This window comes from Anolis sagrei, chromosome 5 (genome assembly GCF_037176765.1).
Source record: "Anolis sagrei isolate rAnoSag1 chromosome 5, rAnoSag1.mat, whole genome shotgun sequence".
Taxonomy (NCBI): domain Eukaryota; kingdom Metazoa; phylum Chordata; class Lepidosauria; order Squamata; family Dactyloidae; genus Anolis; species Anolis sagrei.
Window position 1 is genome coordinate 74,294,800 of NC_090025.1, and position 144,179 is coordinate 74,438,978.

At 41.1% G+C, this 144,179-nt stretch overlaps 2 protein-coding genes across 3 annotated transcripts in view; both read right to left on the reverse strand.

Annotated features, from left to right (window-relative positions):
• Nucleotides 1–8,944: 8,944 nt before the first annotated feature.
• PDGFRA (platelet derived growth factor receptor alpha) lies at nt 8,945–92,280 on the reverse strand. Of its 2 annotated transcripts, none has more exons than XM_067468768.1 (23): nt 92,059–92,280; nt 65,977–66,037; nt 62,373–62,687; nt 60,928–61,194; nt 59,356–59,486; nt 56,423–56,594; nt 56,138–56,327; nt 53,682–53,797; nt 50,804–50,927; nt 48,502–48,695; nt 45,061–45,155; nt 44,832–44,964; nt 39,845–39,949; nt 35,137–35,247; nt 33,801–33,954; nt 32,520–32,686; nt 26,243–26,358; nt 22,776–22,898; nt 20,605–20,716; nt 19,352–19,451; nt 17,628–17,733; nt 16,646–16,881; nt 8,945–13,413 (listed from the first exon to the last, which is right to left on the reverse strand). In XM_067468768.1, the coding sequence occupies exons 2-23, from the start codon at nt 66,026–66,028 to the stop codon at nt 13,266–13,268; spliced, it is 3,267 nt and encodes a 1,088-aa protein (XP_067324869.1). In that variant the 5' UTR covers nt 66,029–66,037; nt 92,059–92,280; the 3' UTR covers nt 8,945–13,265. The 2 variants fall into 2 exon arrangements, with proteins under 2 accessions (XP_067324869.1, XP_060634504.2); XM_060778521.2 differs by lacking the exon at nt 92,059–92,280 and adding an exon at nt 89,558–90,087.
• A 49,363-nt stretch (nt 92,281–141,643) lies between these two features.
• GSX2 (GS homeobox 2) overlaps nt 141,644–144,179 on the reverse strand; it is a 10,152-nt gene continuing 7,616 nt past the window's right edge. The window contains exon 2 of the mRNA XM_060776180.2: nt 141,644–142,183. Coding sequence (XP_060632163.2) covers nt 141,840–142,183 — 344 coding nt within the window. The 3' untranslated portion in view covers nt 141,644–141,839. The remainder of the gene's footprint in view (nt 142,184–144,179) is intronic.

A 144,179-nucleotide genomic window follows, 5' to 3' on the forward strand; every position in this document is an offset into this window, starting at 1 on the left:
CGAAAAACCTATTCTTACAAGAATCACACATTGTCAATATCATTATTTTATTTCATTATTAAAACAACCCAGTGATTCTGGCCATGAATGCCTTCAACAATCCTTGTAAGAATAAATGCAGCTAGATAGCAATCATGAAAGAAGAGCAGCTTCAGCACTGATAAGAAACTAGGTATGTAAATGAGAGTTGTACAATTATCCAAGTCTCTCCAACCATCTATGTGAATAGGACAAATGAACAAAATATAGTCCAAGAAGTGTGTCCCACTGAAAAGTTGAAATGGAGAGTTAAAATACAACTACTGCCAAGAGTGTGGAGCCATTTCAATGAGGCTTCATCACTGATTTGGGAATTAAGTTTTCCATAACAGTCCCGTTGATAACAGACAATGTACTGGACTCCAAGGATACACCTCACAAACCAGTTATCAAAGTCAACCCATGAATAGCTCGGGTCTTCCCTTGCTTGCTGTTGTTCAAATTAAATTTGTATATCAATTTTACACCTGTTTTAATTATCATGGGGTATGCTTCTCAAAAGCCTGCTGATTTATGAGTATTTAAAATCCTGCTGTGATCAGTGCTGTAGTCAATATTGACACTGAAATACAACACCGCCTGAGCTCTGCGAGTGCAGCATTTTTCCAAATGAAGCACAGAGTGTTTGAGGACCGGGACATCTGTAGGGATACCAAGGTGCTTGTTTACAAAGCTATTGTCCTCCCAACCCTGCTATATGCCAAAATTTTGAAAGGCTGAAAGGCAGGTCTGGCTGGTTATAGTATTCCCTAGATTAGGTAGGCTAAGCTCAAACAGCGACTGGTCTAAGAACACTGAGTAAATGTATTATCAAGGCAATGATGAGCAATACTGGCACATTTATTCAGGTTGATGTGTACATGTGTTTTGGATTACAACTCCTAGAATTCTTCAGCCAGGATAGATACAGGTAGGATCTTGGGCCCCAGAAAGCAATGCTTTCAAGCTCTGTATTCATAATAGATCATTTTGAAAGGGCCAAGGTGGATGAAGGTGCGTGAAGAAGAGATGAGAGTGTCAATTTTTTTTTTGGCAAAAGGATAAATAATAACAGTAGGACCACTTTTGTAGAAGAGGTCCTCACAACAAGGTGGATTAAAGGAATGGTGGAAGAGGATGGCAACAAATGCAATGTCAACAGAATGAAGTTCTTCGCTCCCGTCCCATCGCAAATGCGACTTGTGGGGACGAGGGAGAGGGCCTTCTCTGTTGTGGCCCCCTGACTCTGAAACTCACTCCCCAGAGATATTAGACAAGCCCCCATCCTGGCAGTCTTCACGAAGAGCTTGAAAACCTGGCTGTTCCAGTGTGCCTTCAATGGATGAATGAACAATAACGCCCTGACATGACGTACCTCTGTAAAACGGCCCTTGGTAGCACTTCATTTTACCTTACCCTACCCTACCTCTCAGATTTTCTGTCCAGACACATTACATTGCTGTCTCACCAGTGTTTAAATTTTTTAATATATTTAAATCAACCCATCCAGTATGATCAATCTCTGATATGTGTAATGTGGACTTGTAGTTTATTTTATTTTATTTTGCTGTGTTCTGTTGTATATTGTTTTATTGCATTGCTGGGCTTGGCCTCATGTAAGCCGTCCTGAGTCCCCTTGGAGAGATGGTGGCGGGGTATAAATAAAGTTTATTATTATTTATTATTATTTGAAAATTCATTGTCCAATAATATTCTGAAGCACTAATCCAGGAGCCCAACATGCGTTTCCATGAGAATTCAAATTTCCCCATGAATGACTCCATTGATTGTACCTTGAATCCTCTTGAACAAAAGAAAATCTCTTTCCACATCAAATTTCTGAGCCTGGATGAAAGATACGTCTGAGAAGAACTGGGAAAGCTAGGATACCTTTCAGAAGGAAAGGAAATATTATCTCTTGGCTATGATTTTGAAGACTGCTCATTGTTTTCCAGAGATTCCCTGTGGAAGTTGGAGGGGGTTAGTAGAAGGAGTGCAGACAGTAGTTAAATGGATTCTTGAACAATACTTCCACCTTGTGGCTCATACCGGGAAAGATGCTACAGATAATTATTATTGGCTTGCTAAATTTTGCACAGGCTTGAGATTCAAGTGTTTTAGGGGTATGGATTAAAATATTTTTTTGTAAAGTTGACATTCCCATCTTAATGATTGTGGTATGCTGTTAGCGGCCTTAGAAGCAAAATGGGAAATGAAATAAATAGAATACTTAGCTATAATACCAACATGTATGTACTGCATGTGTGCAGAAGCATACGAGAAGCTTGGTCTGTCATTAAACATTGAGAAAACCAAAGTGCTCTTCCAGCAGTCACCGGCTAATCCCTCTCCAATGCCAGAAATACAACTTAATGGTGTAACATTAGAAAATGTTGATCATTTCCGATAACTTGGCAGCCACCTCTCCACTAAAGTCAACATTGACACTGAAATTCAACACCACCTGAGCTCTGCGAGTGCAGCATTTTTCGGAATGAAGCTATTGACCTCCCAACCCTGCTATATGCCTGCAACATCTGAACAGTCTACAGAGGCCACATGCAACTCCTGGAACGATTACATCAGTGCTGCCTCCGGAAAATCCTGCAAATCTCCTGGGAAAACAAGCGGACAAACGTCAGTGTGCTGGAAGAAGCAAAGACCACCAGCATTGAAGCGATGGTCCTCCAACATCAACTCTGCTGGGCCGGCCACGTTGTCCGGATGCCTGACCACCGTCTCCCAAAGCAGTTGCTCTACTCCGAACTCAAGAACGGAAAACGGAATGTTGGAGGGCAGGAAAAGAGATTTAAAGATGGGCTCAAAGCCAACCTTAAAAACAGTGGCATAGACACTGAGAACTGGGAAGCCCTGGCCCTTCAGCGCTCCAGCTGTAGGTCAGCTGTGACCAGCAGTGCTGCAGAATTTGAAGAGGCACGACTGGAGGGCGAAAGAGAGAAACGTGCCAAGAGGAAGGTGTGTCAAGCCAACCCCGACCGGGACCGCCTCCCACCTGAAAACCGATGCCCTCACTGTGGGAGAAGATGCAGATCAAGAATACAGCTCCACAGTCACCTCCGGACCCACCCCCAGGTTACCACTCTTGGAGGACCATCATCCTCGGACTACGAGGGATCGCCTAAGTAAGTATGTACTCAATGAATATAAAACTTGTAACTCAGAAGTTTGTCCCTCTATGGATTGTTACCTTGTTGTGGTGAGGGGGCTTGCGTGTTCCAATGAACCATGCCACTGGTTGGGACCCTCACTCTGTGAAGACTGTGTGTTGATCAGATGTGCACTGACCTCCACGGATTTAAAAAACTCACGCACAGGCACTTGGAAGGCCATCATATTCAGACAACAAGGGATCACCTAAGGAGAAGAAAAAGACCTCAGAAGAGGAGCTTTCCTTTCAACAGAGAACATGCCAAAAGCTCAGCGATTTGGTGTAGTTGGTGCATACTTTCAGTGGTGCATTATGAATTTACGGCCATTGAGTGCTGAAAAGAGAGTTGTTCTGATATACAGTTTGTCCTGAATCCTGTAGCAAATGCATGCTTTCAACTACATATACACATAATTGGGAACTATGACGGTTGAGTGAAAAGTAATGCCTCCACCTTCGTTACTTGGGTTTGGATGGGAATATTTTAATAAATCAAACACAGAAATAATCCTTAGAATGTGCTCTTTAACTACAACTATTCACTTTTCTACATACTCACTAAACAATTGGATACATTTGGACAATTGTCCACATGCATGTGGACAATTTCAACAGAAAGGAGGAAACCATGAAAATGAACAAAATCTGGCTACCAGTATTAAAAAAAAACTCTAAAATTACAACAGCAAAACAACAGAGGGAAAACAATCAGGGACATCTAATCATCTCTCAACAAAAGATTGCCCCAGGTACTGCCAGGCCATCAAATGCTAATTCAAGGTGGTCAGTTGAAACATTCACACCTAGCTCCAGCAGACAAGAGTCCTTTGTCCCACCCTGGTGATTCCACAGATATATAAACCTATTTTCCTAGTTCCAACAGACCTCACAACCTCTGAGGATGCTTGCCATAGATGCAGGTGAAACGTCAGGAGAGAATGCCTCTAGAACATGGCCATATAAAAAACCTACAACAACCCAAATGAATACATTTCTGCCAACGAGGAACAAGTTTTCTGAAGCCGTCACAGAAGAAGTCAACACTCTGTTTCAGCAACCAGGGTTTCACAGTACTCTCATCCTGGTTACCCATCGTAGACAGATCTTCCGATAGCCAAGCAAAACAATAATGTGACCCACACGTTCTTGTGAAATGCTGATTATGCTTGAAATTTCTCTCTGAGTGATACGACAATCCTCCTGAATCAATCTGTCAACCTTTTGCTTGTGAAACTCGGTAGTTGCTGTCACAGGACATCAAACTCTTTGTTTGTCATGCAAGTCAGATGTTCCCACCTCAACATCTTTAAACTTACTTGCCCAATGACGCACAGTACTCACATCAACACAATCGCCATAAACAGCTTGCACTCTCTGATGAATCTCCTTTGTGGTGACACCTTCTGCTGTCAAGAATTCAATGACTGCATGTTGCTTAAGGCCCATTGACCAACCATCTGTGCAGGGTTCCATACTTCGCACTTTAACAATACAACTGTTCAATGCTAAGGCTTCCCATCAAAATGGAACTGTAGAGGAGAGTCTACTGAACAAGCCAGTACCTGCCACATACCAATACTGCCATCTGTTGAGGAGTTACAAAGGTGGAGGCATTACTTTTTATTCAACCCTCATATTATTGATCTTGGCTGTATATGAGAGATAGAAAAATACTTGCTACATGTTTAGTAGTATGTGGGATATTGGATTTATTTATCAATTGCTTTAATTCAGAGCTGGGAAAACTATGCGCTTTTGGAGAGTAGTTACATATTCTTAACCTATTGCTCCCCTCAACGTCTTTGTCCTAGGAGTATTTTTCTGTGATGTTTATTTTATTGTAACTTGTATCTTATTTTATTGTAATTTGTTGTATGGGCTTGGCCTCATGTAAGCCACCCCGAGTTCCTGTAGGGGAGATGGTGGCGGGGTATAAATAAAGATTATTATTATTATTATTATTATTATTATTATTATTATTATTATCCAGATCCCATTGTCCTCTGATGATCCCTATCCTAATCTTGAAAAAAAGTTTAATCCTCCAAATTTTAAATATCCTGATATTTATTTTCCTGTGTTTTGATTGGGAGTGTTTGTTTGTTAGTCTTAAAAATGGGAGTACTTTGATAAACAAGATATTTCAAAAAATATATAACCATCTTCTGGGTAAGATGTTAAAGCAATTCTGTTATTTGGGAATCTTCTATTGCTGCATCTGTATCCAGATCTCAAACTTGTCATAGTTTTGTGGAGTCCAAAGTGTCTTGTAACCTGGAAGTGTTACCTTTTGAGCTATAATTCTTAGACTCTGTCTGGGAGTTCAAAAAATCTGTGTCAGCTCTGGTTTGTGAAACAGCAAGACAACACTACATGGTGTGTCAATGTCATAGATTAAATAAAAACTGACATTGTAAAATCCAACTTTATGTGGTCAAAGGATGGAAACATGAGATTGGCTCTTAGTAATTTAATGGAACACCTTTGGTAGGCAGACAAAAGCTCAGTGGTCAAAACTAGCTAAATGGGCAGAGTTAAAATTGTTCACTTTTCTCAGAAACAGAAGGATGATTTGGAATCAATTGCCTGGAAATTTGGAGGGGTCTCCTTTATCTGGAGAGTTTCAGAAAGAGAACTGGTGCCTACCTGCTTGGAATGATTTAGCTGGAGATCCTGCAATGATCAAAGGATTGGATTTGATGGCCCTTGAAAGAACTTATATGTGATGATTGCAGAACCTTGGTAGCACTCCTTTTTCTCATGATGTGGCCAAAGTACTTCATCTTGGCCTCTACTATCCTTCCCTCCAATGAGCAGTCAGGCTTTATTTCTTGAAGGATGGACTGGTTGCATCTTCTCACTGTCCAAGGCACTCTCAGAACTTTCCTCCAGCACCACAGTTCAAAAGCAGCTTCCTTCGCTCAGCCTTTCCTATGGTTCATAGGTCTCTCTGTGTTGTGTCAGGAGCGACTTGAGAAACTGCAAGTCGCTTCTGGTGTGAGAGAATTGGCCGTCTGCAAGGACGTTGCCCAGAGGACGCCTGGATGATTTGATATTTTTATCATCCTTGTCAGAGGCTTCTCTCATGAATACAATTGCTTTGACAATGTTACCTGTATATTACCCTTTGAGCAGTAGTAATACTTGGAAGAGAGTCTACAAGGGAATATCAAGTATGCAAATGAAGTAAATTGTTTTATTAGATCATTCAAAGATTTGGAGCAGAGTATCATTAGGATGCTGTCCATTTAGTCTTACTGAACTATGGCAGGTAGTAGAAATATTGAACTGAGATCATTAATAGTATGGATGAGAAGCAAAATCTGAAAATCCAGATGAAATAATGGTATGTTTGGCAGTGTAGTGAATTTGTTGATCTATGTTAAATTTTTGATGCATAGCTCTATGTTGCAATGTGGCAGATTTGGCTCAAATAGGGTAACAACAGTAGAGGCAAGATTAATTTGCATATGTGCAGCCGATTGGTTGTATGCAGATGAGTGTAGGCCAGGATTTGAAAAGGCCACTGAGCCAGAATGGCAGTTGGGGGAAGAGAGCTGAACATTCCAAAAGGGGCGGAGTTAAGTTTAAATATAGGTAGTTAGAGAGTCAGAAAAGATCAGTTATGGATTCCTGTTTGTGAGGTACAGTTAGGAACTTCTGTGAGAGAAAAGCAGTTAGGAACATGGAGCTCAAGTTTTAAAGAAAACAAAGAAGTTCCAGTGTTGTTTGAGGCAGAATATAGTTCTGTCAAGAGTGTATGAAAAAGTAACATATTTGTTGATGTGAAACAGTTGAAGTTTGATAGGAACACCCTTCCCGCAGACATCAGGCTAGCCCCCTCCCTGTTGATATTCCGCAGGAAGCTAAAAACCTGGTTGTTTGAGAAGGCATTTGAATAGTAGTGCAATGACGGGTAACTCGACCATAGGAATGGAACAACGGAAATGGTATTGGATTGTGAACTTGACGATGAGACGACTCGGAATGGCTTGTAGTTATATTGATGTTTTTGATGTGATGTTTTGATAATGATGTACTGTGGATTATTTTTTGTATGTTGTATTTTGCACCTGTTTTTTTATGTGTACACCGCAATGAGTCACCATTAGGTTGAGAATCGCGGTATATAAGCGAAGTAATAAATAAATAAATAAATAAATAAATAAATAAAAGTTGACCAAGTGGATAATACTGAATGTAAAACTCAAGACTGTAACAGAACACACAAATGTAACCATAAGCGTTGGAGCCAGAAGTTATAAATAAACTTTGTTACTTCGTTTATTACAAGAGTGTCTCAAGCCTGTGATATAAAGTCTCAAGGTAAAAGCTCACAAGAAAGCCCCAGCCAATTTTAAAGGGAATATAAGTGATTTTAATGTTTGTATATATTTATGGTTTTATGTCCCGGCATTGAATGTTTGCTGTATATATGTTGTGCTCCACCCTGAGTCCCCTGTGGGGTGAGAAGGGAGGAATATAAGTGTTTTAAGTAAATAAATAATAAATGAGTTACAATTCCCTGAAGGATCAGGTTCATGGTTGTGGAAAGATCCAGATTTGTCACTGCTGGAGACCTGCGTAGCATAACAATGTCTGGTAGATCACCTATAACATCTTGTGGCTGTTAATAGCCTGTCCTTAGATAGCCTCTAGATTAAATTACAGCCACAATGCATTGTTGCTGCATTTCAGAACTGCTCAGAAACTGGAGTTCAAAATAAAGCCAACAGACTTCTAATGGTATCTGTCTGATGGGAACCACCTCATTTATTCTGAATCATCTTCACTGGTTCCTCCTGGACCATTTCCATTCACAGTTTAATGTTCTGTTGCTTCTCTTAGAAGCCCTATATGCTTTGTGACCTAAAGGCTCGCCTCCGCCAATGTGAATCTCCCAGAATCACCCAACCCATTTTGCAAGTGGAGATTCTTGCAATTTTTTCTAAACTCCAACATTGCGACAATCTCGGAGGTGTGTGTTGTCGAAGGCTTTCATGGCCAGAATCAATGGGTTGCTGTGAGTTTTCCTCAACCTTTGAGGACCCCTCAGCCTCTGAGGATGCCCGCCATAGATGTGAATGAAATGTCAGGAAAGAATGCTTCTGGAACATGGCCATACAGTCTGGAAAATTCACAGTAACCTAGTCTTTGAGGTCTTTTTCAGGATCTTCATGGTTTCTGAAAATAAGGACTGCAGCTTTTAGTGAGGCCTTTCAGATATATAGTTTTGGCACCCTAGTTTGGGATTGTTTTCCTTGAAAATATGGAATGGTTTGTGTTTACTTCTTTTTCTTTTTTTTTTTTTTTGCTGAAGGCAGGCAAAGACCTTATTTACAGACTTTTACAATTCTGACTGAGCTGATTTTATTTTTCTGCTATGGTTTTTATTGTTTATAGGATTTTTTTATTTTATTTTTTAGCTCTCTTTTATTTGATTTGTTTACTGCCCTAGGAGGAGTAACACGAAAGCTGAGATACTTACTTTTAAATTAAGCAAATCCTAATATTGCCATCCTATGTGCACATACTGCTGTGTGCATCTGAATTGGGTTTATGAATTAACATGCATAGGCATTTATGGATCATGGAGTTCATTTATGTTTATTGACCCTCTGATTGAAAATGTTTTCTATCAGCAATCACCATTTATTGTATTTTAAAGCAAGTAAACTAAATTCAACCATGCTTAAGATAGGGTTCTATGAAATGAAATGTTCTGCTTTGAGCAAGAGTAAAACCCGCTTAAATATCTTTAAATTATATATCATTTATTGAAATATAAAGATCTCAATTTACATGTTTTTTTAAAAGACAAAAATACGAATGGGGCATTTGCATTACATTTTGTACCTATGGCAACTCATTCTAGCTTGTTCTCATATATTTCACAATATCGCCACCTTGGCCTCTCTTACTCGCTTTTCTCATTCTACAATATAAATTTTGGACATTTAAAAGTGCAACAGCGTGCCTGCGGAGTATATCACAGTAAAAAAAAATTAACAAAGGCAGTGATACAGCTTGTTATAAATGTTTGGCAGTACTTCTCAAAATTGATATAAAAATACATATATACATATTGATGTATAACATCACCTCATCTTATGTCCCTCATTATATCATAGGACTGTTTTATACATTTGCAGACCACATTTAAAGGATTAAAGTTGACCATTCAAAATGGGAAAGTCATATTTCACAGGCAAAATTCGATTGTCATCATATGAATGTGGAACAGACGAGTTGGGTGGTGTTTTTTTCCTTCTCAAAATAGAGTCACAACACAGAAAATAGTAGGAAGATTAACATCAAATAGTCACTAACGTAATAAAATCCAGGATTCTTGTGGTTTTCCAGATTAGTATTGAACAACTAAGTGTGCGGTCCTATTCCCCCACTGAAAAAAAAAGTGGATGTGGGATGCAGACTTAGTTCAAGAGGTACCTCCTACATCAATTCTTGGCTTTGTAAAGTTTTCCAAAGTGCAGTCCATTGCAGTATTGCAAGAAATGTAATTCCCTTAAGATAATAAATCTAATAAGTATTTTGGTCCACACCTATAGTTTGGTCCCCATCCACAATAGTTACATTCCAAAAGGTGTTGGGCCTGAGTGGCATGAGAGAGCAGATCGTGATACACAATTCTTTCCCTGCTGTGATGCAGATGTTAAAGACATATATATTCATTTGATAGCTTATAGAATGAAGAGATGGGTATTGTAAAATTGGCAGTATGATCTATGCATACAGAAAGCAAGTTATGCACATTTTGGATTAACACAAGCACAGGATAAAGTCAGTAACATGAAGAATAATGCAAGACTATCACTGCTAGCTTAGAGCCCTTCCACACAGCCCTATATCCCACATTATCTGAGTGTGGAGTCAGATAACCCAGTTCAAAGCAGATATTGTGGGATTTTCTGCCTTGATATTCTGGGATATAGGGCTGTGTGGAAGGGCCCTTAGTGGCCTGTAAAATATCAACGTTGATTAAACAGGTGACAACCTAAACCAGTAGTTCTCAACCTGGGGTCCCCAGATGTTTCTGGCCTACAACTCCCAGAAATCCTAACAGCTGGTAAACTAGCTAGGATTTCTGGGAGTTGTAGGCCAAAAACATCTGGGGACCCAGGCTGAGAACCACTGACCTAAACCATGTGCAGGAAGGCATGAGAAACCACTTGATAAATACAAATGTGAGGAAGGTTTTTGTAAGTCCTTTCCAACCACTGCAGTAACACATTTGCAGTGAATGGAACTTGGTTTAGTAGGGATACTACCAGTGCTAGGTATACAGAAGACCTGGACATGGCAGTCTACCACTATAAATAACCCCGTGTGCAGAAATCAGATGTACAAATATGCATTTAAATCCCATAGATTTCAGTGGGAGATGATTGAACACCTCCCTAAATATCTTCCCCTAAAATTAGATAGACTTCCAGAACTTGAGGTTAGCAGGATCATGCCTGATACTTGTGCACAACAAACAGAGGTCTCTTCCATGAATCACACCAAAGCATCACTTGATAGGTTCATGCTAAGTTGTGATTGATTATTCACTATGTCAACATTGACCCAGTCCAAACTATTGTTTTCCACTGCATTGTTTAGTCCTCTCGGGGCCCTTTCTATCACATGCTGTATTAATATGTTAGTCCTTTGACCAACATATTAGTAAATTATTGAGTCACAACTGCAATAATTGATGAACGAGTTTGTTACATAAAGTGGTTACTCACCCTGGCCAACTGATCATATATGTTGTACTAAAGGAATAACTAGGAACCACATATCTCATAGTAAATCCAGCAGACCTCCATACAGAGCCAGATTTTGGCAAGACTAAGTGAATGCAAGGCATTATATCTGTTACAGGATTTCAGTAACTGGTCTGCATCTTGTGTGTAGTGCTATGAAAAGCATGCCTCTGAGAATGAGCCAAGTTACTTTGTAGCAGTGGTTCCCAACTTGTATCCGTGGACCACCAATGGTCCACAAGAACTAAAATATGGTCTGCGACCTCATAGTTACTACACCATTGCAATGAGAGCGACTGGTCTCGTAAAAACCTCTTATAGTGCCGAGGCCTACTAAATACGGTTTTCTATGAGCAAGCATATGGTGACTACTGGATGGCATATGTTCTGTATCAGAAACTAGATCTGATGTGGTCTATCCAATGCAATTTTCTGAATCAGCATCCCAAATAACCAAATCAAATCTAACGTTGATCAATAACTCACTCGTAACCCTACTATTAATGTTGGAGAGTGGTCCCTGGTCAAAGTGGTCCCTGTTCAAGTGGTCCTTGGTCAAAAAAAGGTTGAGAAAAAAGGCTCTTCCTTTGTTCACAGTCTGATTCTTGCTGATTATTTTCAAAGACTTTGGAATGAAATTACAGCCTATGGTTTCAATGGTAATCAAACAGTTGGGAATAAGTCCCAGTCAGCCAGATGGTATTTCTGAGTAAACATGACCAGCACTGCACAAGAAAGCATAAACAATTTTGTCAAAGTTACACTATCATACATAATACAGGTTAAGCAAAGACAGCTTGCTTGAAAATGGATAAAAGATTGAAAATAGTTCAAATGGTGCCAAGTACCATTCTCCATATTACAATGAGAGATTTTTGCCACATACAGGAAAGAGATGCATTTAATCCTACACCCTAATTGTGTATATAGTACTCCCTGCTCCATAGTGTAATGCATGGGGAGGCCTTTAGAATTGCTTTACTCCTGAGTCAATGCCCAATGCAGCCACTGAAAAGACCTCTTCCCTTTGAACAGTTAGGGGAACTTGACAAAGACCGCAGGATCCAGTTACATTTCTGTTGAAACTCAATGCTAAAACTAGAACTTTTGCATGTGAAAGCACACATACCCACCAAATAGCTATACCTACATAATTAGAAATCACAGGCTCAGAAAGAAGCGTTTTCAGAAAGACTATTTGGTGTATCAAATCAATTTGCCACATGTAAACCCAAAACAAACTTTCAGATGTGCAGTGTATTTCTTAAATGCTTCAAGCAGCCTTGCTATTGATTGATTAGCCACACGCATCTATTGTACAATAACTTGAAAAACCTGGTTGCAAATGGAAGTCTAAAAATAAACTTGAGATTTCGAAGAGTTCTGCTGAATCAAAGGAGGAATCACTAGCATATCAATCCATTGTATTCAGAAAGCCATTCTACTAAAGGATAGTAAAACACATCTGGATTCCATAGAATCAGTTAGTTTTTCCTATTTCCTAATCTACTTTTAATTTACCAAAACCATTAAGAGTCAAATAGAAGAGTTCTGTTTTGCAAACCCTTAAATCTAAAACACTTTAGTTTGTTAGTAAAGTTTTTATGTACTGTGCTTTTAATGTATGACAAGGAGTAGTTATAAACTATACTTAGTGATACTGAGAACAGTAGTAACAGGTAACAGCTATTCCTCTATGGTTACGAAGAATCTCACTTCATTTCCTAAGCTATTGTATTAAGTTTTGTAATTTCCTCTTATTTCCCTTGTTTGCATTAGCTGTAAAAGGTAAAATATTGTATAGTACCGATCCCTTTGAGTTTCAAAAGTGGTTTCTTTTTTAACAGGTACTTCATCTCATGTGATAGTTCAACAGCAGCTTGTAATGAGACTGAAGGAAGCAAAAAACAAAGACGTCATGAGTGGTCTTTTAAAAAAGGCATATTCCACAAAATATCCAGGTAAAAATGGCGTATTTACATTGTTTCGTTGGTGGTGTTTCTCCATAGTGGAAATAATATCCATTGTGAATGCCCCTGAAATACAAACGGGATTGTCCGTGGCCTTTTCCTTTATCCACCTGTCTATTGAAACTGCAAACAATACTGAGATGCTACTGACACACTTCAAAACCAGTTTCCAAATGCTTGGTCTTGTTCCACGAACCAGCGAGACCTCTGTGTCCCCTGTGAGGCCACCTGGCATTTATTTTAAAGTGGTTTTCCTTAAGGAGTCAAAAGTCCATGAGTCGCTGAGCTTTCGTTTCCCACTTCACACAGCTCAAAGGATGTCCACTCCTTCCTTCAGGATTACAGGAAGCTGTCCTCAACCAATTCTGAGGAATCCATGCCAATGTCGTCAATAATGTCGATGTCGTCAATTGTTTCATCCTCTCGCTTGACAAAAGTAGAACTGCTGGATCCAGTTTCAATGGCACTTTCTTCAGAGGTCTGGGAACTGTAAAAGAAGACCATCAAGGAAATTAGAATGCTAAAAGCACACTCTGAAATATCCACCAGGTTTTGGTTTCAGGTCCCTCTTTGATACTAAAATTCATGGGTGCTCATGTCATTGAATCATAGATTCCTAGAGTGGGAAGAAACCCCAGGATCATCCAGTCCAACCTCCTGCCATGTAGGAACAAATAATAATAATAATAATAATAATAGCAGCAGCAGCTAATGAGACATGCCACATTATCACGGGGTGTCTGCGCCCTACACCACTGGAGAAATTACACTACTTAGCCGGTATTGCACCACCTGACATCCGCCGGGAAGTAGCAGCCAATAGTGAAAGGACCAAGGCAGAGACATCTCCAGCTCATCCCCTGTTTGGGTATCAGCCAGCACCTCAACGACTTAAATCTAGAAATAGAGACACTCGCTGGAACACCTCAGCAAGCAAGAGTCCAAAAGTGGCAGGCTCAAACCCAGAACCTCAACCAATGGCTGATACCAAATGAGAGACTCTCCCCTGGGCACACAGAAGACTGGGTGACTTGGAAGGCGCTGGCACCACGAGATGCAGAGCCAACCTCAAGAAATGGGGCCACAAAGTGGAATCCACAACATGCGAGTGTGGAGAAGAGCAAACCACTGACCACCTGCTGCAATGCACCCTGAGCCCTGCCACATGCACAATGGAGGACTTCCTTGCAGCAACACCAGAGGCACTCCAAGTGGCCAAATACTGGTCAAAGGATATTTAATCAACTACCAAACTTGCAAATTTTGTGTTTTGTCTGTTTGTTTGTTTGTTTGTTTTGTTCTGTTAGAAATGTAATACAATTGACTGGTTACCCTGACACGACAAATAAATAAATAAATAAATAAATAAATAAATAAATGGCAACAACAACTGTATTTTGTACCCCACCTCCATCTCCCTGAAGGTACTTGGGACAGCTTATATATGACACATGGTGCCTGAAAACAACATATAAAATAAACACACAGTACAATACAAATAAAACACATAAAACAACAATTTAAAACTCAGAGCAACGCCCAATAACTTATGGTGGCAACTGCCGTAAGACATGGCTAAACTGTAAACAAGACAAGGGAATGCAAATTGTAGCCAAGGAACAAGGGCATGGGATGAAAGTGCTCCCAACAGATGGTCATTCTGCTTTTGATTAAAAACCTCCAGAAGTCCCATTATATACAGTGGCACAATAAAATGGCATATCTTACATAAAATGCCAAACAATTCACAAAAGTACCAGAGAGAACCCACGGATCTGTGAAATTGCAGGAGGATATATCAGGTTACACCCGGCATGGGCAAACTTGAGCCCTCCAGGTGTTTTGGACCACAACTCCCACAATTCTTAACAGCCAGTGGGAGTTGAAGTTCAAAACACCTGGAGGGCCGAGTTTGCCCATGCCTGGGTTATACCTATACAGTTGAACATGGCAAAATCAAGCTTTGATATTATAAAGAAGTTTTGCGCATGGAGGGGCGACACACCTCTTGCTGACAAACCCAAAGACAACACAAACACAGAGTAGGGAAGAAAATGGCCACAACTTGTTTATTGATTCCAGGAGCAGAGCACGAGGTTGGCAGCCAGACATGGGTTCTGGATCATGATCGGTCAGCCTGCTGCTGACCGATACCGCTATACACGCCAGAGTGCCACTGGCACAATACTGGGCAACAAAGCTTGGTACCTCTGGGACTATCGGACATCCCCTCCTTCTGCTGGGGGGGGGGGGAGAGATACAGATCCAGGGCCCATGCCGCACACCGACCCAAGTTGTGATGAGTTAATGCCGAAACCTATGGCAACAATAACAACCCACAACCATCATGCAGGGCGGGTGAGATGGACAAGCAAAACAGGCAAGGTGCCTGTGAAGGGCCCAGGGCAACCCTATAAGGGCTGCCAGGCAAAGGGCGTGGTCATCCCCGGCTAACCAGAAGACAAGGGCGGTGCCCACCACCCCAGTGGCGGGAAATCTTCCCTCCGCACAGGGGGTTTCTGGGAGGAAGAAGCCCCCTGCATACCAATATGGCCGGCGAGAGGGCACCCCCCCCCCCGGCCGCAACAGGCCCAGTAAGTCGGGCAATGCACTTATCTAAATATTTTTGAACCATGGATGCAGAACCCATGGTATGGGAGGTGGAGGGGGGTCACCCCTATTGCAAACTTTCTCACACACCCCTAAATCTACTTCCTAGCAAGCTAGCAACGAATCTCTAGCCATTTGCCAGAAAACTTGTGTATACCACAGAAGATTCTTGTGCAGTGGTGGATTATTCCAAGGCTCTGTTCTAAGCTGCATGGTCACTTCATGCAGGGCACAGGAATTCTAACACACATCTAGTAGGGCTGGGCAACCACGGAAAAATTTGTTTCTAAACTCGATTCGTTTTTAGGGGGGGTTTGCGTTTCGATTTTTAAAAGAATTCCGAAATTTTCCTTAAAATAATTTCGTTATTTACGAAATTTCGTAAATTATGAATCAATTACGAATGGATTTCAAAACAATTACGAATCGATTCGTTAATGGCGGGCGCGATAGCGCAATACGCTAAAAAAACCTCCAAACGGGACAGGAAGCTTCCCTCTCCCTCTGTTGTTGACTGTTGGTGTGATAATTTATTTATTTTTCACTGAGAAAACAAACAGCAACCCTAAAACTTGCACCAGACATGCGGAAATAATAACGAAACAATTTCAAATCAATTACGAATCGATTTCGAAACAATTACGAAACAATTACGAAACGAATTGAAAAAATTCGTTTCATTTTTTAGTTGCTCCTAAATGGTTCAATATTGCTTCGTTATAAAAAAAATAACGAATTAATAACGAATTACAAAATTAATGAACGAAATCGCCCAGCCCTAACATCTAGTCTTAATAAGAAATCAAGGAAACCATGGGGTGAACATACACACATATAAGAAATCCTGGAAGTGGCAAATCTTGAAAAGGCCCTCATCACTTGCTGAATATTATAGAAGTCCAGAAGACCAGTTGGTTCTATGCACATTGTGCATATAAATATTTAAATAAATTGATCAGTCAATTTATTGTGTAAATGGCAACAATATTTAGCATTAATCAAGAATTAGTGAATGAACTCCATTATCATGCCTATTCCAGGTCTGCTTCTTTGTGTGGGTTATGACATCAGAATTAAAATGGCGATGATGTTTTTTTTTCAGTGTTTACCTATGCCTGTTCCTTTTGCCAAGTTCATCTTCTGAGACAGGGTCAATATCCGGCAGAGGAATGATGTAGCCACTGTCAGCACTTAGTCTTTGCTCATCAAAGCCGCTCTCCCTATCTTTCAGTTTGTCTTCATTTTTGTAAGTAACACCAATGTAGGTGTTGTCACAGTCTGCTCGCATGCGTGTCACAGCAGGATGGTCACTCTTCAGGAAATCCAAGTGAATTCTCTCATAACTCTGAAAAAATAAACATAAGTAAAGGTTTTTCCCTGACATTAAGTCCAGTTGTGTCTGTCTCTGGGGGTTGGTGCTCATCTCCATTTCTAAGCCAAAGAGCCAGCATTGTCCATAGACACCTCCAAGATCATGTGGCCAACATGACTGCATGGAGCACCGTTACCTTCCCGCTGGAGCAGAACCTATTGATCTATTCACATTTGCATGTTTTCAAACTCCTAGGTTGGGAGAAGCTGGGGCTGACAGCGGATGCTCATGTCGCTCCCCGAATTCAAACCTGCGGCCTTTCGGTCAACAAGTTTAGCAGCTCAGTGGTTTAACCTACTGTGCCACCGGGGGCTCCAAAAAATATACATTTTGCAATATTGGTCATACACCATCCCATTGTCTTGTATCTCTGTTATTTATAAAACTTAAAAATATAAAGTATAAAGTTTCTTTGAGGTGCAGAAAAATATGATTAATGACCTCATCACATGAGGCTTTTACCCTGTCTTATAATACTTCCAGGATGGAGCCAGGTCAGAGCCTGCCAGAGCTCATCATATGACACAGGGCTATTTCGAGTGGCACTCCATCCTGGAAGCATCGTAGGATGGTGCCCTGAGAACATAGGTGACTACCCATGTTCTCATTATCTAAGATGGGGACAAGTATAGAGGGAAGCTAGGCAGCAACGATTCCACCCATGTGATGCGGAGCAAATTCTTCTGAGATTTTAAAAAGCTTAATTTCTTCAGACAAACCTTCTTGTATTCTCCAGGCAAAAGATTCTCAACTATTTCACTCAAGTGGTAAAAAGAGGGTCTCTTCTCAGGCTCACTGTTCCAGCATTTTACCATGATGTCATACCTGTGAACAAAATGGAGGAAAATAACTTAATCATCTGGGAATTTCAAAGATGAACTAACAACATAATACCGGCTGAAAAGATAGATCTAACTGCAAAAGATAGACGTGAATGATAAGTTCACCTTTGCAATTCCAAAACAAAAGTCCACTGACTCTTCTGTTCCAAATAGTTTACATATGACAACCACTCTTTTTAAGTCTCAGAATAGCCAATGAGTTTCTGGTCCTAATTCAAAGTGCAGGTGATTACCCACAAAACTCAAAATGGTTCAGGACCTGCCTATCTTCGCGATCGCATCTTCCTCTATGAATCAATATGTACCCCAAGATCATCTGGGGAGGCCCTTCTCTCACTTCCGCCTCTGTCTCAAGCTTGGTTGGTAGGGACAGGGGAGAGAGCCTTTTCAGTGGTGGCCCCCCGGCTCTGGAACTCTCTCCCTAGGGAGATTAGACTGACACCTACCCTCTCCACCTACCACAAGAACCTAAAAACATGAATGTTCTGCTGTGCCTTTGACTAGGCAGTGCCAAAGAATTGTCCTAATGTTACCTAAGTTCTAGCATTTTATCACTTTCCTTAGCTCTATCTAGGAATTTGCACAAACCCAGAGCTTCTGAACTCAGCATTTTTATCGTTCTGTATGGTACTGTTTTTATGATGTTATGTTTTATTCTGATACGTTTTTATTTGGTTTTGTTTTGATGCTATTTTATTGTGTTATGTTTTTAACTTTGTGCTCCCTGGGCTTGTCCCTTTGTAAGCCGCCCAGAGTCCCTTAAGGGAGATGGAGGTGGGGTATAAAAATAAAGTTGTTGTTGTTGTTGTTGTTGTTGTTGTTGTTCTTCTTCTTCTTCTTCTTCTTCTTCTTCTTCTTCTTCTTGTTATTACTATATTAATTTGTTCATTTGTCATCTTACTCTTTTTAAAAAAGCTTTTTTCTTTCTTAAAACTAAACTGTTTGTGATGGGAAGTCAATCACATCATGCACAGCTGAATTCTGAGTTCTAATTTCTTCTCCCCCCCCCCAAAAAAACCCCTTCAGTCCTAGAGAAGCTGAGATAAGATGCTTCAAATGGCATTATTATTATTATTATTATTATTATTATTATTATTATTGATATTTGTACCCCCACCCTTCTCAACCCCCTGCGGGGAGACTCAGGGCAGCTTCCAACCGGCACATATTTGATGCCTACAAAAAACACAATAAATACATACCAAACCCAATAATTTATAAATAGCTAAAAACATCAAATTAATACAATAAAATCTACAAAAATAAACCAGCCTAGTGGCTATTGTCTAGCCGAATTCAATAGACTGGAAAGTCCATCAAGCTTGCCCATAATCCGTTTCCATAGCAATTGTCATCATTGTCATAGTCAAAGTCTGCATAGATTACCCAAAGGCCTGGTCCCACATCCACATTTTTAACTTCTTTCTAAAGGAGAGGAGGGATGAAGATGACCTAATTTCCCCAGCGAGTGCATTCCACAGGCGGGGGGCCACCACCGAGATGGGATTGACTGAATCCAAGTGTTCCAAATATATTATGTCCCATTTTTTCTTTGAAACAGTGATATTGTCATACAAGGAAGAGTCAAAGAGAACACATACACTTCACTGGTAGCATGGTCAGGTTTTGTCATTCGATATCCACTCTTGATTTTGTTATAGAATGTAGAATCAACCATCATGCCAGGATACGGGGTGCCACCTGAAAGCCAAGCAAAAGAAAATGCTATCAAGTATTCAAGAAACCATAACAAAACTTTATTTTATACAGTGTGAAACTTGTCTTTTTAGACTGTCAATAGTTGATGTCAATGGAAATATATAATAATAATGAAAATTTTATTATTATCCCCCACTACCATCTTCCTGAAGGGACTCGGGGTGGCTTACATATGGGACAGAATGTCCACAAGACATAAAAGCAAAACAAACCATTAAAAAACCACAATAAAATAAAAAGATAGTAAAATATAAGAATCCAAATAAAACACAAATAAATAATACAAGAAACAAAACAACAGCATTGAAAGTCCATCAAAACAATGCTCGACAAAGACCAATAACCAGAAATACTAAAAAGGCTGTGAAAAGGCTATAAAGGGTATAGTGCAAAGAATATTGTAGATCCAACATAATTGTTTACAAAACAAATCACTAGAACAATGGCCATACACCTTGCTACAAGTTCCATACCTCAAGTTCCAAGTTACTTGTTTTCTTGGGTTTTTTTTAAGCCAAGAGAATTTCAGAATTATGTCATTCTGGGGGAAAGAAGTACCCCTGTCCTCTTCCTGACACTATAATTTAAGCTAACTTATCTTAATAGGGTAATTAGTACAGTAAAGAAAGCTTGGAGACCATAACATGCAAGTCTTTTGCTATAAAACTATACCAATATCAAGATCTTACATAGGCAAGGTTTATGTCAACATTCTTCAAGGAGATCCGTATTTTTAGTTTTGGAAAATTTGCTAAAGTAGCATTATTGATTCAGAGCAAACAGCATCCTTTTGAACTGTCTGCTTGCCTCTTCTTTAAATCAGTGCAGAGAGTTCAAATCTGACATCCAGAACATCAGACAGAATAGTCTTAACAAACACTTTAAATCACCTACTGGATGTGAATCTCTGTTCATTACAATAATAACATAAATTAAGGATTCCAGGGGAGAACAGGTAGGTGACTACCTTGCCTGCTCCCAGCACCCATGGCCCCAGCCAAAATGACTACTTTGCAGGGATGATGGAAACTGGAGTCCAGTGACAACTGGAAGCTCATACAACTCCCCATCCCTGGCCAAGATTCCACATAGTTTCCTGTTAATTCAATAATAGAAAACTGTTTTGAGTACCTACCAAGAGAAAATATTTCCCAGAGCAGAATACCATAAGACCAAACATCACTTAATGTTGTATATAGGTTGTCAAAAATGCTCTCAGGTGCCATCCACTTCACTGGAAGGAAGGTCTGAAAGAATTAAAAAAGATAGTAAGAACTGATTAACATGCAATTAAAAAGCAGATTATCACCACCAGACTATTTAAAAATAAGGATTTTTAGGAGGAGGAGGAAACAAAAAATAGCCAGAGATATTAAATCTCCATTCACATCCAAAGACAACTGAAGACTTCAAAAGCACACAGCAGATTGGTATTATTTAAAAGAGCAATGATGCTTCTTTTCTGGTTTAAGTAATTTGCTAGCATGTATTTTGCACTGAGACTGTAGTGTGGTTACAAGTCTTGAGTATCATTTTGTCACATGGAAACAAATAGAAATGTAGTAATTGTTCCCTATTGAAAGACAGTCAAACATTATCTGCACAAAAACTAATTCAGAATCATCTGGTTGATAAATGAATTTACAAGGACTTTTAAAAACCATACAGAGGTTTTGAAGAAGAAAAAAGCTTGGATGAAGAAGACAAGTTTACTTGTCCGAACACATCTCCTTCTATGTCCCGCTTTGGACTTTAAGATCATCTGGGGAGGCCCTGCTCTCAGTCCCACCTTTTCCGCAAACACATTTGGCGGGGACGGAGATGGGGCCTTCTCTGTGGTGGCCCCCCGCCTCTGGAACACCCTCCCCAGCGATATTAGGTCTAGCCCTCCTCTCTTTCAGGAAAAATCATGGTTCTGGGGCCAGGCATTTGGGGAGCAGGCTTGATAGGAATTCCAATGGATAGGCTCTTGACATTGGGATGCTGAATTGGATTGAATTTGGCTAAATGGTTGTGAATAATGTTTTTAAAATGGATTTTAATTTAATAGTTTTATTTAATGTGTAATGTTGATATATTTTAGATGAATTCTGTATGTGTCGGCATCGAATTGTAAGCCGCCCTAAGTCCCCCTTCAGGGTTGAGAAGGGTAGGGTACAAATGTTGGAAATAAATAAATAAATAAATGGATCAAAATCAATGTATACAATCTAGTATATCAGAAGAAATGTTTTTAGATTGTTAAGGCCTGCAGCAATCTTCTTCACTGTTAATTGCAACCTGAGAGACATCATATATAAACTGAATCTTCTTAAGCCAAGATAGGATAGCCTTACTAGCAAAATAAAATTTAACTGTAATTTGTGAACTGTTTTATGCCAGTTGGAGAGGTTGTGAAGACAGTACTGAGAACTGATATGTTGATCAGAAAACTCTTGTTAAATGCATACAAATGTGCATCATTCAGTGTCCTCTTTATTTCATCCAAAATTCCTCAGTAAAAAACTGAATATACAATCCTTGCACCAAAAGATTTGTGTTTGTTTGCTACAAAATATCTGTGCTATAACACAATGGTGCATGGGAAAATATCCTGAGCTATGGGATAGTTTACTCACAACTATGATAGCCATGTATAAATATGTGAGAGGAAGTCACAGGGAGGAGGGAGCAAGCTTGTTTTCTGCTTCCATGGAGACTAGGACAAGGAACAATGGCTTCAAACTACAAGAAAGGAGATTCCATCTGAACATGAGGAAGAACTTCCTGACTGTGAGAGCCGTTCAGCAGTGGAACTCTCTGCCCTGGAGTGTGGTGGAGGCTCCTTCTTTGGAAGCTTTTAAACAGAGGCTGGATGGCCATCTGTCAGGGGTGATTTGAATGCAACATTCCTGCTTCTTGGCAGGGGGTTGGACTGGATGGCTCATGGGGTTTCTTCCAACTCTTTGATTCTATGATTCTGTGGTTAACTAGTTAAAATTATTGAGTAAACCAGGTTTCGGGGGGGGGGGGGTTAGAACCATTTCGGGGGTGTTAGAACCCTTAATCCCTTAATCCCCACCTTGCCCCCTCTTGATACGGCCCTTTCTGTGGAATAGATATGAGGTACACCAGTTTTGTTTCTTATTTCTCCACCGTTTCAGTTTGGAAGCTGACTTGCTTCCTTTTAACAAGTTCTCAAAATGATGCCAACAGTGATGCCAAAGGAACACAGCTACCACTCCCTTTGGCCTTACAAGGGGAAAGATGCTTTGCCCCTGACTCCCTTTTCTGCCCCTTTTAGCAAAGAAATGCAAGAATACATACGCTTCCTTTGGAGACATAGTTTGAATCGTGCATGATATCTCTAGCCAGACCAAAGTCACAGATCTTCACAATTTTTCCTTGAGCCAGGAGGACATTCCTTGCCGCCAAATCACGGTGCACACACTGCAGAACAAATGGATTACATTAATAGGAGTTACAATAATGAAACTCTTGTCATGTTTATGGCCCTTAACAGTATAATAAACAAACAGGAATGATCCTTATTATAACTATTGAAAATGGAAAAATCATCCAAAAAGGGGGGCAGAGGACATTTCAAGATGTTTAGACTCAAACAATGATATTTTATTCACATACAGGACTACAGCAGCGAGGATCTCCTACACAAAACTTTGGAAATTGGAGGAGATACCAGACATTGATAATTGGATAAGCAAATTAAGAGAGATTAAAGACATGGAAAAACTAAGGTATTTTTTTTAAAGACCTCGGGTTGCCCAATAAAACAAACCAACTGGAAGGCTTTTGAAGAATATGAAAAAGATAAAAATTAAGCAGATAATTTGGAAAAATAAGTGACTTTTATCTTCATCCTCTATTTTGTTTTAATTATTATCCTTATTTCTTTATAAACAGAAAGCAATGTATATTTGCAATCTCTTAGAATGGAAGTTCAAAGAGACTCCTTTTTTTCTTTTTCTTTTCTTATAGTTGTAATTGTTGTTGAGCTCTATATATCTTCATTTCCCACTTTTCTTTCTCATATTGTTCCACCTCTTTTATGTATATAAAATCTTTCTAGATGTTTTCAATAAAAATTATTTTTTTAAAAAGATGTTTTCAGTATGAAATATTCACTCCAGCTGGAGATGCATTTCATCTTGAAGATATGCTTCTGAGAAAACGCATAGCTTTCTAGAACCCACTCCAAAACACAGAGATAAAGACAGGGAGAGATCTACAGATCCCATCAATAAAATATCTATTTTCCATAGCATGTGGCCATTGACCTGTGAGATCCCACAAGGTTATATTCTCTTCCCCCCCCCCCCCCATGCTTTTCAACATCTACAAGGAGCTTCTGGGTGAGGTCATCTGAAGTTTTGGATCTGGGTGCCATTTCTACACAGATGACACACAACTCTACTACTCTTTTCCACCACAATCCAAGGAAGCTTCCCAGATCCTGGTCAGGTGCCTGGCAGCTGTAATGGACTGAATGAGGACCGACAAGCTGAGGCTTAATCCAGACAAGACAGAGTTCCTCATGATCAGTCACGAGGCCAATCAGGGTATAGGGTAGCAACTTGTGCTCAAAGGGTTACATTCCCCCTGAGGACACAGATTTGCAGTCTAGGGGTTCTTCTGGATTCATCACTAATGCTAGAAGCTCAGGTATCAGTTCCTCAGGCTGGGAGGGCCTTTGCACAGTTAAAGCTTGTGCGCCAGCTGTGACTGTACCTCAAAATGCCAGACTTGGCCACAATGGTCCATGCTTTAGCTACATCTAGACTGGACTACTGTAATGCACTCTTTGTGGGACTGCCCTTGAAGACTACCCAGAAACGGCAATTAGTGCAAAGATTGATGGCTTTTCAGAACTCTATTTGCAAAGATTTAACTCGATGTAACTGCATTAGTGGAGATTTTCACTTCTCTCATGTAAAATTGGATTTAGACCAATGTCAGAACAAAAAGCAGGGGACATTAATAATGAAATAAGCAGATATAAAAAAAGCATGTTATAATAACTTGTACATTCGATACATTAAGGCTGTTGGAGAGGGACTCTGAATTGTTGACCATTCCAGCCTTGGGTTGTTCAACCAATCAACCAACCACTTTATTTATATGCTGCCTTTTTCAAAGAATGTGACTCAATGCAGCTTTCCAAATACATGGAATACAGCTAAACCACATAATGATCTTTTTAAAAGAACACCTGCTTTCCAGATGTGTTGTGGTGTCCATGGTGCAAGTGGTAAATTCAGAGAGTAGTGATTTGGAGGGCACCAGTTTGAAGAGAAAGCTGTAATGTATTTTTTTCCTATGTATAAGTGACATTGTATATTATTTAATTGCACTTGGTTTTATTGTTTCTAGGGACTGGCTGTTTGCTTTATATTTCATTCTGATTGGCATGGATACCCATTTGTAAATGCGCAGACTGCAAAACCAATGAAAGAAATTGATTGAAGAAATAAATAATTGTTTTCATGTTGTGTGTTTGACTGCCAGTATGGCTCTTTCTGGTTCTTTCTATTAGCATAGATGTTTAAATTCCACTTAGAGCGATCCCTTGTTGTCCGAGTAGAATTGTGTCCTGACGGTGGGTCCGTAGATGACTGTGGAGCCCTATTCTTCATTTGCATGTTCTCCTGCAGTGAGGGCATTGGTTTCCAGGTGGAAGGCAGACCCAGTTGGGGCTGACTTGATGTGCCTTCCTCTTGGCACATTTCTCTCTTTTGCCCTCCATTCATGCCTCTTCAAATTCTACAGCACTGCTGGTCACAGCTGACCTCCAGCTGGAGCGCTCAAGGGCTAGGGCTTCCCAGTTCGGTGTCTATGCCAGAATTATTAAGGTTGGCTTTGAGTCTATCTTTAAATCTATTTTCCTGCCCACCAACATTCAGTTTTCCGTTCTTGAGTGTGGAATAGAGCAACTGCTTTGGGAGATGGTGGCTGGTCCAGCGGAGTTGGTGGCAGAGGACCATCGCTTCAATGCTGGTGGTCTTTGCTTCTTCCAGCATGCTGACATTTGTCTGCTTGTCTTCCCAAGAGATTTGCAGGATTTTTCAGAGGCAACGCTTATGGAACCATTCTAGGAGTTGCATGTGACATCTGTAGATAATCCACGTCTCGCAGGCGTATAGCAGAATTCAGAGGACAATAGCTTTATAAATAAGCACCTTGGTATCCCTACGGATGTCCTGGTCCTCAAAGACTCTGTGCTTCATTCGGAAAAATGCTGCACTTGCAGAGCTCAGCCAGTATTGTATTTCAGTGTCAATATTGACTTTTGTGGAGAGGTGGCTGCCAAGGTAGCGGAAATGGTCAACATTTTCTAATGTTACACCATTAAGCTGTATTTCTGGCATTGGAGAGGGATTGGGTGGTGACTGCTGGAAGAGCACTTTGGTTTTCTCAATGTTCAATGGCAGGTTGAGCTTCTCGTATGCTTCTGTGAAAGTGTTTAGAGTGGCTTGTAGGTCTTTTTCTGAATGCGCACAGACAACGTTGTCATCAGTATACTGGAGTTCTATAACAGTTTGACTACCAGTATTCAAACTGTTTGATTATCAGTGTTTGACTACCAGTATGGCTCTTTCTGGCTCTTTCTATTATCACAGATGTTTAAGTTTCACAAATAAACATAGCTCAAAATCAGGCAATGGCTTCATTAAGCTGTAGTCTGCTCTCCACTTAACTTGGAAGCAAATCACTCTGAACTCAACTGGACCAAGCTATTAGTAGACAAATGCAAGGGTTCACAGTTAGATACTCACATTTTTTGACGCTAAAAATTCCATTCCCCGGGCAACTTGGTAGGTAAAGCTCAATAGATCCAGTAAACTGAGGCCTTCTGAATTATCATCTGAAAGAAGATTCAGAACATCTTGTTCTGTTGAGAGAAGGGGAAATAAAATAAAATAGTTGTCATATGAAAATAATCCATCAGTTTGTTCCAGTCTTTTGAACAGGTGCACTTATCAACATCTGGGGGGTTTGGGCCATAAGTATTGAGAAGGTGAGCCAGTCTAATGGTCTGACTTAACAGTCAAGGCCACCTCCCTTGAGGAAGGGTTCATTTCAAAGCACATTCAGACTGAACGGATACTGTCTCTGCCTATACAGCTGGTGTTGTTGTTTTCCTACAGCAGCTCAAAGGTCATTCATTCCGCTCTGCTTTCCATGGCGCTGGGTTTGCAGTTATACAACATGTCCCTCCAAAACATTTCTGCAAAACAAGTGATCCCTTTGTGCATTTGCATCAATCTGTGTCTTTTTAAACAAATCCATATACTAAATATAGCTTTGATTTTTCCTTTGATTATATACTTTTTCTGAGAAATTGTAGGATTAAAGAAGTGTGGAATAGAGCAACTGCTTTGGGAGATGGTGGCTGGTCCAGCGGAGTTGGTGGCAGAGGACCATCGCTTCAATGCTGGTGGTCTTTGCTTCTTCCAGCATGCTGACATTTGTCTGCTTGTCTTCCCAAGAGATTTGCAGGATTTTTCAGAGGCAACGCTTATGGAACCATTCTAGGAGTTGCATGTGACATCTGTAGATAATCCACGTCTCGCAGGCGTATAGCAGAATTCAGAGGACAATAGCTTTATAAATAAGCACCTTGGTATCCCTACGGATGTCCTGGTCCTCAAAGACTCTGTGCTTCATTCGGAAAAATGCTGCACTTGCAGAGCTCAGCCAGTATTGTATTTCAGTGTCAATATTGACTTTTGTGGAGAGGTGGCTGCCAAGGTAGCGGAAATGGTCAACATTTTCTAATGTTACACCATTAAGCTGTATTTCTGGCATTGGAGAGGGATTGGGTGGTGACTGCTGGAAGAGCACTTTGGTTTTCTCAATGTTCAATGGCAGGTTGAGCTTCTCGTATGCTTCTGTGAAAGTGTTTAGAGTGGCTTGCAGGTCTTTTTCTGAATGCGCACAGACAACGTTGTCATCAGTATACTGGAGTTCTATAACAGTTTGACTACCAGTATTCAAACTGTTTGATTATCAGTGTTTGACTACCAGTATGGCTCTTTCTGGCTCTTTCTATTATCACAGATGTTTAAGTTTCACAAATAAACATAGCTCAAAATCAGGCAATGGCTTCATTAAGCTGTAGTCTGCTCTCCACTTAACTTGGAGTGTGTCCCTGTTGGTGCTCCTGGACCTCTCAGCGGCCTTCGATACCGTCGACCACGGTATCCTTCTGGGGCGCCTTGCGGAAATGGGTCTTGGGGGCATTGCTTTGCAGTGGCTCCGGTCATTTCTGGAGGGTCGCACCCAGAAGGTGTCATTGGGGGACTCCTGTTCCACACCACAACCGTTGACTTGTGGGGTGCCACAGGGTTCCATACTGTCCCCCATGCTGTTTAACATCTACATGAAGCCGCTGGGTGAGATCATCCGGAGTTTCGGGGTGCGGTGTCATCTGTACGCAGATGATGTCCAACTCTGTCACTCCTTCCCACCTGCTACTAAGGAGGCTGTCGAGGTCCTGAACCGGTGCCTGGCCGCTGTAACGGTCTGGATGAGGGCGAACAAACTGAAACTAAATCCAGACAAGACAGAGGTACTCCTGGTCAGTCGCAAGGCCGAACGGGATATAGGGTTACAGCCTGTGCTGGACGGGGTCGCACTCCCCTTGAAGGCGCAGGTTCGCAGCTTGGGTGTGACCCTGGACTCATCGTTGAGCCTGGACCCCCAGGTTTCAGCGGTGACCAGGGGAGCATTTGCACAGCTTAGGCTCGTGCGCCAGCTGCGCCCGTATCTCGGGAAGTCTGACTTGGCCACGGTGGTACACGCTCTTGTCACATCCCGCCTGGATTACTGCAACGCTCTCTACGTGGGGCTGCCCTTGAAGACGGCCCGGAAGCTTCAGCTGGTCCAGCGTGCGGCAGCCATGTTACTAACTGGAGCGGGTAGCAGGGAGCACACAACGCCCTTGTTGTCCCAGCTCCACTGGCTGCCGATTTGCTACCGGACCCAATTCAAGGTGCTGGTCTTGGCCTACAAAGCCCTAAACGGTTCCGGCCCAAAATACCTTTCTGACCGCATCTTGGCCTACGAGCCCACGAGGACCTTGAGATCGTCTGGGGAGGCCCTTCTCTCGATCCCGCCTGCATCACAGGCACGGCTGGCGGGGACGAGGGAGAGGGCCTTCTCGGTGGTGGCCCCCCGGCTGTGGAACACTCTCCCGGCACACATCAGACAGGCGCCCTCCCTCATGTCCTTTCGAAAAAGCCTTAAGACCTGGCTGTTCGAGAGGGCATTTAATTAAGTGCTAAGCAACAACATTACGGTAATGAGAACTGGAATGGTATAAGGAAGATGAGACTGGCTATGATTCTACTAAGAGACGAAGCGGATTTTTATGTAGTTTGTATTTGTCGTATAGTTATATGTTGTTGATACTGGCCTTTGTAACTGTCTTTTTATGTGTACTGTACACCGCCATGAGTCGCCCGTAAGGGCTGAGAATGGCGGTCAATAAGTGCATCAAATAAATAAATAAATAAATAAATAAAGAAGTACCACCTACACATTATGCAGCTTGCTTGTACTTATTCCACTTGTGGTTTAAACCCAAAGCAATCATTTGGAGATGGCATAGTCACATCCCACTTTTTTATTCATTTCTGTCCCTTTTAGCTTGGCTGAACACAGTCATGTTCTTTAGTAACTATTCATTGGAGGGTCATCCTGTGCCATCAAAGAACCGGTGATTCCATGGTAGCAACTCTTATTTTGTTCTAGAAACTGGCAACAGGAGAGACACTAAAACCTAGTTATTTGATTACCCCTTTGGTTCAGTGAAACCCTACCATGTTCTAGTCTTTGCCAAGGAAGTCTGGACCTAGAAAAAAGTCTGGTTCTGAGACCAATGAACTATGGTGGCCAAACCTGTTTTGGAAGACATGGCTTGAGTTTCACTGTAAAGGGACAGAGAAAGGGCTGAGTTAGCCATGTGGCCCGACACTAACCCTCAATTTAGTGCTCTACAAATCACTTGGGAAGGTTGTTTTTGGGGGCTGATAACTGCTAGGAATGAATCTTAAGTGGAGAAGGCATCCCACAGTCAAATGGCTACAGTCCTACTAAATCTATAAAGGTAAGAAAACTGCTTGTGCCACGTTGGACAGCGGCTCTAACTAGGTCAAGTAGTGACTGGTATCATACAATTGACAAAGTTCGCTCTCCCCAAAAATTCTGTCATTATCAAGTGCTGTGTGGGAGAGAAGGAGGAAGGAAATAGATTCTTTCACTAATATGAAACTAATATAAACACCTGTATCATTTCAATCTATATAAATATATATTTTCAGCAAATATACAAGAAAAAAATCTGTATTTATTGCACATTGACATACAAAAATATATTCTACTTAAACCTAGTAATAATACCTTAACCATTTTTATTTTTAATTTAACAGATTTTTTTTATTTAACAGATTTTAAATTAACAGATTTTTTAAAATTATTATTTTATTATTAAACTTTATTTGTACCCCGCTAGCATCTCCCGAAGGACTCGATGTGGCTTACAAAGGCCAAGACCTCAATACACAACATAACAATACACTTAAAGCAAATTAAAAACAATTAAGGCAGTATTAACAACAAAACAACAAGCAACAAACAATACATCAACAAGATAAAACTGGGCCGGGCCAGAGTAAAGGGTACAGGATTAAAATTGCTGATGTGACAGGTAATATGTAAGGATTATAGGGCAAGTGCAGTTGCACTTGCCCAAGTCTGGGTTTTGCTGCTATCATAATGCTTATATTGGCCCTGTTTTTATTTTGCCTTCATCTATATTAAAAATTTGAAATATTTTGACATCTGTAGCACTCAGTGAAAACCACTTCACAATCATTAAGTATAATAATTAAGCATTTAGTATATCTGTGATGCTGTTGCAACAGTTTATCTCATTGAAGTTTGTTTATAATATAATCATTTCTCAATGTGCAAAACTGTGCAGGTTTTTCCAGTTCTCATTCCATTTAATCAGTTGTCAAAAAAATATTGTGTTGTACTTTTAAACAATTTTGGAATATCTAGTGCCTGCACTGAAGTAGCTGTGGCTTAGGTGGTTGAATTTCTTGTAGTTGTTGTGTGCCAATTGTTAGGCCGGAGAGAGGAAAACTAAGATAATCGTGAATTTTAGCATGAAATAAATTGCTCTCGATCCTGCCTTCATCGCAGGGACGAGAGACAGGGCCTTCTCAGTGGTGGCTCCTCAGCTATGGAACTCCCTCCCTAGGGATATTAGATTGGACCCCTCCCTAGTGATATTCCAAAAAAAATATTAAAAACCTGGCTTTTTGAACAAGCTTTTGGCAACATAGTGTAATGGATGAATATGGAACTAAAAAAAGAATGACTATGGAACGGCTTGTCAATGTCTTCGAAAAATCAGCTAATAGGAAGTTATTTGTGTTTATATGTTTTTAATGCTTTTAACATGGTTTTTATAATATGTGTTAAATGTTTTAATTTTGTTTTTATGATCGTTGTGGCATCGAATTGTGCCAGTGTAAGCCGCCTCAAGTCACTTTAGGGCCAAGGGGGTTGGCATAGAAATGCAGTAAGGAAGTAAATAAATAAATAAATAAATAAGATATATTCTATGTGTGTTGAAGTACAAAATGAGGCTGATGGGTTCATTGATGATTTAGAGAGGTTTGTGAGATTTCCTGTGGGAATTTCTGGGGCACAAAGTGATGAAGATTCAAGTTAGGGAAATGATTGTTCTCTCTGGGAGAAACCTGACTCAGAAAGTGCAGGTCAATGAGAGCAGCCAGAAACTGCAACATTAGATAAGGAGTCGGATGAAGAGCTAAGTGATACAGAAGGCTCCTAAGGAAAAACACCTGGAGCTCTGGAGATCTACAAAAGTATTTGTTTATAGATCAGAACAGAAAATAGGCAGCACCAGTCAGAGTGATTACATAGGAAAGTTTTAGCAAAAATTCATGGGAAAAGAAATGACTTCATGGGTATCTATTAATTAGCAAGTTGTTTACCTAAGGGTTAGTTCAGGCGATGTAGGATTCAAGTGAGAAGCTAGGTCTGACTCCTCTGGTTCTTGTTTCAAGTCAAGCCTTGGTTTTGGATTTAAGTATCCTGGAAGTTCTCTGTGTTCTTGTTTTTTTATTTCCTGCTCAAGTTTTTTCTAAATATACCTTTTGCTTCTGGGCTTATGTTATATTTGTGATTTTTGGCTGTTCCTGGACTGTGTTAGCTTTGGATGTGTAGGAGACATTTGGATTACTGTTTGGTTATCAGCTATTGCTAAACCTTTTTTGGATTATGCATCGTCTTTCTTTATTCTGATTTTTTCATATATTTTATGTGTTTTTAAAATAAACTGTTTGCTTATACTCTGGACTCTTGTGTGGTGCTGTGGTCATAAGTATTTCCAGGCCTGGGGTGCAACAATGTGATGGAGAAGATAATTGATGATCAGATCTTCTACCACTATCAAAGCTCAAAGGCCACAGGAGACAGATGAGCTAGACTGGGACCAGAGGCGGCCCTAGGTAATTTTCAACGGTAAGCAAACAGTATTTTGCCCCCCCCCCAACCAATCACGGATATATATTTTCTGTTCGTTGTGGGAGTTCTGTGTGCCATATTTAGTTCAATTCCGTCATTGGTGGAGTTCAGAATGCTCTTTGATTGTAGGTGAACTATACATCCCAGTAACTACAACTTGCATATGTCAAGGTCTATTTTCCCCCAAGAGCACCTCAAGAGCACCCCTGGACAAAATCAACTATACTGCAAAGGCTTACTTTGCGTAATGGGTTGAGCCGCCCCTGACTGGGACCAGGATAGTTGACACTTCATTACTTATATTACTTTTCATGCAAGGTTTTCTAGATTTTAATGAAGGAATGGACAGTGATTTCAACCTAGAAAATGGTAGAGGTAAGAGCTACATTTTAAAAAGAGATATCAGGAAATTTATCTCAAGAATTCTAGTAGTTTGATTTCCGCTGAAACATATTCAAAGTGAATTGGGATTCATGCACATGGGCTTACCAGACAGATACTTTTTCTTATATGAAGCAGGTCTATCATACAGAGATCTTTGGATGTCAGAATATTTTGACCTGTCTCTCCTTTCTAGCATCGGCACATACTGTGTGGTTTCTGCTTGCTTCATATCCATATATTCACCGTTGTTTTCAAATGACAGGATGACATAGCTGGAATAAAACCACAGTAATATTATTCAGAAATTGGTGCAGAGTGAAATATATGACACTCTCATGTCCTTCTCATCTATATTTGTTGATCACAGAATTGAGTATAATTATTATTATTATTATTATTTATTTATTTATTTATTTATTTGATCAGTCATATGACCATTTCAAAATAAAACACGAGTAAAAAACAAGGCAACAAGGTGATAAGGCAGACTCTTATTTTCCTGGTTCTTCAGAATTGAGTATAAGAGTGTAGAAGTGCAATTTCACAATTTTTGAGCAAGCTGCTATAGTCACAGTAGAGGTATTTTAAAACGCTGTAAACTGTAACATGGGGGCATTTCCAATTTTTTTTATTAAAAAAGTAAAATTTTAAAAATGGGAAATCAGTGCACAGTAAGGGAATAGAAGTTTCTGTGGTCCAAAAAGGGGGAAATGTATATTCTCCAGTATGGCAGGGACAGTTCCCATTAATAACCAGCCATTCTACATTTTCAGCTGCTTTTAAAATATTCCAGTTTCTCTCTTCTCTACCTATTTTGTTGTCAACTTACTTGCATTGCTGCAAACTGAGTTCAAAGTACAAGAGTATTTTACACTTAGTTAATTCAACAGGTGGGGTTCCAACAGACTCGGCCAAAAGAAAACTGCTATAGTTTCTTATAGTCTTTATTTTCTTACTATTATGTGCCACACTAATAACTTCTGCTAGCTTGGCCACATATGTCCCAGTTTTCATCTATAAAATGCTTAAAGGTACGAAAATGTGGCAAGCCAATCCACTAGTACAATGCTGCAGTTTCAAAAAAATAATAATTGAATTACAGGACACATGATGATAGCAGCCTTCCATGACTTTTTATTGACAAAAGATCATACATGTTCCTTTGAAGTTGACCCTCGGTGGTCTTTCTGAATGAGCACCTCCACCTACATGGCAGCCCTGCAATAACATAGGTCCAAAATGCTACAACATTGTGGCTGTTCTCTGTAGGATCTGGCCCATTCATCCAATAGAAAATACATGTTATTTCACGTGTAGTTCAACAGACTTATTTCCATTTCAATAAGAGCACACTGAAGTTTTAAATATATTAGAAGTAAATTCTACCTCCTAGTGCTTTCATCAGCTGAGTTCATCCCAAAGATGTCCAAATCTTTCTTGGTCTTTTCAGGGTTTCGGTTCAAAAAGTTGTCCCTATTTTTATGCAGATAGTTCACCAAGTCTCCATAAAAGCAGTATTCTGTGATGATGTAAATTGGACCTAGTGGTATTAAGGGAGGAAAAGGTGAGATAATACTTAGGTTTTTACCAGGGTCATATCTAGAGAATAGGTGAACCCAAGCTTAAGACCATCAAGATAGTACTACTACTCCACTTGTATATGAATACCTATTAATGGGTTGAACAAAAAGTAGACCACAACATATTACTATACCTACTGTTTAGATCTCAGTAACATTGCTTTGTTGAACCAACTCCCAGAGGCCAGGCAAACACATTTATCATTATTAGTGTTAAATTATCAGAAATTAATCCTTGCTGATTTATCAAAAATCACTCAGATATCCAAAATCAGAACTGGAGCCAGGCAAAAGTTTTATTCAGTTATTTGGGAATATACTAAAATAATCCCCAGATTCTTATTCTCAATCTTTATTTAAATTTAAAAACAAAATGGGAAGACAGAGGCCAGCAGAAGATTTTTGTGTGAAAGGTCTAAGAGCACAGTTGCTGTGATGACAACTAATTTCTGGACTTTTTTTTTTTTTGTCATATCAGGAGCGACTTGAGAAACTGCAAGTCTGGTGTGAGAGAATTGGCCGTCTGCAAGGGCGTTGCCCAGGGGATACCCGTATGTTTTGATGTATTATCATCCTTGTGGGAGGTTTTTCTCATGAAGAGCTGGAGCTGATAGAGGGAGCTCATCTGCGCTCTCCCTGATTTGAACCTGTGACCTGTCAGTCTTCAGTCCTGCCGGCACAAGGGTTTGACCCCCTGTGTCACTGGGGGTTCCTCATTTCTGGACTCAATAATGTTCTCCAAAGTACTCTTTAACTTTCTGTATTTCTAAATGCCTGTTTATCCCATGAAGTTACAATGCAAATGCAGGCACCGGCTGATAAGTTTCAGTGTAGAATATCTAGAAAAACAATGATTTATTTATAAAGCAAATCATATCTCACAATCCTGGACTGGAGTAAGGTTCAAAGACAACTTCTCCCATCTTCTCAGATTAAAGACAGCCATAGAAATTCTCAAAATGAGTGACCTTGAGTTCTGTGCTTAGGAACTATAATCCAGGTATTCTCTAGCAATAGTGAAGAACCTCCTCTAGCAACAGTGAGGAACAAAGCTACTCTTTGACATAGTAAATTATAGTTGAAGTAAGTAGGACATTGATGAATCCTTCATTCCCTGTTTTCTAATGGCTCAACAAACCTACCTGATTTTGTACATGCTCCTAACAGGTTGACTATGTTCAAGTGGGGTCCAAGATGGGTCATTATCTTTAATTCAGACATGAGAGCCTGCTTTTCACTGGTTCGTGCAGTGGCTGTAGGAAAAATAAGTGGGATAACTAATTAGAATTATATGGATGGTTCCACAATACTCGTAATCTTGAATAGAAATGGGGATTTTGTGTGATCACATTGACAATATATGCCCCTTCCTTCCTTTGGACAATGTGCTGGAGAGAAAGTGCTTTAAGTAAACAAAACGTCTGGGGAAAATATCTTTGTAATAATTATTTTCTCAAAAAGGAGACACGTCTGGTATAACAAACAATGGTGCATTTATATGGTGAGGACGCATTTTAGATTCTAAATGGGTCAAATGTCTGGATGAAATTTTGTTAACTTCAGGCTAATGTTTAATTAAACAACTAGAGATTGAGATACCTTGGCTTCGTTGGCATCCTATTCCATGCATTTATTGACAATTTAAAACAGTTATTAATTTTCTCAGTTCTGCTATTAAATGATATATTTCCCATTTCTTTCTTTGTGGATGAGAAGGACAAAACCATAACATAACACCAAAATTTAATTTAATTTAATTTCCATTTCTGCTGAAACTTCCACCAATTCTTCATTTCTCTATTCACCTGCACACATCGACAAATAGAATTCATTGACAGAATATGTGGCCACGGGATAACAATAAAGGACATTGATTTCTGGATTCAAAATGGAAATCATGATAAGATCTTTCACTCCGTATCATTACTTTCATTACTTTCTGTCTGTGAGAAGGTGCCGTTCTCACTGGTCAGGATCAATTAGGATGGCTTCATGATGGAATTGTTCCTGTCAGTCAAACTGGAAGGAAAACAATATACTCTTTCCCATCTACTAGATCCTCATGGAAACCTCCAAAACTATTTCTGTAGGGTTGGGAAACTTCTCCAAAATGATTTGGGACAGCATGGAGAGCTATGAGGATGAAACGGGAAGGTTTGACACTAGTAGTGTGGTTATAGAGAAGGAGTGGCAATTGCATGTCTTTCAGCTTGCCATGCTGCACTTTTCAGGGATCCCATGAGATCTGCAGGCCTCTTTGAACTTCCAAATCAAAGTGATTGGTCCCAAGTCCACATTTTTCAATGTCCCGCTGATTCACCATGGGTGGTGGCAAATCACCCTGTGGGACCTCATCCATGTGATGAGGTCCATAGACCATTCGGTCCACCTTCCATAACCATTTTGCATATTTTAACATGATTGTTGACCACCTGTTGAACCTCTAAACAATACCAATTCACCCTTCCTTAATGGGATCATTTAATTATTTTGTTTTACTGAGGAATGTTAAGCCCCCAAAATGAGATAATTATGAATTTCAGACAGGATTCTGTATCTCCAGACTAATGTGTGAATTGGAACAGGATAATCTTTTGTATTTCTTACTTCTCTGAATATAAACAACGTGGTTCCCAGCTCAAAAAATATACCAGAATCCATTTTAAATGTATTGAATTGTTTCATTTTATTTAATACATTTATGTATCACTTCTCAGCCCACCAGAGGCCCCAACAATATACAACGCATAAGAAAAAAATAAGACATTCAAAATAGATAAAACAGAAAACAAGTATTTTAAAACAGACCAGATAACAATTTTAACAAATGATTTTAAAACTATACAGAATTAAAATAGTCAGAGCAGCAGCTCCTGGTTAAAAGGACCAAAGGACATAGAAAACAATACAGTCTTAGCTCCCCACTGAAAGCTCAAGAAAGATGGAAGTATCCTGACATTCCTTAGGAGAGCTTTACATTTGAGATCCCACTGCAGAAAGCATCCTGTCACATAGATTCCCCTCTAGTAGTATTGAGACATGAAATAATGTCTCTGCTAGGCATGCTCATATATGATGTTTAAAATGAGTATTTTAGGGTAAAATACAATTATATCTGAGTACATTTGTGAAATAGTATTTGTGAAGGTATTTTACATTTGTGAAATAGTATTTGTGAAGGTATTTTTGGTAAGAAAAGCTTTCGAAATTCTGTGTACTGATATATGGTTTTTAATGTGAATTAAGAAGATGTACATTAATGTGGAAATTGAATGGAAGAAAATGATGTATAGATAATATATATAAACTGACATGGGCCACGAACCAGACATTGCTTTTTACAAGAGCCAGAAACTGGGAAACTCTTTTGGCACCCAAGAGAAGTCTACTGTGACCTGTTCCCCAACACCAACATAAACACTTCCTCCTCTTCCAGTTCTATTTTTGCACCTTGTAGCAGTAACATTTTTCATTAGATTAAAAAGCAAAATGTTTAGAAATTGAGAATCGAAAAGAAGGTAGGGATTTCAGTCCAGAACTGAGAATAGAAAATATATGGATTTCATAGATGTATCAATGAAAACAATTGATTACACTATGTAACACAATGTTTGTTCCTGGGTTGTAAATATAATTCCCTAATTGGTTCTATCATGAAACATGGGGAAAGTTTATTAAATGGCAAAAACTTTGTGTTTGCGGGACATCCTGCAAACACATAGTTTTTCTATATAGTTTTTCAATGAATATCTCATAGTTTTTCAATGAATATCTCATAGAGTCTCAACCAATTCAACATAGTTTGTGGAAGCCACAAAAATAAAGTTTCTGGAGTATAACAACTACTTTCAAAGTAAGTACCACACAATTAAATGGGAAATAACACTTTCAAACCAGAAACAGTTTTTTTCTCCGAATTTTGTTACATAGTGTTACGGTGTGGGTTCAGATGCCTCCATATGCCAAACAAAAATGATTCATCATGTTTAAGTATCAGTGTACTGTTCTCTTCTCAGACATTGGAGATATCCAGTAACCAAATGAATAATAACTACATATAACCAAAGGTCTTATCCCGAAAGCACCTTGATATTTCAGGCAGGGTAGAGAGTGGATCAGTACAAAATGTTTAGCTATTTCTTTCATCCCTGATGAGAAATATTGCTTTGACATCTCAACTGTAGTGAGATTTTCCACCTTTCTATGTGAAAGCAAAATGGATGACAGGTGGATTTTTATAGGTGGGAGGGATGTGTATCAAAATCTCAACATTTCACGTAAAAAGATTATCTGAACAAAATGACTCTCCTATTTTCTTTATTGCATAAAGTAGACACACATCCACACAGGAAACACAGAAGGATAGGACTGTTGATTAAAAATATGTGACCAACCCATTCAGTGCTTCCACTTTTAAAAAACATATCCATGCAACAAGACATTAGCAGTAGATGCTTACACACATACAAAACTTATCCTAACTTATGTGAAAATTCTTTCAAACAAGAAGGTGAAGAATTACATCCCCATGGAACACTTTCTAAAGGCCACCCTAGTTGTTTGAGGGGGGAATAATCCTGCTTTGCTTATAAGAATTGAGCTTTTGTCTTCTTCTGAAGGTTCCCTGGAAAGTCAATATTAATAATTGCTTGCTTAATCTGCAAAATGTATTTTTGATGAACACAAGCAGGAAGGATTAGGTTCATTTCAGCCTGAGAGACATGGTGAAGTCAAAGATCTCTTTTACACTAGAGGAAAAACTTGGACAAATATATGTTTTCACTTTTTTCAATGGTTAATTCTGTCATCTCACTGAACTGATGAAAGAGAGGAACAAACTGAGGAGGAAGAGGAACCAGGGAGTGGATAATACAAAAGAGGAGGAGGAAGAGGAGGAGGAGGAAGAGGAGGAGGAGGAGAAGAGGAACAAACTAAGGAGGAAGAGGAGCCAGGGAGAGGATAATACAAAAGAGGAGGAAGAGGAGGAGGAGGAAGAGGAGGAGGAGAGGAACAAACTAAGGAGGAAGAGGAGCCAGGGAGAGGATAATACAAAAGAGGAGGAGGAGGAGGAGGAGGAGAAAAGAGGAACAAATTAAGGAGGAAGAGGAGCCAGGGAGAGGATAATACCAAAGAGGAGGAGGAGGAAGAAGAAGAAGAAAGAGGACTAGTCATGTGGCCCCTGCACCTCTAGAAATAATGGAAGCAACTCACTGATAAATGCCAAATAATGCTTAGCGAAAGAGAGATAAGGTGACTCATCTGTCCATTCTTATTTGTCATAGTACCCAGTTATGTGGTTTCAGTTATCTGCCTCTGACAAAATACACCTTCTAGTCATTTTCTGTGTCGATTCTATGGTGTGCATCTGCCAGAGGTTGACTACTGAGACTCACTGGATGACCTAATAATGGCTAGAGAGGTATCCTCTCTAGGAATTTCCAAAAGTCTTCCAGCACAACTCAATATGCTTTGATATTACCCACAATTTCACATATCAGTGTGGTCCTGGAGTGTGCTTCCCACAGATACTGTACTTTCTATTGAAATGTATTGAATCCACTACCAAACAAAGATGCTCACAAAAGAAATAACAGGTTTGCTTTTAAACAATGAATATACTGATCAAAGTGTTAACAGAGTATAGAGAATATATGGAGACATTTAAGACATGAACCCTGTTTCTTGTGACAGCATGTTCATTTTACATCTTGAGTGAATCAAAAATAAAAGAGCAAACACCTTATGCCGTGACAAATATATCACACCAATTAATTTGCTTTCAAGTCATTCTAATATTTGGCATAAATGAGAGTGATGACGTGGATTATCTGTAACCCGAGAAACACTTACGCTTCAGCATTTTCACAGCCACCTTCATGACAGGCTGTGACCGACTTAATCCATATGCAGTTCCTTCAACTACTTTTCCAAAAGCGCCGGAGCCAAGAATGCGGCCTGCAGACAACAGAGAGTGTTTTTAATTGACAAAATAATCTCGTATCTTATCTCACTGCTTCTAGTACTCCTTATGTCATGTGCTTAGTATGCATTTGAGGGTGAACTGAATGAGTTCATTTGTTCTTCTTATCAAAATGAAACATCCCCTTGCAAGCTAATTTCTCCCATGAAGTAATGATGGATTCCTTATGGGAAATCTGAGCATGTTTCTCAGCTCCCTTCCATCATTTGATTGTGGATTGCAGAATATAGAGAGCAATCCAATCAAAGGCATTCCCATTGATGCTATAGGGAACAATGTCAAAGAATCTGCTGCAGGTCAAATTTATCTCAATAACATTGCATTAAAAATGGGCTGCCATTTTTTTTTGTGTGTTTACAGCATGCAGCAACTCCTCTGTAGCGAGCCCAGATTCTGTGGCAGCTGACTACTACAGACATCTACATCAATTTGACATCATTTCACTGTTTAGATCAGGGGTCCCCAAACTAAGATCTACGAGCTGGATGTGATCCTCCAAGGTCATTTTCCTGACACTCACCCTAAACTTTAGACTTAGGGTTGCCCTAGGTCTGAAATGACTTGAAGGCACACAACAACAACAATTCAAATTAATGTAACTATTTCATCAGCCAAAAGCAGGCCCACACTTCCCATTGAAATATTGGTAAGTTGGTTAAAATTGTTCTTCATTTTGAATATTGTATTTTTTCATGGTTTTTTCTTTTGCACTAGAAAGAAGACATGTGCCATATACATAGGAATTTGTTCATGTTTCTTTCATGAAACACCGCCCCCCTCCCCAAACAGTCTGAGGGACTGTGAACTGGCCCTCTGCTTAAAAAAATTGAGGACCCCTGGTTTAAATGTGTGTGTGGTTTGCGTGCTAGAAGTCAGTTTCATGGAAAAACTCTGTCTCTATCCCATCATCATGTTCACTTTTGTTATGAGAATGGCTGCAACTTATGCTAAGCGAGAAATTCAAGCATAGGTCTAGAAAGAACCCTGTCTTTTTAACAAAAACTGGCAGAATTAGGATATTACTAATTCCTGTCTACTAAAATTATTATACGCTGATCTAGAATGAAGTTAATGTTTAGAGTTGAAATTCCAAAGACTGAATTGACACTGCTGCTTTGTCACTGTTGTCTTCAAAAAGTCTCTAATTGACCAAAATGTTTGTACAAGGGGAATGCACAAAGTTGCAAACTATTCTGGAAAAATAAATGCCCATGTTTTACTTATGTACCTTGAACTGAAATCTGATAAGAAGAAACCCGTAAATGATACAGACCTAAACTTGATGGGACAGAATTAAGCATTATCAGCTGCCAATAGCTGCAAATCAACTTAAAAAGAGAGGTATTGGGGAAAGGATACAGTTCAAAGTCTAGCAATTATAGAGCCCTTCCACAGAGCCATATAACCCATACTATCAAGGCAGAAAATTCCCCCAATATCTGCTTTGAACTGGGTTATTTGAGTCCACACTGCCATATATTCCAGATAATGTGGGATTTTAGTCTGCTGTGTGGAAGGGGCCAAAGAGTTATTGAAATTGATATGTCATGTTTATTATTATAATTGAGGACTCAGGTCTGGGGAGGCCCTGCCCTCAAGTATGTTTGGTGTGGATGAGAGACAGGGCCTTCTCAGCGGTGGCCCCTCGGCTATCAAACACTCTCCCTAGAGAGATTAGATCTGCTCCCTCCCTCTCAACATTTCGGAGGCAAGTTAAAACATGGCTGTTCGAGCAAGCGTTTACAAATGCAGAGTAGCTAATATAGGAAATCGAACGATTTGACAATGAAACTAGACAATGCTTGGTGATAATGAGACGCTAATGATGTTGTTTTTATTGCTTTTGTGGTGTTTTATATTGTTTAAATCTATATTATGTTTTTATCTGTACTGATTTCGTGGAAACCGCCTTGAGTCGCCGATTGGCTGAGAAAGGCGGCATACAAATACAGCATAAATAATGCGGTAATGTGCCACTGTATGCCATGGACTGTAAGTCACCTTGAGTCTCCCATTGGGGTGAGAAGGGTGGGGTATAAATGTATAATAATAATCATCATCATCATCATCATCTCCATAGTTTGAGTACAACCTGCTTATCCCAGAATTATGGTTGAAGAAAATAAAGGCAAATGAAGACTATACACTTGCATCAGTTTCCTCTTGTTCTGCCAACCAGGTTTTAGTCTAAAGATATAGATAAATTCACTTCCTACTTTGGGGCAAAATCAAGGACCCCAAAAGCTTTTCAGTGATTTCAATGCAGGCTTAGAATATGCAAGACAATTTAGTTGCTCCAGGAAGAATCATGTCCTGAAATTTCTCCCAATATTGCTCATTGTCTTGAATACAACCCTTAGGGCCCATGCGGCAATTCAATTAACTTGGCCTAGTATATCCCACATTAAAGTGTTTAATTGCTTTTAAATGGAAATACAGTTAGCTGCCTTATTAAAAGCCCTTCTAGAAAGTTCTCAGAGTTTGTCTGCTGAATGAAACTTTGATCTGATTTCCAGTGTCACAACCAAGATGACATTCCAGCCCACATCATCATGCTAAACCAAAACATTGAAAGGTTTTTTGTGGCAGAAGGTCTGTGAACCACATGGCAGGATGCTGCCCCTAAAAATATGTGCTGCAATAGATCGATCCAGTCGTCATCCAGCGCCCATTCTATTAAATGACGTGGCTGTATGTTCTCAGAATGAGGAATGCTTCCTATTCTGCCCACACCTCTGCTAAATATGTGCAGAGAAGGGTGGGCGAACTTCCTGAGTATTGCAGATTTATCATCAGATCATCTGTTCATCCGTGTAATATGGATTCCTTTGAATAAAAGACTTGTTTATCACGTGTTTACAACATGAACACCCAATGTCAGATGAAACTTGACAGCTTATTTCTGTGAGCTGTGGCTCACAGAAATCTTTGCACCTTTTTGAATTTGGCTCTATGCTCTGCAGGAAGCTACTAGGGTTCGGCCCTTCTGAGGTTCAGTTGTGATTTGGCCATGCTTCTTTGGCCCCATCTAAACTGCCATATATAATACTAATCAGAATGTAGTTGAATGACATTGAATTGCATTATATAGCAGTGCAATGCAGTTAAGCTGCATTTCGAAACTCTATTATTCAGCAGTGTAGATGGGGTCTTTCAAAATGGAAAGGGGTGATGATGTAGATTTGAGTTGTCCCTGTCCTTTATAATAGGAGTTAGGCTTTTTTGTCATGGAAATCTCTGTGTCATCTGAAACCTACAACACTTTTCTTTGACTATTTTATTCAGCCTGCAACCTCTATCTGGAGGTAAAATGGAGCATCATATCTCCAAACATCTGACCTAATAAATATGTTGTTCAGTAATTATTTTTCTGTACTTAAGCAAATGATTAGTGATGTTATTTTTTTGTTAATTTTTTTCTTGAAAAAAGCAGAGAACAGAGGGAATAAACAGTCCTTTTAAATAGTCTTTAAAATATACATCATGCCTTAGAAATGATAAGGCTTCAGAGAGTTGGCAGCCATTTCCTTCCTGGCTGTTTCCAGTCAGCACTCTCTTCACTCTCCAAAGTGAAAGTGGCAGTTAAACCCATTTGTTTCAGCAGCAAGCCAGAGACAGTAGCCAATCAGAATTCTGGCTCCTGGCATGCTCAGCCAATCAGCTGCTGACACAAGCCTTTCCAGTCAACCCATTACATCATGGTGTCTTTTTATAAATCCCCACAAAGAGCAACTAGATTTTTGTGAGAAGCTCAACAAAAACACACAATTTTATTCCACATAAAAGTTGCATGGTCTTGTTTGGGCAAAAGACAGCATTCATTGCCCAGAAAAATTGTTTTCCATAGAGAGCATTATTTAATAATCTTTCTGCAGAGAACAGTATTTTCTGGACAGAAAAGGCTGTATTCTATACAAAAACAACCACATTGTGTAGAATAAGTCCCAAAGTGCAAAGATCCTTGTCAATCTGGGATCCATTTAATCAGAGTTTCTTGATATGCTAGAAACATGTTTCCCCACCATTTTCAATTTTTTTTATATACTTTCTATCTCTACAAATGAGATGTTGAAAGAAGTTAGAGGAGTGACAGAAATTAATTGGGCATGCTGACTAGTGAATATTGGGAATATTCACTAGTTATATTTTCCAGGATCTACAGAGGTTCATGCACATGCTCTATATAATCTGGATATCCCTCATGGCCTCAAGCAATGTAGGAAGGAGCCCACCAACCATGAATAGTGAAAAGATGTTCTAACATACATTTCTGGTGAATTATGGTGTCATGATTTGTATTAAATTGAAATATAGGCCAAATCACTAGAATAGGTCCAAAATAAGTAGACTTAGAATCCCGCACTGTAAATTCAGTTCTTAATGAACCCAATGCTGTATTAGTGCCCTCTTCTTTGGGAGGTGGTATGTATTTAGGGTACATAAGGATTCAATTCAGAGAATGAGCTGCAGGAAGACCACCTACTTGCAGTCTCTCACAGTATGGACCAGAATTTCACCACCTCAAGTACCTTAGTTTGAATAATACTTAAAGTTTTAGGGTAAAGTACTTAAGCAACTCTGATGATATGGAGACTATATCATGCCACCTCTTCCATACATAACAAGGGATCCTGAGATGCTCTGGACAATGCAGGAGGAGTTCACACTATGGTTCCTATCAATAAAAACATCAGCTGAGCACACAGAGATGTGTTCCCAGGTTCTAGCTATGCAACCAAATCATTTATTGACAGTGAATTAATATGTTACTGATAATGATACAGCTTTCCCACATTCAAAGCATGATAATCCTTTCTGTATAACAGTAGCTACAGGAGATGCAGTTGTGATCCTTACCCAGCACTAATCCATCTCTAGGAAATTCCCATCTTGAATCGTAAGGCAACTGCATGGGATCCACATATATATATTCATGGCCATCTGGGCTGATAGACTCGATGACTCTCCATCTAATCTCGTATCTTGGCTTCTGCAATAGGCAAGAGATGAAATACAGCATATTATCCTCACCCCTATCAAGTAAAGTGAATGATAAATCTACAAGATAAGTGTTTTTCTAATTTACCTGTTTCCATATGATAACCAGGACAATCAGCGAAATTATTACAAAGACTAGCAACACTAGGATCGCGGCAGCCAGAGTCAATTCTGATTTTAAAGCTGCAGGGAAAAGAAAAGGAAACCATGATTGACTTTTAGCAGATGGATGGGTCAGAGGAACCAGAGAATCACCTACTTTTAAAAAATAGAATAACTTTTGTATCACCTTCTACTACAAAATGTCATGGGTGTCAGCAACAATATAATATTTAAGTTAACCTTCAGAAGCTGTGGCAAATCTTGTATAGCAGAAAATCCTAGAATGTGTATCTCAGGACTATAGAAAGAAATAATTGCTATAGAATGAGCATCTTTGAAGAATTTTTGAAGAATTATGCATATAGGACAGGCTTTGGACTGAGTCGTCGATCACTAAATTAGATCTGGATTCGGAGATATGACAAATAATAATAATAATAATAATAATAATAATAATAATAATGTTTTAATGTATTTTAATTCAATGTTTTATCTCATGCATAATGTTGTTATATTATATTTTACATGTTGTCGACATCAAATTGTTGCCATTATAAGCTGCCCTGAGTCCCCCTTCAGGGGTTGAGAAAGACGGGGTAGAAATCTTGGAAATAAATGAAGAATAAATAAATATAACCTTATTTTTCTGACTTCTTTTCTATGTTTTATTATAATCTTAATTTTTAAAAGGGGGAGGGGGCAAGCCCTTGACAAAGATAAGAACTTTAGCCATGCAACCCTATGTGTGTTTTTTTCATGTAAAAGTTCCACTGCTGTAAGAACTAGAATGGAGAATTAAGCAGGTAATACATGAGTTTTACCATTTTGTTCAACAGTGTTTTCTTATACAGCAATACTCTCCATTACCATGGATGATGCTTGCCTGCCAGACCTTAGTTATAATAGGAAACTATGTATCCTCTCTAAGCATTGGCTAGGTCCCCCAGTGCAACTCTACAGTAACTTCCACAAGAAGCATACCATATCATCATCTGGAGGACCTAGTGAATTCCTAGAAAGGTCATTTTCCACACTTGCAGATAAGTGAACTGCAGATATTTAAATAAGCTTTGAAGAAGACGTTTGAGAATAAGGTGAGCCAAAATTCAAAAAAGGTTTCATTATTAACAAACTCCTTAAAAAATTACAATACTGGGGCATCATATAAAATATATATAGAAAATAAAATTACATTATATGTAAAATCTTTTCAAATATTATTTCAAAAAGTTATTAAAACTTTAGGCACTCTTGTGACTTTTGACCCACCAGATATATATACATATTCATGATTGTGAGGATCTCACTGTTTATGTCTGCCTCACAAGCAGATCTGATTGAACTTCACAGGACTTTCTTGTGGTTAGAAATACATACCATTGTGCTATATTTTTTCCTATTTAAATCAGAAGGATATAGAAGTGTTCGACTGACTGAATCATGCCCTTCCCTACTTGTTTAAATGCAGCTGTCTTTTAATTACCAGTTGCTGCTTCCTGTCTTTCCTAAGATGAAAGACTCATCTTATACTAATCAATACTTCCTCTGTTTTAAAAAAAAACAGCCATGTGGGGCCAAATACTGAGGCACAGACATGGGACAGTAAGAAGCAGAAGCTCTAACTTTCAAAAAGGAATCTTTGTTAGTCTGATGCACCAAAAACAGTGACAATCCATGTGGCACTTTAAAAGCTAAGAAATACAGTCATATTATACAGTACAATGTAGGGCCCCCTAGAGGCACAGCAGGCTAAACCAATGAGCTGCTGAACTTGCTGACCGAAAGGCTGGCGGTTCGAATCCGGGAGCAGGGTGAGCTCCTGCTGTAAGACTTAATGTCAGGGTAAACCTTTACCTTTACTTTACTATATAATGTAATCTTCCTTTGGAAATATATAGAATTATTCTGGGATTAGGCTTGGTTGATTAAAAAAAATGGTTCAAAACTAAAAAAAAAAGTTCAAAAATGGTGATTTGATTCTAAAGTCAATTCCGATTTTCACAGAAAAAAAATTCAAAACTTTTCAAAACTTCTGAGACTTCCGAATCCTTTCGTTAATGATTTGAAAGTGTTATTTCCTGTTTCATTGGGTGGTCTTTACTTTGAAAGTAGTTGTTTTACTCCAGAAGTGGGGAAAAGCAAGCGGAGGAAATTCCTTCCTTCTCTGCTTTAAAACTGGTTTCTCTGGCTTTTAGCCAAGGCCAGAGACCAGAATCGGGGGGAAAGCAGGTGGAAGAAATTCCTTCCTTCTCTGGTTTAAAACTAGAGAGGGAAGGAATTTCCTCCATTTGCCCCCTTGTCCCCTCTTCTGGTCCCTCTGTCTTGGCTTGAGCCAAGGCCATGAACCAGAAGTAGGGGGAAAGCAAGCAGAGAAAATTCCTTCCTTCTCTGGTTTTAATCCACAGAAGGAAGGCATTTCCTCCACTTGCCCCCTCTTCTGGTCCCTCTGCCTTGGCTTGAGTCAAGGCCAGGGACCAGAAGTGGGGAAAAGCTGAATCATTTCCGACTCACTTCCTGAGTCATAACAAAAATGGCAGAAAAAGCTTCGGAAGGGAAAAGAGACTTCCCGTTTTTTTAAAAAAGCTTCGATATCGCTTCAAAAAAAGGTAATTTTAATGAAATTACTATGAGCTACACGTTATCTGAGCAACTCTTTCCATGCCTATCTGGGATCTTAGGCACAGCAACACAAGTAATAAGTATCTGACGATATATTAGTTTTAATATATACAAGATAACAAGATATATTCGTATTTACAATATGCATAATATTTATCAAGCTATTTTGGCTTTCGACAAAAAATAATGCTATACTGCACTCTTGGAAAGCTGATGGACAAATGGGGATGGACAAAGTATGCAGTCCTTGAGTTTCAACTTTGTATCCCATGAAGGAGTCCCAGCAGCCCCCCCCCCCATTCTTTAATTAAAATTTATCCTGGGGATTTGGCGGTAATCTCTTCAAATCTAGTTAAATTAACTGAATGGTGCCTGAAAATGCAACCATTTTCCTTTCCTCCCACTGGAGCCCTCACAACTTTAGAGATCCTGCCCCCCAACTGGCAAATAATCTCTCCAGTTGGAAGCTGGAAGTATGTGTATATGTCAGTAAGTGCCTTCACATTGTCTGTTTATTTGTGACGCCCCCATGGATTTCAAATAATACTTGGAGGACATGCCGCCTTCTTCTGAAATATAGCCTGCAACACCTGGTGGTCTCCCATTCATGTACCCATCCTGTTTTGCTTCTATGATCAGACAGGATCTGGCGCCTTTAATAACAATTATTATTATTATTATTATTATTATTATTATTATTGTTATTATTATTATTTATACCCGCCACCGTCTCCCCATTGGGGATATTTAGGCCCTATAGCTAGAAGTTACATGATATCTGAGTAAAGGCTACACAAAGTTAACTCACTTGGAGCCACAAGCTTCAGTTCCCGTGCTACTGTTCCAAGGTCATTCCTTGCCAAGCATCGAACAGCCAATGTTTCTTGCACCTTCTGAAAAGTCACCTGGCTCTCTACCATGTTCCTCTCATCCAGATGAGTCTCCATAGTAATATCAGAGATGTTGTTAGTCAGGAGAGTCCACGAAGTATCATTGCTGCACCTAGAGAGAAAGATGTGTCGATGTAATGTGGGTGGTTGGATCATACATTTGGCTCTTACTGAAGCCTGTTCCGGGTTCAAAGAAAAATAGGTCCAAAGAATACATTTTCTAGGATACCTCACATCCACACTTAAAGACTTCACAAGCTTTTCATCCTTACCACAGCTGCCACCTTGGGAACTTTGGTGGTGGCATCTAGACGTCAAAGTTGTATTTCATATCTCTAGACTTTTATCCATTCTGTCGAAACACTATTTTTGCCTCAGCTGTTACCTGCCTGCTCTTAGGTGAGGTATTCAGTTTACAAAATACTGAATGCCTCCTGAGGGAGCAAATATGTTGGGAGTTTAGTATTTATTGCAGTAGTTAAGAGATATTTTAAAAAGTATCCTATTGTCCTGAGTTACTATTGTCTTAGGTTATTTTCTCACAATATTTTATTTTCACCATTTTTAATTCTGAAACATACGGGAATGTATTCTTCCCTTCTCCTCTTCTTTCCTGGAGATTTACCACAGCTGGTAAATCATCAGCAACTATAAGATCCATCAACCGAAAGATTGCAAGTTCGAACCCCCGGGTTGGCGTGAACGGCTGACCGTCAACCCTGCTCACTGTTTACCTAAGCAGTCCGAAAACTGCTTTAGCTGTAATTAGAGAAATTAGGTACCATTAAAAGTGGGGGAGGTGTTTTACAATGCCATAAAGCAAAAGAAGATCAGAAAATGCTGGAATGTGGAAGTCCTGACGGCTTTTTCGCATAGAGGATGGAGCAACAGCACCCCCTGTGGACTCGAGACCAACCATCCATGGCATCGAAACACCTCCTTCTGTTCTGTCTGTGTGTACTGTCTATAGAAACAGCATTGAATGTTTGCTGTGTATGTATACTTGTGATCCACTCCGAGTCCCCTTCAGGGTGAGAAGGGTGGAATATAAATAAAGTGGTATTATTATTATTATTATTATTATTATTATTATTATTATTATTTAAAAATAGGACCATCTCAGAAAATTATGTCCCCATTTGTTTGTTTTTTAATGGAAGAACCTGGGGTACAAAATTGCTATGAACAGTTCCTCAAAAGAGCTATCGCAAAGCTCTGCAAAGCTGACGGAGCTATATCTGGCGAACTCCTTCTTTAGAACAATTTGAAAGAGAACACTGTCAAGAAGGTAAATCTTATAGACTCAGCTTATTAAGAAACCATTATAATTGTTTTGTTGTTTGCCTTCAAGTCGTTTCCATCTTATGGTGAACCTTAGGCAACATTTTCATGGGGTTTTCTTGGCAAGATTTGTTCAAAGGAGGTTTGACTTCCTCTGAGACAGAGAGATAATGGTTCACCCAAAATCACCCATTAGGTGTTCATGGGTGAGGAGGTCTCCAGATTTCCAGTCCAATTCTCAAACCACTACACCACCTTGGATATAGTGATTCATAAATACACTAGACTGGTAGTGTACTTCCTGGAGGAAAGAACTGTCTGATGGAACTGAAATTTGGTGAAGGGGGATTAACTGTATTCTTTAAATATGCCATAGTTCAATCTTGATTGGGCAACCCTGTGACTTTTTGAATATAAAATAAATAAATAAATGTATTCACACACTTAACATTGACCTTAGTCTCACTGAAATAAAAAAAATATTTTCATTAAGTGAAATCATATCCCTGTGAGTACACATATGTCACTGTTTCCTAACATTTAAACCTAATAATAATAATAATAATAATAATAATAATAATAATACTTTATTTATATCCTATCACCATCTTCCAAAAGAAACTCAGGACAGCTTACAAAAGCACTTTGTAGTGCAACAAAATACACAATACAATAAAATACGAGAGCATATATAAACAATAACAATATAAATTTACATAAACAAATATACACAAAACATCATATAAAACCCCTATTGATTTAAAAGATTCGGTATACCTCAACAGAGGCTGCGGATATAAAACAGGCTGCATTCAATATATGTCATATAAAGTGCCAGAGTGAGACAATATATTACACAAACATTTATGAGATTATAAATTTAAAACGATACCATGAAATCAATACTATTCAAAGACAGTCAGAACCCTTTGTTAGTACCTTTTAATATCCTTGCAAATCAACCATTCCACATCAGGGAGAGGTGTCCCTTCAGCCAAGCATTTCACAGTTTGCCCAGCAGAGCCATGGTGATCATCTACTAGGTCTCGAATTAAAGCTGGTACTGAAAAAAATAATAAATTGGGAAATCTATCAGGCCCACTGCATACTGATAAATGATGGAGAAGATAAGCATATCTTAAAACCTCATATCTATCTGGTAGACTCATTCCTACAGGACATCCAGATCCAAAGCACATCATTGTTTGTTTTTCCTAACATTCGATCCTTTACGGGGTCACACTCCCCCTGAAGACGCAGGTTCGCAGCTTGGGTGTCACCCTGGACTCATCGCTGAGCCTGGAACCCCAGGTTTCAGCAGTGACCAGGGGAGCATTCGCACAGTTAAAACTTGTGCGCCAGCTGCGCCCGTACCTTGGGAAGTCTGACTTGGCTGCGGTAGTCCACGCTCTGGTTACATCCCGCATAGACTACTGCAACGCTCTCTACGTGGGGTTGCCTTTGAAGACTGCTCGGAAGCTTCAAATGGTCCAGCGCTCGGCAGTCAGGTTGCTAACAGGAGTGGCACTCAGGGAGCATACTACTCCTCTGTTGTGCCAGCTCCACTGGCTACCAGTTTGCTACCGGGAACAATTCAAAGTGCTGGCTTTAGCCTATAAAGCCCTAGACGGTTCTGGCCCTACTTACCTCCCTGAACGTATCTCCTCCTATGAACCGACTAGGACTCTAAGATCATCTGGGGAGGCCCTGCTCTCAGTCCTGCCTGCATCACACCCGTGCTTGGTGGGGACAAGAGACAGCGCCTTCTCAGTGGTGGCCCCTCGGCTGTGGAACGCCCTGCCTGCAGATATCAGATTGGCCCCCTCCCTGCTGGCGTTTCGGAGGAAAGAGAAAACCTGGCTGTTCAAACAAGCATTTGATGAAACAGTGTAACTGAACATTGGAATACGGAATAATGGATGATGAGACTGGATTCTGATTTTACTGTTGAGGCACTAATGATTGTTATACTGATGTTAATGATTTATGTGATAATTATTTTTAATTGCCCTATACTTGTTTTGTGATATTTTGTACTGATGTTGTTCACCGCTTTGAGTCGCCTGAGGGCTGAGAAAAGCGATATAGAAATAAAGTAAATAAAATAAATAAATTTACTTCACTGCTTTTTAGGCTATTTCTTGTGAGGAACCAAAATAATTTGCCCTTATATTCCAGCAAGCAGTACTATACTCGTGTCCATGAATTACAATTATTTTGTTCTTTCTTAGAAACTTCTCAGGGACTGACAGCAAATGTCTCATAGACCAGTACTGGTTCAAGGAGCACAACTTTTGAATGTAATTATGTAAATTTCTTAAGCTGCAGCTGAATAATAATAATAATAATAATAATAATAATAATAATAATAATAATAATTGAAAAAATGCATTTAATTTGGTGATTCTCTTCTCTTTTTTTCACTAAACACACATAGGACTGAACTGCTAGCTACACTTTAGGAATTCTGTCTGGGCACCTTGAAATAAAAGTTTGCCAACATTTTTAGAGTTCAACAGAAAGAATTTAAGATCTTACAAAACCCACACCACTGAATGTTGTATAATACAAAACTGTCATGAGGAAAAACAGTTTATAGTTTACAGAAAATGCAGTACAATAAGCAAGCAACAGTATCAGTGGGCAAGGAATGAGAAGACATCACTATGGACATTTTCCAGATTCTTCTATAAAAGCATTATACAACAGTGGTCACCAAGATAAGTTTGTGATTTCTTGTCCCTTTAACTTACCCCTTCCTCTCTTCAAATTAAATCCATGTGAAAGGGATTATTTTCTGACTTTCAGCCAGGCAAAGCAGATGTTTAAATGTGTCAACATCTGGGACAAAAATAATTTCCGAAGTATCATCCACAGATATCAGCAGTTTGCTCCTAGCTAATCTGCCGTGTTATTGACTCTGATTTTCAGAAATATGATTTATGCCATATGGTGTTTCTTGACAGAATGCAAATACTAAATATGCTATGACAGATAAATTTACTTTCTGGGGTCAGACTTAATGTACAGATTGTTATTTATTCTAAAGGCTTATAATAAGGCTAAAAACCATGGAATAAGTGAGCTATTTAGATTACATATGGCTAAAGTTTGGTCTATCATCTAAAGAGTAGAGGGGGTGTTAAAATTGTTCTAATTTTCAAATGGAGGGGATATCAATAAGATGGCTGAATGCTTCTCTGTGGTATGGAAAACATTTCCAACACATAAAATATTTTTTTAAAAGTCAAGAAAGCTATTCCAATTTAAACTTATCTCTGCTCTAATTCTGTCCTATGTATACTAATTGTTCATCATGTCAATATGTTTAGATTTAATTGGGGGAGGCTGTGCTTCAAAGGCTAGTAAAGAAATAATTCTAAACAAATGCATTTAAATAATTTTTTAAAACCCTACAAACTATAATCTGAATGTGCTATAACTGTGTAGTGTGACAGGCTCCTTGATGCCAAATCCCAAAGAGATTTGGTACTGTAGCTAAATCAGGGAGACTAGTTTCTACATGGATAATCTATAATGTCTATATGGCTATTTCCAATTTCAGTTTTAAACCAATCTTGTAAAACCATTAGTTATGATTTGCTCAAAGTTACTCAGTGTCCTTCATGGCTGAACAAGGATTTGAACCCAGTCTCCCAGGTCTAAATCTTAAAAAATTAGATTTTCTGCATGCCGTCCCAATTCAAATTCACTTGTTGGCCCATGGATCCCCCATGCATGAAACGGATCCCCACCTTTTCTACTTCTGTTTCAACACTATACTTTAATATAGACTTCACCCATTCTAGATGTTTACCTTGTATGAGCAGAGAGAAAGTATATCTTTGAATTTCATCTTCATTCTGTGCTACAAGAGTGTAGTACCCACTGTCTTCTTCCTTGGCACGAATTAATTTTAGCACACTTTGGTACCTATAGAAAATAGACAAAACATGGTCACTTTTGCAAAACAGTACAACTACATGATTCTAAGGAAACAGAACAGATACACTGGAAAGCAATTATGTGAGAAAACGACATTTCCTATAAGGAAATACTCCTTTTTTGGAACAAAGTCTTTTTTTCCTGATCCTGAATACGTTGATATGGAAATTAATCCTATTTAGAAAGTGATTGTCTTTCAATAAGGCTCTGTGAAAAGAAGTTCAATTTTCTGCTCATATAGTTCTGGATGCAACTTCCTGGTTTGACCAAAGGTTTAGGAAATTGGGGTGAGAGAAGTGGGGAAAGCTTGGATCTGATGTGCTATTCCCAAAAGCAAATCTAGGTAATGATCTAGGTCAGGGGTTCTCAAACCTTTTAAACAGAGGGCCAGGTCAGAGTCCCTCAACCTGTTGGAGGGCTGGATGATAATTTGAAGGGGGGGGGGGGATGAATGAATTCCTATGCACACTGCAAAAAACAGTAGTGCAAAAACACTTTAAAACAATACAATAATTAAAATGAAGAACAATTTTAACACATAAAAACTTATTACTTATTCAATGGGACGTGTGGGCCTACTTTTGGCTGATGAGATAGGATTGTTGTTGTTGTGTGCTTTCAAGTCATTTCAGACTTAGGTTGACCTTGAGCAAGGGCCGGGTAAATGACCTTGGAGAGCCATATCCAGTCCCTGGGCTTTAGTTTGAGGACCCCTGATCTAGGTAATGTCTCACATGACCTGGAGGTGAAGACTTGGCATGCCTGAATGAAAAGAATTGACAGTCACATCATTTCACAATTCAGTGCATCCCTGGACCTCATCAGATGGGCCACCAGACTCATCACATGTGGCGAATCTGGTGGTGCCCGGTGGGGGAAACCTGCCACGCCATGCCCCACATCACCTGGCTTCCCCCCTACCTCATCCCACAGGGGGAAGTATCTGCTGTCCAGCTTCCTGGAAAGCCTCCCATGTTGCCACCACAGCAGCATGGACTAGTTCCTCTATATTTTTGCGACGGAGCCCCACCTGAAGTAGTTTTACGCCATGAGATGAGAGCTGGTGGGCTCTGTCATAAAACTATAGAAGGACCAGTACATGCCACCGAAAAGTACCCCATCTAATGAGGTCACCAAAATAATTGAGTGTATTTCAATCTAACTGGAATCAACAAAAATTGAACATTTACATCTCAATGTTTTTCTGTTTAAATGACTTTATCTAAATCATACATTACAGAAGAAAAGATGAAATGCTCTAATTTGCATAACAATGTGCCTATTTCTCTGGATCACATTTTGTTTCTCAAATAGGCCAAACTTATGCAAGAGATTGTACCCTTAATTTGCTTTACTCTACCGACATGAGTGTAATACCTCAATCAGATGTAATTTTGGAACATATGTAAGAGAACACACCTATGAATCACTGGAATTCATAGGCCCCTTCTATACTGGGCTATATCCCAGGATCTGACCTCAATTTATCTGCTTCAAACTGGATTAAATGAGTCTCCACCGCCAGATAATCTAGAATAAACAGCTAATCTAGGATCAGATCCTGGGATACAGGGCAATGTGAAAGGGGCCTGAGTAACCTATTTATGATCGTGTTGCACTATTTGCAATAGATGTGATGTTCAAGCAATCACGAGTGTCTTTTGAAGCTGGTGATGGTTTTCAAAAACGATTGCTAGGTTTTGTTCAGATTCATAATTTGGAAATACAGAAAATAATTGCTTATGATCAAACATAAGAAAGAAACAAAGCTGAGGTAAGGGAAATTTGCATATCCTTTGTGAGCAATTGCAGTATAAGAGAGCACATACAAATAGAAGATGTAGAACTGGACGTTTGCCCATTATGATGGGGGGAAATACCTGGAGCCTATGGAAAAGAAAGAAGGAAGACAAGAAATGGAAAACTGGGATGTTTTCGATAGCTTTTAAAATTAGGAAAGGGGGGATATATAGTGTGTGGGGGGGGGGGCTGTCCAGCCTTCTTCAGACATCTACTATAAGAGTGGTACCAATGGCCTAAATCCAGTTATCTGTAGATCCTACAGATGCTGAGAGAAAATGAATGAACTCCGCGGCTTCATTCAGTACAAAAGAAGACATACGTTTGTAAATGGTATCAGACACATGACAATAATAATATATATATAAACTGGTCAAAGATAACAGGATGGGAGGAATGGGAACAATGTGAAATTGGTTGGAGTCTCTCTGAAGAATACTTTCCAAGGCAATCCTTTGGTTTGCAATATGGAGAACTAATGGATTTGCTAAGACATCAACCGATAATCTTGGCACATATTTTATTCACCTCGTCTCCTGGATCTGCTTGGAACTAGTGACAATCTCGGTGAGATTCTCCATCAGAGTGACATTGTCCTTTAGCCAAAAGATTCTGGGCTCTGGATATGCATGCACACCAACTATAAATTTTTTAACTTCATGCAGATTGACTGCTTCCATGGGATTAAAATGGGGCTCCAGATGAATGAACCCTTTATCTGTGGGAGGACAAAGATTTCCATGAGTAGCTCCTCAGGACAAGTTTTTAGCATGTTCAGTTAAAAACAGTATGGTAACTAGAAACAGACTGTACCATGAACTGTAATGACGGTTCTTTTTGTTTTCTTTAAGTCTTTGGTCACATGATGAGCTTCACACTCGTAATCTCCACTGTCGCTTACTGAAGCATCAGGAATGGTCACATTGTAAATCAGTTTCTGGACTGGCACTTTGATGTCTTCAAGTGAGATGATACCTTTGTTCTTCTGCAGTTGGGAATTAACAAATATGTTCATTAAATAGGTTAGCTGAGAAAATAATGTGGCATCCTTATGATCTATTATCATTTTCCATACACACAAAGATCTTCATAGGAAGCTCTCTACCAGGACCCACCGTAATCCAAGGCCAAGTAGGTGAGATGAAGGGTTTTGTAATTTGTTTGGAATTCACTCCCCACAGGGAAGCATTAAATCAGTTCCCTGCTTAACCTCTGGAGACTAGCAAAGACTTTTCTTTATCTCAAAAAAAAAATGTTAAGAAGATAGGATTTATTTATTTATTTATTTATTTTATTTGTCGTGTCAGGGCAACCAGTCAATTATATTACATTTCTAACAGAACAAAGCAAACAAACAGACAAAATACAAAATTTGTGAGTTTGGTAGTTGATTAAATTTCCTTTGACCAGTATCTGGCTACTTGGAGGATAGATAGATGTCACTACATTGCGGTAAATGAGAGAAACATTTGTGCTGGATTTAATAATATTTGAGATCATTTTTACTAGAATAAAACAAACAAAGCAATCCTGAAAGAATCCCCTAATTCTCCCCCCATAACTTTCCCCATCACTCTATCTCTTCTTTTATTAAAAAGATAAAAAATCACAAAAACACAACTCACTTCTTCCTCACTCAAGACAAAACAGCTATTAAAATTGTATAATATACTTCTATCCTACTAATTTTGTTTCTGTATTCTGTATTTTATTGTGTTGTATTGTATTTTGGGGCTTGGCCTCATGTTAGCCACCCTGAATCCCCATTGTGGAGATGGTGGCGGGGTATAAATAAAGATTATTATTATTATTATTATTATTATTATTATTATTGCTAAATATAGACAAAGACATGAGTAATAGTAATACAAACCATTTGAACATTTTGACTGAATTTCGATTCTTGTAATTTAATCTGTCATACATCATCTCAATTCCCCCCTCTCCCACATTTTTTCATTTTAATCTAAATTTATTTTTTATTATTTTATTTCATTTACTATACTTCTACCCTACTCTTTCACCCCTTACAGTTTGGCCACTTCAGTGCCACATTGCAAAAACACAGTGTATAAACTGAAAGCATTGCAGTTCAACCTTTTTCCTAAATGATATCTTATTGCATTCCCCGGCATTCACAACGTTCTTATTTCACCAATCCAATCCCCTACATAAAAAGTCACAATCTGCTCCATCCCTATCTCATCCTGATTTTAGTATTTTTAGCATTTTAGTTTTTATCTTGCACATGCAGCCCGCTCATTGTTATGTTATGTTATTTTATTTTACTATGTATGATTTTGCTTTATCATCTTTGTACTCATATGTTGTATGCATTTTATTGTGTTGTTATTGTGTTTTGGTTTTTACTTTATTGTAATATGCTGTTGGGCTTGGCCTCATGTAAGCCACCCTGAGTCCCCATTGGGGAGATGGTGGCGGGGTATTAAATAAAAATTATTATTATTATTATTATTATTATTATTATTATTATTAAAGAATTCCCAGTTCATTTATCCCAGTCCATTCTCAGTATTTTCTTGTCCAGCAGAACATCTCTCAAACAGTAAATTGTCTATTTGATTTTAACATGTTTCTCTCTTGAGGAAGGGATAATCTAACCACATGCACTTTATGTCCAATAACAAAAGAAAGGACATCCACACTGAATTATTGAATGGTAAGGGTATCATTAGTGGAATATTTCCAAAGTGAAAAAAACCCTATATTTTCAATGATCCTGCAATGTAAGAACGCCTGGAGTACAATGACATTGTACGATAAAACGAAGGCAAAAGCGGGCTAATGCATTACTATGATGGTATAACAGCATGACATAAAAATGCCTAGATCCAAGCCATTCTGATGAATTACTGAAGGCTAAAAAGGGCATAGGAGTGCACCTTTTTAGGCTTTTATTTTACCTCACAGGCATCACCCGTTGCAATTATCACAATGGGTTGGATCAAAACCCCATTGGGCAGGCTCGTAGCCAGGATTTTGTTTCGGGGGGGGGCTGAGTTTGGTTCGGGGAGGGGGGCTGAGTTTGGTTCGGGGAGGGGGGCTGAGTTTGGTTTGGGGGGGCTGAGTTTGGTTCGGGGGGGGGGGCTGAGTCTGAGTGAAAGAGAGTCTACCCTAGCAAACCTTTTGCATTCTTACCCCAATACCCCCATGCATATGGGATATATTGAGCATGGTGATCAGATCATGATATGAATAAACATAACAGTTTAAATAATATACCAGTAAGGCCTTCTCGTGGACCAACATCAGAATTTCAGGGAGGGCTGAAGCTCCCCAAGCCCCCCCCCCCCGGCTACATGCCTGCCATTGGGATTTGTGACTAAATAAGGAACTCAATTAAGATCTTTATGGGTCTATGCAAAGTGCTACACTCTTCAACATAAGTACTTTCTCATCAACATAAGTGCAACATGTGTGCAACACTATAAACACTCAGTTTTTGTTCTATTATGTTTTCCAGGTTCAAGGGACTGTTATTATTTTATAACCATAGACCCATTTCCTGTCATCCCCATATGTTATCCATCTCACCATAACATCTTGTAGAGCTCTACATACTAACTTTATTGTTAGTAAAGTGTTGATTCGTAATACCGGCCTAATAGAACGAGAAGTTGGGCTCATCTGTTTTTGTTCTATATACATATATATTAAAAAGAAGAACCAAAACTCCACCTACAATACTCTGTGTCCATTTATGCAACAACAAAGGGAGTATTTACCACTTTCCCTGGATATTTCCACTCCAAGTTCACAACTTCATTATCCAAGACCACACAAGTTACAACAATAGTTTCTCCTGTTTTATACACAGTCTTAAGGGATTCAACCTCAACTTGAAGATGGGAAGTGGCTGCAAGCAGAAAAAAATAAAATTAATACAGTTAAGAAATGCAGACAGTACAGAGGGTTTTAAATAACTGCTGGTTGTTACCAAGTATTTCATATTATGTGGGGTACCCTACCCATTTGAAGCACTACCTTATTGACCATCCTGATTTTGCCAAGCACATCTTCCTCTAATATCCTTTAAGTCACTAAACTTCAAAGCATGCTGACACAGCTGTGACTTTACTAAATATATGACGCCACTCTCCTGATGTGGTAAAGCCACATCAAAAGATCCAGAAGGATATATAGGTTTACCATATACACTTGAGTATAAGTTGATTCGAATATTCGCTGAGGCATCTAATTTTACAACAAAAAACTGGGAAAACTTATTGACTCGAGTATAAGTCAAGAGTGGGAAATGCAGCAGCTACTGGTCAATTTCAAAATAAAAATAGATACCAATAAAATTACATTAATTGAGGCATCAGTAGGTTAAATGTTTCTGAATATTTACATAAAACTGTAATTTAAGATAGGGGTCTGATTAAATCATTATTCTAACCTTCTTCAGTGTAAATGTGCTTACGTATCCTTCCAATAATAATAAAGAGAATAAAATAATAAATGTAATAAAAATAGAGTAAAATAATGAATGTAATAATAACAGAATAAAATAATAAATGTAATAATAACAATAATAAATAGAGTAAAATAAATTTAATAATAACATTAATAAATAGAGTAAAATAATGCAAATGTGATAATATTTTTTTGTCGTGTCAGGAGCGACTTGAGAAACTGCAAGTCGCTTCTGGTGTGAGAGAATTGGCCGTCTGCAAGGACGTTGCCCAGGGGACGCCTGGATGATTTGATGTTTTTATCATCCTTGTGGGAGGCTTCTCTCATGTCCCCGCATGAAGAGCTGGAGCTGATAGAGGGAGCTCATCCGCCTCTCCCCGGATTCGAACTTGCGCCACCGGGGGCTCCTAATAATAATAATAATAATAATAATAATAATAATAATAATCAGACTCTCTTAGTACTATTATTATTATTATTAAATTTATTATTTTATTCTGTTTATTATTATTATTATCAGAGTAAAATAATAATAAATTTAATAATAAACAGAATAAAATAATAAATTTAATAATAATAATAATATTAATAATAATAATAATAATAATAATACTAAGAGAGTAAAATAATACATAACTTTGACTCGAGTATAAGCCAAGGGGGCTTTTCAAACATAAAAAAGGGCTAAAAGACTCGGCTTATACTTGAGTATATACGGTACTTTATCTTTGCTTAACATATTCACGGAAGAATAAGTGCTCAGGGAAACACATTCCCTAAAATGTGATGCCATGCTGACCTTACCCTAAAATATCATAATTGTACCCTTCAGATACTAATAGGGGGCACACATTCATTATTTGCAATTGAGAAACATGTACCTTTGTAAACGTAGACAATAAATTCACCAGACAGGAACTCCACTGCCTTCACAGTGGTCCTGCATGTATAGGAACCCGCAGAGAAGTTTCCAATGAAGCCTTGCCTGTTGTCATAAAAGGTGTACACAACTTTCCCTTCACCGTTAGTTAAAGTTACTTGAGCATGAGGATCACTTGTGCGGCAAGGAATGGTGGAGGTCTCGTCTTCCTCAGTAATGACAATGATTGAATCTTCAGGAGATGTAGGGACAAAGGGGACAGCTGGATCTGTTTGGAATAAGATAGCGAGATTCATCAACAGTGACAGAGGAGTAAGTGGTTACTTTCACATCTTCAGCTTCTATCCTGCACCTTCTCTACTTAGGATGGAGTAGAAACATCCTCCAAGACTTCGATGATAGTTTTCTCATGCCCAGGTGAGCTTCTGACATCCTGGACACAGTTATACAAGTGGCGGAGCAAGTTGAACTGGATGGCCCTTGTCTTCTCTTCCAACTCTATAATTCTATGTTTGGAATCTCAGTCAGGCACTGCATTGATGTAAATTATGTTACACAAGCAATTGTGTTTTTTCACAGAAAGTCCTCAATTGTTCCACAAATAGACACACAATTATTTCTCACACTTTTCACTTAGTGGATGGGAAAATAATTAGCCATTACCCAATGAGTAAGCAGAAGGGCATTTGGTCTGCTGCACAATCTGTTAAACTCTAGAATATTTTTGCACTATAATAAAAATGTATAAGGCCATGTCCAGAAATTTCTCAATTTTTATTAGTGGGTCCCTTAGTGACAATATCAATCATAGCTGATGAGTTTCCCTGAATGAATGTTTACCCACCACTACTATCAATCTTCCCCCATGATGTACAGACACAAAGTAAGTTGGGCAATCTGTAGGGTTACACTACAGAGTGATCATGATCTCCAGGAGATGCAGGGAAATTGGAACTGAATATTGTCTGAAATCCTCAGCAAGGACACATAGAAAAGGCATAAGGTAAGGTAAAGGTTTTCCCATGACATGAAGTCCAGTCGTGTCCGATTCTGGGGTGTGGTGCTCATCTCCATTTCTAAGCAGAAGAGCCAGCATTGTCCATAGACACCTCCAAGGTCATGTGGCTGGTATGACTGCATGGACCTTCCCGCCGGAGCGGTACCTATTCATCTACTCAGATTTGCATGTTTTCAAACTGCTAGGTTGGCAGGATCTGGGGCTAATAGTGGAAGCTCACGCCGCTCCCCGGATTTGAACCTGCAACCTTTTGGTCAACATGCTCAGCAGCTCAGCGCTTTAACCCACTGCGCCACTGGGGGCTCCATAGAAAAGGCATAGGACAAACAAAAACAAAAAAATGGTTTCTAATAAAAATCCCATCATCTCTCCATTCAAAAGCCCTCATTGATAGCCTCCAGTAGAGATGCTGAAACAAATTAACTCACCTGGCACAAAGATATAAATATCCTTTCCCTCAACCTCTCCTTCTTCTTCTTGGGAATGATTGTAGTAGCAAGTATACAGTCCAGTATGAGAAGCGGAAGCATTTTTCACTTCCAGCACAGTCACAAAAAAGCCGCTATTGTTTTCTTCACTTCTGATGTCTATAGTATCGTTGTCTTCAGGTATTGGATGCTGCCAGTTTACTTCACTGTCTCCAGAACATTTCAAAGTGAAGGGGGAATTCAGCTGCACCTCCATTTCATCTTTGTTTGGAAAAATAGAAGGAAACAAAGTCTGGCACGAGGCTAACCATGGACCTATGGAAACAGATGTATAAATGTTATTAGGAAGGTTTTTGTAACCACAACATTTGAGGGGAAATTATGAGATCATTTGGAATCTCAGCCCCTTTTGTGTACAGGCTATAGATCTGCCTATGGTGGAAGACTTTAAAAACATACTTTTAAGTGATAAGCCCAGATATCTGAATAGGTAGGACTAGAAAATGGAGGTCCCAGCTGAGAACCATGAGAATAGGTTCAAAGGTTTTTTTAAGGCACCATGGTCATCATTTTAATATGTCTTGTTCTGCATGATTCAGCCATACACATGCTTGTACTTTTGGTCTTACATAGTCATGTATTCTGTATCCACAAATTCAACCATCCCTAGTTTGAAAATATCTCCCCTACTTAAGCAAATCTTGATTTTGCCATTTCATATAAGGAACGCCATTTTACTCTGCTATTGGACGTAACAGAACTTCAGCATCCACAGATGTGGGGTGGAGGATTCCTGGATACAAACTCCATTGGGATACCAAAGGCCCACTCTACTGTAGGCAAAAGTATGATAGCTAGGACCCTACGCTGGTTGTGCAACCCGTGTCTGAATTAATGAGGGGAACACATGTGCGAGACAGCACAGCAAGTGAGAGACGTAGCTATGTCCAAGTTTTGGCAACATTGTTTGCCAGAAAGGGGGAGAGGGAACATTTCTATCCCATTTATCATCTTCATAAGCCATTGTTTATCATTTAACATTAAATAAGTCTTACATAACTTCACCCTTATCCTCTCCCACCTGAATTAAATTACTTCACTGCTATCCTGTCGCAGCTGCGTCTCTCACTCACGCACGTCTTCCCTTCATTAATTCTGAGCCGCGTTGCACAACTAGCGTAGTGTAGGGTCCCAGCTATCATACTTTGGCCCGATTGTATATATAATTGTCTGTGTATGGGGGGATTGTTTGTTTGTTTTTTTAAATACTTGTGTCGTATTATTGCACAAATTAGATGTTACTAGGTGGAAATATGTTTGCACTAGTGACATGAAAAAGTGTATGGGGATTTGTTGGAAAGATTTAGAAGGGGGAGTGCCATTGCCTTCCTCTGAGGCTGAGAGAGTGTAATTTGCCAAGGGACTTCAACACACCCAAATCTCTCCCTCCCCCCATTTTAACAGTTCTAATTGTTCTTAAGACACACATCCCTTCAAGGACAACAGAGGGATATCCATTTGTGTCATTTGATGGTCTCCATGATGTTTCACCAGGGAACTGGAGACCATCAAATGACACAAACAGATATCCCTCTGTTGTCCTTGAAGGGATGTCTGTCTTAAGAACAATGTCTTCTGTCTCCCTGAGAACAAGGAGATTTCCAGGGAAAGGAGAACAGCCCAGAGTAGGGGTGTCTGCCATAAAAATGATGCCTTCTGTCTCTAAGCAGATAGTTGAGCTGGGAGGAGGCAATCCTATGTGATGGGAGTAAGTAAATTCTCCATCTTCTTTAAAGACAAAATCCCATGTAAAGAAGAAGACACTTCCCCCAGTTCCATCTGATGAAGCCTGCAGTTGCCTAGTTTCCATAGCTGAATGGGGATTTAGACCATGGGGTCCCAGAGGTCTCCAACACTCAAGCCATTAAACAACACTGGCCCCATGTATTAAACAACTATATGTGGGGTACAATGATGGCTTAAAAAAGATTCTGAGGTGCCCAAAAGTAGCTCTTCTATACTCTAATAAGCATGTATCAGATCACAACTTATTTCTAGGTAGAGCCAGGTAGTGCTGACCCACAATTTTTCTAAGGTGTACCTAAGCCTACCCATTGCCTTTGTCTTTGCAGCCTCTACTCACTAGGAAATGAAAACTGTTCTTGAAATTCTTTTGCAATGTTTCTATCCTTTTTCTCCCTCTTTGTGTTCTGTTTTTCTCCTTGTGTTACTCTTCCTCAATGAACCAGTCCTTAACCTCCATGACACTGCCCTGCTGGCTTCCGTCTCATTTTTTGTGCTTGGCACCTAATTTTTTCCACCATTCCCATGCCACACCCATTTTCTACTAACATTTATTTCTTGCCTTGGGGTGTATGCATTTTATTGGGCTCTGAGAAACAGTCTTCCTGGAGAAGAGACTAAATTGTAAAAACAGGAGGAAAACTGAGCAGCGAACGTAGAATTAAAAATCGTCCCTAATATTGAAAGTATAGCATTGTTGTCTTGGTTGTTTCTACATCAGACTTTTTCCATCAAGTCCAATATTCTTAGAATTTAACTTTGCACAGACTGTTGGCTTCTTCTTTCCAGGGCATCATTCAGCACTTCACAAGCAAATGAGTGAAACCAAGAAAGGAAGTTAAAGGTTTGATCCAAACTTTATGTTTTTAAGAACCTGCTGCTCAAGGAGCAGAATTCAGAAATAAGAGGTTACAAAACTAATCTGGAAAGGGATAAACTGGGGGCATAATGACACCAGCTAGTAACTGAATTTTCCGTGTAATGAATAATATTCCCGCATTGCTTTTTCTTCTAACTTTTAGGTGGGCTATTCTTTTCAAGGGAAAAGCTTTCATTCCTTAAGTCATTATCATGTCATTTTAAAGACTTACACAATGGATTGAGGAAATGGCAGCACCTCTTCCAGACCCATAGCAACCTACCATCAGTATGCACAATCTACAAGCCATCAGAGTAAAATTCAGAGCAGGGCAGCTATGGAAGGCTGGCGGTCTTCATGAGTTCCCCAGAAGACCTTTGAAGACACCCCTGAATCCATCTGAAAGGGGAAGAAGTGCCCCCAAATACCCTAGGTACATCTTCACCCTTTTGAGGGCATTCCTAGTCCATTGTAAACCCAAGAAAATTGTTTTTTAAAAAAACAAAAGCCAGAAAAATGATGAAATTTGAAGTAGCTCAGATATTTAACCCTACTTCTTTCTTTCTTTCTTTCTTTCTTTCTTGAAAGAGGGTGCCCCTAGGTCTCATTAAATCATGTGAAACATTCTTGATTGTTTCCCTTATCATCTCTTCTCTCAGAAGAGAAAAATAGCAGAGCTGGGAATGAAAACTCAAAACTTTGTGAACACATACATGCCTTGAAATCAGATTATGACAACATGAGAACTGTCAAATGAATAAATTGATTTGTACATGTATTATTTTCCAGTTTAAAAACAGACAACTCAGGAGGAATCTATCGTACGTTTATCAGAGTAACATTTTCTTCTATAATTTTGATTCAACCATGTTCAAGATAAAACAATCTACTATCTGCTGAAGAATATTGGACTTGAGGAACATTTACAAAGGGAAGTCTTACCTGTCAAAAAGCAGCCCAGGATCAGGTATGTCCTTTGAGAAGGACCCATCATGATGGTGAACTGAAACCAGATCAGGAAATAAAGACATAATGAGTTGAGGCATAATTAGAAAATGACAACAGCCCATCATTTGAACTTTGCCCAGAAAGAACTCATAAATCAAAAAATATTTGTTTGTACCATCTATATACAATTGAATCAATACATAGGTAAACTCCATAGATTAAATCTCAGGAGCTAAAGTAGCCCTAAGCAACAGAACCCAAATCATTTTTTCTGGTTATTGTATAGACTGACAATCACAAGAAATGCCTTTACTACTTGTAATCATGTCTGTTCAATTTCCTTTACTCCATTCTAAGCAGAAAATATAACTTTTAACATCAGCATAGATAGAGGAAATACACTACCAGAAAAATCAACAAAAGACAATATATTTTGCACAAAATGTGCATACATTAATTAATATGCAGAGAGCAAATTTAGAAATATTTAATGTAATTTAAGAACATCATCTCCCCATAGCTGGAAGGATTGTGAAAAAATGGCATACCTGCCTACTCAGGGTGCTCTCTAAGTGCTAACTGGATGGACCATATCTAAGTCACAACTGTTCTTTCAGATTGTTCTTGATATTTAAAGTGGACTCTATGCTCTTCCACACAGCCCTATATCCCAGAACATCAAGGCAGAAAATCCCACAAGATCCCCTTTGAACTGGGTTATCTGAGTCCACACTAATATATATTCCAGTTCAAAGCAGATAATGTGGGATTTTATTCAGCTTTGTGGAAGGGGCCTTAGACTAGACATCCCTTCTGTAAAGAAGGACATCTACTTGAAGAACATACCCTTGAATCTGGCTACAAATCTTGCCCTCATATTTTGTTCCACTAGAAACATCCTCCAACATTCCCAGTTCTGAAATGCAAAGCTTTCAGCAATATCATGAGAGCTTCCTGCAGAATTATAGTTTTCTAAATACAATATTTGAACCCAGATTATGAGATTCTGAGAACGGCTACCTGTGGTTCCAGGAGGCATCAGTGTTGGGGAGAAGAAACAAGGCAGAAAAGGAAACTTAAATCTCAATTAGACTGTTCCACACCCAGGACTCAGTTAGTTACAATCTTCTCCAAAATACCTTCATTAGCACTAAGAATGTTAACCTCAAGCTGCAGGAATTTCTTGGGAAAACAGACCAAAATAAATCAAGCCCTTGCTTTGACCCAACTCTTCTCCAAAAATATCTGGATAAATATCTAAAGAGGGGGAAAAATGAGTTTGTCCTAAGGAAAGATGTAGCCCTGTGCTTGCACTTCGGAATAACCACTTGTGAACATAGTGAGTCTACATATTTCCAGAAGAATTAGGGAAAGAATCAGGATGCATAAAGCACAGCTGACAATGAGAGCAGGGGAGATGTCATTTCTTTTGCGTACAGTTCTAGCACTGCAAATTTGTTGCATATTTTATATTAGAATCCAGAAGGTCATTTCTCATCTATACATTTTTTTTCCTTGCTAGGGAGGAACCAGCATACAATATTGGATTCGTGTGCATATCTTGTTTCATTTCCTTATCAATAAGCGAGTAACATTTTCTCACCACTGTTGCTTTCCCTCATAAGTTTATCAGAGTGAATTTTAATAAATCAGTAGACACTCTCTTAAGGAGTACAACCAATATCCTTTTCTCTATGTGCTGAGTATAATTTATTGTCTAGGACAGTCTTATCCCATCCTGTTATTAAATCTCTCAACATTTCCAACCTGCATGGCTAATTGTTGACAATCCCACAACTTCTGGAAACCAAAGGCTGAGGAAAGTTGACCTTTGACTCTCTCCAAACTATGTCTTCTGACTGTCTGCACCTAACATGAAAAGTATTTTCAAACTACATTTCTTTTGAGTTCTGGTTGAGTGACTTGAAGAATGCTAAAAGGAGAACATTTCCAAATTGTGCGCCCACTAAACCATGAAAGTTCTGGGCTCCTGAACAGGTTTACTGAAATCCGTGGCACCATTTCACACAAGATGTGCCAGAGTTCATTTGGATGCAGTTGAAATTCAGTCTTGTGGAGCAGACTTGCAGGAAAGTGCTCCACTTCATGCCATATAGTGAAACATCCCACTAAATATGCCTAAATACTCAGGTGCACTAAAATAGGCCTTTGAATACTGGCTGTGGCTTAGATGGCAGACTAAGGCCCCTTCTACACTGACATTTAATTCAGGTTATCAGTGCAGAAAATCTAGATTTTATATGGCAGTCTATAAATATAATAATATAATAAAAATAATAAAAGTTTATTTATACCCCACTACTATCTCCCCAAGGGGACTCAGGTCGGCTAACATAAGGCCAAGGCCAAGAATTACAATAAGCAAAGTAAAAAAACGGACAACAGATAATAATAATATCTGTTGTACAACATGTAAGGGGCCTAAGTTCTCAAAATCTAGAGGAAGCTTTAAACTATGGCTCTTAGTAAAAAAGGTAAAGGTAGTCCCCTGACATTAAGTCCAGCCATGTCTGACTCTGGGGTGTGGTGCTCATCTCCATTTCTAAGACAAAGAGCCAGGATTGTCCGTAGACACCTCCAAGGTCATGTGGCCGGCATGACTGCATGGAGCACCGTTACTCTTAGTATCTACCAGCTATAGCTGTGCAAAAAATCCAATTAAAAGGTGACTCTGAAACAATGCAACAAGACTTCATAAAGCCAAGAAACTTGTTCTACTGATGTTAGATCCATAATTTCTCCTCTTGTAATATCTATATAAATAAAAATGTAATGTTCATTTGTGGGATTAGCATAACTCAAAAACCACTGGGCGAATTGACACCAAATTTGACCACAAGACACCTAATAACCTAAGGATTGACCATCACTCAAAAAAAATAATTTTGTTATTTGGGAGTTATAGTTGCTGGGATTTATAGTTAACCTACAATCAAAGAGCATTCTGAACTCCACCAAGGATGGAATTGAACCAATCTTGGTACACAGAACTCCAACGACAAACAGAGAATACTGTAAGGATTTGGTGGGCATTGACCTTGAGTTTGGGAGTTTAGTTCACCTACAACCACAGAGCACTGTGGACTCAAACAATGATGGATCTGGATCAAACTTGGCAAGAATACTCCATATGCGCAAATATGAACACAAATGGAGTTTGGGGGAAATAGACCTTGACATTTGGAATTTATAGTTCACATACAATCAAAGAGCATTCTGAACCCCATCAACAACCACACTGAACCCCCATGGCCAACAGAAAATACTTAAAGCCACCCAGTCCAACTCCCTTCACCAAGGCAAAAAAACGTAATCGAAGTCCTCCTGACAAGAGCCATCCAGCCATAAATATAGATAGATATGATTCTCACACATAGAGATATAGTATCCTAGATTTGAAAGGGACCCCTAAAGAAGGACAATTATATGTTGCATGTTCCAGAGTAGGCAAACCAGACAAGAAACACTGTTTACCCACAAGCATCAAGACATTGCATATATTAGAAGGCAACACTTTCTCATTACTTTATTTTCCAGCTCACGAGACTGGGCCACAGCAATACGTGGCAGGGGACAGCTAGTACACAGTAAAAAAGAAGCTAGTTGTTTTACACCAGAGGCCACCATGCATAATTTCTTTGGCCTTTGTCAGGTACCAGAGATGTGTTTAGGAGATTTACAACATAACTTTAAGCATTGTTTAATAAAGGTAAAGGTTTTTCATTGACAATAAGTCCAGTTATGTCCGATTCTAGAGGTTGGTGCTCATCTCCATTTCTAAGCTGAAGAGCCGGCATTGTCCACAGACAACTCAAGATCATTTGGCTGGCATGACTGCATGGAATGCTGTTACCTTCCCGCTAGAGCGGTACCTATTGATCTACTCACATTTGCATGTTTTCGAACTGCTAGGTTGATAGAAGCTGGGGCTGATAGTGGAAGCTCACGCTGCTCCCCGGATTCAAACTTGCAACCTTTCGGTCAACAAACTCAACAGCCCAGCAGTTTAACCCACAGCATTGTTTAGTCAGAGTTAAATCTCCCTGACTTCAGTGGACTGTAAAACATACCATAAGACTGCTGCTATATAACATCCATCTCTTATCAGCACTTGAGAAAGCTACATTACTGCGCCATGCTGGCTACAGGATTCAGACAGCTACAACCCCAAAAGTTTATTTTCAGATTCCCAAAGAACAAGTCATAACTGCTCCCAAATAACTGCCTGTAGGATTGCTGCTCATTTTCTTATGCCTTTTTACTAAAGACTTTACCACATGTTATTTATTTATTTCGTATCAAAGGCACTGCATAAGTTGATTTACAACCGATAAAAATAGAAGGAGTGCAGGTGGCAAAATATCTTTTGACCAAAAACGGGCAACAGCAATGGCATTGTCTGCAGCCTCCAACAATTCTTCCTCTGTACATGAAGCAGGGCATAGTGGACAAGCATACAGATGCGGAGTTGTCTGTTCCACTCCACAGTCACATAAGGTGTGGGATTTTTTTAGGTAGTGCCATTTTGCCAGGTTGTCTTTTGATCTGCCCACTCCACTTCAGAGTATGTTCAGGGACTTTCAAGTTGCCCATTCTTGGTTTGCCCCTGGAGGAAGACCCTCGTGGGGGGGGGGGGGGCATCCAGTTGGGATTTCCTGGTCTAGCTGCCCATAGGGATACCCTTGCTGTTGCTGGGGGGATGCCAAGAAGAGGGGTAGTTCTCATAAAGCTTTTCCTTGATTTGAGTCTACTGGGAGGAGGCCGATAGCCATGTAGTGCATGGCTTTCACAGTGTTCAACCTTATTTCTCTCACATTTAGCAGGAACTTCCCATTGCACATCAGGGGGGCAATGCCAGCTAGCTTGTAGAGTTTATCAACAGGTGTAGGTTTAAGACATCCTGTGATTATTCTGCACGTTTCATTCAAGCTATGTTCACCTGCTTTACCACATGATGCTGATGAAGTGCAATTATGGCAAGACGAAAGCACCTCTGGATAGGGCTTACTGCATGGTATTATGTCTCTCCTATAGTTGCATTGTGTTTGAATTGTACTTGAATCATCTCTTTTTATTAAAAGGAAAGCCCATCAGCAGGCATGTAGCCGGGGGGGGGGGGGCTTAAAGGGCTTGAGGGGCTTCAGCCCCCCCCCCCCTGAAATTCTCATGGTGATTCGTGAGAAGGCCTTACTGGTGCATTATTTAAACTGTTATGTTTATTCATATCATGATCTGATCACCATACTCAATATATCCCATATGCATGGGGTATTGGGGTAATGATACAAAAGGTTTGCTAGGGTGGACCCTCTTTCACTCAGACTCAGCCCCCCCTCCCAAAACTCAGCCCCCCCCCCCCGAAACCCCCCCTGAAAAAAAACTCAGCCCCCCCCCCCCGCCCCAATCGAAATCCTGGCTATGGGCCTGCCCATCAGTGAGTATTGCTGTTGCTCCAGTGTGATTTGTTGTGTAATAAAAACATGTTTCCATTTGCTTAAACAATGTGATTGCCAAGAGACAACTGACTGGTGTTACAAAGTCCGACACTCCACATATAAACCCAATTTTCCTAGTTTCCAACAGACCTCACAACCTCTGAGGATGCCTGCCATAGATGCAGGCGAAACATCAGGAGAGAATGCTTCTGGAACATGCCCATATGGCCCGCAAACCTCACAACAACCCATTCCACTCTCAAGACTGACAAACAGCCACCAAAACAGGCATGGGGTCTTGGCCACATCAGAAATGCAGCAGATGGCATTCCTGCTGAAACAAGTCATTCACCTTGGTTTTTCAATTAGCAGCAATGGCCATGTGTTTATGTAAGAGCCTCCCACTGATAACAGGCTCTTGCACATCAAAGTTGTCTTCTTTTCCAGCTTCCTCCTCCCTGCCCCCCTCCAACAGCTCCTTTTTTCAATCACAGTCCTGTCCTGTATTTTTTCAAGATAAAGAAATCTGCAGCACAATATACATCTTGGAAGAATTCCCACTCCTTCTGTCATCTGTTGGCTTCTAGGACTTCTAAGCAGCTTCTGCCATCTATACTTGCAGGCCAGTTCAGAAGGCAAAAACCCATAGAGCTCAGTGAAAATGTGTCTAGACAAGTGTCTTTAGAATCTCAAACTTTTACAGCTATATTATTTCTGTTGCTGTTGTTGTTACAGATTGTGTATCCTTTATCCAAAATGCTTTGTATCAGAAGTGTTTTGGATTTTGGAAAGCCATTTATATAGCTAAGGAGCCCCCAGTGGCGCAGCTGTTTAAACTGCCAAACTTACTGACTGAAAGATTGGTGGTTCGAATTTGGGGAGTAGGGTGAGCTCCCACCGTTAGCCCCAACTTCTGTCAACCTAGCAGTTTGAAAACATACAAATGTGAGTAGATCAATAGGTACCCTTCCAGTGGGAAGGTAACAGCACTCCATGCAGTCATGCTGGCCACATGACCTTGGAGGCATCTATGGGCAATGCCAACTCTTTGGCTTAGAAATCGAGATGAGCACCACCCCCTGAGTCAGACACGACTAGACTTAATGTCAGGGGAAACCTTTACTTTTATATGTATCTAATAAATATCTTGGAGATGGGACCTGTGTAAGCACAAAATTAATTTATATTTCATATACATCTTATACACATAGCCCGAAGATGAGTTTATACTTGTAATTTTGTGCTCAAAACAAAGTTCGCATACACCAAAGCATCAGAAAGCAAAAGTGTTGCTATTTCAGCCAACGATGTGGTCATTTATGGATTTTAGAGTATTTCAGATTTTGTCATTTCAGAAAAGGGATGTTCAACCTGTATTGTTATTATTGGTAGTATTAGTAGCAGCCGTAGTAGTACACCATCATTGTGCATGGCTCTATACAAGTAAACAACACAACAACAATAATCCAGCCCTGCCAAAGACATGCAACCTAAAATATACACAAGTGCACATATGGGAAGGATGGAGTATACAATTACAAAACAGATTATCAAGATATAATAGGAAAAAAATCCATATAAATAAAGCAAAGGGACAAATACATGTCCTTCTACAAGATCAAAATTATTAATCTAAAACTCCAAAAGCCTCAACTTATATGAAAAATCTTTGGAAAACAAAAAAGCTCTCAATCAATCTATATAAATAAAAATGTAATGTTCGTTTGTGGGATTAACATAACTCAAAAACCAATGGACGAATTGACACCAAATTTGGACACAAGACATCTACTAACCCAAGGAGTGACCATCACTCAAAAAAATGATTTTGTCATTTGCGAGTTGTAGTTGCTGGGATTTATAGTTCATCTACAATCAAAGAGCATTCTGAACTCCACCAATGATGGAATTGAACCAAACGTGGCATACAGGACTCCCATGACCAACAGAAAACACTAGAAGGTTTTGGTGGGCATTGACCTTGAGTTTGGGAGTTATAGTTCACCTACATCCCGAGAGCACAGTGGACTCAAACAATGATGGATCTGGACCAAACTTGGCATGAATATTCCATATGCCCAAATATGAACTCAGATGGAGTTTGGGGAAAATAGACCTTGACATTTAGGAGTTGTAGTTACTGGGATTTATAGTTCACCTACAATCAAAGAGCTTTCTGAACCCCACTAACGACAGAGTTGGGGCAAACTTCCCACACAAAACCCCCATGACCAACAGAAAATACTTGCCATCCAGTCCAACTCCCTTTACCAGGGCAAGAAAACATTATCAAATCCCTCCTGACAAAGAGTCATCCAACCATAGAGATAGATAGATAGATAGATAGATAGATAGATATGATTCACCCAGAGAGAGAGATAGCATCATAGATTTGAAAGGGACCCCTAAAGAAGAACAGTAATATGTTGCATATTCCAGAGTAGGAAACCAGACAATCTCCACATCAACACTGACAAAGAAACAGCAAGAAATATTGTTTACCCACAAGCGGAAAGATATTACATATATTAGAAACCAACACTTTCTCATTACTTTATTTTCCAGATCACCAGACTGGGCCACAACAATGCGTGGCAGGGGATGGCTAGTCAACAATAAAATCAAAGTGAGTTTGCATGGAATCAAAGTAAGTGAAGATTTTTTTTAATGGATTCTACTCCATAGGACTATTGGAAGTTGTTTTGCACTGAGAATATTGGTCCACCTGCCCTGGTACTGCCAACTCTTGTCTATCAGCAGTTGCTGTCCAAAGTTTCTGAAAGAATTCATCCTTAGGAGATCCCTGATATTCGCTGTATAAGTACATGCCAAGATCAGCTTAATTTCCAAATTTGCACAAGATCCAATGCACTCTGGGTGGTATGGTAAATATATCCAAGTACAAAAGGTCAGGGGGGAATCCCAAAACTGATCCTTCATGCATTTTGCCCAGGGAATATTGACTGTCAGTTCAAGTGTGGGGGAGCAGTAAACGGCCCCATGGATACAAAGAGCATAGCCAAAATCTGCAACAAGGACTTGTTCATGCTGCAACATTTCATTTCTGGTGTTACCATTGCAATGTGAACCCCGTCTAGGGATCCAGAGCTTAGAATAAGCCTGCCAGCTGTAGAATTCTCAGAACTGTGGTCCAAAAAGAAACTTTTCTAGGCTAAAAGACACAAGAATCCCTTTCCTATTCTATATTTAGGATGGAGGTAAAGAGATTTCCACAAATGCCTTTCAGATGATTGACAGACTGGAAAACTGTCTTTTAAATTCTGCATAGGAAAATTACGGGGGAGGGGGGGGGATAAAAATATCACTATGGTTTTGTAATATACAGTCCAATTCTATAAATATTTATTTGCTGCTGGACCGGAATTTCAGATACATGTGCATGGAATTGCAACTCCAAATGTAGCATGAATAAAATCATTCACTTTTTGCTAAACTCACCGATGGATTTATTGCCCTTATGGGTAAAAATTATGTTCCTCTTTATTCATTTTTAAAACCCTAAGTAACAAAAAAAATATCCAAGTACTGCATCAGTGCCAACGTTTTTTCTTCTATTTCCTCCCTCCAAAATCCTCTTATAATGTATAAGGTTTGTGACCTGACTTGCTGGTTCCATTTACTGCAGAGTATACAATGAATGGAAATGCGATCTGCCATCTGCAACTTCTATCAGATTGTAAGCTTTGTTAGAAAACTTCAGATCAGATACAGCAGTTCACTAACATAAACCAAATTTCAGACCAGCCATGCTTCACTTGCTCAAGAGTCAATTGAATTAACAGCCGAAACTCATATATATCTGTCATCGTTTTGTGCCTTGAAGTCAGTGCTGACTTCCGGAGCCTCCGGTGGTGCAATGGGTTAAACACTTGTGCTAGCAGGACTTTCAGAGGTTTGAATCTGGAGAGAGCGTGGATGAGCTCCCTCTGTCAGCTCCAGCTCCCCATGTGGGGTCATGAGAGAAGCCTCCCACAAGGATGGTAAAACAACGAAAAACATCTGGGCATCCCCCGGGCAATGTCCTTGCAAATGGCCAATTCTCTCACACCAGAAGCGACTTGCAGTTTCTCAAGTCTCACCTGGCAAGAAAAAAGTGTGATCTTATGGTCACTTTAGTATTAGCTAGATGTCTCTAGGGAAGGGTTGCTATAGCTTTACTCTGAGGATGAGAGTGTGTGACTTGCCCAAAGTTACCCAATGGGATTCAGCAGGATTTCAAATGCTGGTCCCAGAATCAAATACAATACCCAAAACATACTACATATTTCCTTCCAATTACATGTTTAATCCCCTGTTGGCTGTTTTCCTCATGTAAATGATCATAGGATGGGTTCGTTGAGCTGGAATATTATACATGTTTACAGGAGAGGATTCTTCTCCAAGTAAACATGCATTACGTTTGGGCTGTACCAAAATTTAGACCACAAAATTCAGCCTCAAAATTCAGTCACAAAATTCAGACCACAAAATTGGCCGCTGAAAAACTAACAAGATTTATTTGGCATAGGCTGTTGTGGATTGCAGCCCACTTCCTCAAAAATAGCAAATTGTGGAGTAGATGAAATTGACAAAAAGCTTTGACCAAATAAAACTCATTAGGCTTTCAAGGGCCACAATATGCTGGATTTTCCCCTCCTCCATACAACAGACAAGCTTGGCTAACACCTCAATATTTTTTTACAAAAATGTGTGTTTGTGTGTGTGTGGGGGCGGGGGGGTATTTCTAACTTGTTCCCGTCTCTTTATTGATATGTGACCTGAACAAAACACTGCTTCTTCTGAAATTTCCCAATTATAGATATAGTTAATATATACTTTTTTTCCTTGTTGCCTGAGTGCAAAAAAGAGCTCCTTTGTCCACAGTGTTTAATTGGACAACAATAGTTTAACAATACTCTTCTTTATATAAATGTTTGATTATAAATGGACATTACATGTTCATTATATTCCTTTGCTAGAAATATACTCCTTTTCGAGAAACGTAAGAGCTATTCAGTAGTGGAACTGAACACTGCTGAATGCAATGGGTTAAACACTTGTACTGGCAGTTCGAATTTGGGGAGAGAGGTGAGCTTCCATCTGTCAGCTCCAGCTTCTCATGCGTGAACATGAGAGAAGCCTCCCATAGGATCGTAAAACATCCGGGCATCCCGTGGGTAGCATCCTTGCAGAAGGCCAATTCTCGCACACCTGAAGCAACTTGCAGTTTCTTAAGTCACTCCTGACATGAAAAAAGCACTGGAACTCTATGCCTCAGAGTTTAGTGGAAGCTCCTTCCTTGGATACTTTGAGACAAAGGCTGGATGGCCATCTATTGAGGCTGCTTTCATTGTGCTTTCATACTTAGTAGAGAGTTGGACTAGATGACCCATGTGGTCTCAACTATTATCCTATGTAATATACAGTTAGCCTTCCATATTCACTGGACTTCGAGGCAGAGGTTCTCCACAAAAGTGGAAAATCCATGAATTTAGAAAAAAAAAACACCTTTCTGGGAATCTCTGCATCTCTAGCATGACTCTATGGTCAACTTACACCAGAAATTGACCATAGAATTGCACTGGCAATGCTGAAAGGGAACATTTTAATCACATCCATGAAAAATCACGTCTGCCAAAGTAAAAGATGCAAATCTGGAGGGCTGGTTATATATTAAAGATAGATAAAGCTGCCATAAATCTTATTCACTAGCTCCCTAAATCATAGACTTCCTATTATCAAAGCTCTGTCCTCTTACCCTCTAACTTGAACTTGAACTCAAGTGTGCTGGGCAAACGGAAATTGAAGGATCTCCTGTAAAATGTGAGCGTGTGGGAGGAAAAATGAGATAGAGTCAGGGAAAATGGGTGGGAGCATGAAGAATGCAAAAAGAATTACATTATTGACTTTCTCTCTCTCCTAAAAGATGTCTGTCCAGCTTTCCCATTCATAAAATTTTGCAGGCTGCTGCATTGGCATCATGTAATTTGCCTGCATTGACACAAACAGGCCAGATGGTGGCAGTGTTGATCCACATGACTGAAGTTCAATTTTTTTGAGGAAGGGAAACTTTTTGAGGTGGTGATTTGATTTTGGCCTGGATCCAGATTACCTAAACAACATCTGTTGGAGTGCTGTAACTTTAAAATGGAATCCATTTGTACCTCTGTTCTGATTTTGCAAAAATATCGCGGTCCCAACAGACCAAGAAACTGTTCCAGCCCAATTAGAATCAGGTAAGAAGACCCTTTTGCTTTGGATGACATAATGGTAAGATGATCAGACATTTGCAAGGGCTCTCTGATCCTTACTGGGGGTTGATGCGCGCTCCCAAGGAGAGATGAATGTTTTTGCCAAGAAGGCTTCATGAAATCCCAATAAAAACGGAAGAATCATGTTGAAAAAAGCAATATATTTTGCAAGCTTCATTTTAACATGTGCATAGGGCCACCTGCAGTGTTTCGCAGCCCTTGGTCCTTTTTGCAACCAAAACCAGAAAATCCCTGTCCGGGGAAGAGTGGGAGATTGTCCAACTTTCAGTACCTTCCCTGGAGAGAGAAACAAGCCATAAAATACTTGGCTATCCAGCTGCATTTCCAACCGCATCAACCTATGGGCATAAAGCCCAAGTGAGCGACTATATGAGGACTATATACTGTGTCCAAGGGACTGTCTGAAAGGGCCCCATGATGTTGACTCCTCTTTGATTTGATGCAAACTGATGTAAACTTTCCTATTTGGCTCTCACTCACTCAAAACACACTGCAAAGGCTTCACTTCCCTGGAGTGTATTTGTGCCAAGGAAAAGCTGGCAGGACAGCTGAGAGGAAAGGCTTCAAAAGGAAGCAAGTCCAGTATGTCTACATGTCAGTTCCATATACAGAACCCAACTGGGCATCCTGCCACATTTCACAGAAGAAAACTGGGACATTAGGGCCGGAGATTTAGCACAGCTGATAAATCACGAGCAACTAGAAGTTCTGTCAACCGAAAGGTTGCAAGTTCGAAGCCCCAGGTTGGCGTGAGCTCTCGAATGTCAGCCCTGCACACTGTTTACCTAAGCAGTTTGAAAACAGCTGTATAATTAGAGAAATTAGGTACTGGTAAAAGCAGGAAAGATGTTTTACAACGCCATAAAGAAAGAAGATCAGAAAATGCTGGGTGACCAAAAAGGAAGGACAACTCTTCATCATACAGAATGGAGCAACAACACCCCATGTCGCTGGACTCACCTTCCTTGGCACCAAAAAAATAGCTGGACACTGAGTCAACAACACCTCCTTTCTGTTCTGTCTGTCTGTGTATTGTCTATACAAAAGCAGCATTGAATGTTTGCCATGTTATGTATGCTGTGATCCGCACTGAGTCCCCTTCAGGGTGAGAAGGGTGGAATATAAATAGAGTATTATTATTATTATTATTATTATTATTATTATTATTGTGGCCAGAGTGTGATTAAGTTGGTCAAACTTATGAATGAGGAAAAACACACAAGCTACAAGAGGCTGTGACTGTTTGCTTTTGCCTGAGCCGACTGGGAAGGGCAAGATTCTGCCTTCTCCTGCTATGTCCGCTGCTAAGTTAATGGAAGAAGAACTGTTTTCTCACCAGAAATTTGGTTTGCAACAGTTGGAGGGGGGAGAAACCAGAACAATTTAACTGCAGCTGGAAAAAATGAGAAAACAGAAGTGTGACCTATCTCAGTCAAGTGGGACATTTGGAGGGTATGCCCTGGCAAGATAACATTGTCCTAAGGCTAAATGTGGCACTGCCAACAGAAAAAAACATAGTCTGAGGGTTTCAAAGGAATGGGTAGGAGCTGCTGATGCCCCCTTGCTGTGAATACTCTTGTTTTAGTTTGAGTTTCAGTACCCAACTGTTGAACCCTAATCCCAAATTTTTGTTCAACACCTAGGACTACTTCTTCAGGCTAAACCTCAGAGCAGATTCCCTGCCCCATTGGCATGCAGTTGCCTCGCTCTGCCCAGTGATAGCACCTTGCTGGTGCCTGTTTACAGCACTGCTCCAATGCAAGGAACACTGTCCGCCCATAAACTTGCCTGGAAAGTATGGGCTTGGTTGCCGTGGCCAGCCAGAGCTATTTAAGTGATGGATCTAATTGCCAGTCATGCTGCCAACCATGTTCAGATGGCAAGGAATACAGCTCGTCATTTGTTTTTCTTGGCTTTCTTTTGAGTTCCTTGTTTTTAACAGGACTACTGATGGCTTTCACTGCAATTTGTTTTTGCTTTGCCATGATGTGGGCGTACATCTATGGCATTACTGTCCTTGGCTTACTACCACGTATGGTATGTATTGATGCTGTCCATAAAGGAAATATTGTATCCTGTACCCACCGTGTGTATACAAATCTACCACAAACCAAGCTGCTCTGCTCTCTTTTAAAAACAGCCATAGGGAACACACATTCCTCTGGAAGTTATTGGACTACAACTCTCAGCATTCCAACAACACCTGAAGAGTCCCATGATTCCCACTCATTTCAAAATATAAAATGCCTCTGAACATACAAACTTTTGTTCTTGATGATAGCATCATATCATCATAACAAAGGCTAGGAAAAGTAATCGTCAACATTCAAATTCTGGAAACAACACTCCAAAAAATAATGAAAATGGAAATCTTTACAGCCCTTACCACATTTATCTGTTATGCCAAGTGATATTAAAATATTAAAATATCACTTGGCCATAACAGAAATGTAGCATTTGCCTTTTATCTGGTTGAAATCCCAGAACCAAATGCCAGCCTTTCTGGCAAAATGCAAGAATACTAATTCAAACAATAAGACATCTAACAAATTATCCCCAAAGCTGTTGAACATTTGTATTTTCTGATTGTAATCTCTGAGGCATAAAGACACAAGATGTATAAGCTCAGTAATGTCAACCAAACCATAGTTATGCTATTTAACATGGTTTTGCTCTTCAAGTAGTAATGAAACAGAACAGAAGATATTATAGACATTATTTCAGACAGATGGCTTAACACAGTGGGCTATATCACTAAGCTGCAGAAATGTCTGCTGATTGAAAGGTTGGCAGTTCAAGCCTGGGTCGGGGTGAGCCCGGGCTCTCTATCTACCTAGCAGACTGAATACAGAAATGTGAGTAGATGAAAAGATACTGCTTTAAGTGTGGCAGTAATTAAAAGTGCCAGTGATTGGATCAGGAGGATGTCAACAAAGCTCCTAGGCATGGGAGATGGAGTGACAGCACAGCCCCCCTCCCCCCATGGCCGAAGTTACGCAAAGCCTTCAGATGCCAGAAATTGAAAAGATGGGGAAAGCCTTTACCTCTGTTCATGTATTGTCTGTCCTTGTTAATTGTATAATGGCATTGAATGTTTGTTGTACACATATTCTGTAATTCACCCTGAGTCCCCTAGGGGAGATAGAGTGGAATATAAATAAAGTTTGTTGTTGTTGTTATTGTTGTTGTTGTTGTTATGTTAAATTAAAGGTTTCCACTGACATTAAGTCTAGTCATGTCTGACTGTGGGGGATAGTACTCATCTCTATTTCTAAGCCGAAGAGCTGGCATTGTACATAGACACCTCCAAGGTCATGTGGCCAGCATAACTGCACGGAGCGCCATTACCTTCCCACCAAGGTGGTACCTATTTATCTCACATTTGCATGTTTTCAAACTGCTAGGTTGGCAGAAGCTGGGCCTGACAGCGAGAACTCACCCTGCTCCCTAGATTCAAACCGCCAACCTTATGATCAACAGCAATTTAACCCGCTATGCCACCAGGGGGCCTTATTATTATTATAGAGAAAGCTGCATGAACTTGGAATATCTTTAATAAAACAGTCCAAAATCTCCTAGCCACACATCTAAGAAAACTTTTCCAGAATTAGTAGCCTATTCCCTTACTTTCCTCTAAGATCAATGAACTCTTTAAAATGACAACAAAGGGATATCTGAGTCCACTCACATGCAATCATCCAAGATGTATTTTTGCCTGACTTGTACAGCTAATCCATCTCATTTCCTATCCATATTCAACCAAAGTTGTTGCCATAAGGAATGTCTCATAAAAAGAGAGAAGATAACACCTGAAATGTATCCTTTCTATCCATGTCATTTCACTGCTTAGGCAACAGCTTAGCATCTGTTGTACATCATTTGTTGATGATCTACAATGTGTGCAAATTTTTAATTACTGTCAACTGAAAGTCACAAATACAAACCCTTCCCTTCATATGAGCCATCTAAAACTACAGATAGCAATTTAAGACAAAACATCATGTAATGCTTTTCACTGGGATCAAATCATTTTTCTATTCCTTTCAAGGTATAACCTAGCAGGATAGTCAGCATGGTGTAGTGTTTTACTACCAAATTATGACTGCAGAGTACAGGGTTCAAATCCCCACTTGACTGGGTGGCATTGAACAAATCACACACTTTCATCTTCAGAGGAAGGCAATGGAAGGCAAAGGCAATCCCCCTCTGAACAAATCTAATCAAGGAAACTTTGTGATAGGCAGCCATCACAATTCAGAAATGACTTGAAGGTACACAACAACAAATAACCTACATACTGACAGTGAGAGTACCAAAGACTGGTATTTGGCTTTCTTTCAGTCACTTCTTTCAGCCACTTTCTCCCTTTCTCTCCCTTTCTAATCAGGAGCTTCCAGAAAAGAAAGTCAAAATCTTGAAGTCATAGCTTGCAGTATACATTTCAAATTGGTAAGATAATCACATGTATTTTGATGGAGAGCTGCAAATTGACATCCCTGTTGCACAACATACCCAGAAAAAAATGTTTCCCCCAAAATTTAAGGACCAATGGGTCTGGAGAACATGTTAGATGCATGTGTTAGATGCACAAGAACGTGTTAGATGCACAAGACAAGATAGATTATCCAAAGGTCTGTTCATACTCAACATGTAAAAATGGTTGCACAAATAGACTGATGAATAAGTGTGTGTTCAATGAGAAGACATCACAACTTCATGCTCAGACTGATGCAACAACAGTATGTGTCTTTTCCTAATTTGCAAGTCTAACATTGCACATCCACATGCTGCCCAACTAATGGTGGAAATCTACCCTTCTGCTGTATTTATTGCATTTCTTTTCCCATGTTATATGGAAATACACCACCCATATTCACTCCTTGAGAAGCAAAATGTTACTTAACCAAAATAAATGGAGTCTATCAATGGAAATAAGTATAGCATGTTTTTAGGAGCAGGATATTCTTAAGAGTTAATGCAATAAGTCTCAGGGCATATCTATCTACAATGACCACTTAATGCACTTTGAAGGCATCTTGACAGCATGACACGCACTATGAATATGCTCAGCAATGCACATTAAGGGCTTCAAACAAAGCAAAGTTGGAGGATTCTCTGTAACAGAGATTGTAAGGTGCATCATTGTACCTAAGTGTAAACCACATCTTCAATGAGTATCTCATAGTCTCAACCAATCCAACATAGTTTGTGGCTACCACAAAAATGAAGTTTCTGAAGTATAACAACTACTTTCAAAGTAAGTACCACACAATTAAATAGGAAATAACACTTTCAAGTCAGGAACAGATTTTTTTTCAGATTAGTTACGTAGTGTCACTCCATGTCATATTAGTCTCCAGAGCAGCAGAAAACTTGCCTGTCCTCTCCTCAATGTCCCTTTTACTCCCTGTCCCCTTTACTCCCAGGCTTCTTTTCATTCCCTTTCCATTTCCTCCATCATGTGCCAGTGGGGAGTAGGCATGGTTAGGTACTGTCTGAATCTTCATAATTCAGAATAAATTCGAAAAAATTACCTTTTTGAAGCAATTTTGAACTTTTTTAGGAAACCAGGAAGTCCCTTTGCCCTTCCAACGGTAATCTCATAATTTTTCTTCTGACTCAGGAAGTGAGTCAGAAATTATTCAGCTTTTCATCCCGCTTCTGATCCCTGGTCTCGGCTCAAGCCAGAGAAGCCAATTTTAAACCAGAGAAGGGTGAATTTCCTCCGTTTGCTTTTCCCACTTCTGTCTCAAGCCAGAGAAACCAGTTTTAAAGCCAGAGAAGCCAGATATAAACCAGAAAAGGATGAATTTCCTCCATTTGCTTTTCCCACTTCTGTCTCAAGCCAGAGAAACCAGTTTTAAAGCCAGAGAAGCCAGATATAAACCAGAAAAGGATGAATTTCCTCCGTTTGCTTTTCCCACTTCTGTCTCAAGCCAGAGAAACCAGTTTTAAAGCCAGAGACACCAGATATAAACATGAGAAGGATGAATTTCCTCTGTTTGATTTTCCTGCTTCTGGCTCAAGCCAGAGAAACCAGTTTTAAAGCCAGAGAAGCCAGATATAAACCAGAAAAGGATGAATTTCCTCTCTTTGCTTTTCCCGCTTCTAGCTCAAGCCAGAGAAGCCAGTTTTAAAGCCAGAGAAGCCAGACATAAACCAGAAGATGAATTTCCTCCATTTGTTTTTCCTGCTTCTAGCTCAAGCCAGAGAAGCCAGTTTAAAGTCAGAGAAGCCGGATATAAACCAGAGAATGATGAATTTCCTCTGTTTACTTTTCCCGCTACTGGCTCAAGCCAGAGAAGCCAGTTTTAAAGGCAGATATAAACCAGAGAAGGATGAATTTTCCCCGTTTGCTTTTCCCACTTCTGGCTCAAGCCAGAGAAGTCAGTTTTAAAGCCAGAGAAGCCAGATATAAACCAGAGAAGGATGAATTTCTTCTGTTTACTTTTCCCGCTTCTGGCTCAAGCCAGAGAAGCCAGCTTTAAACCGGAGAAGAAAGGAATTTCTTCCGCTTGCTTTTCCCCTCTTCTGGAGTAAAATAACTATTTTCAAAGTAAATACCACCCAATGAAACAGGAAATAACAGTTTCAAACCATTAATTAAAGGATTCAGAAGTCTCCGAAGTTTTGAAAAGTTTTGAACATTTTTTTTCTGTGAAAAATTGGAATTGACTTTAGAATTGAACCACTAACATCCAAAATGAGTTTTGAACTTTTTTTTTGGATCAAACAAGTCTAGTGGCGGGCCTGGGCCCGTAGCCAGGATTTCGATTGGGGGGGGGGGGCTGAGTCTAAATGAAAGAGGGTCTACCCTAGCAAAGGTCTATATCGTTACCCCAGTACCCCCATGCATATGGGATATATTGAGTATGGTGATCAGATCATGATATGAATAAACATAACAGTTTAAATAATGCACCAGTAAGGCCTTTTCGCGAACCACCATGAGATTTGGGGGGGGGGGGCTGAAGCCTCTCAAGCACCCCCCCCCCCCCCATGCCTGCCTAGTGGGGAGGAAGGCAGGGAGGGCTGGAATGACTTTGACAGACCCCTATGCGTGCTATTGCTATTTGTGGCAAACGCCACTAGGGGGCAGTAGAGCATTGCAAAACTCAATCTTTGGCTGTTCTCCCGCAGGATCAACAATTCTCGCCCACAGACGCTTCTGCCGAGGCCGAGGCGACCTAACGGCGGGCTGCTCATTTCCCTGGAGAAAGCGGCATCCAGCCGGCCCGCCCCGCCACATCATACCGTGGCCACCACCGAAGAGATCGGCCACCGCTTGGCTCCTCCCTTGGCCTCACTCCTTTCCTAGTTCCCAAATTTGGAGGCGCCTAGTTGCGACTCTAATCCCCTACGAAGGAGTGCAGAGAGCCTTCCTACTGGAAAAGTTTAGAAAAAAGAGTGGACGGCTAGAAAAGTGCCGAGTCAACCTTTTCCAAGGGGAAAAAAGGAAGGATTCCGGAGCTCAGCAAACCACATCCAACCCCATCCTTCGCCAGCGGTTTCAAAATACGATTTTTCACTCCCATCTACACTGGAATCTTGGCTGGAGGGAGCAAAATAAAAGGAAATGAGGGAAACTCCATTCCCAGTCAATGCATTTTGCTTAGCCCAGTGTGAACTCATATAATCCAGTTCAAAGCAGATAATCTGGGATACAGGGCAGTGTAGATCCAGTCCCAAAGGGATTTGGGAAGTGTTGTTTTGGGGCTACAATTCCCAGTATCCTGGGGATAGCTAAGGGTCTTCTACTCTTTGAAAGCCCACAAACACAGTAAGGTAAGGTCTTCTACTCTTTGAAAGCCCACAAACACAGTCCAAGGACTTCATCACATTAGAGAATGAATCCACTTTAAACCCGGTTTCAGCCTCCTGCAGAATTCTGGGGTTTGTAGTTTAGGGAGGAGCCTTTAACAGCCGCCCTGAACTACAAACCACAAAATTCTGCAGGAGGCAGAAACCGGATTTAAAGTGGATCCATTCTCTAGTGTGATTTATTTATTTGTTTATTTACAGTATTTATATTCCCCTGCAGGGGACTCAGGGTGGATTACAATGTATATATATACATTGCAAACATTCAATGCCATAGAAACACAATATATATAATCAGACACACAGAAGCTATTTAACATTCCAGCTTTTTCATGAGGGTATTCTGGCCACCAGGGGAGCTGTTACTTCACTGTGACACTGATGAAGTACTTCCTCATTCTTTGCATGCTTGCTGGAGATTTTTATGGTAGTAAATTTGTAGTAGTAAATTTGCCTCCCTGCATAAGTGGTAGCTACATTTCCTACTTGACAGATGCAACTGTCTTTTGGGCTGCAAAAGTCAACAGCAAGCTACACAAATTGGTCGGAAACTCACTCAGACCGGGGGCTGGCTTCGAACTCATGACCTTTTGGTCAGTGGTGATCTTAATGCAGCTGACTCCCAGTCCTGGTGTGATGAAGGATTTTTCTTCCCAAAACTCAACCCAGACAACTTTGTGAAGTTCCACAATTTATAAATAGATTTCCTAACTCTTTTCTCCTTTTTCTAAACCTTTTCTCCTTTTTCTAAACCTTTTCTCCTTTTTCTAAACATTTCAGGTGATCATCTATCATCATAACCTGGAGTTAGAGGGTGCCATCAAGTCCTTGTATGGGATGGATGCCCATCCTACCTGTCTGGACTACAAGGCTCATCATCCTCTGCCAGCCAGGTCAATGGTCAGGGATGATCTGCATGAGAGTCCCCAAACACTGGAAGCCTTTAACTCACAAAGTCAGATTTACAGCAGTATTAACTGCCCTGGAACTTGAAAATTTGTAGTTTGGAAAGGGAGGAGATCCTTGTTTTATCACAACACAAATACTAGGGTTCTATATAATGGTGCTGCAGGTAATTAAGTGGAATCACAGCGCTGTAATTGTGTCATGTGGAAGAGACCTTCACCTGGGAGCTCCAGCTTCCCATACAGGGACATGAGAGAAGCTTCCCACAGGGTTGTAAAACATGTCCTTGCAGACGGCCAGGAGCGACTTGCAGTCTCTCAAGTTGCTCCTGTTTGGTGAATCCAGACTTCCATCCCTAGAGAAGACAACAGAGGACCCTTCCAAACAGCCCTATATCCTTGCAGACAGCCAATTCTCACACACCAGAAGCGACTTGTAGTTTCTCCCAGGGCCGTAGCCAGAAAAAAAATTCGGGGAGGGTTGAAAATTTCGGGGGGGGGGGGGGGTTGAAACCTGCCTCCTAGCTCACACTGAAGCAAAGAGCACAGCAGGGGGCAGAGCAACCTTCCATAGCCTGCAGCTCCACCCCTGTCAACCACCTCCACCAAGTCTGGCCTCCTTAATGAGAGCATTCAACAGATGCACCCCCAACTTGGTTGCTTTGCTACATTGGCTATTGCTGCAAGTAATGACAGTGTGAATAAATTGTCAATATTTGCTTGAGATAGTGCTTACAGTTCTGGAGGAACTCTTAATTTTTTGCATCTCATAGACTTAGCATGGGGATTTGGTTAACCAGTTAAAATTCACGAATAAACCAGGTTTTTTAAAAAAAAAAACTGAAACATTTGGGGGGGGGGTTTGAACCCCTAAAACCACCCCCTCGCTACAGGCCTGGTTTCTCCTGGTTGGAGAATCCAGACTTCCATCCCTGGAGAAGACAACAGAGGACCTTTCCACACAGCCCTATATCCCAGAATATGAAGGCAGAAAGTCCCACAATATCTGCTTTGAACTGGGTTATCTGAGTCCACACTCAGATAATGTCGGATTTTCTGCCTTGGTATTCTGGGATAAAGGGCTGTGTGGAAGGACCCAAGGTCCTGACGTGTGAAATATCTGTGTGTATCACAACATTTCCTCCGACCTTACCACTTCTTCATTACTACTCTTACTACACACTAGCGAACACACATTTTGGTGCCTCAACCATTAGCCTTATTTCATAGGATTGAGCCATAGCAGTTAGCAGTTCTGATTTATTTCTTTGTTGTTGTTGCTGCTGTTGTTGTTCACTGGCTAGCATACATTTTAGTGCCTCAAATATTAGACCTGTTTCTGGGTATGTTTGACGGCTGATTCCAGAACCATAGAATCCTAGATTTGGAAGAGACCTTGCCAAGAAGCCCTGCCAAGAAGCAGGAAAATCGCGTTCAAAGCACTCCCAATAGATGGCCATCCAGCCTCTGTTTAAAAGCCTCCACAGAAGGAGACTCCACCAGTCCTCCCATCAACTCTAATTTTTGAGATAATAGAACATACATGTCATATTGGGGATCCCTCCTCCCATCACCAACTGCCGCTCTGGGCCATTATATTATATTATATTATATTATATTATATTATATTATATTATATTATATTATATTATATTATATTATATTATATTTTAGCATAGCACAGAGTGTCTCCTGTGCTATGCTAATAATATAATATAATATAACATAATATAATAGCATAGCATAGCATAACATAACATAATATATTGTATGTTGTTCATTCGTTCAGTCGTTTCTGACTCAACGTCATGGACCAGCTCCCTGTCGGCCGTCACAACCCCCAGCTCCTTCAAGGGAATATATTGTGTATACATATAATATTAATAATATTAAAATATAATGCAATATAATTATAAAATGATATAATTTTATATTCATATTACATATAAAATTACTAATAATATTACATTATAATGGTATAGTATAATATTGTAATATTTAATACTGATATTATACTATGCTAATAATATATTGTATGTGTGTGTGTGTATATATATATATACACTACACACACACACACACACACACATATATATATATATATATGTGTGTGTGTGTGTGTGTGTGTGTGTGTGTGTGTAGTGTATATATATATACACACACACACACATACAATATATTATTAGCATAGTATAATATCAGTATTAAATATTACAATATTATACTATACCATTATAATGTAATATTATTAGTAATTTTATATGTAATATGAATATATATATTGTAAGTAGTTCTGAGTACCCTTAGGGGTGAGAAGGGCGGCATAATAATAATAATAATAATAATAATAATAATAATAATAACTTTATTTGTACCCCGCTACCATCTCCCCAAGGGACTCCGTGCGGCTTACTTGAGGCCAAGCCCAACAACACATCAACAAACAAAAGCAATAACAAAACAAAACAATACAATTAATATAAATCACATAACCAAAAAACCAAACAATAAATCAACATATAAATGTCATAAATAAATAAATAAATAAATAAATAAATAAATAAATATACCAATCTTCTGGCTCATAGAAAAGCATCATAACAATATCTGATGCCACACAACTGATTCCCCCCCCCCCCCCAATGGCGCAATGCTCCTTGGCAGAATCAGGGAGAGCGGGTTGAGCTCCCTCTGTCAGCTCCAGCTCCTCATGCAGGGAAATGAGAGAAGCCCCCAACAAGGGTGGTAAACACATCAAACACCTCGGTGTCCCTGGGCAACGTCTCTGCAGACGGCCAATTCTCTCACACCAGAAGAGACTTGCAGTTTCTCAAGTCACACACACACACAAAACGGATGTTGTCTATCCCTGCCATTTTCTGAATCGTTGCCTTTAAAGAACCCTGGAACAGGTCTAACAACCAAGACACCAAGAAAAGCAATAGTAGTAGTAGTTCCCCACTTTCCTCTCTTAAAGGAGACCCACTGGTGATCCTAGCTTGATCGGGACAACCCACAAAGCCGCCTAGATATTTGGGTTAGGGTTGGATGGCAAAGGATGCTAAGCCAAGCTTTTCCAAAGGAGTGGAGGCGCAGAAAGCAACAAAACAACAGCACCCACCCAACGCTCTTCAAGGTTTTCTTCCTGGGATTGTTAGAGCTTAATCCCAGGGCTAAGTTTGGAGGAAACTGGGGGTTCTTCTTGGATATTATCCAGTTGGTAGCGGTATTATTCCATCCAAGATGTGAGAAGTGGGGAATCCAATCCCTCTCCCAGTTTCCACGGCTTCCTCTGGAAAACACAAGGGAGCAGAGGGACTGTCTGCCAAAAAATCCCAAAAATCAAGAGGTTGTTCTCTTCGTCGCCCCCCAAAAGTGAAATTCAAAATCGATGGTTGGGAAGAGGAAAAACACTACATCCGTGCGATACACTCCACGCAAGTTTGAGACGAAAAACCCTCTCTTTGCCCCAAAGCGGAGGACCATCAGGGAAGGAAATCTTCTAAAGATGATGGTGATAAGAAGAATAAAGTTTTTTTAAAAACCACGCAAAAGGGAGATGATCCAATCCGACGCCGTGGGGAGTTTGGGGAAGGGGTTGTTTTGCTCCTCTCCTTCTCCGACTCCCGACTGGCTGCAGCTTCAGAAAAACTCCCGATTTCTCCAAACAGGGGGTGATATATCCCGGAACAAAATGTCACGTCGGGGGTGGGGTAAGAGGGGGAAAGGGGAGGGGCGCGAGGGGAGTGGCTCCGAGGGGGCGGGGCGCCATTCAGCACCGACGGCCGAGACAAAGAGGAGCCCCAAACAGCGGCGGCGTCCTCAACTAAGCAGGGGATGGTCAATGTTGCGCAATGGAGAGATTTTTTCCCCCCGGAGCGTTTCCTTTTCTTTTCCTCCCTCCAAAAGGCAACCACTGCAGCGTTGGCAGTGCCAGGCGCCCGCCTCTTTCCACGGGCCGCCGTTTGCCCAAGTCTTCCAACCTCCTCCCACGCTTTCCCTCCTCGGAGCCAGGCTCCGGTCCCAGAAGGAAACGTCCGCCTCCCTTCTCCCCCTTCTTCCAACCCCGAAGTTTATACTGACCAAGTTGGAACTGGAGGGAGAGGGGCAGTTTCATCCTGGCTCCCTGACCCCCCTCGGTGTTGAAATGGACGGGAGGAGAGGGAGAAGAGGGAGGAGAAAGGTATAGCAAGGAAGTGTGTGTGTGTGAGAGAGAGAGCGAGAGAGAGAAGAGAAGAGAAGGGAAGGGAGAAGCGAAGGGAGAAAGGAAGGGAGAAAGGAAAATGGAAGGGAAGGGAGAAAGTGGAGAGAAGGGAGAAAGGGGAAGGAAGAAGGGGAGAAGAGGTAAGGGAGAAAGAGGAGGGAAAGGAGAAGGGAAGAGAGAAAATAAGGAGAAAGGAAGGGAGAAGAGAAGGGAAGGGAGAAAAAAAGAGGGAAGAGGAGGGAAGGGAAAAAAGAAGGGAGAAGAGGGAAGGGAGAAAGGGGAGGGAAGAGAGAAAAGAAAAGGGAAGGGAGAAGAGAAGGGACAAAAGAAGAGGGTAGGGAGAAGAGAAGGGAAGGGAGAAAAGAAGAGGGAAGAGAGAAGGGAAGGGAGAAGAGGGAGGGAAGGGGAGAAAGGAAGAGGGAAGAGAAGGAAGAAGGGAGAAGGGAAGGGAGAAAGAGGAGGGAAGAGAGAAGGGACGGGAGAAAAGAAGAGGGAAGGGAAGTGAGAAGGGGAAGGGAGAAAAGAAGAGGGAAGGGAAGAGGGAGGGAAGGGAAGGGAGAAAGGAAGAAGGAAGAGAAGGGAGAAGAGAAAGGAGAAGAGAAAGGGGAGAAAAGAAGAGGGAACGGAAGTAAGAAGAGAAGGGAAAAGAGGGAATGAAAGGGAAGAGAAAGGAAAAGAGGGAAGAGAAGAGAGAAAAGATAAGGGAAGGGAGAAAGGAATGGAAGAGAGAAGAGAAGAAAGAGAAGGGAGGCAGGACCCATCTACCCTGGCTATTTGATAGACTCCGAGCTGCGGAGATCTGACAACAAACTCCCATTGAAGTGCACGAAAGAATAATCGCCACTAGGGTTTCTAACGGGTCCCGGGGCTTCCTAGGGAATAATCGGTATAGTTCCTTCAACACTGCATCAGTGCAGAAAGGGCCGGGGGGGGGGGGCAGACTCCCCCAAGCCCTCCACCAAAGATTCCCTCCGGATGGGGGACTGAGGGGGACTGAGGGGGGTGTCTTTCCCTTCCTCCCCTTCCCCCCCTCCCCGCCTCTCCAGATCTCCTTCTCTGGCAGTTTGGGGAGGAATGCCCCTCCGCCACCGCCGAAGGATCTGGTTGTCATTAGCCCAGGCGACGCGGATCGGCTTGGCGTTACTCCCCTTCGGAGCCTCCTTCTGACGAACGAGACAGGCAACGGGAGATAGGAATAAATAACTAAAGTTCAGACCTCCGTCCCCTTGTTTTCCCCGCACCTCTTCCCCAAGCAGAGGCTGGAGCTGGGACCAAGTACGGCGCTCCTCTTTCCCTTTCGTCCAGCCGATTGCTCCCCCCCCCCCTTCAAAGATCGACCCTCTGTTTCCCAAATCCCAGAGTTTCTTCTCCTCTCCTTGAGTTGGGAGGGTGCGGGGGAGGCTGCCTCCGAAGCTTACCTTTCGGCCTTCAATTCAAGCGCGGGTTCATGCTCCTCCGGGCCCGTCTCCCTCTGCTTCCCCCCCCCCCTTCCCCTCCTCCTCCCCCTCAGAAGCGGAGCCCCGTAATTGATTCAAGGCGAGCGCCCATCCTGCCCCGACGGAGCCTGGGCTTCGAGGGAAGAAAAGCGCTGTCAGGAAATGAGGCGCGCTCCTCTCTCTCTCTCTCTCTCTCTCTCTCCCTCTCCTCCGCCTGCCGCCCGCTCCGCCTCCCTGCCAGAATAAGAGCCTCCCCGCTCGCCTTTTGGGGCTCCGGGCGCCTCGGGAGAGGGGGGGAGGGGGGCTTTTACGCCGCAGGAGAGGGACCCGGGCGCGTGTGGGGCCGGGAGGGGAAAGCCCCGGTCTCCCCCAGTTGGGGATGAGCGATGGGGAAAGGGAGAGCCGGGCCAGATGGCGGCAAGGGCGAAAGATTCTCCCCCCCCCCCTCCTCCTCTCCTCCGTCCCAAATGGTCCCAATTTCGTGCATGAACACAAGTCCCGTCCCCACTCCCTCATTAAGGGAGGATGGTGGGTCAGGCTCTCCCCATGGAAGGAGATGGAGGGCTGCTCTCTCGGAGGAGGAGGAGGAGGAGGAAGGCTGCCCTGGGAAGGAGGCAGCTGCGGGAGCGCTTCTTAGGAGCGCGCTCTGAAACCGAATTATTCCCCAATCAAAGGGGAAAGAGGGGACTGGAAAAGTGGGATTTGGGGAGCCTTTCCTTTTGTGACTGGACATAATTTCCCCCATGGATTGAAGTCAACATTGACACTGAAATACAACAACGCCTGAGCTCTGCGAGTGCAGCATTTTTCCGAATGGAGCAGAGAGAGTTTGAGTACTGGGACATCCGTAGGGATATCAAGGTGCTTGTTTATAAAGCTACTGTCCTCCCAACCCTACGAAAGGTGGACTGTCTACAGAAGTCACAGAAGTCACATGCAACTCCTGAAACGATTCCATCAGCACTGCCTCTGGGAAATCCTGCAAATCTCTTGAAAAGACAGTCAGCGCTCTGGAAGAAGCAAAGACCACCAGCACTGACGTGATGGTCCTCCGCCATCAACTCCACAGGACCAGCCTGATGTCCTGATCCCCGACCACCTTCTCCCAAAGCAGTTGCTTTACTCTGAACTCAAGAACTGAAAACGGAATGTTGGAGGACAGGAAAAGAGATTTAAAGATGGGTTCAAAGTCAACCTTAAAAGCTCGGCATAGACACTGAGAACTGGGAAGTCCTGGCCCTTGAGCGCTCCAGCTGGAGGTCAGCTGTGACCAGCAGTGCTGTAGAATGTGAAGAGGCATGAATGGAGGGAGAAAGAGAGAAACGTGCCAAGAACAGACACAGCGAACTGGGAAGCCCCAGCTGGAGGTCAGCTGTGACCAGCAGTGTTGTAGAATTGGAAGAGGCACGAATGGAGGGCAAAAGAGAGAAACGTGCTAAGAATAGACACAGAACAGGAAAGCCCTGGCCTTTGAGCACTCCAACTGGAGGTCAGCTGTGACCAGCAGTGCTGTGGAGTTTGAAGAGGCATGAATGGAGGGCGAAAGAGAGAAACGTGCCAAGAATAGACACTGAGAACTGGGAAGCCCTGGCCCTTGAGTGCTCCAGTTGGAGGTCAGCTGTGACCTGCAGTGCTGTAGAATTTGAAGCAGCATGAATGGAGGGCAAAAGAGAGAAACATGCCAAGAGGAAGGCTCATCAGGCGGGACTGCGGGAGAAGATGCAGATCAAGTATAGGGCTCCACAGTCACCTAGGGACCCACTGCACACTGACCCTGGAGGATCATTCTACTCGGGCAAAAGTAAGTAGAGTGAAGGCAGTCCTGTCCCGGACAGAGAAGGAAAGGCTTCAAAAGACAAAGAGGGGTTTGGCTTCGATCCGAGTCGAGGAGGAAATAGTGGACACATTGGTGTCTGTCCCTGCTTTGTCTCAAGAGAAAGAAGCCTCCCGAGTAGCGAAAGAGGCGCTCTCCTTCATCGTGGGGTGTCTGTACTGTGTTGTGGGCGTCATGGTTTTGGGGAGAAGGGTGCAGAGACTTTGAGGTGGGAGCTAGAAGAGGCTGCGCTTCATTTTCGCAGGAGGAGCGCTCCAGATCTCGGCATTTCCCCGGCGCTGTTCCGCTTCAGAGGCCAAGGGGGCGCCCCGAGTCCAGGAAAGGAAAAAGAGGCGCCCAAGAGGAGGAGGGGGAGGGGGAGGGGGGCGCTTTCCAGATCCATTTCGAGGCGCGCGCTGGGATTAGAAAACAGAAACAGCTACGATTCCTGGAAAAAGGGAGGGCGAAGGCCTATTGGGGTCCTGGGACCTTCGTGTCACCCCCCCCCCCCTTCTGCCTATGGTTCGGTTCTGAACACTTCTTCCCTCGACAGCTCCAGCTCCTCATGCGGGGACATGAGAGAAGCCTCCCACAAGGATGATCAAACATCAAAACATCCGAGCATTCCCTGGGTAACCTCCTTGCAGACGGCCAATTCTCTCACACCAGAAGCTACTTGCAGTTTCTCAAGTCGCTCCTGACACGACAAAAAAAATATGGCCAGAATCACTGGGTTGTGGGTTTTTCGTGCATCCAGAAGCATTCCCTCCTGACGTTTCGCCTACATCTCTGGCAAGCGTCCTCAGGGGTTGTGAGGTCTGTTGGAAACTAGGAACATTGGGCTTCAATATCTGTGGAATGGCAATTGAAACATTCACACTTGCCTCAAACAACAGACAAGAGTTCTTTCTCCCACCCTGGACATTCCATAGATATATAAACCCAATGTTCCTAGTTTCCAACAGACCTCACAACCTCTGAAGATGCCTGCCATAGATGCAAGCGAAACGTCAGGAGAGAATGCTTCTAGAACATGGCCATACAGCCCGAAAAACCTACAACAACCCAGAGAGAGACTCTGTCCTTTTCTCAGTATGGAGGTTGGGATCTAATCGGGGAGAACGGGGTGAGTTCCCGTCTGTCAGCTCCAGCTCTCCATGCGGGGGACATGAGAGAAGCCTCCCACAAGGATTTTTCTTTTGTTGTGTCAGGAGTGACTTGAGAAACTGAAAGTCGCTTCTACTGGGAGAGAACTGGCCGTCTGCAAGGACGCGTCAGGAGCGACTTGAGAAACTGCAAGTCGCTTCTGGTGGGAGAAAACTGGCTGTCTGCAAGGACGTTACCCAGGGGACGCCCAGGTGTTTTGATGTTTTATCATCCTTGTGGGAGGCTTCTCTCATGTCCCCGCATGAGGAGCTGGAGCTGACAGAGGGAGCTCGTCCGCACTCTCCCCGGATTCGAACCTGCGACCTGTTGGTCTTCAGTCCTGCCGGCGCAGTGGGTTAAACCCCTGTGCTGGAGCCCCCAGATGTAAAACAAACATCTGGGCATTCCAGGGAGTGGGGTGAGCTCCCATCTCTCAGCTCTTGCTTCTCATGCCTCCCACCGGATAGTAAAACATCTGGACATTCCCTGGGCAACGTCCTTGCAGACGGCCAATTCTCTCACACCAGAAGCGACTTGCAGTTTCTCAACACGAAAAAAAAGGGAGGGAGATTTCACCTTCCTCCCTGTACTCTCCAGATGTGACATGTTGGCCCCTCTTTGGGGCAGTTGGCTAACCCCCCTAAACATCTGGAAATGTGGAGGGAGAAAGGCTTTCGTGGTTTGTATTTGTAGCCTTCCAGTCGTCCACCCAGTCCTCCGCTCGCCCTCTCTTTCGGGGTTCTTTCGGGGTTCCAGCCCCCTTCGTTGCCTCCACCCAGCCTCCTTGGTTCAGCCTCCAGCCCCCTTCGTGGGGTCGCTTTTCCCCTCCCGCATCTCGGGCTGAACGCGCAGCCCGGACTATTGCTTCCACATGTTCCTTCAGGAAACCTTTGGAAGGGGGGAAAAAACCCCTCTGAACAGCAGCCCCCTTGTTCGGAATGCTAACAGGATACCGTATTGCTTGGAAAAGACTCGCAGGCGGCCACGAACAAGGGGAACATGGCCCTTTCTCGGAGTTTGACTATCGCTTTAAAAGATTATCCAGGAAATACATGGGACTCGATCTGCTGCCCCCCTTCTTGTATACTGAATTCTCGTTGGGATCCGAAGGATTGGATGGAGGGGGGAGTGGGAGTGGAGTAAATAAGGTTTAGAACAGCGTTTCTCAACCTGGAGTGTTGTTTACTAAGGAAGTCATGCTTACCCCTCTATTCTGCCTTGGTTAGACCACACCTGGAATATTGCGTCCAATTCTGGGCACCACAATTGAAGAGAGATGTTGACAAGCTAGAAGGCGACTAAAATGATCAAAGATCTGGAGAACAAGCCCTGTGAGGAGCGGCTGAAAGAGCTGGGCATGTTTAACTTGAAGGGGAGAAGGCTGAGAGGAGACATGATAGCCATGTATAAATATGTGAGAAGAAGGGAAAAGGGAGAAAGCTTGTTTTCTGCTGCTCTGGAGACAAGGACGTGGAACAATGGCTTCAAACTGCAAGAAAGGAGATTCCATCTGAACATCTTCCTGACTGTGAGAGCAGTTCAGCAGTGGAACACTCTGTCCCGGAGTGTGGTGGAGGCTCCTTCTTTGCAGGCTTTTAAGCAGAGACTGGATGGCCATCTGTAGGGGTAATTTGAGTGCAATTTTCCTGCTTCTTGGCAGGGGTTGGACTGGATGGCCCATGAGGTCTTTTCAAACTCTATGCTTCTATGATTCTAGTGGAGTTCAGAATGCTCTTTGATTTTAAGTGAACTATAAATCTCAGCAACTACAATTCCCAAATGTCAAGCTCTATTTTCCCCAAACTCCACCAGTGTTCACATTTGGGCATATTGAGTATTCGTGTCAAGTTTGGTCCAAATCCATCATTGTTTGAGTCCACAGTGCTCTCTGGATGTAGGTGAACTACAACTCCCAAACTCAAGGTCAATGCCCACCAAAACCTTCCAGTATTTTCTATTCGTCATGGGAGTTGTGTATGCCAAGTTTGGTTCAGTTCCATCGTTGGTGGAGTTTAGAATGCTTTTTGATTGTAGGTGAACTATAAATCCCAGCAACTACAACTCCCAAATGTCAAGCTCTATTTTCCCCCAACTCCACCAGTTTGGGCATATTGAGTATTCGTGTCAAGTTTGGTCCAAATCCATCATTGTTTGAGTCCACAGTGCTCTCTGGATGTAGGTGAACTACAACTCCCAAACTCAAGATCAATGCTCACCAAACCCAGTACTTTCTATTGGTCATGGGAGTTCTGTGTGCCAAGTTTGGTTCAGTTGTGAAGTAGCAACAAAAATAATGTTATGGTTGGGGGTCACCACAACATGGGGAACTGTATTAAGGGGTTGCGGCATTAGGAAGATTGAGAAGAAGCTGATCAAGGGGGCTTTTGTTGCCAAAGAGAAAGAAGACAGAAGAAGACAGGGAGATGAAGGTCAGAGGGAAGAAGAGCAGAGAGAGTGGGAAGGAGAAAGGGGGAGAAGAGCTTCTTCTGGTTGTCATTAGGAGCCTGATTTGAATAATGCCTTTGTTATGATGGAGGAAGAACTTGGGATTGGATGGAGGACATGAAATATCCCCTTCTGGTGCAGATGGATAAGGAAGGGGATCCAGAAGCAGAAGGACTGCGGGTGAGCATGAGGTCCTCCTGCCCATCAAAGAGAAAAAAGAAGGCTGGATGTATCACTTCCAGAGCTTGGAAAACTTCTGAGGCTACAGCTCCCAGAACTATAAACTGCTCAGCTGTCATCCAAAAAAGGAGAGCAAAGCTCTGAATCAGAAAGCAGATCAGGTCAAGTAGCAGATGCCTCTGAAAGGACCTTACAAAGCCAAGAAACACTGCCTTATAAAGGACAGACAGACCTACTATCTCTCCAACACATGCAAAAGATTCACATCATGGCCCTGGGTGTTGTTTACTAGGGAAGTTATGCTACCCTTCTATTCTGTCTTGGTTAGACAACACATGGAATATTGTGTCCAATTCTGGGCACCACAATTGAAGAGAGATATTGACAAGCTAGAAGGTGACTAAATTGATCAAGGGTCTGGTGAACAAACCCTATGAGGAGCGGCTTAAAGAGCTGGGCATGTTTAGCCTGAAGAAGAGAAGGCTGGGAGGAGACATTATAGCCATGTATAAGGTTGCAATTAACAGTGAAGAAGATTGCTACAGGTCTCAACAATCTAAGTACAACATCTCTTCTGATATACTAGATTGTATACATTGATTTTGATTCAATTAATTGTCCACTTCATCCATTGCTGCAGGTCTTGGCAATCTAAGGACATTTCTTCTAATATACTAGATTGTATACATTGATTGTGATTCAATTAATTGTCCACTTCATCCAAGATTTTTTGTGATTTTTTAAAAAAGTTCTTGTAAATTCATTCATCAACCAGATATTTCTGAATTAGCTTTTGTGCAGATAATGTTTGACTGTCTTTCAATGGGGAAGAATTACTACATTTCAGTTGAAAGGAGATGTTGACAATCTGGAATGGATCAACTAAAATGATCAAGGGTCTGAAGAACAAGCCCTATGAGGAGAGGCTTAAAGAGCTGGGCATGTTTAGCCTTCAGAAGAGAAGACTGAGAGGAGACATTTATAAATACGTGAGAGGAAGCCATAGGAAGGAAGGCGTAAGCTTGGAACAATGGCTTCAAACTACAAGAAAGGAGATTCCACCTGAACATTAGGAAGAACTTTCTGACTGTGAGAGCCGTTCAGCAGTGGAACTCTCTGCATCGGAGTGTGGAGGAGGCTCCTTCTTTGGAAGCTTTTAAACAGAGGCTGGATGGCAATCTGTCGGGGGTGCTTTGAATGCTTCTTGGCAGGGGGTTGGACTGGATGGCCCATGAGGTCTCTTCCAACTCTGTAATTCTATGATTCTAGTGGAGTTCAGAATGCTATTTGATTGTAAGTGAACTATAAATCCCAGCAACTACAATTCCCCCAAACTCCACCAGTGTTCAGGTTCTGGGTGGTTTAGAGATGGCTTAAATAGACCTGACTTGCTCATTGTGAGGTCTAGTTAGTTACCCATCTGCAAAAAGAGAAAGCCCAATATCCCCCAGCCCCTTTTCTCCATCTTATGAAGGCTCTTTGAACTCTTGGTGTTGTTGTAGGAGAAGAGTCCGGATGCCTCCTCTGTGTGGTCCTTGCAGGGAAGATGGCGAGAAATCTCCCCCCTCCCTCTCTCCCCTTATTCCCCCTCTTCCCACCCCCCTTCCTTATCTAGGTAACGGGGAGTTGACAGAAAACAGGGAATATTGACACCATATGTGCCCTTGTTGGAAAGCCTTTGCCCTGGCTCCTCTCTCTGTCTCTCTCCCACAAACAGACGGGTCTATTGGCCATTTGCTGGGAGGGGCGCCCCACTGAGTTGGAGTCAAGCGCCACGACCCCCGTCCTCGCCCCCTTGCCCATCCCATTGTGCTCAGGAGACAGCCAGCAAAGCTCACAACGACTGGACTGATCTGTGATCAATGAAGTGTGGTTTTGGGCCCCAAAGGGAAAGTGCCACTGGTTGTGGGAGTGGGAAGGCGCCTTCGTGGGCAAATGGGAATACAAGAAACCCCTGCAAGGATTGTGTGGAGTGGGGAGCTGGAAACGCATCTCTTTGGATGCTCTTGTTCTTAAGACAACAAGACTGGAGAGGCATTGGATGTTTGGGTTGTTGTAGGTTTTTTCGGACTATATGGCCATGTTCTAGAGGTATTCTCTCCTGACGTTTCGTCTGCATCTATGGCAGGCATCCTCAGAGGTTGTGAAGTCATAAATGCAGGTGAAATATCAGGAGAGAAGGCTTCTAGAACATGGCCATATAGCCCGAAAAAACCTACAACAACCCAGTGATTCCGGCCATGAAAGCCTTCGACAATACATTTGATGTTTTTTCGTGGGCTCTTCTACACTGCCATATAAAATCCAGATTATCTGCTTTTAACTGGATTATATAGCAGTGCATGAGTTTATGCTGGAGTATATTAGTTTACGCTGTTATATAATCCAGTTCAAAGATAATAATAATAATAATAATAATAATAATAATAGATTCCATCTGAACATTAGGAAGAACTTCCTGACTTCGTTCAGCAGTGGAACTCTCTGCCCCGGAGTGTGGTGGAGGCTCCTTCTTTGGAAGCTTTTCCCCAGAGGCTGGATGGCCATCTGTCAGGGGTGATTTGAATGCAATATTCCTGCTTCTTGGCAGCGGGTTGGACTGGATGGCCCATGAGGTCTCTTCCAACTCTTTGATTCTATTAATAATAATAATAATAATAATAATAATAATTTATATTCTGCAGTGTATGAGTTTACACTGGATTATATGACTTTAGCTGCTATATAATCCAGTTCAAAGCAAATAATAATGATAATAATAATAATACTAATAATAATAATAGATTCCATCTGAACATTAGGAAGAACTTCCTGACTGTGAGAGCTGTTCAGCAGTGGAACTCTCTGCCCCAGTGTGTGTGGTGGAGGCTGCTTCTTTGAAGCTTTTAAACAGAGGCTGGATGGCCATCTGTCAGGAGTGCTTTGAATGCAATATTCCTGCTTCTTGGCAGAATGGGGTTGGACTGGATGGCCCATGAGGTCTCTTCCAACTCTTTGATTCTATGATTTTTTTAAATTATTATTAATAATAATAATAATAATAATAATAATAATAAAACTTTAATTATATTCCGCTCTATCTCCCCAAAGGGACTCAGGGCGGATTTCAAACCTAAAAGGCAAACATTCAATGCCCGAATACAACAACAATACATCCATATTAACAAAATGTATCCATCCCAACATATAAATATGAATTAACAAACTAAAATTAAATAAAAAGCACAGCATGTTATAACAGATACAGATACATACTCTGGATTTTCTACTTTGCCAATATGGATTAAATGGTAGTTTAGCTCCAGCCTCATGAATTTATATGAATACACCAATATTTTCCAGAATTTAACATAGGATCAGATCCTTCCAGGGAATTGGAGTATCTATACATACCTACACAGCGATTTCATGGATTTCTGTGTGACCATACAGCCCAGAAAACTCATAGCAACCCAGTAATTCTGGCCATAAAAGCCTTCCAACACAATAGTTACCTTGTTTCCAAAAGGTACCAAATCCATCTGAACCATTTTTTACAAGAATTGGTTAAAAGGCATTGAAGATGTGCATTGTTTTGCTACAAATTGCGATTTCTCAAGTCGTATACTAAAGTGATTTGATCTAGGTTGTTGTAGGTTTTTTCAGGCTATATAGCCATGTTCTAGAGGCATTCTCTCCTGACGTTTCGCCTGCATCTATGGGGTCTCACTACCTCTGAGGATGCTTGCCATAGATGCAGGCGAAACGTCAGGAGAGAATGCCTCTAGAACATGGCCATATAGCCCGAAAAAACCTACAACAACCCTGTAATTCTGGCCATGAAAGCCTTCGACAATACATTGATTTGATCTATTTTGATAGTTTTGATCTGCACATAACATTCTACTATTAGCCAACAATCTAGAACTCTTTTTTTTTAATTTGGGGGATTCTATACCTTTTGGAAACACATTCCACCTATAGAAACAGGCAGCCTTACTCCTAATTGCTTCAATTGCTACATAAGACTATAAAGAGATACTCAATGATCCAGCATGGTGTAGGGATTTGAGCGTTGGGATGTGACTCTGGAGATCGGGGTTGTAAACTAGGGGCAAGTCACACTCTCTCAGCCTCAGAGGAAGACAAAAGCAAACCCAGTTTGAACAAATCCTGCCTAGAAACCTCCAAATATGTTCTCACAATCCAGAAACTAAAGGCACACAATAACAGTGAACTCAATAGGGTTTAGATCTTAACAGACAGGAGTATGCTGTTAAACTACTGAAAACAAGGTGGTAGACAGTGGGTCCTTCCAAACAGCCCTATATCCCAAAACATCAAGGCAGGAAATCCCACATTATCTGAGTGTGGACTCAGATAAACCACTTCAAAGCAGATATTATGGGATTTTCTGCCTTGATGTTCTGGGAAGGGTCCTAAGACTTCACCTTCCATACAAGGAAGGGAAATAAATTTGAAATTTTAGAATAGAAATTGCTCCACACTTTCTTCCTAATGAAGGCATTTGGGGCTGCAGTCGAAATCCATTCAATCGCCTCTAATGCCCAATTCATAAACTGTTCCAGAAGTGTCTTCTTTGGGGCAAAATTCGTTCATTTCTTATTTTGATACTTTAGGATCATCGGGAGAAGTAATGCACTAATGTATTACTTCAAGCGACTGAACGCTTGTATTTCTAAGACATTTTGGGATTATAATCCCAGCACCTGAAATTATAATGATATTTTTAAGAACATCTCTATGTTTATAAACCGCATATGGTCAAAACTCTTCCCAGTCAGGGGCTCAATGTTCAGAAATAAGTCCGAAATAGCTCTTAGATCAGATACAAACAGATCTGAAATGGTAATGGATGGAAGATCACCGTGGATATAGCTTCAGAGAGTAAGTAGAAACAAAGTGTTATTGTCGTTTGGAAATACTAATGATGATGCACTTTCAATGTATTTGGTAATTACTTTCACTTTGTAAAGTGTGGCAATAAAAGCAGAGGACACTTCTGATCTTCTGTTATCATCCTGATTATCTGAATTCTCATTTCTTTGAGCTGACGACTACAGTTAGGAGGTTGTTATACTTCAAAGCAGGGAAGGCTTTAGGTCTGCACAAATTTCAGATGGAGTCTTATCATTTAAGATGAGATCTTATCATTTAAGATGAGATCTCCTCCTTTTTCCAGATGTCCTCGTGGCATCTCTGTTATTGCCTTGGCTAAATATCAAAGGAAGGACATAGCAAACCATCTCTCTCTCTCTCTCTCTCTCTCTCTCTCTCTCTCTCTGGAAAATGGCTATTCAGAATGTTTTGGGAAAACCAGAAATCTCTAGAAGCTTTTGGAAGTGTGGCCCTTTTGGAGATTATTTGGAATAGTCATAACCTATTGAAAAAGCATGACCTAACTTTTTAAAAAACTATGATCTTCCGTTTTAAATCTTGCAAGGCACTTAGGTTTCTCAGCTGTTAGACTGATATGCCTAGAGAACTCTTTGAACTGTTAGAAACAAAGACATGCCAAAGCACAAAAACAGCAGAGTTTCAGAAGTGTTAATTCAGTTGCCCAAAAGCAAACCATCGACAGTTTCTTCAAACAACTTGCTTTTAAATCATCACCTCAAGAAAGCAAAAATAAAGTCAGTTGAAACATTCATACCTAGCTCCAACAGACAAGAGTTCTTTGCCCCACCCTGGTCATTCCACAGATATATAATTCTACTTTCCTAGTTCCAACAGACCTCACTACCTCTGAGGATGCTTGCCATAGATGCAGGCGAAACATCAGGAAAAAATGCCTCTAGAACATGGCCATATAGCCAGAAAAAAACCTACTTCTGCAGGAGTCTACCGTGTACCATGCAGCACATCAAATCACCTCTCAAAGAAAGATTCCCTCAGGCATTTCCAAGCTAATATGCTAATCAAGGTGGTAAGTTGAAACATTTACACCTAGCTCCAGCAGACAAGAGTCCATTGTCCTACCACAGATATATAAACCCTTTTTCCTAGTTCCAACAGACCTCACTACCTCTGAGGATGCTTGCTATAGATGCAGGTGAAACATCAGGAGAAAATGCCTCTAAACCAGGGGTCCTCAAACTAAGGCCCGGGGGCCAGATGCAGCCCTCCAAGGCCATTTACCCGCTTGCTCAGGGTCAACCTAAGTCTGAAAGCACACAACAACAACAACAACAACAACAACAACAATCCCATCTCATCAGCCGAAAGCAGGCCCACACTTCCCCTTGAAATACTAATAAGTTTATATTTGTTAACATTGTTCCTCATTTTAATTATTGTATTAATTTAAAGTGGTTTTTTGCACTACAAATAAGATATGTGGAGTGTATATGAATTATTTCATTATTTTTTTTCAAATTATAATCCGGCCTTCCAACAGTTTGAGGGATTGACACCTGGCCCTCTCTTTAAAAAGTTTGAGGAACCCTGCTCTAGACCATGGCCATATAGCCCAAAAAAACCCCTACAACAAGCCATTCTACAAATTATTCTGCAAAAACCATCTCTTCTGTAAATGCTTGCTCCCACAGCCAAGTCTTAAGTGTCTTGTGAAAAGTCAGGAGGGAAGGGGCAGATCTAAGCTCTTTAGGGAGGGAATTACACAGCTGAGGGGCCACCATGGAGAAGACCCTGTCTCTCCTCCCCACCAAACACATGGTGGACCAAGAGCAGGACCTCCCCAGGTGATCTTAAAGTCCTTGATGGTTCATAGGGAGAGACACATTGGAACAGGAGCCATTTAGGGCTTTGTAGGTCAAAACCAGCACTTTGAATTGTCATCAGAAGCTAATAGGCAGCCAGTGAAGCTTGAGTAACAAGGGTGTTGTGTGCTCCCTGTAGTAACCTGGCTGCCAAGCGTTGGACTAGCTGAAGCTTCCAAGCAGCCTTCAGAGGCAACCCCACATAGAGCGCGTTGCAGTAGTCTGTTCGAGGATGTAACAAAAGCGTGGACCACCATGCCCAAGATGGCATTCTCTGGGTCCCATAGCATTGAGCAAGAGGTAGTTAAATTGGTGTCGAACTGCATGACTTCTACAGTGTCGATCAGGCATGAGCAAACTTTGGCCTTCCAGGTGTTTTGAACTGCAACTCCCACAATTCCTAACAGCCTCAGGCCCCTTCATTTCCCCCCTCAGCCGCTTAAGTGGGGAGAGACAGGGCCTTCTCCGTGGTGGCCCCTCGGCTGTGGCAAGTTAGATCTGCCTCCTCCCTCCTGACTTTTGTGAGAGTTGCAGTCCAAAACACCTGAAAGGCCGAAGTTTGCTCATGCCTGGTGTAGATGCACTTTAGAGTTTGCTTCCCAACTTTCAGCTTCAAAGTATGCTGTGTAAATAATGGGAAAGGGTGGCATTGAAGGCAAGCAGCCATTTCCTTTCGGAGGCTGGTTGTGTGACATTTTGAGGGACTGGAAAGCCTCCTCCCTGGCTCCCTCCACTGCTATTCTGCCCTCGCCTCACACACTTCGACCCATCTCTCCCTTCCATCCCCAACGAGTGAAACTAGGACATCTGGGCCGGCTTTTAAAAATAAAGGGCTGGCTAATTTGCTTCCTTTTGTTGTGACTGCAACTAAAGAGGCGTTGCTGCTGGCCAGAAGTTGTGGCCTTTCGGACGTCCGTGTGTGCGACGTTGGTCCAGAACCTTTTCCCGCCCTTTGGCTTCTGAGGGATGCGTTTGCAACATTATTAGCATTATTGTTGTTATTATCCAGCTGCTTAAATTATAAACAGAGAGTGGAGAATTGTGAATAGGGGGGAAAGGAGAAGGAGAAACCTCCCCCTCTGCAGACGAGTCCCTGAGGCGGGCTCCAGCCTTTTGTTTTGCTCCGTGGAAAGTCTGGCTTCAATTATGGTGGGCCCTGTTTATGCCTTCTCCCACCCCCAACGAACAAGCCTCCATTCGCTGGTTTAGTCTGAAACCCTTCTTTTTACCAGTCTGATCTACCTTCTGGGCTCTTTTTTTAGAGCTCATTTGAGAGCCTGGAGCTTGCTTTTATCTCTACCTAAATGAGTTTCTCTCACTCCTTCTGCCCTCCTCCTCTATAAATAACTAGCTGTATTGCTGTGGCCAACCTTCTCTCCCTCTTTCTCTCTTTTCTTTCTCTCCTTCCTTCCTTCCTTCCTTCCTTCTCTACCCCTTTCCTTCCTTTCCCTCCCTCCCTCCTTCCTTCCTTCCTTCCTTCCTTTTTTCTTCATTCTGAATTAGATTCAGTTTGGTTATTTGGCGTGCTAATTCAGAAAATTGCATTGGATAGACCACATAAGCTGTAGTTTCTGATACATAACATATTCCACCTAGTACTACTATCTGCTCGCCCACAGAAAATCATATTTAATAAGTCTTGGCACTATAAGAGGGTTTTGTGAGACCAGTCACTCTTGTTGCAACAGTGTAGTCTAGCCGCAAACCATATTTTAGTTCTTTTGGACCATAAACCACCAGCCTGGGAACCACTGATTTTAGAGGATGTTGGAAATTACAACCTCTTCAAGCCTCCTCTAGTAATTTGTTAATCTACTATTCTGTTTGCTTATTGTTTTGTATGTATGTTCTGATATGCAGCTTCTTTTGCTCTATGTTTCCTGAGAGGTTGTGGGTGGGATCTGATCGGAGACTGCTCAGACCTCAGACTCCATTTAAGGTCCTTCTGAGACTTTGGACTGCTAAGATTTTAAGAAAGATATCCTGTGTCATTTGCACACAGAGATTATCTGAAACATATCTGAAACTGGACTGATAAGTTATGTACCTGTGTTATGCTGAACATATAAAGTTGTGAGTAAACCAAATAAGTTATTTTACCAAAGCCTACTTCATTTCTGTCTCTTGAGTGCATGATATACAACAAGTTGTTTTATGGAAGAGTGGATATATTTTTGGGCACTGACAAACTCTGCTGTTTTTATGCACTGGCAAATCTCTGTTTTCTTAACAGATCAAAGACAATAGGCTCAGTCTAACAACTGAAGCCACATTGCCTTGTATATGACATCTGGTTGTATACCACTTGAGAAGATTCCGGGTTTTGGGCTCTTTTCTAAAAGATCAAACTTTTCCAAAAAGTTATGACCTCTAAATGGTTGTGAATGCCATTTTCCAAAAGGGGAGGGGGCTGAAGAAGTAAAACCATTTCCCCCTGTTTTCCTGTTAATCCCCCCACCCATGTTGCCATCCTGGCTCATGAAATGGGGAGGGGGAATAACCTCAACTACTCCCCCCCTCCCCCCACCCATGCATGGTACCGTTCCACTATCCAGGCAGATGCCACAAGGGGGCACTAGAGGGAGAAGGATAGTCCATTTTATGGGGGTGGAGGGCAAGTTGAATGAGTTAAACCATTTCTCCTGGTTTTCCTGTTATTTCCCCCTACCCATGTCCTTGAAGTTTATGATATGGGAAAGGGAAAGGGGGATAACGGAAAATGGTTTTCTTCCTTCCATCCTCTCCACCAATTAAATGGACTATCCTTCTCTGTCTAGGCCCCACTTTGGAGTCTGCCCAGATATGGAAACAGTACCAAATGGACTATCCTTCTCTGTCTAGGCTCCCTTTTGGAGTCAACCGGGTTAATGAAACAGTACCCAGATGGTTTAATAAGTTACCAAGTTATCAACTTGTACTCCCATTTTGAGCAAGAAGCAATAAAAAAACCACAAATGAAGAATATCTATTTATTTATTTATCTATCTATATCCCACTTTATCTCTCCATACAGAGACTCAAAGTGGCTCACAATAAAAACATTACAACTTAAATTATAAAAATATAAAATAATAAAGCAGTATATTGTTATATATTCTTAAATATTTAATAGGCCTTATGTTGTGAGGTTGCCAAATGACTGAGACTAGGAGGCTGTTTGTGCTCTGTGAGAGTCATCTAACAGTAATCATTTGAAATGCTATGCCTCACTCTTTCAAGCAGTAAAAGTTTCATTTATGGGTGATTAGTGGTTGCAGAGATACAGTGAATTCAAATCAGATTCATATTTTTGAAACACCCTGCATTTTCCAGGACAGGATGGGGAGACTAGGAGGAACCATGCCCTCTAAACAAAGCATTATAGTGCAGAATTTCTCCCCTAGTACTAAGGCCCTACCTACACTTTGAACTGGATTATGTAGATCCAGCCTAAGGCATTGAGAGACAATGTAGTGTATGGTTAGATTGTTGGACTACAATTCTGGAGTCCAGGATTTGAATCTCGACTGGCCCATGGCAACCCCTACTCTGAACAAATCTTGCCAAGACACCCCAGTGATGGGTTTGCCATATCCAAATTGACTTGAAGACATAAAACAACAACCTAAGAAGCACCACTCTTTCTGAACAAATGGCCCTTCTTCACATTCTGCTAACTAACATCAGAGAGAGAGAGAGAGAGAGAGAGAGAGAGAAGGAGGAGGAGGAGGAGGAGGAGGAGGGGTAATCACAGTGAATTCACTTAGCATCTTTTCCTAGCAGCAGGAAATGACTTAGAGATTTCTTTTGTGGTAGTTGTTATGTGGTTTGGAGTCATTTCCAATCTATGGTGACCCTAAGGTGACCCTATCACAGGGGGGGGGGGGGTCTTGGTAAGATTTGTTCTGAAGAAGCTTGCCATTGCCTTCCTCTGAGGCGAAGAGAGTGTGACTTGTCCAAGGTCACCCAATGGGTTCCATGGCCAAGCAGGGATTCGAACCCTGATCCCCTGGGCCAGATTCAATTCAATTCTGTCTAAGGAGATTCTCCAAGTTGATTTGAATTGAACAAAAGCCAATCCCTCCCCCTCCTCCATGGCTCATTCACTGATGGTTTTCTGTCTATCTCCCCAAGAAGAAGAAGAAGAAGAATTGGATAGAAAACATAAAAATCAGTATTACAGAATGTATGAAAATCTTCTTCATATAAAGGTATATCTTTATTCTAGAGTTCATAATGTTAGTCTCTTATTTGTAATTGTCATCCAATGAAGTTATGTTGAGTACAGAAAACTGAAGCTTTTGATTGGAGAAAAGAATTGCCCCGGATCAGTTCCTTGGCCACAGAGCTATATCATGTGTGGGTGTGTTAAACTTATTTTGGAGTGCTGGAGCATATAAATATTTGGCCCTTACTCAGTTTTTTGGCTGATCTCGACATCAGACTTTTCCACAGATAAGGAACCTGGTAGCTTGTTTATTTAACAAGTTATTTATTTAAATTATTTATTTAACTTGTTTGTTTAACAGGTAGGCACCGAGTCCCATGGGGAGATGGTAGTGGGGTATAAATAAAGTATTATTATTATTATTATTATTATTATTATTATTATTTCAACATTGGTTTCAATAAGAGGTGCAGATTACAAACGGCTTAATGGGAAAAGGTGAATTTGGAGGAAGACTGGGTTTGCCCTGAAATATGAAATATGACAAATCTCTTTGGTATTACACACTAAGTAAGAAGCCAGAACAGAAACAGCCACCTCCCACACATAAAGAGGTGAAAAAAATTAAGTTTAAAAGTATTTAAAAGATGTTTACTCACAGTTTGTGCATAATCACACACAGGTTCAACTTCTTAAGATAAGGTGAAAGGAAAATAGAATAATAGTATCAGGAAGGGAGATGTATCTCATCCAGGGAAGCTTGCTCACCAATAATTAAGTGATTATTTTAAGTGATAATGTTTAATTATGTGATTTTAAAGTTTATGTCATTTCATTTCTATATGTATTCAAGGCATTGAATTGTGCCTCTTCTGTGAACCGCCCTGAGTCTCCTTGGGGTGAGAAGCATGAGATATAATTGTAGTAAATAAATAAATAAATAAATATGCTTAATGGCAATGGGCCTGGAGAAAAAAAGGTAAGTGGGCAAACCAAAGCATCCCCAGAGAACACTGGAGAGGTGTGTATGTGACTCAGAAAAAGAGAGTGTGAACAAACAAACAGGAAGCAAACCATCAACATGTTTTTGTACATTCCTATAGGTTATAACCATTAGTGAGTTCAGCTTGTAAAGGTTGCTTTCTCCAACATACTCTGCAAAGTGACATTCTACTTGTAGTTTTGGATATCCAGCCCCCTTTTGCTAATGTTTTTTGAATGGTAGGCACACTCCTTTTTGTTTGTATGTGTGTAGATATGTTTGTTTATATCACACCTTTCTCCCAATATGGGACTCAAGGCACCTCACTATTTATCAGATAATTGCAGCACAATTATTTATTTTCTTCTGAAGTAATGGCTGTGAATTAGTGACAACAATAGTGAAGGAAGAGGAAGGGAAGGGAAGCATTTTCTGGATTGTAAAAAGATGTTAGGGATGACACTACAGAGGATGGTGAAGTAAGCCTCAGCTTGATTCTATAGAGGATGATGGAAGTAAACCTCAGCTACACCAGTTATAAAGAAAGGACTCTCACTTTCCTATATCTTTGAAGTTTACTGTCCCTTTATTGGGCTTTTGTGTATAATGTAATGTTAATTTATATCTGAGTGTCAAACTAAAACTGCTGAAGAAATCTGCCTCAGAGAGCACTATAAAGAAGTGGGAAGCAGATGCTTTGGCGTTTGAATGATGCTTCATGATTTTTCCTGCAATTGACCCATGCACATATGCTTGGTTTCTGGGAGCAAAACAGTGTGGGTTAGCATTGTAGGGAGGAGGCTTGCTTGATAATAGCAACTCTATCTAAAGATGTGTCATTGTCATATCCCTACTTTAACTAGGTCAGGTCTCATCATAAAGTTGGAAACTTTAAAGTTAGACAGGTTAACTGTCTAGATTATTTGTAACTACTTTGATCCCTCTGAACAGAACAATTTTATCAGTTGCAGCATAAGCCACAACAGAGGAGGAATAAAATCCATAGCAGCTTTGTTCGATAAAACACAATGTATATCACATTTATTTTGATGTACACAATTCTCATGCTATAGAGTACATAGGAGCCCCAGGCACAGGCTAGTGAGGGCAAGAGACAGACCTTAATGCCTTATTTTTCTTTTAGCGCCATATTTTGGCACAATAGATACAGGGATGTTTGTTCTGACAGAATAAACAATGGGAAGAGCATGTAAGTGAAGCCCTGGATCTTGTTCTTCCCAGAGACACTAAAAACTCTCTCCATTGTGGAGACAAAAGAACAGAGAAGACAGAACAAAACCAAATCTCAACCATCATCTGCACTAAGCCTGACTTGGTTAGGCAGTTCTTTTGGAGACGTGCTCACATGGATGGTTTCTTTGGCTTCTTGTTTTTCTTCCACAGCACCAGCCTACTCATTCTGTTTGCTCAACATAATTTGGCTTTGAATAGCATGGCTCCAGCGAGGGGAGGGTGGTGAGAGGGAACTGAGTTAGAGACAAAAGAAGTTAAGGGCTAGTTGTTCCCACCCCTTCCCTCCCCCTCATTTTGTGTTACTCACAACATAGCTGTTTAACTTAGGGTAATTGATTATGTTCTTTGCTAGTTTGACTGTGGCCACTTCTGCAGCCTCAAGATACTTTCTTCCACATTGTTGTCATTGTCAGCATTATTGTTGTTTTCATGGCTTTTTAATGTTCAAAGTGGGTTCCTTCCTTTCTTCCCCCAAACTAGCTTCGAGAAAGTTAAATGTGTGGTAATTTGTTTTCCTGGAAACAAGTTTAGTTTTCTTCTGCAGTCTTGAGGTTTCAGTCATTTGGCAGCCAGTTGCTTCCAGGCCTTCAGAAGACCTAGCAACACTACTTTGAAATGCAGTCATGGAACCAAAAGCTTGTGTGTGCATATATGTACAGACGTGTGAATTCACATGCAAATCAATGATCTCAGGGTGCATCTACACTGCCCATATCATTGCTTAAAATCATGAAAAGAGATAATGGCAAAAAAGTAAAAAGTCAAAAAACAAGATATTGTCAGTACTTGGTACAGAGGGTCATCAACGATTTCAGCAAGTGGACAGCCACAAAGTGGGTTGTTTTAGATTTTTCCTGACTATATGGCCAAGTTCTAGAGGCATTTTCTCCTGACGCTTCGCCTGCATCTATGGCAAGCATCCTCAAAGGTAGTGAGGTCTGTTGGTAGTGAAGTGTATTTGTAGCCTGCTGATGATCCTCTGTACTAAGTACTCTGCACCAATTGGACTGCTGTTTGAGAACATTAAAATAATCTTAAATTATATTGCATTATATTCAGTTTTGTACAAAATATAACACTATTATTTAAGTGTAGTGTTCTAAGAAGTCTTTAGTTTTTAAGAAATCCCCAGTAAGAGAACTGCAAATCACCAGCCCTGTTTCTATACATTCATAGTTCAAACCATGTAGCAAAACGAGGATATGTATCTTACCTTTGCTAAGGTGCCATGCATGACTTGCTTTTTCTTGACAGAAGTGTCACAAGTTCTGAACATTCCTTCAAGGTAATTAAGATTATGACATAATTGGTTTTACAGTATATGGCATCTCATTCTAGGAGTGTTCAAATGTTTCACTATTTAACACACTGAATCTAGGCTGAAAAACATGAAAGTTAGAATGGAACAGTGTGCTTCTGTTAAGCTTTTGGCTGATATGTAGGAATCTCTAGATCAGTAGTTCACAATCTTCTGTCTTCTAGATATTTGGATTTGACACTGGTCAAATTGGCTGGAGTCTCTGAGAGTTGAAGCCAAAACACTTGGAAGACAAAAGTCAGAAAACCAGTGTCCTAGACTTCATTTCTTTACCTATCTCTAGAAGTTTTTACATGAACAAAGGTCTCTCCAACACAACTTTGATGGGCTGGGCTATGAAGATTTGCTGTTGTGTGCCTTCAAATCCTTTCCAAGTTATGGTGACTGTAAGGAAAAGCCATCATGACGTTTTCTTGGTGAAAGGCAGGGTTTGCCTCTGTCTACCTCTGAGACTGAGAGAAAGTGACTTATCCAAGCTCACTCAATGGGTTTCCATGGCTGAGCAGGGATTTGAACCCTAGTTTCCAGATTCATATTCCAATGTTCAAACCACTGCACTGAACTGGTTGTCTGAGCTCTGCAATTAGGGCTATAAATTATATTCATAAATGCATTAGAATACTACCATGGCATGAAAAATCAGTCATGTTAACAAAAACACTAGAGCTTTGTCTTCCATTGATAGCAACACCTTTGTGTTTTAGCTGTTGGAAAAATCAGGCAGGAAGAATTTTGAAGGCACTGACTCCATCTTGATAAGCAGAAGTTAAGCCTGTGATAGGTGGAAAGAGATCTATGTATGTGTGTATGTGCATGTACATGTATTTGTGTTACCACTGAGCTGATATGCTATTTCTGAGTAAGCTGGGAAGCACAGAGTGGCCTAAATGTAATTAACAGTGCCAGTGAGGCACATTCATTGAAACAATTCATTCATTTAACCCCAGTGACACAGGTTAAACCCCTGTGCTGGCAGGTCTGAAGACCGACAGGTTGCAGGTTCAAATCCGGGGAGAGGCGGATGAGCTCCCTCTATCAGCTCCAGCTCTTCATGCGGGGACATGAGAGAAACCTCCCACAAGGATGATAAAAACATCAAATCATCCAGGCATCCCCTGGGCAACGTCCTTACAGACGGCCAATTCTCTCACACCAGAAGTGACTTGCTCCTGACACGACAAAAAAAATTGAAACAACTGTAGGTTTGCTGCAATTTAGATCAGACTTAGGCCAGTGCTAGGAATGGTACCTGATATTTTTGGCAATAATAATAAAGTAAAATACAGTTCATTTGTGCGTTGAAGAATAAGTGGACTAATTTGTATTTGGTTGATTTGTTCCTAATGTTACCGTGGTGGTGCAGTGGGTTAAACCTTTGTGCCAGCAGGACTGAAGACCAACAGGTCGCAGGTTCGAATCTGGGGAGAGCACAGTTGAGCTCCCTCTGTCAGCTCCAGCTCCCCATGCGGGGACATGAGAGAAGCCTCCCACAAGGATGGTACAAGGATGGTGTCCCCTGGGCAACGTCCTTGCAGACGGCCAATTCTCTCATACCAGAAGTAACTTGCAGTTTCTCAAGCCACTCCTGACACTAAAAAACATCACATGCAAGGTATGTAACTCTGGATGGCAATTTACACACACACTTTGTGGAGTTGGGTGGTGCTCTGGTATACTAATTTCATGCCATGCTTACCAGAGCATTTTTTATTATCCCCATCTAATTCCTACATAGGCTATAACTCTTACTGTGAGCTTGCAAGTGACATTTAAGACTTGGTCAGGCTCTGACTTGAGCACTGTGGCAGAAGTGGAGACCAAGCCAAGGAACTGAATGTTTTGTAAACCAAGATCTAAGGCTGTGTGCTGCACATGTGTACGAAGAGAAGCCAAATAGTGTCCTTAAGGTAAATAGAGAGGCACTGGATACAAAAGCCCTCCAGGTGGTTTTGAGTATAGGGGCATTAAATCCTAATGATCTAAGATAGATTGTTAGTCAACTAAAGGATTATTAATATCCTTTGTGCTGTGAGGGTTTCCAAATGTCACAGCACAAACATCTGCTAAACGATGAAGGCTGGGGGGAGGGAGGAGAGACTTCCTCTGCAGACTGTGCTGCTGGCTATATAACATTGCACAATGCAGATTGGGTTTAGTTGTTGTTGAAATAGTTTGGTTTGCTGTGGCGCTGTTTGTGAGTAATTTAGAAGAGGCCAGTCTGCAGTTTCATTAAAAACATTCCCAGGCAAATACCACCACCACCACACAGCATGCAAAAGGCAATAATGAATTAAAACACAGAGAAGTTTAGACAATCACAGTATGTATGTGTGTGTGCATGTGTATGTGTTCCTGTGTTTTTCTTTTTCACAGGAGGCCTCTAGTTGTGCCACGAGGGGGCACTCACGTCCAGGCAAGCAAAACAAAATTAGTTCAAGACAGCTTGGCAAGAGTCCAAGCAAAATCAGTTGAATTGCAGGCAAGGTATTCAAATTTCACCTCTGTACAAAACATTGCACCCCTCTTCAGGCAAATGGAGCATTTGTGCATGCTCCGCTTCTGTTAACTTTAGACAATAAAAATATGACCCCCAGTTAAACACACACACACATACTCAAAAGTCTCTTCAATGGCAAATGCCTCTCATCTCGAGCCAATTCCTTCTTATGAACTTTTTTCCTATTTACCATCCCAAATAGCACTGTTGATTTTAGCTAACCTCTGTAATGTATGTATAGTGAATGGGAGAATGTCTCTGGGGAAAGTCAGACACAATTACTCCCAAATGTGGCTCAGCCTCTCACAAGGACTCTAACCCACAAAACTCATTATACAGCCTAGTGTGCTTTCTAATTTCTAATAAGAATACCTTGTAAAAAGGCTAATGACAAGGACCTGGTAACATATATGTAACTAAAAAAACTGAGGTTGCATAATTTTTTTTGTTATTGTTGTATGCCTTCAAGTCATTTCCAACTTAGGAAAGTCGTGGGGTTTTCTTGGCAAGATTTGTTCAGCAGGGTTTGCTGTTGCCTTTTTTCTGGAACTGAAAGTGTGAGCCTTGACTGACATCAGCCTGTAGGCTTCAATGGCTGAGTGGGGATCTGAAGTCCTTCCTTGTCTCTTGAAGTCCTGGCTCCACACTCAAACCACTATACCACACAACCTGCTTTATACACATTGTATTAAGGGTTTAATAAATTTCTGGTTTTGTTCCTTCTCTCAAATATGGGAAGATTGAGAAGGGGAGAGGAGGGACATAGTAAAGCACTAAAAGCCCCTGACTTATTGGCAGGCATGTAGCCGGAGGGGGGGAGGCTTGAGGGGCTTCAGCCCTCCCCCCCAAATTCTCAGGGTGTTCCACTAGAAGGCCTTACTGGTACATTATTTAAACCATTATGTTTATTCATATCATGATCTTATCACCAGGCTCAATATATCAATATATCCCATATGCATGGGTGTGTTGGGATAATGATACAAAAGGTTTGCTAGGGTAGATCCTCAGCCTCCCCCCATCAAACTCAGCCCCACCCCCCAAATCAAAATCCTGGCTATGGGGCTGATTATTGGTATTTACTTTGGCATGATACATGCTGCAAAGTGCACAAAAGCAACAATCAGTGGCTCAATGTGATGACATCCTGGGAATTGCAGTTTGGGAGGAACCAGCACTGTTTGGCAAAAAAGGTAAAAGATCTTGTAAAACTTCTACTATTATGATTCTATTGCATTGAATCAAGGCAGTTAAAGTGGTGTTTAACTGTATTAAATCTACAGTGTAGATGTAGCCATAGTCCAACGCTCAAACTAGTACACCACACCGGCTGTCTCAGCGGGTTATTGGGAGGAGGTTATTTAAGAATATGAACATCTTTTCCAGTATGCCTATACTGGTCCTGAGATTCTCGGGCTTGTCCCTATCTTTGCCAAGAGTTGTTTTCTCCTCTACTCTCCATCCTATCAGCCATATCCACATTTTGTGAGGTACCAGTTGTAGATAAAAGATTCTGAGATCTTCTAGTATTTTGAGGGGAGTGAAAAACAGCTAGCACATAGGAGGTTAGAGAATATTAGCGAGTGTGTGTTCCACAGCTGGAATCACTCAGAGAAGTTAACTTCCAAAAATACTTCTAATCATCCAGTGTACTAAATCTGGAACTGTCAACATATGCACCTCCAAAGCCCCAAATGATGTCAGCTAGAGAGGCGCTGCATCAGGCCAACTGAGGAACTGATAAAATATTATGGTTGTGTGAGCATAAGTGATAAAATCTGTTAATGCCTTTCCTCAAAAGTAACAATAAGAAAACTATAAAATTCCAAAAAGCCGCAGCAACTTATAAAACTTGAATTCTGAATATATTGGTGTACAAGTAAATTCTACTGATTTTTGGATGAAGAGTTTAAGATTGCTACATGAGTCATACTGACCTTTTCATATAACTAGATGATTCAACATAATTTGTACTCCTTGTGCAAGTTGAATTGTCTGAATTGATACAATTGAGAAGAAAAAAATCTTGGGTATGATGTTCCCTCCTAATCAATACAATCAGAATGAGGCAAGGTCTAGTTCATTAATGAGAAACACTGCTTCTTGTAAGATGGAGTCAGCAGAAAATTTAAAATAACCAAAATACCCACATGTATATGTTTGCGTTTTTATAATAAACATTTCACTGTTGTAGTAGATTCTTTTTCTGTAGTAATGAAACAAGTGAGCAGTCTGACTAGAAGTCCCACTACTTAAATAAGACCAACCTGGGAAACTTCATAGATTGAATACTTTTTTTTCTTCTGACCTCTCAAACTCCTATATAGTCTCCTGGAAACTACATTTTAAACATAAGAAACAATTACAACACAAGGTTTTGAAAGATATATATGGATAAAAAAGAAGGGAAAAGTCACATTATACAATTACAGCATTTATTACCAAGCTGCCATGGCTCCTTTCTATGAAATCCTGGTGTTTGTAGTTTGATGAGGTATTTAAAATTTGTGCCAGAGAGCAATAGTTCCTTATCAGGCTACAAATTCCAGGATTCCATAGCATATACTAATGGCAGTTAATGTGGTATCAATATGCTATACATTATGTCTAGAGTGTGTAAGGAACCTGAGTTTCTGAATAGGTAAAGTTACATACACAGCTAGTCATGGAATTTTTGAGTTCTTTCATTGGGATTACTCAAAGCCAGATGCCTTCGTTTGGGAAATCTACAAGTGAGTGATCTAATCTTATTTTATTTTGAGTACTACTTTCCACAGCAAAAATGAGAGAAACAAAACACTGTACAGCCCCAAGTGCCAGGAAGTGAAAGGCATCACTGCTCTTTCAAGCCCTGAAGATAATTCTTTGTTTTAACAAGATCCTGTCATTTCTGGTCTGGTCTCAAAGACAGCTGATTATGATACTATATTATAGTCAGCAAATCGTGCAATGTATTCCCCAGCATTTTGGCTGTGGGTTATTCAAGTACCATAACACTGTTCGATTTTTCAGAAAATGAAATAAATAAGAATAACAAAGAAGCACGACAATATCAGAGCCTAATTTGAGACAAGAAGTCATTTTTGCCTTGATCCCAAAATGTATAGATCATTGGTTCTCAACCTTTTTTTGACCAGGGACCACTTGACCAGGGACCACTTTGACGAGGAATCACTCTCCAACGTTAGTATCAAAGGGGTTACAAATCAGTTTTTGGTCAACTTTTGATTTGGTTGGTTATTTGGGGTGCTGGTTCAGAAAATTGCACTGGATAGATCACACCTAGTTTCTGATGTGGTTTATCCAAGAGGTTGGGGTGGACAGCAACAGGGAAGAATTGGTAGGTGGCGCAAAAGGAGCAGAAATAAAATAAATAAAATAAAATAAGAGGAAGGAGGCTTGCAGACCAGGTTTTCATCCTCGTGGCTCACTGGTGGTCTGCTGCCCACAGGTATAGATGCATAGAATGAATAGAACCAATGCTGGATGGCCATCTGTCAGGGGTGCTTTGAATGCAATATTCCTGCTTCTTGGCAGGGGGTTGGACTGGATGACCCACGAGGTCTCTTCCAACTCTATGATTCTATGATTCTATGCTCCACAAATATGGACTCCATTCCATTACTTGAATCAGGTAGTGATGCCTGATTGGTGTAGAGATTGGAGAGTTTTTGCATAGCAAGAGAAGGCAGAGGGGCCAGAGGGCTGTAATCTGAGTGAGTCAGGGAGGAGTGTGGTGAAGAGAAAGGAAGTGTTTTTAGGCAGGAGAGCAAAACCTCTGTGAGGGAGGATTTTAAAAATAAAAGACAGCCTTGGGGAGAAGTGCTGAGTTTTTAAAAAATCGCCTCTGAGAGACAGAGTGCTGGTGTTTTGTGATCTTCTTATGAAGAGAACTGAGTGTTCTGAAAAGCTCCGTGAGTGAATATAGTTTTGTAAAAAAAACAATTTACTGTAAAGAAACAACTCGACAACCTGCTGTAACAAATAAATGCCTGTACTTCTCATAACATCTGACAAACCTTCTTGTTCCAGTTCAAATAAACTTTATAAACCTGTTTGTTACTTCACCACAGTCAGTGTGTCTTTCTGTGCACGAATATAATAAGGGTCCTGTTTGAACAACAGCCAGCTCTCTTTATATGGGAGTTTTCCCTCCAATTTTGAGTGTCTCTGAGGCCTAACTCTGGTGATCTGTGGACGAACCAGTGTAAATTGGTGGCAGCAATATAGTTGGTGGTCAGAGGTCAGATCGCCTGTTTTAATGTTCATGTCAGTGAGACAGTGAATCTGAATTTTGTTCTGGACTTTCAGGGAGCTATCCAAGCTGTTGAATCCATTGTAAGGATATGGTTTGGCACCTTGGACAGGTCCTTGAAAGCTCAAACTGAAGCCCAGAGTGGATTCGCCATCTCATCACATGATCTCCTTTATGATGTACACCCATGATAAAATAGTGCATTCCAAGAGAAATTAAATATTTCTGAAGATTGTTTATCTCTGATTAAACTTCTCAATTCTGGATTGATCCAGAAGTGATGTTTTGTTTTGTTTTATATTACTCAACTGAATAGCTCAAGAAAGCCCTAAAACACTTACACTCATGTTTAAAACAGAATAAATGTATAGAATATTAATGATAACACTTTCCCAGTGCACCGGGATTGTGGCGCAGCTGGCTGAGTGTCAGCTGCATTAAGATCACTCTGACCAAAAGGTCATGAGTTTGAAGCCAGCCCGGGCTGGAGTGGGTGTCCAGCCATTGTGTAGCCCGTTGTCGACCTTTGCAACCCAAAAGACAGTTGCATCTGTCAAGTAGGAAAATAAGGTACCACCTTGTGTGGGAGGCTAAATTTAACTAATTTATGAGGCCATAAAGAAAAAAGACTCCGGGGAATGTGGAATGCGGAAGAACTTCATCGGTGTCGTTGATGGACGATGAAAAGCAGCAGCTCCCCTGGCGGCCAGAAAAAAAAAGTTAAATAGCCTCGGTGTATTTGTGTGTTAAATGTTGTTTGTCAAACTGGCATTGAATGTTTGCCATATATGTGTTTACTGTAATCCGCCCTGAGTCCCCTGCGGGGTGAGAAGGGCGGAATATAAGAACTGTAAATAAATAAATAAATAATTCTTCAAGCAGTATATTTTGTAAAGTTATCTTCACGAAACAAGAAATACTATTAATGTCTGTCTGTTATGCAGTGAATGTCTGGCTCACTTTTGAAAATAATATAGTAATAAAAATGGGAAAACCATATGATGCATTGCAAAATATAGAATCAGAAACAGTCTTCACAGCTTCTGTGTCTGCAAGTTCAAACAACTATGGCTCAAAAATATTTGGGGGGATAAAACACTGCCACCCTCAAAACAAATAAACTAGAGAGGAGGCACCTGACCACGTCTGCCTTTGAATTTTCTTTCTCCCATCATATTTTCAGATTGAAATGAGCCAGGGTGTGTTAGAGGGGTAGAAAATTGGCCTCCTGATACTTGAGAACTTTTAGATCCAACATGACATGAAGCAAGAAAAACAACAGGACAAACATGTCAGACACACAGCTTATAGCCTTTTTCCATTCTTACTTTATTCTAGAGAACAAGAAACTTAGCTTTCCTTCACATGAGTGGTATAGAGTTCAGATTCACAGAAGGAAATTTTCCCTTCTCCTGCAGAACTTCATATCTCTAGTTGTTGAGATCTCAAGGACATAAGTTGTAATATGGAGTGAGGGGTGTCTGCAAAGAAGGGATGCTGGTGGCAAATGGGAAAATGAATGCAGAAGCAAATTAGGATCTCAGCCAACTCACCTGGCATACAGTCACATCTCTGACATCTATTATTCCATATAAAACAAGATTATACTTATAGTAATTGCATAATTAAGTAAAAAGTAGCATTTGTATAGATTTCTGTATCCAATATTCATGCATGGTGACTTTCAAGTATTTTTTTAATCCTATATTGCTCTAAAAAGGATGGTAATATAATAAACAAAAGATAAAGAAAAAATTAGGAGTGCAGGAATTCTCATTTTTCAGCATTATGCTTATTGAAAAAATCTAACACTAAAAATCTATTGGGTTCCAAAATCTTGAAAAATCTTAACTGAATCAAAGACATTGTTGCTGTTATATACTTATGCTTGTCTTTTCTTCACTCTAGCTCTCTGTTGTAGCTGGATTTAAATAAGAATGCTTTTTATACTTACTTGTGAAAAGTTATCTCATTTACATTTATTTCTACTAAGGAATCAATTTTCCAAACCTTCAAGCCATTGTGGTTGGTTTTCTTCAAAACAGAAAATAACAAAAAATAATAATGAAAGAATGCAATAAGACATATTCAAACAGTTCTGAATAAGCAAAACTTACATCTTTAATCATACCTATTTGCAACTCTACTGAGCTTTCTTTATGTGATCAACTGACATTTGCACATGGTTGTATTTAACATAGCCAAGTCTAGTGATGCCTTACTGATTTTCATTTCACAGAGGCTTTTATGAACTGCAGTCCACTTCTTCATATGTGTAGCCATTTTTCTCTCTCCTCTCTCTGGACAAAACATTCTACATTTTGCAGTGTCCTAAGTGGCTAGAAATGGGACTGCCATGATAAGTGCCTCCTCAGTAACTCTGATATCACTTTCATGATACTGAAATAATATGGCTGAAAGAAGTTTACTCATCAACATCCATTTGATTAAAGTGGGAGCGATAGCCTTTAATGACAAATAAGGCTTTGCAAAAGTGTAGTTCCATGTAGCATTGCAATCACTCTGCAAAAGAAATGCAAAGGTTGCACCAAATAAAGAGCACAAGGGTGTTAGACCATCCAAGGAAGACCACACAAGATTACTTTATTGAAACTGTAATAGGTTACCTTTGTGCCATTCCCATTCTCATTACAAGCAGTGCCCCCAGAATGGATTCATGTTGTGCCATTTTCTGCTCTAGTTGCACTAAGAATGAAGTATTTAAACCCACATGCAATCTTTGATTGGTTGATCTCTCCTCCTGTACTCCTTTTCATGAAATCCTGGCAGCTTGAAATAGTGAAATTGTCAGGGGGTCAAAATGCACATTTGGGAGGGAAAGTGCTGTTCTTTGATTTCTATTTTGTTCCTTTTCTGTTTTTCTCTCTTTCTTAACATTTTCCATTCCAATATCTTCCAGTGACTCCATGAAATAAGCAAATACTTTTCACCTGCCCCCCAAACAGTTAGTGCCAATTCTTCCTACAGTTTCCTGCATGAAACTCTACACACTTATAGCATGAAATCATGTCCACTAGATGGCCTTCTTCCAGAAAATAAACTACCTTGTTCTTCACACCCATCCAGGTACATTCATTACAAATTACTTCTATTAGAGCTTTACAAAGGGGAAAGTTTTCTTGAACATTTCTGGAAACTTGTTCTCTAAAGAGGCCACAATTTCCAACCATTATTAATATGTCCTCAGGATTTGTCATAAATGTTGATGCCTGACTCTTGCTAATCATAGAACGGCAATTTTGAACTACTCTTCAGACATCACCTTTTCTTAAACCTGTGTTCTTCTGACTTCATGGAAACTAGGGGGCTAATTTATGCTGAGTTAGATCACTGCCCTATCTGCTTTATTATGACCGATATTGGTCAGCCTCTTCTCCAGGATTTCTGAAATGAGCCTTTTCCAACCTTGCACAGAGGTGCCAGAGATTGAATGTAGGGCTATTCTCACTCAAAGCACGTGCTAAACCCCCTTCCCCAATGATGGCCCTTCCCTAGAATTTTAAGGCCCATTGTGTTTGCTTGCATACATCCACACAAGCCTTTTCTTCATAGTTCAAATCACTTTGGAAAATGACTTGGATACTCTTGCAAGCAAGGTTTTGTGATCTTCTTCTTCTTCTTCTTCTAATCCACTGAAATCCAAAGTAAAAAAAAATCATCAAATGAATTATTGTAACAAGTTACATTTTAAAACAGTAAACATAAATTCTCTAAAACATATTCAATGATTTATTTCAAGCGTTTATATCCCATCCTTCTCACCTCCGAAGAGGGACTCAGGGTGGCTTACAACAAGCAACCATCAGATGCCAAAGATTTAACAATTTTAAAAGAAGTTTAATTGATTTAAGATTGTGTACATGAACAGATTTGGTGAAAAATACCACAAAGCCATGTTTCAACATAGTTAATCAGACTTCCAACAGTATGGAGAGATGTTCGACAACTGGGACATCACAGTCGTTTCTCAGGTTTTTACACAATGTGACTATGCTCCAAATGGTGGGACACAAAGAATGACCCCTACAACAGACCTCAATCCTTGGACAGGTATGTGTGTGTGTGTGTCATGTTTTATATGATTCCACCAGCATGTAGCTTCCACCTCATCTTCAAGAGAAGCCTTATGTGAAGAGCACTGCAATAACCTAACTTGGGAAATTGGCAGAGCATAAACTACTGAAACCAAGTTATCCTCTTCCAGGAAAGGTAATAACTGATGGACTTGTTGAAGGTGGGCCACACAGAGTGAAACTATAAAGTTCATGTGTGCCTCCAGTGACAAAGGTACAAATAGGAGTTCTGCCAATCTATACACTTTGTCTGTCAGGTGAAAGGCAATTTCCTTTCAAGGAAATTGTCCAGTTATCCTGTCCCAGGATAAAAGAACCACCAATCCACTAATCCTCTATCTTACTGGGATTCTGGCTGTTACAACATGCAGTCACAGATCCAGCTTCATCATACTCCCAGCCGACTCCAATGGCAAGTAGAAGAAAAACTTAGTATCATCAGAAAACCCCATGAAATTCATGGGGTCACTATGTCAATAAGCAACTAGAAGGAACATTCACACATTCATGTATCAACAGTATACTGATGGCACCCCACTCCAGAACTTGTAGTAGTGATTTTTCTCACAACAAGAGCACAATGTTATCTCTCATATTCATAGGTCTCAATAGGAAATATGATGTATGTACTCAACTTGATCAGTTTATCAGTTTTATCATGTCTGATCATATTTATTTACTGTATTGTTATAAGCGTCTTATTTTAACTTACTACGTGGAGTGTGATTGGGTCTTGTCAGGCCTTGTTGTTCTGTTTCTTATTGTGATGTGGCCTAAGGGCTAATCAATAAAAATACTACTACTATATAGGTCCTAATAGGGATCCCTCACTGCCATTGACTATAACAAGCCTTGTAGATAGTAGAAACATTGCATCACTCTTATTCCTATCTTGCAGAGCTGGTGCAAAGACCAAAAGCTGTTGAAAGATCCAGGAAGATAAGTGAGGTAGTATTTCCTCTGTCTTTCACCTAAAATGTGTAGTTTGTCAGGGCACTTGAGATTGTTTCAATATTACATCTTCACCCTAAATCAGACTGGAAAGGGTTCAGATAACCTGTTTGTTCCAAGAATGTCTGAAATTGCTCAGACACCTCACTCTACTGAGGAGGACAGTCATCCTAATATCCAGAGAGGAGAGAATACATTACAGTCTACTATCTCCTGAGATAGCAACATAGTTATCACTGATTCAACCAGAGGTAAGTTAGACTTAGCTGTAGCTTAAATGTAGCAGAACAAACTGATTCAAGCAATTGGTCCTCATCATCACACTGCATATTGAATACTTCTTCAAACTGTGGAATAAATGTGACATCATATTCTGAGCAAATATGAGCTACCATCTCCTCAAAGTGCCTAACAAATTTGTGATAGCAGGCAGCCATCACTTCAATAGGCATTAACCTTTTCCCCTTATGGAATTAACTTGCTGTGTCTCAGATTTAGGATGAGATGAAAGATGAAAAGTAGCCTGTTTTGCCACATACAAGTTACAATGAAAAGTCCCCCACTGATTTTCCACTTCTTCCATAACCTGCAACACATGTGTTGTAACAGTCATCAAGCTCATTTCATTGCCCATAGACCCATTGCAAGCCAAGAAGAATTGTGGTCCCCAAAACACTAAAATGGAAACTTAGCAGTGATAGTATTGATGGTCCTTTCTATCTCACCATTCCTTAAATGAGAGCAGGGCCTCAACCAGATTTCCAGCCCTGCCAGTCCAGAAATTCCTCAGCTCATTCAGGAATCCTTCAGCATCCATAAGTCTCAGGAACTGATGATCTTAAATCATCCCCCAGTCTATTCCTGAATTCAATATTATATTAGATCCAATACTGCAGCTGATTGGCAGAAGGCTCCACTTCTTCTCTTCATGCTTAATTAACTTCTTAAATTCATTAGCACTAAATGCAGAGGTTAGATCATGCAACTAATCTAGATGACTTTGTAAAAAAATTAAACGAATTCACAGAGTACAGTCCCAGCAACAGATATTAATCCCAATGCCACCATGATTCTGGAAGCTACCCAAAATGTTCAATTAGGGCTAGGAAAGAATCTTGCCTGAAATCCTGGACAGCCATAGCTTTCAGCCAGAACCGGCAATACTAGGCCAGATGGAACTTAATACAAGATCAGCTTTCAATACTTCTATGAGAGCTGCAATAGTTAAGCACATTCTCCATGTTTAAAGGCAATGCAATTCTGTTTGTCATATACTGGTGGGCAAATTATATGGAATAACCATTATACCCTTGTCTGCAGGTATGTGGGGGGGGGGGGGAGGCTTGAGGGACTTCAGCCCTCCCCCCCAAAATTCTCAGGGTGGTCCTGTGACCTGGCCCTCCCTTTAAAAAGTTTGAGGACCCCTGATCTAAGCTGCCTAGTATTACTCTTTGGAGCTTTCCAAACAGGCCCTATGTCCCAGGATCTGATCCCAGAGTTTCTGATTTAAACTGGATTATATGAGTCCGCACTGCCAGATAATCTGAGATAAAAAGAAAACCTGGAATCAGATCCTGGGATATAGGGCCTGTCTAGAAGGGCCCTGGGTGATCCTAAAAGACTTGACAAACTGGTAGAAACTGTCCATCCTAAGAAAATCTCCAAGATTCCCCACATTCTGCCCAAAATACCTTTGGGATTATATAGGGCAGTGGTTCTCAACCTTCCTAATGCTGAGACACCTTAATGCAGTTCTTCATGTTGTGTTGACCCCCAACCACAACATTATTTTTGTTACGACTTCATCACTGTAATTTTGCTAACGTTATGAATCTTCATTTAAATATCTGATATGTAGAATGTATTTTCATTCACTGGACCAAATTTGGCACAAATACTCAATACGCCCAAATTTGAATGCTGGTGGGGTGGGGGGATTGATTTTGTCATTTGGCAGTTGTAGTTGCTGGGATTTATGGTACATTTAAATTAAAAGAGCATTCTGAACTCCACCAACGATGCAATTGAACCAGATTTGGCACACACAACTCTCATGACCAACAGAAAATACTGGAAGGGTTTGGTGGGCATTGACCTTGAGTTTGGGAGCTACATCTAAAGAGCACTGTGAACTCAAACAATGATGTATCTGGATCAAACTTGGTACAAATAATCAGTATTCCCAAATGTGAACACTGGTGGAGTTTGGGGAAAATAGACCTTGACATTTGGGTGTTGTAGTTGCTGGGATTTATAGTTCACCTGCAATCAAAGAGCATTCTGATGCCCACCAATGATACAATTAGGCCAAACTTCCCACACAGAACCCCCATGACCAACAGAATATACTGTGTTTTCTGATGGTCTTTGGCGACCCCTCTGACGACCCCTCGCGACCCCCCCCCCCAGGGGTCCTGACCCCCAGGTTGAGAAACACTGATATAGGGCCTTTCCATCCCAGAATATCAAGGCAGAAAATCCAACAATATCTGCTTTAAACAGGGTTACCTGAGTCCACACTCAGATAATGTGGGATTTTCTGCCTTGATATTCTGAGATATAGGGCTGTGTAGAAGGGCAGCCTTCAATAGCCACAATGGCAAACTGACCCATCATGGGCACTAGGACTTGAGTGTTCAAACAGGGGTCCAAGTTATGCAAAAACTGGCTTTCAGCTGCCTGGAAAAGAAAAGAAAAAGGCAAGCGGTGAAAATCGCTCTAGGCTATTTTGATCACTTCACTGCTTGGTTGGGAGTTCGGTGTTGCTGTGAGGTCTGTGAATACTGAGTTTCCATCCCTGATCAGGGGAAGATTAATTCCGACGCAGACTTTTCTTTTTCACGGAGGCAGCAAGCTGTAGAGTCTAAATCACCTCGCCAGCTGTAATCTTTCCCTTTCCTCTCCTGCTGTTTGGGGACCCTCTCCAGCCCCGACCCACGCGCAAATGGACTTTGTGTCTAAGAGCCACGAGGTTTTGTATTGCTTCCTCAATCGATAGCTTGCAGCAAAGAAGAAGTGGTGGGTTCCTGCTGACCCATCACAAGGAGTGGGTGGGTGCCTTAAAAACCCACACGGGTGGGGAGGGAGAAGCCCTGGTACGCGTGCGCCCCTTCTTTTCCCCTCTGAAGGTCGCGGGGTTCGCGCAGGCGGATCCTCGATCCGTGACAAGCGTGCCTTTGAACGTGGGAAGGGACGACATTGTTCCTGCGACAGGGCTCCAAAAGCTCCGGCCATCATCCTCCTCCTCCTGCGAAAGGGGAACACCATTAATATATTCACGTTTCCTCCCACTTTCCCGAGGGGCTACCAGCTGCAAAAAGTCCTGAATAGCAAGCTTAATTGTGTTTTGTCATGCAGAATACCTCCCTTTTCTATAGGGGGGCGAAAGGGGACAAAGGGGTGAGGGTCGGAGGAGTGGGGGTGGGGAAAAGAGAGAGAGAAAGATTTGGAGTCCTTCTTTCTTGGCTCATGGGCTCCCTTCACCTCTTCTCCTGCCAAACTCAGGTAGCACCCCAAATTCCACTCACCCCCACACTCCTTCCCCCCAAGGATCAACACAGGGCAGGATGGGCTATGCTCCTATGAGTTATGGCTGTGATGTTGGGGATTATGTCATTTTAAAAGGGTCAATGAGGATCAATGAGCCAGTGTGGTTTAAGGCTGGATCTACACACTGACATATACAATCCAGAGTATCCACTTTGGATTATATGGCAGTGTAGGATCATATAATCCAATTTAAAGCAGATAATGTGGATTATCCACTTTGATAATCTGGATTATATGGGAGTGTAAAAGGGGCCTAGGTGTTTACAAAATGCTACGAATAAATCACTAACACCCAAAACAGAAAGATAGGTTTAGGGCCCTTCCACACAGCTATATAACCCAGAATATCAAGGCAGATAATCCACAATATCGGCTTTGAGCTGGGTTATCTGAGTCCACACTGCCATATAATCCAGTCCAATGTGGATTTTATACAGCTGTGTGGAAAAGGCCTTACTTATGAGTCAAGTCTTAATTAACTGGATTATATGGGTCTGACAGTGTAGACCCACATAATCCAGTCAATGAGAATTACCTTCTTTGATCATCTCGATTATATGACAATGTAGACCCCCTTCTACACTGCCATGTAGTCCAGATTATATACAGCTGTGTGAAAAGGACTTTACTTATGAGACAAGTCTTAATTAACTGGATTATATGGGTCTGACAGTGTAGATCCATATAATCCAGTTAATGAGAATTATCTTCTTTGATCATCTCGATTATATGGCAATGTAGACCCCCTTCTACACTGCCATATAGTCCAGATTATCTAAAATAATCCACATTATCTGCTTCGAACTCGATTATAGGAGTCTACACTGCTAGAACTGCTCCACTCCAGTTCAAAGTGGATAACCTGGATTTTATGTGGCAGTGTAGAAGGGACAGTAGATCGCCTGAGTCTAGGGCCCCTTCCACACAGCTGAATAAAATCCACATTGAATTGGATTATATGGCAGTGTGGACTCAGATAATCCAGTTCAAAGCAGATATTGTGGATTATCTGCTTTGATATTCTGGGTTACATGTCTGTGTGGAAGGGCCCAAGGATTCTGGAGACCAGAGCTTGAATTGTGTTGCGGATAGTTTTCCATGCTGTATGGCCATGTTCCAGAAGCATTCTCTCCTGACGTTTTGCCTGCATCTGTGGCAGGCATCCTCAGAGGTCATGAGGTCTGTTGGAAACTAGGCAAGTGAGGTTTATATATCTGTGGAATAATGTCCAGGGTGGGAGAAAGAACTCTTGTCTGCTTGAGGCAGGTGTGAATGTTGCAAATGGCCACCTTGATTAGCATTTAACGGCCTTGCAACTTCAAAGTCTGGCTGATTAATGCCTGGAGAATCCTATGTTGGGAGACTGCAGAGACTACACAGAGAGGCCATTGAAATCTACAAGTATGTGGACAATTTCAATAGAAAGAAGGAAACAATGAAAATGAACAAAATCTGGCTACCAGTTTTTTAAAAGACTCTAAAACCAGCATAGTAAGTAAAGAACAACACTAAAAATACAGGGGAATTCCAGACAAGAATCAGTCAGAGCCAGTTAATACCTCCCAACAAAGGATCCCCCCTGCATTATCCCTCCACCTCTGAGAATGCCTGTGATAGATGATTAGATGTAGGTGAGGCCTTCGACAACACAAGGCCTTGGATTCCTGCTTATCCATGAAACCCTTTGGGTGGCCTTGGGCAAGTCATACTCTCTCAGCCTCAGAGGGAAGGGCAAAAGCAAAACCTTTCTGAACAGGGCTTGCCAAGAAATTCCTGCATAGGCTGGCCATAAACTCGGAAACACACAACAGCTAAACCTTTTTTTGGTCTTTAAACTATTTCCCTCCAAAATTGCAGACATATCCAAAACACACACACACAGGTTTCAGGCCTAACTTTGAGAAGTTTAGTAATTTGCGTGTTGGGGCCATTTCCACACTGCCATTTATCCCAGATTATCCCATTATTCCAAGTTATCTGGTAGTGGGGACTGATATATTCCAGTTTAAAGCAGATAATCTGAGATTAGATCCTGGGATAAACTGGATTTTGGACGTTGGCCTTGGAAACAGGTTGGGCGGCTGTAATACAATTTAGAGGCTGACCATAAGTTGAATATGTCAATGACCGATGTTATTGATAGTATTAGCCGCCACCACCTCAGAATTATTGGCCCAAGGAACCAAAGGTGTGAATGTGCTGTAGGTAAGGTGTGTTTGAGCTCTTGATTCTTCTATTGCTTCTTCACTGGATGACTGGACTTTAAAATGGGTTTGACAGACTTAGTTCTGAGGAGCTGGGTAGACTGAGGCATACACTAGTTGAAAGTGAACTAGAAAGAGTTTATTGAACTTGGAACAAATATCACCTCATAGCATGAGGGGTACAGAAGCGTAATTCAGTTGTAGAGACTTAGTTACTTAAACAAGTAGTTCCACTGACAGTAAAGCTTTTATCAACTGTGAGATTCCTTAAACACACTGCTCTATCTTTAGACACAGTATCACTTGAGAACAGATCCCTATCTGTCTCTCCCACAGGGCAAATAAGCACTCTTATACTTTTCCTCAGTATAAACAGACAAGTCTTTCTGTTACTGATCCTGCTAATACAGTAACCCTAGCCCTTGTCTGTCTGCTTATTCCCTATTCTAAAGGCCCACTTAAAACTTTCTTTCCCTGTCAGATTCCTACTGTAACTTCCTATCTTAACATTTCATCCTTCTGTGTCTCAAGACACTTCTCTCTCTCTGTCAAAAGCTGACAGCTTATTTCCCTCTCTCAACCGACTCCTCCCCCAATTGCTATACCCAATCAGGAGTTGGCTTGACTCCTCCTCCTGTCTCTGCCTGCCTTCCAAGATGACAGCTACTGTCATGCAGGCTTCGGCCTTGTCATCTTAAAGGTAGATTCCACTACAGCGGCCTTGGACAAATCACACTTTCTTGGCCTCTGAGGAAGGCAAAGCCAAGCTCCCTCTGAACAAATCTTGACAATAAAACCCTTAAAACCAATAACTCCCAAAGGCTTGCAGCTTGGCATTCAGCCCGTCAATAACCAACTCTTAGGGTACTGCTAAGACAACACCACACAATACAATATAAAGCTTCCTCTCTGTTTTTGTGCTGTTGGAATTTTAGAGTTTTTAAATACTGGTAGCCAGATTTTGATCATTTTCATGGTTTCCTCTTTTCTGTTGCAATTGTCCACATGCTTGTGGATTTCAATGGCTTCTCTGTGTAGTCTGACAGGGTGGTTGTGAGAGGAAAATTACAACAGCACAACAACAGAGAGGAAACAAACAAGGACATCTAATCACCTCTAAACAAAAGTTTGCTCCAGGCACTGTCAGGCCATTATATGCTAATCAAGATGGTCAGTTGAAACATTCACACCTAGCTCCAGCAGACAAGAGTCCTTTGTCTCACCCTGGTCATTCCACAGATATATAAACCCTTTTCCCTAGTTCCAACAGACCTCACTACCTCTGAGGATGCTTGCCATAGATGCAGGCGAAACGTCAGGAGAGAATGCCTCTAGACCATGGCAATATAGCCCGAAAAACCTACAACAACCCACAAAAAAGGATTGTTTGTTCCCAACTTAACTTTTGGTGTTTTAAAATCAGAGGGCTATACCTGTCCTGGAGTGTAACAATTATCAATGCAGATAATCCACATTATTCGCTTTGAACTGGATTATATGACTCTACATTGCCATATAATCCGCTCCAAATCAGATAATCTGGATTTTATATGGCAATGTCGAAGGGACATGGGAGTATCTGCTAATGATGATCTGCAGCTAATGATTAAACGACCACGTTTCCATTTATCTTCCTTTCCCGCCCAAATGGCCAAACCCTGCCTTCAGAGAAATGTCCCCTGTCCCTCCTGTTTTTGTGTTTTGACACTTCGGATCCGGGTTTGTGAGGGGAAAAGAGCTCATAAAACGCTCATTTCATCCTTAATCTGGATTCATTGTAGTGAAACCGTGGCGAGGCGGGGAGGGAAAGGAGCCCATCCGAGCTGCCTCTTCCCCTCACACCTGCCTCGGGTCGGGCCTAATTCCATTAATAGTAATTGTCAGATAGCTTTTGTCAAAAGAAGAAGTGCCACGTATTCACGGCGTGTCTTTTCCCCCCTCGTGATATATGAAGAAGGGTTCGGGAGCTGGAGAAGAAGGAGGGAAAAAAGAGCCATTGATTCCCTCCCGTGAAAGAGCCGGCGTGAGACTGGGCTTTCACCTGCCTCCATGACTGGAAAATTCGGGGGCCAGAAAACGCGTTAAATTAACCGTTGGCTAATTTGCCGGGCCTCCTTTTCGCCATAATCCTCCCGCCTCCCGCCTTTCGCTTGTCAGTTGGTCCCTCAGAAATGACTACACTTTGCCAGGTTCAAAAGAAACAGAGGGCCCTTCCACACAGCCCTATATCCCAGAATATCAAGGCAGGAAATCCCACATTATCTGAGTGTGTGGACTCAGATAACCCAGTTCAAAGCAGATATTGTGGGATTTTCTGCCTTGATATTCTGAGATATAAGGCTATGTGGAAGGGCCCAGAGAGGCCCCTTCCACACAGCTGAATAAAACCCCACATTATCTCCTTTTCCTCTTCTTTTCCTCCTCTTTCCTTCTCTTTCTCACCCTTTTCTCTTTCTCTCTTGCTCTTTCTCCCCCTTTCTCCCCCTCTTTCTATCCCTTTCTTTTATTTCTCGCTTCCTTCCCTCCTTTTCTCTACCTTTCTTTCTCCTCTTTCCTTCTCTTTCTCTCTTTCTCTTTCTCTCCCTTTCTCCCCCTCTTTCTATCCCTTTCTTTTCTTTCTCTCTTCCTCCCCTCCTTTTCTCCACCTTTCTTTCTCCTCGTTCCTTCTCTTTCTCTCCCTTTTCTCTTTCTTCCCCTCTTTCTTTCCCTTTCTTTTCTTTCTCTCTTCCTCCCCTCCTTTTCTCTACCTTTCTCCTCTTTCCTTCTCTTCCTCTCCCTTTTCTTTTTCTCTCTTGCTCCTTCCCTTTCTCCCCTCTTTCTATCCCTTTCTTTTCTTTCTTCCCTCTTTTTCTACCTTTCTTTCTCCTATTTCCTTCTCTTTCTCTGCCTTTTCTCTTTCTCTCTTGCTCTTTCCCTTTCTCCCCCTCTTTCTATCCCTTTCTTTTCTTTCTCTCTTCCTCCCCTCCCTTTCTCTACCTTTCTTTCTCCTCTTTCCTTCTCTTTCTCTCCTTTTTCTCTTTCTTTCTTGCTCTTTCCCTTTCTCCCCCTCTTTCTATCCCTTTCTTTTCTTTCTCTCTTCCTCCCCTCCCTTTCTCTACCTTTCCTTCTCCTCTTTCCTTCTCTTTCTCTCCCTTTTCTCTTTCTCTCTTGCTCTTTCCCTTTCACCCCTTCTTTCTATCCCTTTCTTTTCTTTCTCTTTTCATCAGAACTTTTTCTGTGAGTCTACACTGCCATATAATCTAGTACAAAGCTGATTATCTGGGTTTTGTATGCCAGTGTAAAAGGGGTCTTAGGGGTCTTGCCTTTGCTTTCCACTGAGGTTGAGAAAGTATGACTTGCCAATGTCATTTGGGGGTTTCCATGGCTTAGCATGGAGTTGAATCTTCTCCAAAGTCATATTCCAATGCTCATACTTTCCTTATCTACTCTAAATTTTCCTACTCCAAGAGAATTCCTCAGTCATAGTCTTAGTTGCTTGAGGGCTTTATTGTTAATTACCGCCAATAGAGTTTTATTGACAATATATTTTTGGAAGAGGTTTGCCATTACCTTTCTTTGAGGCTGAGAGAGTGCAACTTCCCCAGGTCATCCAATGGGTTTAACATCAGAGACAGAATGCAGTCCTTTTCTATAAAGTAGGATTTAAAAAACATATTTGCTTGATTAAGAAGGCAGGGAAGTTTGAAAGCTCACATAATGCTTTTTCTACATTTTGGTTCCCAAGTAAAGACATCACCCTTTTGTGGATTTTGGATTTCAGATTCTCCTTTTTATAGAAGTCTGAATCTTTACATTTTGTTTGACTTTGGGGAAAAGACAAAATAAACCCACAGATCAAGTCTTCCATCCCGCATATCTTTCTTCCTTCACTTTAAGCTGATTTTTTTTTTTTTTTTGCCCTGGAGTGGCCTAGTTAAAGTAGCTTCACTTGAAGTGTCATCCCCTTAAATTTCCTTTCAGCTTCTGTCTCAAGGGAGTTGGAGTCACTTATTGGAAACAGGGATGCTTCAATACAAAGTCATCAAAGCACTCTGGTTCTTGTCTTAAGTGACAGGCCGCCTTCATTGGCCTGTTTGAAATACGCCTCCTGCTTTTCACTCACCCTCTATCCCTCTTTGTCTGCTCTATAGAGAAAATGCAGACAATAAAAAGCAAAGGCTGGCCAACTCTCCATGCTCAGTATTGGGCACTGCCAACTCCAGCTCAGCAGCAGATTGAGATGGTCATGACTTAATTAATCTAGAACTAGTCATTTCCTACAAAAGGGAATCATGCCTGCCTGTGTGTGATGGGACAGTGCCTTATTTGTTGCTTTGAAATCTGGATGAAAGGCATTCTTACTATAACTATGGACTAATGTGAAAAAGAGCTTCCAACCATAGTGTAAAAACTTACAATTAACTCTCAGAAACTTCTAACACCAAACATCACGACAAGCATTTCTGGGAGTTGGAGTTCACAAAATAAACTTTTCCAGGCTCTCCTTTAGGCAATTACTTAAAATCAAGTTTGTTTCATTTAATTCTGTGTCCCCAAAGAGATAATTTTGAGGTCTCCACAGAAAAATCACTGAACATGCCCACTACTACATCCCTAAACACACTTTCTCATCAAGTACATTCCATCAAGATCAGTGGAAATTTATTTACGAGTTAAGAGAGGCCTGCACTCTCTTTGTGTTTTAGTGGGAAACTTAAGTGCACGCTTAAATTTCACCAATCTAAATCAAACTTGAGTCATGCTTTGATTCTTCTCTCTACATGGAAAGAAACTGGCCTAGTCACTAAATGGAACTGTCTTTTGAGTTTTAAGATAGTTCTAACTCTAACACATTGAAGCTAAATACCGAGAAGTGCTGGTTTAGCACTAACTACTAGGGCCTATGGTAAGGTAAAGGTAAAGGTTGTCCCCTGACATTAAGTCCAGTCATGTCTGACTCTGGGGTGTGGTGCTCATCTCCATTTCTAAGCCGAAGAGCCAGCGTTGTCCATAGACACCTCCAAGGTCATGTGGCCAGCATGACCTCATGGAGCGCCATTACATTCCTGCCAGAGCGGTACCTATTGATCTACACACATTTCCATGTTTTCGAACTGCTAGGTTGGCAGAAGCTAGGGCTGACAGCGGAAGCTCACGCCGCTCCCTGGAATCGAACCTGCTACCTTTTGGTCAACAAGCTCAGCAGCTCAGTGCTTTAACCCACTGTGCCACCAGAGGCCTATGGTAATTAGAGTTAAAATTCACAGCTCATAAAAGCAAGCAGATCCTGATAACTTCAGTATATTTTATTGCTGAAGTAAAGCAGAGTATTCCTAAGATGTATATACCCTTTAATAGATAATAGTAGATTTGATTATTATTTGAAGACAAAATAAACACAAATATACTGAAGAATAAATGTTATAATAATGATTTATCCAGAGTTACAAATTTCATCTCAAATTATAATTTTATCTGAGATGCTCAAATTGTTTTTCTCTGAGCAGCAGTACACTGCATTTTGTCCACTGCCAGTGTATAATATTGGCAGGAATCCTTTTACCATTGGTCAGGCTTAAATAATAGAGGGCAGAAGTATGTACACACAATGTGAAAAAGAGCCCATCTTCCCACACCCCCAAGACTTCAGATGTTCTTCTTTGAGGTATATAAAAGATCATAATTCCTGTCTGTAATACTTTCTATGAAACATCAGCCTCCACAAGTATACCCTTCTACTCTTAATGACATCTAATCTGTGGTCAATTTGGAGCACATGAGAATGAGAAAAAAACTAAACATCTTGACACACAACAGAGACATCAAAGCATTTTGACACACCTGGGATGAAAGTCTGCCCTTATTCAAAATATGTTTGGACCACATTGCTAAAATTTCTGGATTATTTGCTTTTCATCTTTCAGTAGTACATGTTTGCCACACATCATTCCCTTTTGAAAAGGTTTCAGCAGGTTCCTATTAACTTCACCATCTTCCCATAATTATACTTTGCTCTCTAGCCATGCACACCATTTTCATTTTCTCAGAGTGTCCCTGAACTGCCACAAAACTGCAACATTGAGCTAAATATGCCCTCATTGTGTATGCTAGATGCTAATGTAGGCATGGGCAAACTTTGACCCTCCAGGAGTTTTGGACTTCAGCTCCCACAATTCCTAACAGCTTCGAGCCCCTTCCCTTTCCCCTTCAGCTGCTTAAGCCTGAGGCTGTTAGGAATTGTGGGAATTGAAGTCCAAAACACCCAGAGACCTAAATTTTGCCCATGCCTGTGCTAATGTTTTCAGCTGCCACCACAATTAGTGGCTATTTGCACATTCTCTCTCTGATGGGCCCTGAACTCCTGTGATAACAGAGCCATTGTACATGGCTACCATCCTTCCAACAGTACAATTTCACATATCTTGAAGAGGTTGCTAAAATTTCAGGACTAAAAGAAAACTCATCAACAGGACTAGGAAGCCTTTGACCACCACAAAAGCAGTAGTCCCTTGGCACTGAGCATGCTGACTGGGCTGCTAGGTAATGGTTGAAAGCATCAGAACTTTTTTGTGAGGGAAAACTTAGAAAGTTACCATAGGGACTAATAAGATGGAGTTATCATGAAGAACAAGTCTACAGTACTGAGACATTAAAGATAGGGTAAGCTCTCAGTGATTTCAAGTTAAGTTAACCATGCTTAAAACAAACTAAATCATGTTGTAAACATTGTGATACATTCTTCTGATAAAGGACATCAGCTAGAACAGAAGAGAGAAATACAAAGAACAAATTGACACATAAGTTTGAAGTATTACTTTATCTTTATAGACAAGTTGCAGACTAGGCATAGGGGTACATAGCTACTGCTCCATTTCAGGGTGAGCCTCTTTTGTAGCACTGGGCTCCCAAAGGACTGGTGAGTGTTAAGAACAGCTTGGTTATTGAAAGTTAAGTGTCAGAATTGGAGGGAGAAAACCTGGTGTTGGGGGGGGGGGGGAAGGAAGTGATCTCTTCAAATCAATATTAACTTGAGACATAGAGAAGGTAAAGGTTTCCCCCTGACATTAAGTCTAGTTGTGTCCGAGTCTGGAGTGTGGTGCTTATCTCCATTTCTAAGCCAAAGAGTTAGCATTGTCCGTAGACACTTCCAAGGTCATGTTGCCAGCATGACTGCATGGAGCACTGTTACCTTCCCGCTGGAGCAGTACCTATTGATCTACTCACATTTGCATGTTTTCAAACTGCTAGGTTGACAGAAGCTGGGGCTGTCAGTGGAAGCTCATGCTGCTTCCTGGATTCAAACTGGTGACCTTTCAGTCAACAAGCTCAGCGGCTCAGTGGTTTAACCTACTGTGCCACTGGGGGCTCCCGACATAGAGAAAGAGGGAAACATTTATAAGATTGCTTCATGCAGTTGCAGACTCTTGCTTCATGTAAAAGCAAGGGCCACATAGATCTGGCTGGATATTTTCTTTTGCCTGCTATCCCCCCAAATATCGAGACCACGCAACAATATTTGGATTTGAAATATGGGCAACTTTTATTAATTGTTACCTGTTTAACTTTGACTGGATCTCAATTTTATGGATCTTGAACTTGGTGGCAAAGCCGAGGTAGCGTCTCTGTCCGGCCTACCTCAGGGCTAGTTAGGGTGAAACACCCGGGTCCCCTGGAGACCCAATCCATGTAACCTCTGAAGGAAATGTGTCGGAGAGGTCCCTCTCAGAGTATCCGAGACCATAATCTCTCTATTTTAGGCCATTATAATTCCCTTCACCTCATCAAATTGAACCTTAGGTGAGTGTTTTAGTTAATGGCCTTCACCCCTGAAGGGTGTGTCTTGGGCGTACACCAAATTATTAGCTTTTCCGAATTATTTATCGTGACAACCTATTTAAAGTCACACCATCCCAATTTGCCTTGTAACAGTATAGGGTAGGCAAAAAACCCTCTCAGAACATAAGAGGGAAAAAATTCCTACCCGGCCCCCTAATGGCAACCCTAATATACTGTTTAATGGGCGGGAGTGGTGGGTCGACGTTCAGCTTCAGAATGAGGAAGGGGGCGGGCCAGTACTAAGAGCCTGGCTCCGCCTCCTGTAAAGTAGTTCCAGCCGGAACTACTTTACAGGGACAGGAACTACTTTTCGTGGGAAGAGGCAAACTGCTCCACCATCTCCACTGCGCGGAGATGGTAAAGCTTCATTTCCAATAAGAAAATTGGAAGTTTTGGAAGTCGGAAGCCATATCCGAAGCGTTTGCGTGGCCTACACCAAATATTTTAAGAACCCCCGGTGGCACAGTGGGTTAAATCCCTGTGCCGGAAGGACTGAAGACCGACAGGTCGCAGGTTCGAATCTGGGGGGAGGCGGATGAGCTCCCTCTATCAGCTCCAGCTCCTCATGCGGGGACATGAGAGAAGCCTCCCACAAGGATGATAAAAACATCAAATCATCCAGGTGTCCCCTGGGCAACACTCTTGCAGACAGCCAATTCTCTCACACCAGAAGCGGCTTCCAGTTTCTCAAGTCGCTCCTGACACGACAAAAAAAACAACCAAATATTTTAGAATAAAAGCTTATCCCATACTTTTTATTTTAGTTTTGTAAATCTGGGGAGACTCCCACAGTCAGTTTCATATTCAAGGAAGCAAAACCATTAAGACAAAAAGGCTGCCTGGTACCTGCCTTAGTGCCTGCCTTGCCATTCCTCTCCCTGGAATTAATGGCATCTACTCTCCGCATTAGTGGTGAAAAGAGGGAGCAGTGCATTTTGGGAAGGGAGGAGCCCTATGCCAAAAAAATTCAAAAGGCCCTGTCCTAAACTACATTTCCCAGACTGCATCAACATCAGAAAGCACCAATCAGGATGGCAGAGAGAGGTCTGTCCCTCTCTAAAACTTGGAAATTCACCAAAAATCTATGTATAAGTGAAAAATTCTGAAATTTGGTGGGCTAACAGTGGTAAATGTGTTCTACCATTGTAGTAGGTTTCACCACAATAGCTTTAAAAACGAGGGAGAGAGGAGCCCCTGAAGGTTCCTCAATTATAATAATCAATGTGTGCGCGCAATTACTATAATGAAGTAATAATGAAATTTCGTCATGAATTTTTCTCCGAGTGCGATTAAGAAACAATTTAGAAATGAAGCACCAGCCTCCCCCTTTTGTAATGAAATTTGAACCTTTTTTAATGGATTGCACATCCCTACTGATTAACTCCCAACATCAAACAGAATAGGATGGCTTGCAGCAGCATTTAGGTCCCTATCTTCTGAACTATATGTGGAAGTCTGAAGTTTTAAATGAGAGAAAAGTGGAAGAAATATACCCTTTCCCTCGTTTTCTGGGCCTTATGTACTATGATATTGGAAAACCACATATATAAATACAAAGGCCATCTGGAAACAACCAGTTCTGACCTCTGGAAAGAACAATTTGTCCTTCCTCTGACAGTCAACAGGAGAAAGAAAGGGAAAAAGAGGCAGAGGCAAGGATCAGAATGAGAAAGAGAAGAGAGGGGGAGATGATACATAAAGAAATGTTCATATTTAGAAAATGACATTAGAGTAAAATAGAGAAAGTCCAAGAAAGGATGGGAATGGTGTATCAGAGAAGGAAGAGAGAGAGATGGGGTGACAAGAAATTAAAGTGAACTCACTTCTGGCTGTGATCACCATTACTGGCATGCTGCTGTTGAGAAGATTCCCTGAAGCAGGGATAGGAAAATGTGCCCCTATATCTCCATGTTTCTCCAGGCTTTCCAAAGTCCTTCACAAGGATGGTTTGCCACTTGTAGGGACCTAGGATGCAACAAGGTGGCGCTTACAATAGCTCCTGTCCTTCAAAGGGAACTCACTCTGCCCAACTATAGGGCCTGTCCTGCAGTTGAGTTTTTTTTTGTTACCAATGTGAGCTGAGCCTAATAATGGATAACACAAGAAAATGAGAAAGTAATGGTCTCTTAAAGATAAAGGTTTCCCTTTGATATTGAGTCCAGTCATGTCCAACTCTGGGGGTTGGTGCTCATCTCCATTTCAAAGCCAAAGAGCAGGAGTTGTCCCTAGAAGACTGCATGGAGCGCCTTACCTTCTGCAGTACCTATTGATCTACTCACATTTGCATGTTTTTGAGCTACTAGTTAGCAGAAACTGGGCCTTTTGGTCAGCAAGTTCAGCAGCTCAGCAGTTCCGTATCCCTGAGCTGAAGTTGTCAGCAGAAGGAGTCTTCTTGTGTGCTGGGGTGTACTGTAACCATATTTAACACTGAGCATGGGATATGGATTTTAAGCTATTTGTAGGCAATTTTGAAAATCCAGCTAGTCCCATGCCCACTTGTAATTCACAAGTCTTGAGAAACCATGAGGTTTGTATGTATGTACACACATACAGAGGCCTAGGAAATAAGCCCTCCTTAATATACTTAGAAGGATTTATTTTTGGGAATATCTGGGACAGGACCGGGCTGTTACACCTTTTGTTTTGCATGAAGTTTGTGTTGGAAATAGCAACCTTCTTCAAGCCTCCACTAGTAATTTGTTATAATTGAGATTGCTTACTGTATTTGTATATGTGTGTATTGGTATGCAGTTTTCCTTTAACTCTATGTTGTGGGAGGGGCGGCAGACCATGTTATCAGATCTGGGACTTCCTCAGATCTCAGACTCCATTTTAAAATGTGGAAACAGAATGTTTTATAGAGCAGTGGTTCTCAACCTGGGGTCCCCATATGTTTTTGGCCTACAACTCCCAGAAATCCCAGCCAGTTTACCAGCTGTTAGGATCTCTAGGAGTTATAGGCCAAAAACATCTGGGGACCCCAGGTTGAGAACCACTGGAGTAGAGACTCTATTAGACTCTCAGAATAGAGAGATGCTTTAGACTTTAGATTGTTGATTAAGAAAAGTGCTACTTCTACTTCTACTTCTTCCTTTGTCTCCTTCCTTCCCTGTTTCCTTCCTTCGTTCACTTTTTATTTCCTTTTCTCCTTCCTTCCTTCCTTCCTTCCTTCCTTCCCTCTTTCTTTCCCTCCTTCCTTCTTTCCCTCCATCTCTCTTTCCTTCCTTCCCCCTTTCCCTCCTTCATTCCTTCCCTCCCTCCTTTCTTCTCTCCTTCCTTCCTATCTGTTCTCCCCAATATCATGGTATACTCCCTTCTATTTAATATAGCAGTATATAATAGTAACATTATATTCTGTGTGTGTGTATATATATATGATATATAAGTATTGTGTTATATATATATATATATATAGAGAGAGAGAGAGAGAGAGAGAGAGAGAGCCAGTCATCCAACATTCATTCATAAATATGTGTATGTGTATGTGTGTGTTTACACTGCCATATAATCCAGTTCTAAGTAGATAATCTGGATTTTTCATGGCAGTGTGAGAGGGGTGACTTTGGGTGCATCTACACTGTAGATTTAATAAAGGAGGATGAAACTGGCGAGGGGGGGGGGAAGGAAAGAAAGGGAGAAAAGGAAAGGAAGGAAGGAGGGAAAGGGGGGAGGGAAAGAAGTAAAGGATGGAGATGGAAGGGAAGTAGAGAAAGGGAGGAAGGGAAAGAAGGAGGGAGGGAAGGAGGGGGTTGGATTGGATGGGCTTTAGGGATCCCTGCCAATTGATTGGCCACCTGTTGTGAATGTTAAATGTATTTTTGTTGGTTTTTTGTGGGGTTTTTTCAGTGATTGTCACTCCTTGGATTGTGAGGAGCTTTGTTACCAAATTTGGGGTCATTTTGGCCCATAGAAGTTCGACCCATTCTTTCCTTTCTCAAGCAGACTGCTTCTTGTCTTGACCTCTTTTATTTAAATAAATATAAATACAACTCTGATTATTATTATTTTTAAAAAGAATCACAAACGAGAAAACCGAAACCACTTTAATTCGGATTCTACCCCTTCATAACTATCCCTCCCCCCAAAAATAAGAAAACCTTGCAAAGTTTATATACAGATCTGTACAAAAAAAGGAGTCTTATCCTTCCTCATCCTCATGGCCATGTGAAATGTTGGAAAGGAGAAAGGGGGGGGGAGAACTTCTTCTGGGGCTGCTTTTCAACAGAGGCTGGATGGCCATCTGTCGGGGGTGCTCTGAATGCTTCTTGGCAGGGGGGTGGACTGGATGGCCCATGAGTTCTCTCCCAACTCTATGATTCTATGACTGTGTCGGACAGTTCAGAACCGGAGGGGCAAAGACTCATGGCTTGGTTGGTCTGAGCCGAAGGGTCTTCTCACAAGGGGGAGGCCTCCTTGTCCTCGCTGGCGGAGGCGGGCGAGAGGGAGTCCTCGTCCTCGGAGCGCGGGTACCGGCCCGGGTTTCCGGTGCAGCTGCATCCGCCGTGGGTGTTGCGCTGGGCGCCTTTGCCCTCTTTCTTGTGCTTCACCCTCCGGTTCTGGAACCAGATCTTGACCTGCTTCTCGGACAGGTTGAGGTACGTGGCGATCTCGATGCGCCGCAGCCGCGAGAGGTACATGTTGGAGGAGAACTCCCGCTCCAGCTCCAGCAGCTGCGTGCTCGTGAAGGCCGTCCGCATCCGCTTCCCGTTTTGCAGCGGGCCCGTCCCGTCCGAAGCGCCTGGGTCGAGAGGAGAGATCAAAAGGCTCTAGTTAGAAAGCGGGCGAGGAAGGATGAAGACTCCCCCAAACCTCCAGCCCCTTCCAACACTCAGAGCGCCTCTCTCACTAGTCAGGCACTGAGAGTATGCCAAAGTTACTACAAGCCTTCGACAATACATAGTTCCTACAACAAGAGAATGGAGTACAGTTTCACAATACATGGCAGTCCAAGGATGCATCAGTGAACGAGATATGCCCGCTTACAAGGTGCAGGTTCTTACCTACAAAGCCCTGAACAGTTTGGGACCTGCCTAATAGACCGTATTTCTATTTATGAACCCTCTTCCATAGTCTGGAGAGGCCCTTCTCTCGCTCTCCGAGGGAGAGGGCCTTCTCTGTGGTGGCCCCTCCACTCTGGAACTCGTTCCCTAAGGATATTAGGCAAGCCCCCTCATTGACAGTCCTTAGGAGGAGCTTGAAAACTTGTTCCAATGTGCCTTCCCTGAAGGAAAGATGAATAATTCCCTGATCTGACCAGGCCCTTAGCTAGGATTTTGATTGGGGGGGCTGAGTCTGAGTGAAAGAGGTTCTACCCTAGCAGGCATGTAGCGGGGGAGGGGGCTTGAGGGGCTTCAGCCCCCCCCCCCGAAATTCTCATGGTGGTTCGCAAAAAGGCCTTAGGTAAAGGTAGGTAAAGGTAGTCCCCTGACATTAAGTCCAGTCATGTCTGACTCTGGGGTGTGCTGCTCATCTCCATTTCTAAGCCGAAGAGCCAGCGTTATCCGTAGACACCTCCAAGGTCATGTGGCCAGCATGACTGCATGTACTTACTGGTACATTATTTAAACTGTTATGTTAATTCATATCATGATGTGATCACCATACTCAATATATCCCATATGTATGGGGGTATTGGGGTAACGATACAAAAGGTTTGCTAGGGTAGACCCTCTTTCACTCAGACTCAGCCCCCCCAACAAACTCAGCCCCCCCCCAATCGAAATCCTGGCTACGGGCCTGTACCCTAGCAAACCGTTTGTATCATTACCCCAATACCCCCATGCATATGGGATATATCAGGGGTCCTTAAACTAAGGCCCATTGAAAAACTAATAAGTTTATATTTGTTAAAATTGTTCTTCATTTTAATTAATGTATTGTTTTTAAGTGTTTTTTGCACTACAAATAAGATATGTGCAGTGTGCATAGGAATTCATTCTTTTTTTTCCAAATTATAATCTGGCCCTCCAACTGTTTGAGGGACTGTGACCTGGCCCTCTGTTTAAAAAGTTTGAGGACCCCTGGTTTAACCCATTGCACCATGAGGCTCTTGTGATCAGGGTCATGTGGTGAGTTTCCATGACTTTGTGGGAATTTATATCCTAGTCTTCCTGAGTCTTAGGACAAAACTCAAACTTGGTCCCCTTGCCAGAATATCACCACCATACTGATGCCTTTCTGTCACAAGCTTTGTGGGAAATTGCAACTTCTTCAAGCCTTCTCTACTAATGTTTATCTGTGATATTGTTGCTGGCTGTTTCCTGTATGTATGTTTTGGTATGCAGCTTCCTTAACTCTATGGTTTCTGAGGCCCCTTCTACACAGCTGAATAAAATCTCCCATTTTCTGCTTTGAACTGGAATATATGGCAGTGTGGACTCAGATAACCCAGTTCAAAGTAGATATTGTGGGATTTTCTGCCTTGATATTCTAGATTATATGGCTGTGTGGAAGGGCCTGGAGAAGTTATAAAAGGGGCTGCAGACCACATTTTCTCTTCTCTCTCTCCTTTTGTCTAGGGGCCCTTCCACACAGGTCTATATTCCAGAATGTCAAGGCAGAAAATTCCACAATATCTACTTTGAATTGGAATATATGGAAGTGTGGACTCAGATAACCTAAGGACTTTCCACACAGCCCTATATCCCAGAATATCAAGGCAGAAAATCCTACATTGTCTGAGTGTGGACTCAAGATAACCCAGTTCAAAGCAGATATTGTGGAATTTTCTGCCT

Coding starts and splice junctions, on each gene's coding strand:
- PDGFRA (XM_067468768.1), bottom strand. CDS start 66,028: ATGATGGGTCCTTCTCAAAGGACATACCTGATCCTGGGCTGCTTTTTG. Junction 35,248..39,844: donor GGCTGTGAAAATGCTGAAGC/GTAAGTGTTTCT, acceptor TTTTTCCTACAG/CCACTGCACGAACCAGTGAA. Junction 33,955..35,136: donor AGGAGCATGTACAAAATCAG/GTAGGTTTGTTG, acceptor TAATACCACTAG/GTCCAATTTACATCATCACA.